Source organism: Rhinolophus ferrumequinum, chromosome 4 (genome assembly GCF_004115265.2).
Source record: "Rhinolophus ferrumequinum isolate MPI-CBG mRhiFer1 chromosome 4, mRhiFer1_v1.p, whole genome shotgun sequence".
Lineage (NCBI taxonomy): Eukaryota > Metazoa > Chordata > Mammalia > Chiroptera > Rhinolophidae > Rhinolophus > Rhinolophus ferrumequinum.
In genome coordinates, this window is record NC_046287.1 from 87,547,417 (window position 1) to 87,684,126 (window position 136,710).

Sequence of the window (136,710 nt, forward strand, 5' to 3'; positions counted from 1 at the left end):
AGCCAGTGGCAGGGCCTCTCCCAGGAGGCCCCAGGGCCAGCATACCCAGCAACCAGCTTCAGACCATGACAGAGCACCACCAGGCCACCTCCACAGATGACACACCCAAAGGGCAGAACAGGCAGGCACCAGAACCCCATTAAAGTGAATCCTGCTCCATAGGGTCAACCCCTGCACAACAGCTCCTTCACTGTAATCATGGCCAGTCTTCACAATCAATCAGCATGAGAGTAAATCCCTCCCACTGACATGCAAACAGCAACCAAGGCTCAACTACAACAGGAGGGCACACACAACCCACACAAGGGACATACCTGTAGCACATGGCTCAGGTGACTAGGGAGGCTGCACCACTGGGCTCAACAGGACACCTACTACATAAGACCACTCTGTTAAGACTAGAAGACATTGCATCTCCACCTAATACTTAGAAACAAACACACAGAAGCAACCAAAATGGGGAGACAAAGAAAGATGTCCCAAATGAAAGAACAGAACAAAGCTCCAGAAAAAGAACTAAATAAAGGAAGACAAGCAATCTACCAGACAGAGTTCAAAACACTGGTTATAAGGATGCCCAACAATCTCAGGGAGAACTTCAACAAAGAGATATAAAACATAAAAATGGAGATAGGAAACAAAACAAAAAAAAGAACCAGTCAGAAATGAAGGAAAAAATAATTAAAATAAAGAATACATTAGAGGGAATCAGCAGATTAGATGAAGCAGAGGTTCAAATCAGCAATCTGAAAGATAAGGTAGCAGAAAACACACAATCAGAACAGCAAAAAAAAAAAAATCTAAAAACAATAAGGATAGTTTAAGGGGCCTCTGGGACAACATCAAGCATACCAACATTCACATTATAGGAGTACCAGAACAAGAAGAGACAGAGCAAGACATTGAAAACCTATTAAATGAATAATGACTGAAAACTTCCCTATCCTGGTGAAGGAAATAGCCATACAAGCCCAGGAAGCAGAGAGAGTTTCAAACAAGATAAACCCAAAGAGGCCCACACCAGGACACATCATAATTGAAATGCCAAAGGTTAAAGACAAAAAAGAATCTTAAAAGCAGTAAGAGAAAAGCTATTAGTTACCTACAAAGGAGCTCCTATAAGAGTGTCTGCTGATTTCTCAACAGAAACTTTGCAGGCCAGAAGGGATTGGTACTAAATATTCAAAGTGATGAAAAGCAAGGACCTACAACCTAGATTACTCTACCCAGCAAAGCTACCATTTAGAATCAAAGGACAGATAAAGAGCTTCCCAGACAAGAAAAAGCTAAATGAATGCATCAGTATCAAACTACTACAAGAGATCTTAGAGGGCCTTCTTTAAGACAAAAAAAAAAGAGAGGAAAAAACTCAAAATTATGAATAATAAAGTGGCAATAACTACATATCTATCAACAATTGCTTTTAATGTAAATGGATTAAATGCTCCAATCAAAAGTTAGGGTGGCTGAATGGATAAGAAAACAAGACCCTTACATATGCTGCCTACAAAAGACTCACTTCAAATTGAAAGGCACACACAGACTGAAAGTAAAGAGATGGGAAAAAGATATTTCATGAAAAAGGAAAAAAACAAACAAAAAAACTGAGTTAGCAATACTTGCATCAGACCAAACAGACTTTAAAACAAGAGACAAAGAAAGACCCAATAATCCCATTTCTGGGTATTTATCCAAAGAAACCCAAAATGCTCCTTTGAAGAGATGAATGCATCTGTATGTTCATTGCAGCATTGTTTATAATGGCCAAGATGTGACGGCAGCCTGGGTGTCTGTTGATGGATGAATGGATAAAGAGTAGGTCGTACATATATACAATGGAATATTTTTCTGCCAAGGATGGGAGGGGGTTCTTGCCACCTACAGTGGCATGGATGGACCTGGGTGTATTGTGCTGAGTGGAGTATGTCAGGCAAAGAAAGATAAATGCCATATGACTTCACTTATATGGATAATCTAAAGAACAAAATAAATGAATAAACAAAACAGACTCGTAGTTACAGAGAACATTTTGATGGTTGCCAAATGGGAGGGGCGTAGGGGGGTAGTTGAATAAAGTAAAGGGATTAAGAGGTACAAATTGGTAATTACAAAATAGTCATGGGGATATAGGGTATAGCATAAGGAATATAGTCATTAATATTGTAATAACTAGTATGGTGTCAATGGGTACTAGATTTATCAAGGTGATCATTTCCTAAGTTATATAAATGTCTAATCACTATGTGATACACCTGACTAATATAATATTGTGTGTCAACTGTAAATGAAAAAATTTTTTTACTATTTTAAGCCAGTAGAATGTAAGGTGAAACAATAATCAGTTATCAAACAAGCATTCTGAGCAGCATCAAGCCTCTACAATAGGCATGAAAGGCCAGTGGACAAAGATTATATCTGATTCCAACAGGCCTGGCTTTTAGGATTCTGAACCAGCTACTGAGACACTAACCTAAGCACCTGAGTGCTGAAGCCAGCCTGTAGTCCTAAATGAAGGCTCTATTGTATAAGAAATAGGGTTTGGTATACAAATACACATTTTGGCAAGAACTGATCCACTTCTCTCCATTTCCACTTCAAACACCCTAGTCACAGCCATCATTATCTCTAGCCTGGAATTCTTCAATAGCTTTTGTACCTGATCTGCTATTCCTGTCTCTCTCATCCCTTCTCACACTGTAACCAGAGAGAATTTTAAAAAACACAAATCAGACCATGTCAGTCCCCTGGTCTCCCACAGTTTTTAGAGTCAAAACTAAACTCTTCATTATGGCCTGGAAGGCCTAGTGGCTTCTTCTTACTTCTTTATTTAGTGAATGAGTGAATGAATGAATGAATGAATAAGAGAGATGCAGCAATGCATTGCCTATCTAGGATGAAGCCCAGAATGTCTTGCATAAGACAGGTGACTGTTACTGCTCTCACTTAACCTTTATGGATCACACTGGGATATGTACAGAACAACAAAGGTAATTCACCCCTGTACTTCAAGAGCTATATCCCAGGAGGTGGTTTTCCAACCGTGGAAGGAAGGGGAGGGTCTTGCTTGTTTCATTCTTTTTTCTTCTTCGACTTAGAGAGATAATGGTGTGTACAGAGCCATGAACAGTTGTAAGTAAGAAACTAGGAATGCTACGAAAAAGTAATACATGGCTAGGAGGAAAAGAGAGAGGGAAACCAGCAAAATGATAAGAAATGGAGCAGAGAGATCAGTGAAGGAAAGAAGCAATGAGGAAGAAAGGTGGAATCCATATATGGCTCTCTCCATTTCTCCCTTCCTGAAACAGCAATTTGACTGGGACTTATTTGAAAACCATTAATCAAGATGAGTCCCTGTGACCTTGGACAGACGTGTGACAAATCCATGAATGGACTGCAGTAGCTAGAAGAGTACATAAGTACACTTAGCTTTCTGGGTGGATGGACAGAAAGCAAGAGCCACATTTGGTTAATATTCCACCATTACTGCCTTCACCGCTGTTTCTTAAAATAATGATCCCTTCAGTCCCCAAATATCCATAGACATTGACTGTATAAAAGCAATGTTGCAGGAGCAGGGAAGTAAGAGATAAGTAAGCCTTCTACCATTCTCTCTATCCTCTTTCTCAAAGGGTTTTGGAGTCATTGACCACTAAAGTGAGAGAAGCAGATGGTAGGTATTTTAGCTCTTTAGCAGATGGTAGGTATTTTTTCTGAACTACTAGATCATTGTAAGTATATGTGTCATATACTATTTTATCTCATTATTTAAACTTGTTCAAGAAAGCCTTGTCTCTTAATAAATCATAAGTTCCTTGAAGGTAGAAACCATGTATTCCCTCTTTCATATGTATCCCCCGCAGCACAGTGTCAGAAACATTGCAAGCATTTAAGAAAAACTCATTGCCCTAAATATGATTTAATTCTTTATTATCTTAAAATAATCCTCTCTAAAGTCCATGAGAATTTATGGCCTGACATTAGAGAAGAAACTGAGAAAGAATCTCAGCTAAAATGTCAACAATAATTTCAAAAAAATCAATGCACTCAACTTCCTCATCTGTATAGCTGGTCTACCACAGCGGGGGTGGGGCAGGGGGAAGGGGATTCTGATAGCCCATGATGTGAACAATGCTAACAATAGTTCATCCCGTTGCCATGTAAACACTGAGGAGCTAGCCCATCAATAGATATGCTGGAAATGCTGATCCAATTCTAAAAATAGAATTGGATCTCTTCAAGAAGCAATTTTCCAAGTTAATACAAATACACAACAAGAATACTGAGGCCCATTAAGTCTTCCTGGAACTCTTGTAGATTCATTAGCTGATGTCCCAAGTTCTTCTTACACTTGTGAGGGCTGAACTAAGCTGTCATTGCCATTGCTGATCTACCAAATTCTCAAAAATGCAGCAGAATCTAAAGTTATGTTGACCACTTCTTCCCCTTGGACCCATGGCAGGAACCATGAAATAATGGAATTCTTTTCCCTGAGTCTGGGCTTGGCCTCAGAACTTATCTTGATCCAGCACCCCAGCCCAAGCAGCCTCAGTCAAGCAGAGTGGCGATCTGAGATGAAGCCTTTTCCCCATATCTAGGCTAAGTAAGGTCTTCTAATCTCCCACAAAGAGCTAGTATAAAGGCCAAACTCTAAGTCTCTGAAATAGGTCACATTTATCTTCAGTGATACCTAAATCCTCTTTACAGAACTTATTCCATTGTTTCTATCAACCCCATCCCAACAAAGCTATCATTCTAAGATACTAAAGCTAAGTCAAGCTGCCAAATTTCCATGCTGTGTGCCTACCCCTGGCTTGCCTTCCACAGGTATTATTATTTTTTCAAAACCTTTCTTCCTTCAACTTCCTTCTCTGTTAACACGTGATTGTCTATGTCTTACTCCTTCTGGACCCTTCTTTCTTAGTTCCCTAGATAACTCCTTAATTAGTCTGACAAACTCACCTAAACCAATACAGTGGTACCTAGGTTTTCTAACGTAATCCGTTCCAGAAGACCGTTCAAGTTCTGAAACATTCAAAAACAGCCAAGAGCTAGGCCTCAGGATCTTGCACTCAGCGGAAGCTGTGTGACATGTTCGACTACCAAGGCATGTTCGAAAACCGAAGCATTTTCTTCTGAGTTTACGGCATTTGTAAACCGAAATGTTCTTCAATGGAGATGTTCGAAAACCAAGATACTACTGTATATTAATGCTTCAAGGGGTCATATTTGAATTTCAGCAGGGCCCTTCTGGGAACAATGCCTCAGCCACACTAATGGGGAAACTTCAGAAACTTCAGACCTTAACGTTAATTGGCTAGAAGAGAGATTTGGGAGACTGAGAGAGAAACTGCTCCCTGTCATACCTCCTTGCTTTTCTCTCTGAGTGCCCACTCTTTCTCAATCTGTCACTGCCCTGGGTCTTTTCTAGATCCATTTCAGCAAGCCAACTTAACCACTCTATAAGAACATTAACCATAAAACACCTAAAAATTCCTAAGAAAAGCTAAATTAGTTGAAAAAAAAAGTACCTGATTTCTGCAGGCCTTTGGGCACACGCTAACTGGAAGAGTTTGCTAGAACCTACCCCTCCACCAAAATTTAAAATCCTGTCTCTGTAAGCATTAACCTGGTACCTTTCAGAAGCTGAATAAATTAACTATCCAATACCACTTAGGTTAAGTGGTTTCATGTTTTCACCAGGTCTGAATAGGCCTAGACAACAAGGAGTGGGTGGGGATGAGTGTGTATTTTCATTTCTTTCATGAGCCCTATTCTCTGTGGACTGCTTGTTTCTAAAACTACACACTAAAAAAGCTTTAACTGCATGAGTAATTTTTGTTTTGTGGTACATTATTATTCACTTTCAATCATGCAACTCAAAAATGACTTACAGGATTACAAGAGTGTAGTATAAAGTTTCTAATACAATTCAATGGCCCTTAAGTAAAAACATGAACACCATCAACTGCAGTTATCCTGTGCAATAGCAGAAAACTGTCAAGCCCAATTATGTGAAAATGCAGGGGAACTGTTTAGACAAGCTCCTCACCAAGCCTTTCCATTGCTCATACAATAGAGGATGCTTAAGATCAAAACTCTAATGACATTAAATCTGTTTTCTGATTATAAAACATGCTTTTCTAGTTAGTTCAACATAGCATTCTCTGTCCTAGTACATGTACTAAGATGAACATTACACTAGATATTCCTAGGAGGAAGAACACAGAAGTCACTCTCCAATCAAAATTTGTGCATTTCAGTAACATCATACAAATGGTGGTGTGAGGGGAGTCTCTTGAAATCTCCCCTAGAATTTACAACAAATTGAACAACTATAACTCCACAAAGGACTCCCTGCGCAGCAGACAGGCAAGACTAAAAGGCGCACTACTGAAATCATCTAAAGGTGGGCAAATTGGGCAAGCGAGTGAGGAGGGAAGTGGAAAGTACGGAGACACGGGCCGCACTGGTGCAGGACACAGACTGGAGCTTAGAGCTCCGAGATCCCTGCATTCTGGAGCTGCTGGAGCTGGAGGAGAGGGAAGAACTCAAACTGCTAGTGCTCCATTTATGGCCCACAGTCCTGACTGAGGGATCAGCATATTACATGGCTAACCCAACACTCACGGCAGATACCTTGGAGCAAAGACTGAGGGAAAAACGATGAAACAGCAGTTTAAGCTTTCACTGAAGAGCAGAGAATGGAAGGCTTAGGCACTGAGCCTAGCTACCCCCTCCCTACCCTCCCAGAGCTCGCCCCGCCCCCACCTGCCCAGTGCTAGAAGCAGAACAGTAGCAGTGTCAGATCAAAAGAACAGAATATTTGCAGTTCTAAGAACTGTGACCCGAAGTCATGGAGTCACAGCCCAACTAGTTCCAGCGAAGGGAAGAGAGCCTTGGGTACAGGACTGGCTGTGGTGGTGGTCATCGCCATTGCTCTGGGTCACCTCTCACAACCTACCCCACCCCTCTCCCCACCTATCTGGGTGGATCCCTGCATGAGTAAACAGACCTCCTGAAACACACAGGCTCTGAATCTGGTGCAGGAAAAGCTTTGGAACTTCAGAAGCTCTCCACATCCCCCCACAGAGATGGTGCCCTGTGACCCAGGTGAACTGTTCACAGTGGAGAAGCCTGCCTTCCAGGGAATCCCCCCATTGTGTAAGAAGCCAGAACAGTGCAGAGAAAATATAACACTACAGTGTGAGAGATAATAAAAGGCTGCAGTAGGAAAGAAAACAAAACATTCTGCCAACACCTACAGGGAAACAAAAGAAAGATCTCTCTCTATCAACCTGTCACAGAACCCATTCCTGTAGATGCCTAGGAAGGAAATAATAAGTCATTAATTGTCATGAATAACCAATGTAATGACAGCTTAGAAAGAAAATGAAAAGGCTCCAGAAAATAAATTTGAAGACATGGAAATATGTGAATTAAATGACAGAGAATTCAAGATTGCAATTCTTAAGAAACTCAATGAGATGCAAGGAAACACAGACAGGCAGTTTAATGAACTCAGAAACACAATCAAAGAACAAAATCAGACTAGAGAAAAAGAACAAGAGACAAAGATGGACATTTCATAATGATAAAAGGGACTATACAACAAGAAGACATAAAAGTCATCAATATTTATGCCCCCAATCAGGTAGCACCAAACTATACCAAGCAACTACTAACAGAACTAAAGAGAGAAATTGACCAAAACACAACTATAGTAGGGGACCTAAATACATCATTGACAGCTATGGATAGATCATCCAAACAGAAAATAAATAAAGAAATAGCAGCCCTAAATGACACATTAGATGAAATGGACATAATTGACATTTATAGAGCACCTCATCCTAGAATATCAGACTATACATTCTTTTCTAGTGTACATGGAACAATCTCAAGGATAGACCATATATTGGGACATAAAACAAGCCTCAGCAAATTTAAGAAGACTGAAATCATACCAAGCATATTCTCTGATCACAAGGCTTTGAAACTGAATATCAACTACAAAAAGAAAACAGGAAAAACCACAAATAAGTGGAGAATAAACAACATACTTTTAAAGAATGACTGAGTCAAAGAAGAAATAAGAGGACAGATCAAAAGATACATAGAAACAAATGAGAATGAAAATACAACCTACCAAAATTTTGGGGATGCAGCGAAAGCAGTTTTAAGAGGGAAATTTATATTATTACAGGCCTATCTCAAGAAACAAGAAAAATCCCAGATAAATAACCTTACATTACACCTTAAAGAACTAGAAAAAGAAGAACAAATGAAACCCAAAGTCAGCAGAAGGAAATAATAAAAATCAGAGCAGAACTAAATGAAATAGAGAACAAAAAGACAATAGAAAAAATTAATGCGACAAAGGGCTGGTTCTTTGAAAAGATTAATTAAATTGACAAACCCTTGGCTACACTCACTAAGATAAAAAGAGAAAAGACACAAATAAAATAAAAAATGGAAGAGGGGAAGTTATCACGGATGCCACAGAAATACAAAGGATCATCCAAGAATATTATGAAGGACTATATGTGACCAAATTCAATAACCTAGAAGAAATGGACAAGTTCTTGGAAACACATAGCCTTTCTAGGCTGAATCACAAAGAATTGGAAAAATCTAAATAGACTGATCACCAGTAAGGAAATTGAATCAGTCATCCGAAATCTTTCCAAAAGCCAAAATCCAGGACCAGATGGCTTCACTAGTGAATTCTAGCAAACCTTCAAAGAGGATCTAATACCTGTCCTACTCAAACTCTTCCATAAATTGAAGAAGAGACAATACTCCCTAACTCATTTTATGAGGCCAACATTACCCTGATACCAAAATCTGGTAAGGACAACACACAAAAAAAGAAAATTACAGACCAATATCTCTGATGAATACAGATGTAAAAATCCTAAACAAAATTCTAGTAAATTGAATGCAGCAATGCATTAAAAAGATTATATATCATGGCCAAGTGGGGTTCATGCAGGGATACAAGATGGTTCAACATACACAAATCCATCAATGTGACATACACATAAACAAAAGACAAAAATCATATGATTATCTCAATAGATGCAGAAAAAGCGTTTGACAAGATACAACATCCATTTATGATTAAAACACTTAATAAAATAGGTATAGAAGGAAAACATGTTAACATAATATGACAAACCCTCAGCTAATATCATAATTAATGGTGAAAAACTGAAACCTTTTGTTTTACGTTCAGGAACATGACAGGGCTCTCCCCTATCACCTCTGCTTTTCAACATAGTGTTGGAAGTCCTTGCCAGAGCAATCAGACAAGAGAAAGAAATAAAAGGCATCCAAATTGGGAATGAAGAAGTTAAATTGTCACTCTTTGCAGATGACATTATGCTACATATAGACAACGCTAAAGAATCCACCAAATAGCTATTAGAAACAATAAACGAATACAGTCAAGTTGCCAGCTACAAAATCAATGTACGAAAGTCCATTGCATTCCTATATACTAACGATGAAATCTCAGAAAATAAAAAATAAAAAAAGCAATTCCTTTCGCAATTGCAACAAAAAGAATAAAATACCTAGGAATAAACTTAACCAAGGATGTGAAAGACCTATATACTGAAAACTATAAGACATTTTTAAAAGAAATTGAAGAAGACAAAGAAGTGGAAAGACATTCCATGTTCCATGGATTGGAAAAATCAACATAGTTAAAATGGCCATATTACCCAAAGCAATATACAGATTTAATGCAATCTCCATCAAAATCCCAATGGCATTTTTTAAAGAAATAGAACAAAAAAATCATCAGATTTGTATGGATCCACAAAAGACCCCGAATAGCCAAAGAAATCCCAAGAAAAAAGAACAATGCTGGAGGTATCACACTTCTTGACTTCAGCTTGTACTACAGGGCAACCATAATAAAGACAGCATGGTATTGGCAGAAAAACAGACACACAGACCAATGGAATAGAATTGAGAACCCAGAAATAAACCCACATAAATATGGACAGAGAATTTTTGACAAAGAAGCAAAAAACATACAATGGAGAAAAGACAGCCTCTTCAATAAATGGTGCTGGGAGAACTGGAAAGTCACATGCAAAAGAATGAAACTGGACTGTTATCTGTCACTGTGTACCAAAATTAATTCAAAATGGATCAAAGACTAAACATAAGACCTGAAACAATAAACTGCATTGAAGAAAACATAGGTACTAAACTTATGGACCTTGGATTCAAAGAGCATTTCATGAATTTGACTCCAAAGGCAAGGGAAGTAAAAGCTAAAAATAAATGAATGGGACTATATGAAACTAAAAAGCTTCTGCACAGCAAAAGAAACCATCAACAAAATAAAGAGGTAACCAATACAATGGGAGAAGATGTTTGTAAACAACGTCTCCAATAAGGGGTTAATATCCAAAATATATAAGGAACTCACACAACTCAACAACAAAAATCCAATTAAAAAATGGGCAGATGACCTGAAGTGACATTTCTCCAAAGAGGTCATACAAGTGGCCAATCACATATGAAAAAATACTCAACATCACTAATCATCAGAGAAATGCAAATAAAAAGTACAATGAGATATCACCTTACCCCAGTTAGAATGGCTATCATCAATAAGACAAATAGTAACAAGTGTTGGAGAGGCTGTGGATAGAAAGGAACCCTCATACACTGTTGGTGGGAATGCAGACTGGTGCAGCCGCTATGGAAGGCAGTGTGGATGTTCCTCTAAAAATTAAGAATACAAAGATAAAAACTCGTGAGCTTCCTGTTTTAGTTTATGTCACATTCTGCTTCATAGCCAATCCAGGTTTCATAATGAACATTTCCATCAGCTGGTGCCTCACATACTTTATTTTTAAAATTCAAATAATTTGACCAATATCACTATGGTTCAGAGATGTTTTTCTCCCTGTTGGTCTCTGCCATGTAGTTCAATTAGATGCCTTCTCACTTTTTCACAAGTAACCTGTTTTTGTAAAAGTTTGAAAAACTTTGAAAAAGGACTATAAAACATTTTCACTGTCAATAGAAAAATAAATGGATTGCTTGAGCCAGACACAGCTCCCCGTAGAGCTAACCTTTTGATCCTGGAATCCTTTCATGCACTTAAGTCTTCTCTAGAGTCAATGGGAGTGCTGTATACGCAAGGGCAGCAGGATCAAGTTCAGTCTCTTCTTCAGTACTCTGTAGCCAAGTGGGATAGCCAGCTGAATCTGGTTTAGTTGTTTTACAAAAAAAAAAAAAAACTTTCCTGATGCTTTGAAGTTTTGGGGGCAATGTGATAATATCAGGATTTGTAGGAGGTTATTTTGCATAATCCTTAATAAGACATTCTTATGGCTTCAAAAAGTTAGTGGGATAAGAAAAACAAGAACCTCCAGTACTCATACAAAGTATTTTTTTAAGTTCTGTGTAGAAATAAGCCAAAATGCATTTCAGGAAGATACACAATTATAGGGCCGTCCAGGAAGGGATGCACCTACAACTATCCCTGGTAGATGGGTTTCTACCCTATTTTTAAAAGAAAGAGATATCACTCAAAAAAAGTCTCCACAGAAAATAGAATGGTGGTTGCCAGGAACTGAGGGGGAGGAAAGAATGGGGAGTTGTTGTTTAATGGGTACAGAGTTTTAGTTTTGCAAGATAAAGAATTCTGGAGATGGATGGTGGTGATGGTTGCACAGCAACATGAATATACTGAATGCCTCTGAACCATACACTTAAAAGTAGTTAAAATTGTACATTATGTACATTTTGACTCAAATTTAAAATATACAAAAAAATAAAAAAATTTAAGTATCCAAATGCTTACACTAGTCAGTATCAGCAAAATTAGAACTCTGTTAACTGGACAATTTCTGCATTGTTTGCATTCACTTGCTCATTTTTTCCTTTGAAATGAGTACAAAATACTCTGATGAACACAAAGAAGCTTACTGGAGGATTCTACTATTTGTAAATGGATTAAGTATCTCGGTGACTAATCCAACTATTTGAATTGAAAAAAGGCACTCTTTACTTTAGAATACTTACCATCTTAACCCAAGTACTCAGTGATGGGGCCAGAGGGCTGAGCAAGGTGACTCTGCACTGCCAACTAGAAAAGGGGGATAGAGGAGAGAGTACAGGAGCACATCACAGAAGTCACAGAATCTGTCCACTGGAATCCAGTTCATATTATTATTAGCAAGAAACTGAGTTTCATTTTCTGGCATTTTAACCTATATCTTAAGAATTTAAAATAATAGTACTGGACACAACTTACTGTTTTTAAAAATAAGCATTTTATTTTCACCTTATGGAAGGATAGTAAAATCCCTGTGATTTATTCATATTGGGAATTCAGCAGCAACTTGGGTCTGGAAAACAAAATGACCTCACTAAATAAGTGATGGTCCCAACACTCTAAAGGGGTGTTTTAGTGAGGTCCCAACCTCACTACATAAGTGATGGTCCCAACACTGAATGTGAGGTTAGAAATGACTTTTTCTCTGGTGAAATACACACACACACATACACACACACACACACACAATTTTGGAAGCATGATGAAGCTAAAACAAACAGAAGAAAGGTAAGCACTGCATTTAGTAGTTGGAAATGAGGTATCATATATATATATATATATATATATATATATATATATATATATACGTATATATATATACATGTTTATACAAAGAATCCCAAAATTCATATATATTATATACATACATATGCACATAATACATATATGTAATTATTCATATATGTAATGTAATTATCACATATGTAATTCATTTATGTATATGTAATTATTCATATATATACATATATGAATAATTAACTATTTTCCCCCACTTTTTTGGATCCAGATGTTGGGCAAACTAATCTTTGCTCCAAACAATGACTGCCTCTTTAACAAATCTCTTAAAACTTTAGTAGTGGTCCTCAGACAAAAACACACTGCACTAAGAGGTAAAATCTCCAAATGCTCTTTTTTGTTATCTCTGACAAATGAGATCTATGACTCCACATGTTCACTTATCATTATATCCAACTAAAGGAAGTATTTTGTTGATTTCTGCTTAAGATGGTGGAATAGGTAAATGCTGTACTCACCTCCTCTCAGGACCACATCAATTACAACTAAACTACAGAACAACCATCATTGAGAATAGCCTGAAGTCTAGCTGAAACAAAGCCCTAAAACCATGGACATACAGAAGAAGCCACCTCAAGACTGGTAGGGGGGCAGAGACATAGAACAGGCTCATCCCACATCTACATGTGACCATTAAAAATCAGGAGGGATATATTGGCTGTGGAGGCACCCCCCCAGAGGAGCCAGTGGTCCCAGTCTCATACCAGGCTCCTCAGCCCAGAGTTCCAGTGCTGGGGAGAGAAGTCTCCATAACTTCTGGTTGTGAAAACCAGTGGAGATTGTGACTGAGATGGAGAACAGCTGGAGTCCCAAGTGCTCCTCTTAAAATGATCATACACAGACTTACTCATTGATGGACTCACTCACTCTGAGCTCCAGTACTGGGGCAGCAGCTCAAAATGTGCCAGGAACTGAATTGTCTGGCTTCAGTACGAGAGCTGGAGGAGCAGCATTCTCCCAGAATGAGGAGCTGGCGGAAGCTATTGTTTGTTGAGCCCTCTCCCTCCCTGCATGCAGACGCAGACAGACACCATATCGAGTCTCTATTACACTGGCTATCACCTATTGTCTGCCCTGCCCTAGTGAATCCTGGAGACTCCGTCCCACCCAAATTTCAGGAATACCCAAGCCACTTCCAGTGGCTTTTCCATACAAACAACCTGTATTAGCTCATGCTTTGAACTTTCATAAAATCTCCCAAAGGTTCACAAAACCCAAACAAGTAGCATCTGGCTTAGGCATGTCCTGTACCTCTGGCTAAGCAGTCCTAAGCCTAGCACTAGTGATATCCAGCTTTGGTTCACAGATTGGCCTCTCTAAGCCCAGTGCAGGCAGCATCCATCTGTGGTTACTTTGTGGCTCATACCAGGTATCCCCGAGCAGAGCATAGGTTGTGGCTAAATTTGGCCTGCAGTGAGTCCCCACCCAGAAGGCCCCAGGGCTGGCACATCTGGTAGTAAACCAGAGCGTCATCTAGCTGCCTCCAAAAACAACACACCTAAAGGGCACACTGGGCAGGCACCAGAGCCCCACTAAGCCAACCCTGCTCTGTACATTCAGCCACTACCCAAGAGCTCCTGTACTGTAGTCACAGCCAGTCCTCACAACCAATCAGCCTGAGGGTCAACCCTCCCACTGATGTGCAAAGAGCAACCAAAACTCAACTACAACAGGAGAGCACACACAATCCACACAAGGGACACACCAGGAGCACCTGGCTCTGGTGACCAAGGAGACTGGGTCTGGGTCCCATAAGACACCTACTACATATGGCCACTCTACTAATACTGAGAGATACAGAAGCCCTACCTAATACATAAAAATAAACACAGGGAGGCAGCCAAAATGGGAAGACAAAGATATATGTCCCAAATAAAAGAATAGAACGAGGCTTCAGAAAAAGAACTAAACAAAATGGAGACAAGCAATCTACCAGATGCAGAGTTACAAACACGGGTTTTTAGGATGCTAAATGATCTTAGGCAAAACTTCAGTAAAGAGAAAGGAAACATAAAAATGGAGATAGAAAAAAGAAAACATAAAAAAGAACCAGTCAGAAATAAAGAATACAATAACTGAAGTGAAGAGTACATTAGAAGGAACCAACAGTAGATTAGATGAAGCAGAGGATACAATTGGTGATTTAGAAGATAAGGTAGCAGAAAACACACAGTCAGAACAGCAAAAAGAAAAAAAGGATTTAAAAATGAGGGTAGTTTAAGGGGCCTCTGGAACACCAGCATACCTACATTTGCATATAGGGGTGCCAGAAGGAGAAGAGAAAGAGCAAGGAATTGAAAACCTATTTGAAGAAATAATGATGGAAAACTTCCCTAACCTGGTGAAGGAAATAGACATACAAGCCCAGGAAGTGCAGAGAATCCCAAACAATATGAACAAAGAGGTTCACACCAAGACACAACATAATTAAAATGCCAAAAGTTAAAGACAAAAAAAGAATCTTAAAAGCAGCAAGAGAAAAGCAGTTAGGTACCTACAAGAGTGTCACCATAAGATTGTCAGCAGATTTCTCAACAAAAACTGCAGGCCAGAAGGAATTGGCACTAAATATTCCAAGTGATGAAAAGCAAGGACCTACTACCTTGATTACTCTACTCAGCAAAGCTATTATTTAGAATCAGAGGACCGATAAAGAGTTTCCCAGACAAGAAAAAGCTAAAGGAGTTCATCACACCAAACCAGTATTACAAAAAAATGTTAAAGGGACTTCTTTAAGAAGAAAACAAAGAAGATCAAAAATATGAATACCTAATAAAATGGCAATAACTACATACCTATCAACAATTACTTTAAGTGTAAATGGATTAAATGCTCCAATCAAAAGATAGGGTGGCTGAATGGATAAGAAAACAAGACCCTTACATATGCTGCCTATAAGAGACTCACTTCAGATTGAGAGACACAGACAGATGGAAAGTAAAGGGATGGAAAAAAATATTTCATGCAAATGAAAACAAAAAACAAAAACAAAAAAAAGCTAGGGTAGCAATACTTACCCCAACAAAATAGAGTTTGAAGCAGAGGCTATAACAAGAGACAAAGAAAGACCCAGTAATCCCATTTTTGGGTATTTATCCAAATAAACCCAAAATGCTGCGTTGAGGGGATGTGTGCATTCATATGTTCATTTCAGCATTGCTTACAATAGCCAAGAGGTGAACGCAGTCTGGGTGTCCATCGATGGATGAATGGATAAAGAGTAGGTGGTTGTCACCCCAATAAATTAAAAAAAAAAGAGTAGGTGGTACATATATACAGTGGAATATTGCTTGGCCATGGATGGGAGGGGGTTCTTGCCATCTGTAGCAGTGTGGATGGACCTGGCGGGTATTGTGTTGAGTGGAGTATGTCAGACAGAGAAAGACAGATGCAATGTGATTTCACTTATATGAGGAATCTAAAGAACAAAATAATAATAATAATAATAATAATAATAATAATAATAATAATAATGACAGAAACAACCTCATAGATACAGAAAACATTTTAATGGTTGCCAGGTGGGAGGGGTGTTGGGATTGAGTGAGAAAGGGGAAAGGATCAAGAAGTACAAATTCATTGTTACACAGTAGTCATGGGGATGTAGGGTATAGCATAAGGAATATAATCAATAATATTGTAATAATTTTTTGTATGGTGTCAGATGGGACTAGATTTATGGGGTGATAGATGGGAGGGGGCTTGGGAGGCAAGGTGAAAAAGGGGAAGGGATTTAGAAGCACAATTTGGTAGTTACAAAATAACATGGCGATGTAAAGTAAAACATAGAGAATATAGTCAATAATATGGTAATAACTATGCTTAATGACAGGTGAGTTCTAGACTAGTCAGGGGGATCATTTCTTAAATTATATAGATGCCTAACCACTATGCTGTACAGTTGAAATTAATATAAAATAATATTGAATGTCAAAATAAATAAAGTGTAAAAAAAAGGGAAGTATTTTGTTACCTGTCTGGACTGTATTTTAGGATTATAAAATTAAATGACTACAGCGGTATAAAACTGGTCTCTGGTGTTCAAGAGAAAACCATTGGACAAAGAACAGGCAATGCATAATAGCCAATAAACATGCAGAGAGATATTCAGCTTTGATTGTAATGTAAGCAAAGCAAATAAAACCCGTACAGCATTTTTTCTATCAGAATTGCAAATTCTAAAAGATTGACAACAATGAGAGTGTAGGGGAGAATGTGTGGAACAGATACCTTTGTTTACTGTTGATATAAGTGTAAATTGGTACAGCTTGAACATAAATTTAGCAACTCAGCAAGTTTTTCACAGCCTAATTGATAAATACTTGTACTTTTTGACCCAGCAATTCCACTTCTAAGAAGTTTCTTTAAATAGATCATTGTACATGTGAACAAAGAAAATGCAAAAGGATATTCATTGCAGTATAATTTACAATAGTAAAAAATTGGAAATAAATCATGTCCATTAATAGGAGATTAGTTAAATAAATCATTGTTCATTAATTCATCAACTGTTGGCTGAGAGCCTACTGAGTACCAGGCAGTATTTTATATCAATATACAAAATGCATTCATTAAAATAATGATGTAGATCTATAGTTAATAGTATGGGAAAAGGTTACAAGACAATCTGTATAGTATTATCTCATTTATGTAAAAATGCATGTGTATTTTCTTATATATATTTATATGTGAATATATACTAGTATATACATTGAGAGACATCTGCAATGATGATCATCACTGTGTCAGCATATTACCAGTGGTTATGTCTAGGACTTTTTTGTCGTTAATCTCTATGCTCACTATTTTTACGACAAAACTATATCACTTTTATAGTCTAAAAATATTAAGGGTATATTCATTCTGAAAGGATAAAAAGAGAACCATCGGTACAATTTAATCATATTAATATGCAGAAGAAAATACCAGACAGCCACAAAATTCCAGAAATCCAGCTGCAGTTCTAAGAAGTAAGATGCAAAAGCAGATGCTTGCCCACAAGGATGAGGTAAATAGGGATAAAGCACAAGGGTTCCATAGAACTCAAGTGTACAACGCAGCTGAATGTACTCTACTAAACTAGAAATCCAGGCCAGCAAAGTCCCCAAAGACAGCAAAGACTAAAAATTAATAACAATAAACATATTACACACAGGGCTTTTGTATAACTTGGATGTTTATTTGCATTGAAATGTTGATCTTTTAACAGTTTATAATGTTGCCTTTTAACTTTATATATCATTCCTTTTTCCTGTAAAAAGGATTTCCCATGACCCCTCCCATCCCTTTAATCCTACAAGATAGTTTTTAGTCTGAGCAGTTGAGGAATGCATGTATTGGTTAAAAAGTTAAAATGCTCTGGGCTTTATCTGATTTATGATCATCTTAGACAAAGTATCAAGTGCATAGCAATAGCACAATCATCATTCAAATTAATTCAGTTTTCTGTTCAATGAGTAGAACAACAGGGTGTAACAAAGAATGATATACCAGAACTCATGCTAGAAATTCTCCCATGAATCTACTGAATCTAAATACATTATATGAATAGCTGGCCAACATGAGTAAGAGGACAGAAACGTATAACCACATCAGATCTTTTAACTGTTAGGAACGAATGTTCACAGATTTCTCATGTTAAATGCATGGAGCAATTATTTAAAAGTCTGGTTTTCTATTGAGAGAGATATACTAGTTTTTGTCATATTGTTGTTTATTCTTACTGGGTCACTTTACATTTTAATAGCTTGTACTACACATGCATCCTAAAACATCAGCTTTTGAAATCCGTGTAAGATGGAATCAAGCCCCAGTAAGCAAATACCTTGCTTTCACAGTTTTTACAATAAAAATTGAAAATGAAACTTGAAGGCATTTGGTTCAGTCAAACAAAACGAACAAAGAAATCTGGTGTCTTTTGTTAGACCAACTTTGAGTTCTGAACAAGTTCTCTTGACTACATAGAAGTCTTAAGCACAAGCGTGTGTGTGCGCATGTGTAGCACTCTATCATGGCTGCATAAGATGCATCAAACATTCTAGCTTTGCTCCTTTCAAAAACTGTTTCAAGGAATCAAGATAATCTGCCAGTAGATTTTTAAAAGCTGAAAAAATATTCTATAATATATGACCTTTCTAATTAGAGAGAGGGCACATACAGACTACTGATCAAACCCATGCTTTCAGCAAAGCTGAAAGACTTAATGACTTAACGGTGTGTTACCTGGGCCGGAAGCATCCAGCTCTCTCTGGTTTCTCGCCCTATTTCCCCATTTGTTATACTCTTTAGATAAAAAAATCCAACTTCAAGCAGTCTGTTGGCTTCCTAAGAATAAATCAGATTTTATAGACCTGAATATATTGTAAGAACAAAGAAAATTTAGGAAGCCCTAATAATATCAGACTGACCTATTAATTTTGTTGTATGTTTACCAGGTTAATATGAATAGATCTGGTTACCCCCACTGGAAAGAAAAAGGTAAGAGTTCAGGTTTCTGGGCTTTACATTAATAGTTCAAAGCTAGTCAGCAGGGTGGGAGATTGAGCATAAGTCCCCTCCTTGCCTGCCAAAGCACGTCCTCGCTGCAGTTGCTTCTTTATGAATCTTTGTTAATGGAGCATTAAAGGAAATGACTAAAAAAGAAAGAATACACCATGTTCATTAGTTTGATGCTGCACAGTAAAATGTTACTTTCATTTTCTTTAATGACATTTTTGTAGCATGATGTCAGAAATAAATTTTAAAATACAGTTTTAACCTCAAAACTGCTTAAAATAGTTGACAGAAAAAAATCTCTAGGCTGAAAAGTGCAGTAGTATAATCTTTCATCTTAACTGTTCAGGAACAAAGGGTTAATATTTGGTTTAGTATGTGTGTGTGTGTTTTCATAATCAGCGATTAGCATTGAATCAATTCCTCCTGGTGGTACTATTGCAATAATCCCATTTGAAGTGACCAAGAATATTTTACTATCCAGTATTCAAGTATTTTGTACTAAAATGTAGTCAATATTATCAAATCTATTAGGTTGTGTCTAAATGATAAATTTAAAAAAAAAACAGAAAAGTTCAATTCAGTAGGAAATATTGTACTAACAGCTTATTTAACAAAAGTAACATACTGAGTGGTTTTTAACATGATTTTACTTAAATTCTTGTGATAATATTTACAATAATATATTTATTACTGTCATGGCAGTACAATTTTGGGATTATTAATAAGGCTAGAAAAATTCATCCATAGTGTTAAAATAAATGGTCTAAAATTCCATCCACATCTGAAATCTAAAGAATTTATTAATAAGAACTAAATGGAAACTTCTTCAGAGACATATACTTCTGTGTCACAAAAGCTTAAAAAAAGAAAAGAAGCAGTTTTCATGAACACATAAAATCTACACTATTGAGTAAAAATGTATTTGAGGCCTTAAGAAAAGAAAGGAAAACATTACGAGGCCCTTCACACTTCACAGACTTCACCCTTATTCACTCAGAATTCTTTCAAGGGGGCCTATGTATGTTATAGCCTGTGACAAGGCTGTAAGAATTACCTCCTTTCCCCCTCTGCCCCAATCACTACTTCCACCAAATAACAATTAGATACCAAAGAAAATCGAGCCTATGGCAAAGCGAGCCTACTGGCTCAGCATCTGCTAAAACAATCGAAGGCATGAACTAGCCTGGCACTTCTCCATACCTTATCGGGCTGAAGTCCAGTTGGCTTGTTGTAGACTCCAAGGCCCAGCAAAGGGCTTCCCCAGGTCACCTGGTTGATTCTCCAGTGCCCTAGGCAAGACTCCACCTACCTAAGTCATTTCTCCCACATCAGATTCTGTCTTATTGCCAAATATCTTCAGAAAAAAAATTCCACAGTAACCATTCCGATGCTTAACAAATCTCCTCCCTACATCCAACCTAGCTCCCTCCTGCTGAAGTTAAAGACATTTTCCTTTTGTTCTCCTCTCAGCAGCAAGAACAACAGCTGGTCACCAGTCTCCATACAATATCCCTTCATATTCTTGAAAAGTTTTATTAAACCACTCATCAGTTTCTCTCTTCCAAGCTGAATAATTCTAGCTCTTTTAACCTTCATAAGTCCTATTTTTCCAAACTTTTTATCTTTTTTTTTCTTTCCTATGTATTCTCTTCTTGCTCTAATGTATGTAATAGCCCTGGACTACTGAAAGTGAAATCTGAAATGTAGAGGCATTACAGTAGACTGGACAAGGGGTTTGAGTTGTTAAACAGGGTCTAGGGATGGCAAGATGGGTGACAGAAAACTGGAGAAAGACATACTAGAATTTAATTTATAAAGCCAAGATAGTCTTGGAAATGTAAGCCTTAGGCATTCCAAATTTTCCACAATTTCTTGCAGTCACTGTATTTTCAAGACTAGCACTGGATAACGTTACATTCAGCTGCAAGTTTTGTGAATGTCAGTCTTGCCCAACGACTTGGAAAACATGCTATCCAAGGCACCCTTCAGTACAACTTCAGACTGCAATAAAACAGCTAGATAACATCAGCTAACTCAGAGAAATGCAAATCTCCAGTAATTCATTAGCCAATAAATGCTGAATGCAAATGTTGAAATCACACTCCAAGACACATGGTTTGACTCTATCCCAATCTTTCATCAAGACATAGAGCATAATCAGTGCCTGAGACAAATATTCCTTGTCCTCAGATGGTCAGATGGCCTTGCAGTTTTGATCTAAATCCCAGGTGGCAGAAAGTCCTGAAAATGTCAGTGTTTCTCAGAACACCCTGGGATCCTGTGCCTCAAAGAATGTGCCACACATGACACACCAACATCTTTTTTTACTAGTGTTTTTCTTTTCAATTTTTATTAAATAAGAATTCAAGAATAAATGCATTCAGATGTATGAAGTTAAACTTTTTATTCTTGATTATGACAGGCTACTTTAAAAAAGGGGGGGAGAGGGAAGAAACCTTTCTCAAAATTAAAGGTTTTCTCTCCTACTTCGTGGCCTCAATAAGATTAAATACTGATTAGATACCCTTTGGCAAGATGCCATTTCTATTATGCCAATTTTTTTACAAAGACAAAGTCGGGTGCTTTACAAGTTCTTGTTTCTCAAATACCATATTTCTGCCTCAGAACTTTCTTAAGGCATAATTTCTTCCCCCCCCCAAAATATATGTGGTTCAGTTTGTATTTCCCAACTGTAAGTCAAATTTTATTCTTAAGGACCAAGGCAGGGTGTCTTAACAGTTGTATGCATGCTCCTGCATACATTGGTGAATTTTGTGCGTGAATATGTATTTGAAATGTGTCTTCAATTTGCCATTCTATTGTTGGTAGGTAAGTTCATCTTTCATTGATTGGAAAGGTACTTGAGCTACTTATCAAAAACAAATTGCTGCCATCTGTAAACTAAATGACTAAAAATATTACTACCATAATGAAATTCAGAAATCCAAGATCAATGAGGAGAGGGAGACTTTCAATATCCAAAATTTGCTTTTTTCTCCTCTTCCAATCTCTGCACATTGAAAGTTTCAGGCAGCAATAACTGCAAAGATAGGCCCTTACCTCCCTCGGTGAAGCCAAGGGTGAAATTCCTGACAGGCCTGAGGCATCTGCATTGCAATGCAAAATACAGGGTGCCAGATGTAGGGTGGGCTCCTTTTATGTGTGTCTTCCAACCTGACTCCTCTGACTCCTGCCACTGTAAATTCAAGTGGGTAGCACAGGACCTGGCACATAGTCATGGTCAATAAATACTAGATGAATAAACGAGTGAAGCACAAAGGGCAGAGACTCCAGATCATGTCTCATTGGTACCAACATTTTGCTATAGCTGGAGAAAGTCAGGCAAAGAGGAATAAAAGGCCGGTTGGTATGGCACAAACCACACTTGGTGGTCAAGGGTTCTTTTAATCCAGTTTTATTTTGACCACATGATTTAATGAAGATATCATGGAATGTTAGGAGCCTAACCTGAATTGCTCGATTACACCACTGTTTATTAGATGCCTATGTCGTCATGACCTACATTACCTGCCCCAAGTAATGCTGGTTATTAATTAATTCAGGGCCAGGAATCAAATGCAAGCATGCGGGCTTAGGGTTGAACCTGCTCCCCATTACACCACAATCTCAATTCCGTGGTGACTAGTTATTGCTGCATTCCACTGTCATAAACTGAACCCCCACAGTAGAGTGCTATATTAAAATGGTGTTGGCTGTATTTCAAAACATCACCTATTCATGAGCTTTTTTTCCTAGGAAAAAGGCTTAGCAATAACTGCAGTGTATCTCCAGAGTCACAAAATCTAAAGATCAGGAAAACATTCAACTAAAATGTAACACAGGACTTCTCTTTATTGATCGAATAAAACTGGGGTTTGCTCTTAATTGTCACAATGCACTAAAACCAAAGTGCTAAAGTGTGTTATTTAAGGCACATAAAATATGGTTAACTTTATTGTTATATGCTTAAGAGAAAGCTTTTAACCTTGGTCATTTTAAACTCCAGTGTATTTAAATTGGCATTCATTACACTGAATCTCCATTTGGTCCCCTTCCTCCAACAATGACTTTTCCTTCCCCTTAGATAAGGGGCCCTATCCACCAATCTTGAGCTCTCCTCTCCTTCCCCACTAACAAGGATTTTTAGAAACTCAATCAAACCAGACTCTAGTTACCGGAATATAAATAACTATTGTCTTTAATAGGTTATTATTCCCAAAGGACTTTATATCTTAATAGAAGAGGAAATCTAAGGCAACAAGTTTCAAAATTCAAAAGAAGAAATATATAAATTATTAATTTATGAGCTCATCATATTAAATAAAAATAGAAATATAGTATAGTTGAACTTAAAATTCCCAAGAATCCTTTACAAAGTCTCACCAGAGGGATCAAAGATGGTCAAGGCTCCAGATTATCCGAATTACTTTTTTTCCTATACTTTGAAAGGAATGACCTAAACTAAAATTAGGGTAAAAATTGGTGCAGCAAATGATGAAATTGTGCCTTAAATTTTGACCAGTTCAGAGTTGGAAACGGGGAGGACAGTGTCTCGTACATGGCTTGTGGGAATGTAAACCAGGATGACCTTTCTGTAGTAAAACTGGCAATACTTACTGAAAGTCACATGTATATAACATGTGACTATATATATTTTACATCCAAGAATTTATCCTATGAAAACAATCAAAGATGCTCTCAAAGATTTGGATACAAAATATTTATGCAACATTTGTAAAAGCAAAATAAAAATTTCAAATCAATTACAATGTCCAGCAAGAGGAGATTAAATAAAAATAGGCATCCATGGATGGAATTACTGTGAAGTCACAATGGGGAGGCAATTCTGGCTGAATATACTGACTAGAAGATATCCATCCCGTGATGCTCCCTGAAAAATCACAAAGTGTAAAGTGAATGACCTCATTTAAGGAAAAAAAGTTTCGCACATAGACATACATATATATTTATATACTTTTTTTTTTCCATAAGTGTAAGAATATACACCAAGCTTTAAACGGAATTACGTCCAGGGAATGTGACCAAGAGTGATACAGTAGTGTATGGAGAGAGAGAAATTTTAATTTCTGCTTTATAAAACTAGTTATTGCCTAAATCTTTATATCTAGCAGGTATCTGTTTTACAGTTTAAAAACAAAAATTAAAAAGCTTTTAAATTGTTTTAGAATAAGGACGTGGGAAGCAACTGACAATGTTTTCTCAAGTGAAAAATAAAACACAAGATATAAAATAGTACAAACAACATGATCCCAACTTTGTAAAACTAAATCATATATGGCATAGAATATAAGAGAAATATAAAGAGCCAAAAGAAATGAAAACACCAAATATTATTGGTTAGTTCTGAATGGTAAGATTAAAATCAATTAATCTTTTTTCTGAATTTCATAAATTTCCTGCTATGAACATAGATTACTAGCATAATGGAGAGAAACAAATACTTAATATACTTAAATTTTTAAACTGTTTTTCAATAAGTTAATGTTATTTGCTTTTCTAAGACTTACACCTCTGCCAACATTGACATTCACTTTAAGTGTTAAGCAGTGTTACTCTGAAGCTTGAGATGTCAAATTTCTATAATGAGTATCCTTTTAGCTAAGATATGCATGTTCTACTAAACACTTAAAATGTTAGAATGAAAGAAGGGACCTAACGTAACAGATCAACGCAGCTGATGAAACTGAAGTCCAAGAGTTAAAGTGGTTTTCCAAAAACTCAAATCTTTTCATTTAATGGAAGAACTCAGACGAGAATTGATTCTCCCAGTCCAGTGTTTTTCCATGACATGATGCTGCAATATTTTGGATGAGAATCACTGAAACCACAACAAAAATAGCACTTTAAGAAATGTATAATAAAATGGCAAATAGACAAACTTTGTATGTAGCTTCATGGAGAATTGTTAAAATACCAAGTTCCACTCTCAAAATGCCTTTCTGAGAATTCTAGCTAGAGAAATGATTAGATTGGACCTAGAAGGATACTTAAAGAAACTTGATTTTTATTTTAATAGTAACACAATTCAAAGCTTAAGTGAAAACATCTGGTTTCACTTTCTTTACTGATTATGATAGCGAGAGATTCTGAGACATCAAGTATGACTCTGTCATTTATTTGATATGCAAATACATTTCTTGGCTTGAATGTAAATCTTATACTTTCAATTGTGCCCCTTGTAGCTAATTATTTTTTATATTCCCTCCTGGGTCCAAAAAACAAAGCTTGAGGTAGAGTCAGTCATTAAGAAATGCACTCTTCCCACAAAATGCCTACAGGCACAATTCTGAAAAAAAAAAAAAACAAGGTAGGAAAAAACTACACCTCAATTAATTAGAATCCAGATCACTGGGGTAATTGCCAGTTGTTTTTTTCCACCCTTCCCCAAAGGTTATGACCCAAACCCAAGGATGAAAGGCCAATTGTGGGGAGGAAGGGACCAGAGAGGAGGAAACCACGTGTCAGAGGGATCAATTTCTATAGCAGCTATAAAGCAGATTCACTTATTGTGGGCCAGGTACTGTGCTAAGTGACAGTCAAAGATTACTAAGGTCAGATGAGAAATTTGGGAGTTGTCCCCCATGGGATCAGATCCCCCAGAACTATTCTCACACTGCCTGGCTCACCAAACACTAGCTACACTTACACACACACGGAAACAAACCAAAACATCCATAATTCTCAGCCCTCTCATTAATCAAATAAGTTTGATACAACAGAGTATTGGAGACTTTCACCCTTGCTAATGTTTTGGTTCTGTGTATCTCAAAGCCAAACAGGTAATTCTGGATCTCAACAATGAACTACTCCTGGGACTTTTTGCAACACAGCCTCATACTTAAAGGGGCTTAGGCTTATCTTTTCCTCACAGGGCATCCTCTCCCAGCAGGGATCTGTGTATATATTCACTGACACTCGCAGGTACCAGAGTATGTACTCATTCATGTCAGGCAACATGACATTTCAGAGCATGGGGAACTGCGAGGCCCCTCTCCCTCAGTTTTTATTTCACCAGACCTAGATATAAAGTTGATAATTCCATCTGAACCAGAAAGAGACACTGAGGAGAGAACCCAGGTAATGGGGTACAAATATATACCTTTCCACAATCAAGCATCACAGTTCAGCTTCACAATATTCCTATATTTGAGGTGGAGGTGGCAAAATCTAGAATATTCCTTCATGTATTTGAGCAAACAGAGATTAAACCAATGGGGAAAAAGAAGTGACCCACAAATCACAATTAATCCTTTTTTTAAATAAGTATGTGAAAATAAGTAAGTATACTAGCCAATTCATATAGCTAGAATTTTTAAAAATATGGTTTGCCACATACTTTTAATAGATGAGGGCAAATGAATCGCATTCAGACTGGCAGCAGGATATTCAAACTAGGCAACTACAAAGTTATAACACTAAATTTGTATCTAGTAAGCCCAGTCCTCACACTTTCATGTCCGATGCTGTAATATCCTAAAATGTCTACTAAATAAATCAACTAGATTAAATTCTATTTAGTATAATCAAATTAATTAACATATCACATCTTTCCTCATGTTTTAATTGATTGTAAACTGGCAAACCACATATAATAATACCATCCAATTAGTCCAAAATAGCCCAATCCTGACCATTTCAAACCACACCTACTTTACCTATTTTAAATATGATAAATAAAATAGAAAAAGAGACAGAACCACACTGACAATCCAGGAAGATATAAATGCTGTATTGTCTCATCATCTGATATTATATATTTAAATATTTAAGTATGTCCAAATTTTTACGTTGGCCCAGATCTCACATCCCTAAAATAGACACAACTATTTTCCAAGTGCAGAAATCAAGCTGGTTTCTGTCATCCTGACTTCCTAAATATTCTGACCACTGCCTTCCACCAGACATATGTACATGTTCTCCATTTGAGACATTGCAGGGTGAGGGAAAGAAAGGAGAAAGACAAGTCTCATTACTTCTGAAATTGGAAAGAGGAATTAAGTTCTGAAAAGGAGAAAGAAAATGACAGTTTTTCTTTATTCAAATATTGAGTAAATATTGTTGCTTAATTATTTTTTAAAGGATACACTAGATATTTTTAGCCATTTGCTTCTTTTTTCCATTTATAAGAAGTGAAACTATAATGTAATGAAACTTGTTCCACATGCAAAAGCACTTTGCCCCTCACACCTGACAACACTGCCCTCCCACCCCACCCCCACAAATCATAGCTTGAGTAACAGGGCCTTACCTCACGTCCTTAAATACCAAGCATCCTAAATGTTACAATGAGGAGCCTAACACAGCTGAACTGGGAAAAATACAAAGTGGAAATTTATCCCCCTTGGAAAAATAAGTAAAATATATGTTAAGGAAATGGGTAATTCAGGGAACCAGAGTATTTAAATAAATTCCCAGATGTTTGTGCTGCAGTATGAACTTTTTACAAAGGAAATAGCTTTTCATTACTTCATGAATCCTTCCTCATTATGAAGATGATTTCAAAGCCCCCAGTATTCAAAAGAGAGAGCCCATTGTCAGATTCCCACTGTGTCTCAGGTACCACGAATAATCCAGGAACCCACAGAAAAAGCTCAGGCATGAAAACATGTCTCATTTTGACCTCCCAACCCTCAAGTCTGTGTTTATATAATTCATGATGAAGATGGACTTACAAAGTCCGGATAAAATCCAATTCATATTCCGCCCCCCTCAATCAATATTTCAAAACAATTAAACCAACAGTCATTTGAACATTAAAAGCATGGATACGATGGTCACAAATCCGCACACCATCCGCTGGACATTACACACCGTCACTGGGAAGCTCTACCTCTTGGTAATGCCAGTGAACGTGGTGAAAATCAAGCAGAAAACGTCCAAATGTGCACATTCAGCTTCATGACTTTCACTGTCTAGACCCAAAAAAAATTCTTAAACAATTTTCACCCAATTTGGCTTGCTGTTCTTGCCTGCAAATTGCAATACTGCCAAGTTACAAGTTAAAGATTCTGCCAGTTTTTCAGTTTTGTAAGCAAAGAAAGAAAAGAAACTCAGCGTACTTTCCCTAAACGGTGTGTGTGTGTGTGTGTGTGTGTGTGTGTTGAGATTACACTTTGTTACAGTGGTATACTATAACAACATATGGAACTTGTTCAAAATTTCCAAAATAACACACATATACACAGACACACACACTCTTTGTATACAGATCATTTTTTAAAAATGTCAAACCCATGTTGAATTGAGAGGGTCTAGGAGAGATAGTGTTTGTAGCTATAAATGCTAATATCCACAGTCATTATTGCTGTAATTTAGGCAGAACAATTTACTACCTTTATTCTAATGTGACTCATATCACAAATGTGGTGATCACAAGTGATTAGTTATTCTATCACAAGTGACTAGTTTCAGCCTCCACACAAATAAATTTAACTTCTAGAAAAGTCCCCAAAGCAATTTATAGTCAAAGACAGACTCAGTTCAGAAGTGGTGGTGGTCATGGTGGCAGAGGTTCTTCTAAGGTAATGTCTCATTGAGGCCCAAGGATGAGGCTCTGAAGTCAAGAAGGAAACACTCAGAGTCCTGCGGGCATTAGAGCCTGTTAAACAGCCTTTTTCAGACTTTGCTACTTTTTAAGAAAAAATTTTTTTTTTTGCTTTTCACCTATTCCCCCAGCCCCTTCCCTTTGGCAATCAGCAGCTTGTTCTCTGTATTATGGATCTGTAGAAAAATGAAATATTGAGATAGATTTCATTGTAAATTCTGGAAAATATCTATACCCAGGCCTTTAATGCACTCTCTTCCTTCCTAAAGCTAGGAAAGTGGTATGCTCACTGTCAAATAACCAGTACTTAACCTAAATAGTCAGAATGTCATTGCAGATGAAAAGTTAACCTCTGTTGTGAGAAGCAAGAACTTGAATACATTGTCAGCAGGAATCTACCTCTGCACAACCAATTCTGGAAAGCAATTTGGCCATGTGTCAGAAGCCTTAGAAAATACACATACCATAAATACTGAGACACAGATACATGCGCAAAGATTAAAGGATGCTCAACCCCCTACTGTTCATAATAGTGAAAAAATGAAAAATAATCTAAATGTTCAATAATAAGAAATTTGACAAAATGTGTTACATTCTTCCACAAGTTATGATGCAGAAATTTAAAAATCATGTTATAAAACAGTATTTAATAACATAGGAAATATTCATGCACATTATTTAGTGATACAAGTTAAAAACGTAGTAAGATGTGGTCCTAATTTGGAAAAACAATCTATTACATAAAGATATGAATGGAGTGATAGACACCAATAACAGCATTACCTCAGGAAAAGTAATTTTATTTCCTTCTTTGTGCTCTACTATATTTTCCAAAATTTCTACAATGAAAATATATTATTGTTGTCATCAGGTTAAAAAATTATTTTATATTAATCATGTATAATTCTCAGACAGACATGGTTTCCTGACCCACCTCCCAAAAAGCAGTCTGAATTTTGCCAGTTTTCCTGATTTCACCTGCTTCTTTTCCTGATTAAGTCATGTGGAAATAGCCCTAGAGGAAATGGGCATACAAAAGCCAATGCTTCATAAGTTCATGTTCAAATAAGGCAAGTAAGACCATGAGTGGCCCAGAGAATTTGGGGATGAAAATGAGCCACTAAATGGATTATTTACCTTGGTCATTACTGATAAAAATATTAGCAGGGATTTTGTTCCTCAACTACATTTCGAAGAAGAAATGACGGCATTTCATTCATTTATTCATTCAGTCATTGCTTCAGTCTGTTTGGGCTGTGTAATGCAGGGTCTCAGCTCCCGCTCCCCGCACAAGAACGCAGGACATGGCTAGGCCAAAAAGGAACAACAGAGCCATGGATAAGGGAGTCATACCACTATATTCTTGATGGCAGTTGGTCGAGACACAAAAACAAACATCTGCCAGTACCCCAACGAGGGGTCTTCCTGTACCCCAGTTTCACTGGTGGCCGAGCGAGACACAGGAGGTAGCATCTACACAATCCGCAATCCACCATCCGCACTTGCTAACCCCACTTGCTAGCCGCAACCTGCTGCTGTCCACTTCTCTGCCAACCAACCAACCAACCAACCAACACCCTAGCATAGCCATGGCAGTTATATTAGTGGCTAATGGCTAACTGGTTACAGCTGATGGCCAACTAGTCTCAGCTGATGGCCATCTACTACCCAAGCCAGCACCTTTCCACGTCAGGTCGAGAGCCTGGAAACTGCTTTCCTGGCTCTGTCCCCACAGGCTGCTTATAACAGAAAACCATACACTGGGAAACTTATAAACAACAGAAATTTATTTCCCACGGTTCTGAAGGCTGGGAAAGCCAAAATCCTTGTGCCAGCAAATTTGGTGTCTGATGAGGGCAGGCTTCCCGGTTCATAGAAGGAAGTCTTTTTCACTGTATCCTCACATGGCAGAAGGGGCAAGGGAGCTCTCTGGAATCTCTTTTATAAGGGCACTAATCTCATTCATGAGGCCTCCACCCTCATAATCTATCCCCTCCAGTGAAAACAGAGTCCCAGAGAGCAGTTTCCAGGCTCTCCACCTCCTGTGGAGAGGTGCTGGCTTGGTTATTAGATGGCCATCAACTGTAACCAGATGGCCATTCGCTGTGGCTGGGTGGACATCAGCTATAACCAGTTAGCCATTAGCCACTAATATAACTGCTGTGGCTATGCTAGGGGGTTGGCTGGTTGGTGGGTTGGTTGGCAGAGAAGTGGATGGCAGATTGCGGTTAGCAAGTGGGGTTAGCAAGCGTGGATGGCAGATTGCGGATCGTGTGGATCCTACTTCCTGTTTCTCACTCGGCAGCCAGCGAGACTGGGGTACAAGAAGACCCCTCGTTGGGGTACTGGCAGATGTTAGCTTTTGTGTCTCGACCAGCCACCATTGAGAATATAGTGGTATGAACCCCCTCTCCACAGCTCCGTTGTTGTTCCTTTTTGGCCTCACCGCATCCTGCGTTCTTGTGCGGGGGAACAGGAGCTGAGACCCTGCATGACACCCCCCAAAGAACCTACCCTCCAAAATACCATCACACTGGGGGTTAGATTTTAACATATGAATTTGGGGACAGGGGAGACAAACATTCAGTCCACAGCAGTCATCAAATACTGTGCCTCTTTTATGTGCCTACCTGGTGCCAGGCCTGGAATATAAAAAGGCAAACCTAGTCCCGGCTCAAGTCCCTCACAGACTGATGACTGGATGGCTTCACAGTGGTTTTCAGGGCACCCACTTATATGTCAGCTTTTCATTCAAGTTTCATTTGAATAAAAGATTCCTTGGCTTAAAAAAAGGGGGGACACCCCCATTCGGGACCCCCTCCCGCTTGGGAACTGCAACCTTTTCTCCTGCCTGTAATAAACGATCTTCCTTTACAAAAAAAAAAAAAAAAAATGGAACTCTCTGATCAACACTTATTTAATTAACTAGATACTTGGAGTTGAGTGGCATCCACTAATAGATTTAAATGAACTCATGAATAAAACTTTTAGACAAGATGCTCCCCCACCCACATGTTAGAATTTATATCATCTCTCTCTGCTTTGAAGATTTCCTGTCGATCTTTCTTCCCCTTAGCACACTGAATCCCCGAAGTGCATTCTTAATCTTTGCTGAGAGAAGAACCACAGCACTGTCCATACTGTCAGGGACTCTTTCCCCAAAATTCTGGGCCAGGCTTCATAAGAACTATTGGAGAACTTGTTCAAAAAGGAGAGTCAGGCTCCATCTCCAGAAAATCTGACTCTGCAAGAGTGAAGTAGAATTTTATGTTTTGAACAAGCGGCACACGTATCTTCTAGCTTGACAAATTCTGTTACGAGACAGTTTCTAGCCTGGGCGAGGGAGGCTCAGAACATTGTTAGTTCTCAAGAGACCTAGAGTATGTTATTGCATAATTTCCCTGTTTATATATCTCTTTTGCCCCCTTTTGGACCAGGAACTTGCCCCAATTTCTGTGTCTATAGGTTCAGTTCTAATGTGTCCAATAAATGTTTGGCATTATTTAATAAAACAAGGACAACAATAATTCATCAAATTCTGATCCTACTGAACCAGAAGTTTTTTTCTTATCAATAGATTATTATAATAAACCTGTCATTAGAACTCATATGCTTTTTCTCCTGTAAGAGTAAATAAGCTAAACTCTCAGGAATAGCTTTTTCAAAAAAATTTTTGCACTTGCTTTTGGGTTTTCAGAGTGCTCCATGAGGTAAACAGGGTAATCACTATACAAGTACCCACAATTTTTAGTATGTGCATAATCACGGACACAGTGTGGCATACTGAAAAAACATAGCCATTATTGCTGGGTTTGACCTGGAGCTCTGCCATTTACTGGTTGAGTGATCTTGAACAAGTTATTTAAATTTTTTGAGCTTTCTTTTTTTGTGTATGTACTGTATATATAGGGACAGACAGCAGTCTTGTCTGAAGGATTAACTGAGTTTGGCACATAGTAGGACCTGAGCAAGCATTGTTTTCCTTCCTTCCTGATATACTCTCCACAGCAAGGACTCAGTTTGCCTTGATCAATGTTATATCCTCAACACACAGCACACTACCTGACAGGTAGTATGTGTTCAACAGATATTTATTGAATTGATTGATTGATTAACGTAATTCTAGGATTTAAAAAAAAATACCTTTTCCTTTTACCTATCAAATATTATCTATAAAATTATAATATTACCATAATCCCTTCCCCCAATCACAAACCCCAGATGGTCTACATAATAATAACAAGCTATCTTCAGTCAAAATCCAGGGAAAGTGACCTAAAGCCTGTAAATTAGAAAGTCAAACATTTATATTTCCATTTAAGTGTAAGACTATATACCCATTTCTCTGTATAATAAAACTAATATATAAACATCTCTTTATTTTGAAAATTTTCTAACAAGCAAAGAATAGTAAAGAAGAGGTAATCACATCATAAGAATTCACTTTGTGTAAAACATTCCTGGTGTTCTACTTACTGTGATCTCCTACCCTAAATTATATTTTATAGGGAGATTATAAATTCACCAAACCCTATTTTTTCCACAGGGATTTAAAGTCCTCAAATGTGAATTATCTTTAATATGCTTTTCTTTTTTAGGATCATCACCCTCTGGGTTGGGAAGAGTAAAGAGAACACAGACTCAGTCAGATAGCTCTGCCACTTAATCGCCAATGACTTTGCATAAACTCATTGAGCCTCAGTTTCTTAATCTATAAAATGGAAATAAAAACAACTACTTCATGGAGTTGTTAGGAAGCTTAGAAAAGGCAATATATGTGAAGTGCCTATGAAAAACATAGGAGACACTCAATGAGTTGTTCCCTCCTGCCTGACTGACAATGCTACAAAGGGATTCAGTAGTTCCAATTAAAAATTTAAATTAAAAAAAAAAGTAGCCCATCTAGATATTTTCATAATTAACAATTGTGGTATCAAAATAACACTTTTACAAAACCTAATTAGTTGCAAGACATGTATTTTAGAGCAGAATTACTACCTTATAGCAGTCCTGAGATGAACATTGTGAAGGCTGCAACATTTCCAGAGATGATGAGGGCTGTATCAACCCACAAAGCTTTCTCCTTCCCATGAATGTTTCTCAGATTTTCCCATGGAACATCCCAGAGCTACGTTGAGCTAAATGTCCCACCCCCATGAACTGGCGTTCTGAGCATTTGAAGTGTGCCCTGTCTGCTGCCCTTTAAATTCCAGGCACGTTGAACATTTTGTATTTAGTTACCTATATCTTCCATTGGATTGTAAACTCCATGAGGGCAAGAGAGTGTCTTCTTCACTATCGAAAGTTTAAAGTACAGTTCTCTAACTGCAATATTTTCACAAAATTTTCTGCTAGATGGGTTCTTTTAAAATTGGTTTTTAGGTTTGTTTGTGTGTTTTTTTTCTTTTCAAGATTTGAAGTATTACCCACGTAGGTAGAATAGGGATAGACGTGTTTATTTATCTATACATACCTCAGTGGGTCCTGGCACAGAAATACTAACTCCCTTAATAAAAGTGAATCCTTCACATCTTAACACGAGAAGGGAAAACTAGGAGACATCTAATCTGGTGCAGCATCACAGCCTCCTCAGCTTCATTTCCTGTTCTACCACTAGGAAGGCCCCATGATATACTGCTCACCCTTTAAATTCCCCTCTTGGGTCCAAGCTAATCACCTGAAGTTGTCTTTCTACTCCCCCAGCCAATCCTCTCCCCTCTATGTTCCAGAGGTATTGAAGTTGTAAATAGCCCTAAACAGCCATGCTCATGTCACAATGAATATGCCCATGTATCCCTTTTCAAGGCATATTTTAATTGCCTTTGTTTGTTTGTTTGTTTGTTTGTTTGTTTGTTTGTTTGTTTGTTTGTTTCTGTAGAGAAATTGGACTACAAACGCTGCAAGGACAGGAACTATCTCATGCATTATGCCATTGCTGGGCCTGGCCCATGATAGGCTCTCAATAAATATCTGTTAACTGAATGACTTCCTTTTGGCAAAATTTTCAAAAACACACTTGACTAAAGAGTAAACAAAACAAATGAGAAAGAACCTTAAAATACTAGAAACTCAGCCAGGAAAATACAGATTTCCAATCCTAGCTTGGTCTCTGGGAGGTCAGGCCTTGTCCCATCCACCTTTAGACTGGGCATATCCACCCAGTCTTTTTAATCAAGATAGCAGGACTCCCCAGCCCTCTTTTTCATGGGGAAAAAGCTATCCTAACCACCCTCAGCCCTCCACATATATTCAGGTCCTGTCTCCTGGTCCTTTACATGCCTCCCTGCAGACTCTCCCAAGTCTGCCAGATAGGCCTCTCACCCGGAATAGAGACTATTTCGCAGTGAAGCCCGGCTCCCGAGCACAGTGCAGGACCTCCCTTGGCAGGCCCAGGAGTTTGGGGAACATGCAAGTCCCAAGAAAGAGGAACACACCTGAACAGGGGTTAAATCCTTCCCAGCCCTGTAACCCGCCTTCTGTCAGTGTGAGCAGCTCACATGAGGGAAATGAGACAGTCCCAAATTTACTTCTACAGGCTAAAATACCGATAGGATCCTAAGAAAGCAGTCAGCCCTGAGTTCACTGATTACAGATTGGGGAAACGTGTGTAATTCTTTTTTGGTGGAAGAAGAAACCTGATTCTGAGCTAACCGCTGGCCAGAAGCTACTGAGGCCTGGAAATACCCTTGTGAATTCTCCGCGTCCAGGCTAGTGCCTGGGGGTTCCCTGCCATCCGGCCTTCTGTGGAGGCTCTCTCTGAGGGCTAGGCCGGCCCCAACTGGACAACCTGTGGCCCACTGTGTCCAGCACCCAGGAGGCGGAGACCACTGCTCTGCCTTGGCTGAAAGCGCGGCCGGGTCGCTCAAGACAGGCTCAGCTTCGCTGCTCAGAGCTATCAGGCTCCTGCGACCCTCACCCAGACTGTTTCCGCTGACCCTCGGAGACCCGCAAAAATCCAAGACCAGAACAGACAATTCCTGCCCTCCGCTTCTCCCTTCCCCGCCAGACTTGCCTGCGCCACGAAGCTCGAGAAGCGGTTCCCCCTGCGCGCCCCTCGCACCAGGCCCAGCCTGAAAGCGCCTCCAACTTCGCTGCTGCGCCGGAGTCCGCGTGGGCTGCCCTCGGCCGCCGCTCTCAGTGCCCCAGGCTCCGCGTGCGACGCCGTCCCCTCCGCCCCGCTGCTGTGCGCCCATCCGTGATAGGCCTGGCGGGACACGAAGGGTCCTGGGGACTGCGGCCCGCCACGGCCCCTGGACATCCAGATGGGACAGCCCTGGAGTTATTCTCGGGCCGCGGGGCTGGGCTGGAAGATGGGGGCTCACTCCAAGTCTCAGTTTGCAAAAATAACAACATGGCCTGGGGTCACTGATGCCAGTCCCCCACGGAAGGCAAGCGAGTGATTCCACGGGCCCTTCAAGCGTGGCGTCCAGTTGCGCAGAGTAATCCCCAACTTCTGTGCTCTGAGGATGTTGAGGGGGCGCTGGGCTGAGCCCGAGACAACAGCCCCGGGCCGGACTTGGATTTTGTTTTTCTCAATTCTGACAGGGTTCTTTGACTCTGAACTTACTGTGACCCCCGCGCCCCGCCTTGGGCTTTGCGCGAGCTGGAACCCGTGCGGGACTCCGAAGGATTAACACTCGCACCGGGGACTCGCAGACTACTGGAGGAGAGGAAAGGGAGAGATTTGTCTGTGTTCATGTATGGTGTATTTTTCTAGAACGAGCTAAACAGATCTCAAAAGAGTAAAGTCCTAGTCCCGGAGCCACGACGGCGCCCCTCGATCTCTCCACAGATTTCCCAAGGGCGCTGGTCTGAGGAGACAATATCGGTGCCCCCAGTTTCCCTCACGCGGGACGCGGCGACCCCGGGTATCGCGTTCGAGACGCGCGCACTGCCCACGCTCCCCGCTGCGGGCGCCACCTACTAAGGAGGTGCCACTGCTCGCCTGCTCACCCCCCTGGGCAGCCGGGCTCCAGAAGGCTGAGACCTGCGGCGGCGGCCGAGGTCACCCGCCGTGACCGGCCTTGTTATTTAGAAGGAGAAAGCCAAAAGTCTGTGCAGAACACTTTTTTAATTCTTAACAATTTGAGGCAGGAAAGCCTGTAAGCGGAGGCAAACGTGAGGGAATTCTCTTGTTTTAAGAGCAGTGCAAAGTTGCCAGGAAACTCACTACGACGTGACTGTTTACACCCGGAGAATGGGCCCCAAAGAAAAGTCGCCCGGACCAGGTGACCGGGCGGGATCTGCAAACCGCTCCAGGCGTCTCTCTGCTCCAGTGACTCTGCAGCCAGGGCAGGAGGAGCGGGCAGGTGGGTGTTCTCCACCCGTGAGTGCTACAACCTCCTTATCTATTTTCCCATTTTATGTTTTAAAAGAAAAAATTAGCACAAATCTCAAAAGTGGATAGCTGAACAGTGTCCAGATATAATTTGCGCTATGAAAAACGTGAGGTCGACAGAGATGGGTTTGTGGGTGAAGACTGCTCTAGCCGAAACGCGGGAAGTGAACAGGAGCCCACAATTTTCGTTTTTACTATAGAAATCGGTAAACGAAATCAAATGGCAATAGTTGCCTCTTACAGCCACTGAAAAGTTTGAAATAATTAATGTGTTTCGGATTTATATGTATGTAATCACCATACTTTTTATTTTGTCTAGCTCTTTCCATTAAGTTTTAATAAGCTATTAAAGTTCCCTGGATACATTTTGTTAGTTTTTTTTTTTTAAGTGAGTGAAGATTACATGAACCAGAAGCAAAGTTTGAGCATAATTTCCTTAGCCACTGGGAAGTCTTATCTCCTGCCAAAATTTCCAAGGATGGGAAGAAGAAATGGAGAGAGGGAGACTATTTATTGAGTACCTAGTATGTACAGGCACCCTGAGAGGGCTAGCTTTACGCACTTTATTTCATATTAATAATTGTTTATCAGTAAGAGCTTTTTAAAGAAAGACGGAAACTTCCTTCTTCTGCACCCGGACCTCAGATAGATAGCTTCCATAACTTCATGTTATTCTCAAGAATTTCGTTTTTTATTACTTCCTTCTTCGAGGTGACATAATTGCCAGGGTTAATGGAGAGATCTGTGTTAATGATATTAAAATGTGTTTTGTTTAACTGATTACATCGTTTAGTGTTAATCCTGTCTGGAAGAAAAAAAAGTGAAGGTGAGTCAGCACACACTGAATTTCTCTTAACAGGTCACTAAAGATATTCCGAACTGCTTGGGAAGAGAGGGAACTTGTCACTGGGAGGAGAACACTGTAGGGGGGGGAGGGGGGAAAAGAAAATGCAAAGCAAAACTTTTCCATCTCTGTGCATCACAGGAACCGAAAACATGACCCGTTTTGTGAGAGCTATGCAAACTCTGTGGCTTATAGTGACTATTGATAAAGACGGAATTAGACTAGCGGCTACATATGTTACAATGGATACGGTGAAATAGAGTACCTGGGGCGTTAAAAAAACTGAGAAAGGTGTTGATAACCAGATGAAGAGGGAAAAGATGGGAGGAGAATACACCCAGGAGCTCCAGCAGGCAGGTAAATCATCAAAAATTCAGTTCCTGCAACTAATGAAAAAACCAATCTCACTATAGTTCAGGGGAAATGGTTCTCTGACGCAAGCCTGGTGGTGAGTCTATTTGTCGTGTTTCTTTTCCGGACTATCAAAAAAGTTATTTCGAGATTCAGCCAAGGTTCTGACTGGGAGACCAAAAACGGGACAAAACGTTTCCTGCTGTAACGCCCGGGCAGCAACGGAGCCCAGCGCAAAGCGCGCCCCGAGCCCCGCGCTTAGCGCCCAGGGCTGCTCAGAAAGGACGTTCCCTGCCACCCTCGGAGAAGCGAGCCCGAAGTCGGCGGGTGGGGGCTGTTCGGGTTTCACGTGGGGCCTGAACTTCACCCTTCCTTTGGAAATACATTCCTTTAGTTTTGTTCTGGAAGGGGAAATGGGCGCAGCAACTCGAGAGCTATCAAGATTCCCACTCGCTTGACAAACTCGGAAACGCTGGGAAGTTCTAAACTGAGTTTCCCTCATTCTCTGAGTCCCTTTCTTTCTACTTCAGCAGGGCCACCGGGCTGCTCGCCGAAGGGGTGCTCTTTTAGGTGATTTTTTTCCACGTAGACTGGAAAAGCGCGGTAGCCGGCTCCGAAGGCAACTTGCCGACCTCGGCGCCCTGGGCTCGGCGTGGCTCACCGCCCGTCCCTCCGCGCCCGCCCAGCCCTGCTAGCGAAGAGAGCCCGAGGGGGAGTATCTTCTCCGCCGGCCAGAGCTCCGCGCCAGAGCGCTCTCCTAACATAACCCCGTCCAGGGGGCCAGGACGTGCACGAACCGCTGCTTGCCCCCCACCCCCTGCTGCGGGCCCCTTCTCCATTCCCGCCGGCTTCGTCTTTGGGACCAGCCCCCAGCAGCAGAAACTCGCGCCTCACACCTCCCCTTGGTCCCTGCTTTCCCGACCCTTGCCGGGACCCCAAACCCCCACCCGCTTCTCCCGCCCGTCACTCCTCAAGCCCACCCCGCCGCGCCATTTTAACCCCTTAAAAGATTTCCACAGACGACAGGGCGGGGAAACAGAGAAGGTCCATCCTCCCCACCTCAGCCCACCCCCACGCCGCCTGGGTCCACGCCTAATGCATCCCAGAGGGGATTGTGAAATAACCCGGTATTGGGCGGGAGTAGGGGGGGCCACGCTACCTCCGGACTTTCCAAACTTTGGCAAAGTCTCGGGAACACTTGTGCTCCCCCGGGACAGTTTTCTTCGCCTCGCGGCGAGTGAGGGGTATCCGAGTTCTTGGCACTAACTGCGAAGAGCCTCTCCTTTTCCCCAGCCCCTTTAAGGACATCTGATCTTCAGCCTCAAACTTTCTCCTCTGATCTAACAGCACCGTCCGCCGCCGAGAGCGACCCCAGGCGAGACCGAGAAGAGAGAATACTGGTGTGGTGTTAACCCAAAGCAGGGCGCCCGGAGGTTGGCTGAGGCCCTGCGGGTCGAGGCTCCGCGCGCTGTTTGCAGGAGGGAGCCCCAGGGGATCCGCGCGGGGCATGTTGCCGCGCCTGAAACAGGCGTTCCCCTTTCCAGATCATATTCCCCATAAAATCTAAAGCCAGATGCATCGCTCGGGCAAGTTCCCATTTCACCGCGAAAAGCACAGATTTGTTTCCAAACTGGACTCCAAATCGAGGTTTCTGGTGCGGGTTCCAGTGGCGTGCTCGAGGTTGGGCTTTCGAAGGCACAACGGGCTGCCGGGGCAGATAACATTCAGGCACTGAAGTCTGACCTTAGCCCAGGCAAAACATCATTTGCGAATGCGGAGATTTAAAAAAGAAAAAAGTAGGGTGTGGAATAAAGACAACCACGGGCTTTCAAAGCCGTGTGTGTACTTTTTGTTTAAGTGGGTGTAGGAGAAAAGACCAACTTCATAATTATTGACGCCCAGTTTAGCAAGATAACCTGATGGAACATCTTTTTCACACACAAAAAAATAAGTTACAAGGGGAAAAACTTGCAAGAAAATGGGAACAGTGGCCACATATGAAACCAAAGGGTAAGCATAGTGAAAGCAGGTATTTTTATCAGTCTGTTGCGTCAAAACAGCTTTTGCTGAGTACTTTTTAAATAAATAGAAGGCTCTTTCCAAAAGAAATAGCCTAACGGTCTACTTCACCTGCAGCATTCCTCTCATCATGGTGTACAGAAATTGGGTGGAATGAGCCGTCTTTTTTACAGTTAGAACTTCCTGGTATTTGCAGTTGTGGTGAAGAGGGAAGGAATAAAAACGAACAAAGCTACTCTGGGATTGACTACTGCCTGTTACCGGCAAAACATTGGCAGGAAAAACTGCCTTCCCACGGTTCGTCTAACCGAACTCAATTTTGCATCTTTTAAAATTACAGCCGATTTTTAATCCTGGTGGTGAAGTAGCCAGCGATACAGAATCTGAACGATGCAAACAAGTACACAATTCCAAGTCTCCCTATTTAAAGAGTGAAAGGACGCAGTGCGAACGCGCTTCTGGAAAGCTAGAGGTGCAGCAGCTGTGGGTGCGCAGTGCATTAGGTGAGAGAAAGCACCCAACTACTCCCACAGAAAACTATGTTTCCACATTCTACTCATTTAGGATCAAATGACTTTTTAAAAACTTGCGCAAAACCACAGATACTGCTACCACAAAGGTGCCATTAAACAGAATAAAGTGAGTTGTTTATTAGGGTAAAATAGGGCCTTTCGGGCGTTTGTAAACACCCGAAATACACTGCAGTGACAGAGCGACCATATCGCAGGCCAGTCTTCAGTGTTGGTTTACTGCAGGGGAGGGTGGGGGAAGCAAGGATTCATTTTAGCTGACCATACTGGGGCTGGCTGCCATCCCTGAGGGGTGGTTGTGATAGTTACCTTCACCTCCTGATATTTTCTCATGCCTCCCCTTAACTGAAAAAGTCTGAGGCCTGAGTAAGGCCGTCCACACCGGCCGCGCCTCGTCCAAATCTGCGCAGGCCGCCTTTGTCCCTGCAGTGACGACCGCAAGGGAGGAGGGCTAGCGCGAAGGTTGTCACCAGACATTCCTGAAGTCTGTGTATCGCTTAGAACTCTGGTTTTTGATGGGAGGTGGGATGCTTATCCAACCTCAGTGGAGCAAAAATCCCAAGGGCCTCTAGTCCCCAGCGGCCTCGGCGCGCCCTCGCCACGCTCTCGCTCACTCGGGCCTCTCCGCTGGGGGCCAACACTAGCTCTCGCGCCACACTTCTTTGCCTCTGCGTCCCCTCCGCAGGGTCCCAATCAGTCTCGAGTTACAACTCAAGACCCAGGCCAAACTTTCCCTTCTGGGCTGGTATATTATCATACGCGTTCGCTTTTCCCAGGGGGAGGAGGAGCGACAGGGCACCTGGCAGTTCCTGGGCGCCCTCCGAGGACTACCCGGACCAGGTTTCGGTACAGCTCGGGAGCCCACCCTCGCCTCCAGAGCCCAGACATTTGCCTCCCACGGCCGCGCTCAGGGAAGCGGCTGCGACTGATGCGCCCCGGGTGCTTTCGTTTTGTTTTCACTCCCTCCTCTCCGCAGCTGGGAAGACTGCGGAAGAAAAAAGTGGGGGTGAAAAGCGTGTGTCCCGACAAAGTGACGGGGACACCACGGCTCGGCCGGAAGCGGGGCGGGGGGGGGTGAAGACGGCTAAGGCTGAGGCCTGGACACCCCTGTTCCTTGCAGGAAGCCCTGGCTTGTTTTCTTCTTGAAAAGAAACGTGCTTTGTAGCTACTGATGCAACAAATTTGGGGGGGGGAATGAAGTAAGAAAAAAATTGGCGCGGAAACGAATTTGCCTTCTTAGGCGGGCAGTGTCTTCAAAGACACACGACAAGGCAAAGTAGAAAGGTTGGAAGAGGGGTGGCCGGGATGTTCACTAAACTGCAAGGAAACCGAGAGAAGGCGCGGGAGCCGAGGAATTAGACCGGCTCCAGCACCAGGCTTTGAGGACCATCAGGTGTGAGGGACCAACGCGCTGTCCAATTTGCTGCGGGTCCACTCAGCTCCTCGCTTTGGAAACTCAGCAACCACTACCACTGAGCAGCAGGTTCGCTTTACTTCCTCTCGCCTCCCTCTTTATTGGAGAGTGAAGCAGACGTTGCTAAACTGATGGGCTCAAAGGCCTAAGGTTTCCCCCTTAAAAAAAGTAAAAAAAAGGCCCAAACCTGGAAAGGTTTTTCAGATAGAGGCAAACTTATTGCTGCCGGGTGTGGCCCTTGAGAAAGCGTTCTTAGGTTTGCACAAGCTCAGCGCCGGGCCAGGAAGCACGGCTGGGGTGCGCGGGCCGGTGCAGAGTCCCGCCCCCCTTACCCGGCCTGCACTTGAGCTCAAACGAGGGTGAGAGCAAGGGAACAGTCTCTCCAAACCCCTTACAAAATAACATAGTCCTTCCAGACTGTTTACCACACTGTCCAGCTGCCCGGAAAGGTCCGACGCGCTTCCTGCACTCGCCCCAGCTCAGCTGGCCTTTACCCCCACCCGAGATCTGATGGGCTAAATTATTTCATTCCGACTCTGGAAAGTTCAACTGCGATCTAAATAAGTCACTTAAGGGAAAAGACCTGAAGCTGCGACGGTAAATTAACATTCATCCTAGCTACTTGCCCTTGGTTTGGTTATAAGGCCTTCCTCTCGTACTTATCGCCCTCCTTGTTTACATCGAGCTCAGGAACTGAGGCTAGGCCGGCAGGGAGCTCAGTTTCACTTCGGGGGTATGGCGGGGCCTATCATTTCGTCATCGGATTTTGAAGGAAAGTTCGCATGTTTTTGTCAGATCTAACTTCCAGTAACTGCTCAAACACTAAATTCCCGCCACTGCGGCTCAGGTCTGCAAACTCTTTGGTCCCTAGCGGTCCGAGAAGCGGTAAGTGAACTCGCGCAACGCCTTGCTGCACCTGTGGAGGAGGGAGAGCGTCTCCGCGGCGCGTCTTGGAACGCCCTCCCCGCGCTTCCCGCGCTCCGAGGGCCAGCCACCCCGCTGCTGCGAGCCACCCCCGCATCCCCAGTCCCCCGCCCTCACCCAATCGTGCGGGGGCTGCGGGAGGGGGGGCTACGGGCATCCCAACTCCTGGGAAATCGGCCGCGCCAGGGACAAGTCCGGCCCCTAGCTCCCAGGCGAGGCCCGAACGCGCTCTCACTCCGCGACCAGGGCGGTGGCGCTCCCGAAGCGGGAGAGAAGGAAGAGGGCGGAAGCGCGGAACAGTAGCGAGCACACCCACGAGCCGCGGACCCAGGGGTCCCTGCCGGGTGGCTAGGGCGAGGGTGCCCAAGCTCTGCGCGACGCCAGGGCCGCGGCTGGAACCCACGAGCTGGGTGCATGGCTGAACGAGACAGCTGCCGCCGCCACGGAGCCTGGCGGGCTGCGCAGAGCCCCGGGGAGCTCGTTTTCCCGGGCGGGCACGTGATGGGGTTGGCAGCGCTCTTGCCGGGCTTGGAGGAGGGGGAAGCGGCGATCAAGAGGCCGGGGCAGGCGGGCGACTAGCGCGCTGTATACTTAGGTCGTGTGCTGGGGCTTTTCTCTCCCTGGAGCCGGCGGGGGGAGGGGAGGGGCCACCGCTCCGCCTTCTCCTTTTCGCAATGTTGACGCAATCTATAAATAGTGGAACAAAAGGACCAACTTCCTCGGAGCTTTGCTGAAACTGCACAAAAAATCGAGCTGGGGGGTTCCCTGATCCCTGACGATGGGGCGGGGAGAGCGGCGCCGGGGGAGGGGGCGGGCGCGGTGGCGCGGGCCCTGCCGAGGGGGGACACCTGGCTGAGGCACAGCTGCCGCCGCGCCGCGCGAACCCAGGGCTCCGGTCCCTGCACGGGCTCCAGAGCTCGCCCTGACCAGGGGTCTTCCTCCTCCGCCGTTGACAGGTCAGTCTGTGCCGCCGCTTTCTACACTGGGTTTTCTTTTCCCTCCCCCAAGCCTCTACTTTTAGAAGAGAATTGAGGGGTAAAATAGAACGCGGTGCAGCAGTGACAGCCATCAAATATGCAGCCCCAGGAGTCCACGCAGGGTGGTAGAGGGGGTTCAAGGAGGCGGTCTGCGCCTGGCCCCCTATGGTACGGCCAGTGCCCGCGCCGCGGCTGGAGACGAAGCCAGGCAGAACTAGCGTGCACCGCCCAGGCGGCAGGGAGAGCGGAGGCGGGAGCACCGTGGAGGCGCGGGCCGCCAGGCTAGGGTAGAGGGCGGGTCCCCGGCTGTCGCTCCCGCCTGGGGGCCGACCCCCGATGGAGACGGACCAGGGACCGGAGGCGGCTTGAGCGCGCCTGGCCCCCTCGGAGCTCGGACCTGGCGTCCCCGCCTCGTCCTAAGACTGCTGTGGCACAGCTGAGCCTGAAAGCGCTGTCGCCGCACGCCGCCGAGCACCCTGGCTAAGGTGCCCACACACTCAACGCGCCGGGATTTGGGGAACTAGGTGGAGACAGGGGACACGCTCCTCCAGGAACCCCGGACCTGAGCGCGAGCGCCTGCCGCGCCGCCGTGGCGGTTACACAGGGCGCGGGGGGAGGGGGCGGAGCTGGCGCTGTTGACAGCAGTGCTGGAGCTGGGAGGGCGAAAGTTGGAGAGAAGGGGCGGGGGAGAGGTGGGAGTTGGGGTTGGGGTTGGGGGAGGGAGCGCGCGCGGGATTCGGTGAGGAGTGGGGGGGCTGGGTCACGTGATGGGCAGACGCCCCCGCTACAGGCTGACAGTAGCGGTGACGTCACCATCCCCTGACTGCAGGGGGTGGCACTTCCGCTCCCTCCCCCATCTCTGCTCCACTGCCCCGGGTACCCGCGACGCAGCCATTTCGAAGTATGGCAGTGGAGGGAGGTTAGATAGGGGTTTTCCTAACGGCCCTGGCCCCTGGATGCTTCCCCAGCTGCCAGGAGTCTGAGGCCTGGGACCAGAGCAGGAGCCGCGGCCGCCTGCTCTTGATGAGCCCCATTGTGTGAGCGGGTGGTGCTGGGCGGAGGCTGGTGCCGGCCCCCCGCGGCTCCCGTCTCAGGAGGGGGCGGGGACAGCCCCTGAGCAGTCAAGGCCAAGTCCGGCTGCATCCCCAGAGCGGCGTATGCGCGCACCGTAGGTCCTGCACTCCTGACTTCTGGCTAGGAATCAGCGGCCTTGCCCAAGTTCCCCGGGCGCCGGGCGCCGGGTGGTCGGGCACCAGCTCAGAGGAGTGGGCCTACGGTCCAGCGCCGCGGGTATGTGGTAGGAGTCTGTCACCACTCCAGGGAATGCGATTCCAGCAGTCCTTATGAGCTATTTGGGGAAACTTGGGGTTTTGGTGACTCAGAGCGGTGAGCGCTATTTATAAGTTGATGCGTTACTAGCAGGGAAATACACTTCGCTCAGATCTGCCGGCCCAAGGAGGGCAAAGGGCTGCGTTAAATGCAAAAATTAAAAGACAACTTTTTTGAAAGGGAAAACGTTTGACTGTTAGAACCTGTGCTTTAAGACATTAGCAGGTTTCACGAGCTGAACACAGTTCATCTCAAAAACTTGGAACATCTTCCGGCGTAGATGGAGAATTTTACGGACACATCATGATGGTTGACTGTCATTTTGGGGTGGTGTTGCATCAACCAGGAACAGTAATTCAGATAAATGACCCAGCACTCCTCTGAGTAGATTGCAGAATATCAGAACTGCCTTGTTTATTATAGGATTTGTTAAACACATAACACCATTTGATGGGTAGGTCTAAAATAAAGGAAAACTGGATGATGTTGAAAATTCCTATACAGTATTCTGTAAGAGGAAGGTGTATGTGGGGATTTAACAAAAATCTGCTGGCAACTATAAATCACATGTTTACCACCTAATTTCTCCCTCCCAAGAAAGCACTACAAAAATGTTACAGCCGGAGGTTCTTTTACAGTGTATAAGTGCTGAATAATTATCAGTCATTGCTTGTTTTACCCGCTTTACTTTATGGTTTTCTTTTCTCCCATCCCCACCCCAATTTGAAAACCCAGGAGGTACATGCTAAGAGAAGGAGCAATTGCTAGGCTGGCTTCAGGGAGGCAAGAGTTCACAGCCACTTGTCTAGCCTGCACAGCTTTCTGTAGGTAGTGTGACCTGAGGTGTTTCTTGAAAGATGGTGGTTTCCTGGATGGCAAAAGTTAGGCTAAGTAAGAAGAAAGGAAAGAGCTTCCCAAGCTGAGAAGCAAATCAGCATGTACAAAGTCCTGCAGTGCACAACTAAGATAAGTATGGGTGGTATGTGAAAGGAGTGAAAAGGGGTAGGAAAGGAAGCTGGAAGGATAGGGATGGCCAGGTCATACAGGGCTTTGTAGTCTGTGCTCAGGGGTTTGGACTTTAGTCTGAGGCCTACAAGTTTTTAGCCTTTTGGGGTACACATACCTTTTTGAGAAAGTATGGAAAGTAATGTGGTCTCTCTCCAGAAAAAAAAAAAGTACCTATAGATCCATACTACAATTTTGCATATACGTTTAAAGGAGCTACTCTGTTTTTTGAGTAAATGACTATTAGGCCTTAGGACTAAAACCTACATAGGAAGAGGAGAACCATGAAAAGATTGTTTTAATGGAAAGGCAGGGACAGGTGTGAAAAAAATTACAGGTCTTTGAAAAGATTATACTGGTGGGGTCCTGGAGATGGAAGAATTGACTAGGACCACTGCTGTGTACCTAGTGGGAGTTGGGATAGAGAAAAGAGAGGTTCAAGAAAAGTAATTAAAGAGAGTCAGTGGACTGGGAAACTGACAGGCTGTGTGGGGCAAGGGCAAGGGATCCTCAAATTTCTGGTCTAGGGTGTGGACTGGGCAGAGTGGGCCTCAGATCCAGGAGGAGGAACTCTGTTTTGTCTCTGGAATTTGTCCCTGTGGAGATATCAGGGAACTATCCCAGGAGAGTCAGAAGGTCTGGCTCTTTGGGGTCATTAAAATGTAGGTATTAGCTAAAGCCACAGGCGTGGATAAGTGGACCAGAAAGTGTGTTAAGTGAGAAGGATTCTGAGAAGGGAATCCTGGGGACTGGCCACCTTTAGGGAAAGGGGAGGAGCCAGAGAAACCTAGGAAGGCAGTGATGAGTGACTAAAGACAGAATGGTGTCCCTAGTTTATAACTCTGATTAGTAAATCCCACTTGATAAGGAATGAAAATATGTTGCTGGTTTGGTCCCTTTATAAGATTGAAAAGGCTGTGTATTCTTTCAGTGAAAAAGCACCTTTCAGAAGATTCTAACTCAGAAGGGAAATAAGGGCAGGAGAGAATTAAATCTTGCTTTCCCATCATTTTTTGAAACTAGGGATACCTAGGGGAAAAGAAAGGAGAAGTGGAGGGAATCAAGCTTTCTCTTTTCCCTCCTCAGTCACTAAGCCTTCAAGGAAAAGGAGTTTGGACAGACTGGGTCCTCACGAGATGGTGTTTTCTGTTCCTAATGGCAGTTCAAAAACCACACTTACTAACAGTACTAGGAGATGCTAAGATTTCAGTCTGACTAAGGAAACAAGAAAAAGTGGAGGGAAAGGGTTTTTCTTTTGCTTCCTCCATCTCCTACTTGTTACAGCTAACCTGAGCTAGACATTTACTGGAAGCAGGGACTCAAGTACATAACAAACCACTCCAGAAGTTAGTGGTTTCAAACAACAACATTACTTTACTCATGAATGTGCAATTTGGGTAGGGCTCTGTAGGGACAGCTTGTTTCTAATCCACTTGGCGTCAGCTGGGGCAGCTCATAGGCTGGAGGCTTGCATCATTGGAAGGCTTCTTCGCTTGCACATCTAGCGATTAGGACTGACCGAAGGCTGGGACCTTAGCTGGGGCAGTCAGCCAGGACACCTACACTTAGCCTGTCCTTGTGGTCTGGGCTTCCTCACAGCAGGGTTGCTGGGTTCCAGGGTCCCAACACTGAGAGCCAAATGAAGCTGTATCACCTATTATGATGATACCTGACCTAATCTTAGAAGTCATGCAGCATCATTTCCATCAGATTCTGTTCATTAGAGGCAAATCATTAATGCCATATATTTTCTCGAAAGGGGAATTTGACTACCTTTAAAGTGAGGAGTGTTCAAAGAACCTGCAATGTGTTTAAAATCGCCACACATATTAACTTCAATTTATAAATAATATATTGTATATTTAAAAAATGTTTCAACATACGAAATCAAATAAACATCTTTTTGATATTAGGATGAAATATAAAAACCCGAACATTTCATTGTTACAGCAGAGCTAATCCTGAGCCAATCTGAGTAGGCATTTTGTCTCACAATCTTTCCTTCTCCTGTGAGACCATTCCCTCCCCTGGAGGGCAAGCCTCCTGAACACAGACACCTTTCTCTCCTAAGCTGGGTAGGAACCCCATAGTGGCTGTACCTCCAGGGCAATGATCCGGTCCTAAAAGCTTTTTCTGTTCCCTCCTTGAATTGTTCCTGACTTTGGACCTCACAAGGCCATTGTTACCAGGCCATCACTGACATGCCCGTACTTCTCAAAGTTAAAAAGCAAAATGCTATAGAGATTATTCTATTAAGTACTTTTATAATAAATTCATGTTACATAATTAAAACAAAATGACATTTCTAAAAATGAACTATTATGTTTTTAGATGTCAGGATCTTGACTTGGACTTGCTTATTCATAAAACTCAGTAATTGCAAAAGGATGATTGACATTTTAGGTATTTTATAAGAATTTGCATGTTTCCTTGAAGGTGATACAACACTTGATTACTATACGATTTAAATGACTCTTCTCTCACTTTTACAGTGCACATTGCATTATTTTTCTTTAAAACCAGTACAGTTATTTAGTTGGTAAAGGGGCTCAAGAGTTCTCTCTTTCAGGAACTCAAAATGCTACCTTTCCTTGGGTAACCAAGATTAAATAATCTTTTCTTATAACCTAGTTTCTTTTTAAATTCTCCCAAAGCTGATATAATTTATACATGTTTGATGTTCTCTTAGAAAGACTTCCTTTGTGACTTAGAGATAGAAATAGTGCTTAGGCCATTTTAATAATTCATACTCTCCTAAAGGCTAATACCTCTATATTTTTGTGATTTTGCATAATTATTTATAGTTATATTGAGTCAAAATCACACTGTCAATCCATACTATAGAATATAGGTTTTAAAATAAGTACATCTAGATAATGATAAGTACATCTAGGTAAGTGTACATTTATGAATACTTTGTTCTTTGTGTGTATTCATGGTTTTGAAAGTAGAATGCTTTTAAAAAACATGAAATTAAGTATAGCTTTGTTTTTAAAGGTTCTTTTTAACAATGATTTAAAAAAATGACACTGTTCACATTAAACAGACTGTTATAAGGCTGAACCTGTTCCTGATTCTTTGTGACTGCACAGCTACCATGGAGGCAGCCCAAAGGAGCTAGAGTAAACACTTTTAAATTACGTAATGCAGTTCTGAAGGAGGAACAACCCCAACTAAACTGTGTCACATAGTTTACAGATTCTGTTTTTCTGTATGCCAGAATGCTTATTACCCTATCTATAGAATGACTTCAGAGTAATGATAACATAAAAGAAAACTGGGAGTGAGCCGGCCAGTCTGGTTCTAGGCACGTTGGTGAAGGCAGGGCTGAGGAAATTATTTCAAAGTAGTTATCTAGTGAACTTTTTTCATAACGTTACAAACTAAGCATTTAGAAGCATTTTAGAAAGTGCTATAGTGAAAATGGTACATTAAGTAATAAAGTCAATATTTCAATAAAGACAAATTCAATAAACAAAATGATATTGCTAGCTGATAGTAATAATGCTTTGTCTACTACGTTAAGAACTAAGTACCATCTTACTTTTCATTAAGTAAAATAATTTGGATCCTTCTTTATGTTAGTTTTCTTCACCTGTCTATGTGTTCAAAGTGTAATGTATTTTAAAATAAATATTGCCATAGCCAATAAAAAGTACATTTCTTCAACATGTGGGCAAGGCTCTATGTTAAGCATCATGGAGAAGACAGAGACTTTTAAGTCCTTGAGGTAATAAAGTTATTAATATGATTATGTGCACAAAACTATAACTTTACCAAGTTGAATTACAGAGTCTCCCATGCAGATTGACAAAGATTGAAAATAAGTGCTAACAACTAGTCTTGCTAAGAGTGCAATGAAATTTACAATCTCATCTATTGCTATATTACCTTTCAGGGGTCTAAAAAGATGTTCAAATCTTTCATACAGTAGTTGTACTTCCAGGAACCAATCCTAAAGAAATAATCGAATATGAAGTCAAATGAGTAACCGGAAGTTGGTGAGAAATGAGACTAGAGAATTGGATAGGGCAGGTCACAAAAGGAGTTGTAGGCCCTGCTGAGGGGTGTGGATTTTGTTCTAAATACGATGAGAAACAGAGAAATGGTATATGCCTTAGAGGAGTCTCTCTGGCTGCTGCTAAATATTTCAATAGCAATAAATTGAGTATAATAGTCCTCCCTTATCTGTGGGGGATACGTTCCAAGAACCCCAGTGGATGCCTGAAATCACAGGTAGTACCAATCCCTATGTATACTATGTTTTTTCCTATACGTACATATCTATGGCAAAGTTGAATTTATAAATTAGGCACAGTAAGAGATTAACAATAACTAATAGAACAATTATAATATACTGTAATAAGAGTTATGTGAATGTGGTCTCCTTCGATGTATCTTATTGTACTGTACCACCCTACCTGTGCTGATGTGAGATGATACAATGCCTGTGTGATGAGACGAAGTGAGGTGAATATGATGTAGGCATTGTGACACAGCATTAGGCTCCTACCCTGTTTCTTCAAAAATAAGACCAATCCGGACAATTAGCTCTAATGCGTCTTTTGGAGCAAAAATTAATATGAGACCCGCTCTTATTTACTGTACTATAAGCCTGGGTCTTATAATAACATAAGACCGGATCTTATATTAATTTTTGCTCCAAAGGACGCATTAGAGCTGATTGTCCAGCTAGGTCTTATTTTTGGGGAAACACAATATAAGGGTTACTTGGACACAAGCACTTGATACCCCGACAGTTGGTCTGATCAACGAGACAGCTCCTAGGTGACTAATAGAGTAGATATGCTAGACAAAGGGATGATTCATGTTATAGGCAGGATGGAGCAGGATGGCGTGAGATTCCATCACACTACTCAGAACGTCACACAACTTAAAATTTATGAATAGTTTATTTTTGGAATTTTCCATTTAATATTTTCAGACCACTGTTGTCTATTGGTAACTCAAATCACGGAAAGCAAAACTGCAGAGTAGGAGGGACTACTATATAAAGAATTGGTCAAATAGGTGTTGTAGGCCTGAAAAAGGAAAAAGGGAATACTGAGATAACAATAACTTCAGGAAGGATCCACGACTCCTAGTACTGGGGAAACACAGGGAAGACCTGAAGTTATTAGAACCCAGAAGCTATGAGGAAAGACTCAGCAGAGCTGGAACCCTGTGTTCGGAAGAGGGGGTGATGCCCATTTGCTGCTGGTACCTGAGAGTGCATGTTGTAGCTGGTTATAGGAAAATAGAAAACAGTTGATATTTGGAGCTAACTGCTGCTGTCAGGGTGAAGGTCCATAACTGGGGCAATGCTGACGGGTGCAGACAACCAACAAGGAGCAGTTCTTGTTCCCTCTTCTTGACTCTATAGATATTTTTCTCTAATGCCCCTTATTGACATATTGTAGCAGGGATTCAGCTGTCAAAGTAGAAATGTAGTTTGCACAGTCCAGGTCTCAGCCTCACAAAGTAGAGTATGGAAGGGTTTATTGCTAAGAGAGAACAGCTTAATAACTGTCACAAAGAGAAATTAAGGATGATTTCTAGGTTTTTGCCTTGAGCAACTGGATGAAAATAATGCAATTTACTGACATGGAAGCAACTTGGGATGGGGAGAAGTCAATTGAAGTGGAGAAGAAAATTAAGAGATTTGTTTTGAGGTCCTTATTGGAGATCTAAGTATAGTTCCTGGGCAAAAGGTTGGATGGATTGGAGTTCAAAAAGTTTGGAGTCCAAAGAGGTTATCAGGGATAGAATACAAATTTAAGAGCCCTGATAACACAGACAATATTTAAAACCAGAAAAAAAAAATGGATGAGATGACCTAGGGGGAAATGAATGTTGATGGAGAAGAAGAAAAGAGAGTGAGGAATGTGCCTGGAGGTCCCAAACATTTAGGAAGAGGAAAAGGATCTGGCAAGAAGGTAATCATGATCTCAACAAGAACAGTTTAGGTAGAGCTGTGGGGACAATAATTCTAATTGGAATGGGTTGAAGAAATAATGTAAAATAGAAGTGGAGACTACAAGTACAGATAGTCTTTGAAAAGTTTTATTATTATAAAGGGGAGCAGAAAAATGGGCTCCTACTCACCATGTAAGTAGGGGGGCTACGGGGTTTAGGGTGATGATATTTTTAGGATGGGAGATATTACCGTATGTTTATTGATTGGAATCAACCAGTAGAGAGGGAGAAATAGAGGGTGAGGGAAATGGAGGGGATAAGCACACAATCCTTGACTATAAGACAAGATAAGATGGGGCACAAGTAGAGGGGCTTGCCTTAAATAAGAGCAGTGATAGTTGATTCTTTATAAAGGGAGAGAGAGTATATGAGAGTAGAGATGAAAGGTTGGTAGATATAGTGTGGGGAACATGAGTTTCTCTTGTGACAGCTTCTATGTATCAATGAAACAAAAGTTTGAAGTGAGGAGCAGGGAGATGTGGGAGATTTAGGAGACGTAAGATAATCATCTTGAAGAACGGAAAACTGAGTTGACTAGGGGAATGTGCTGGGATTGCCAGTCTATCCTTTTGGTGAGAATTCAATGTCCAGCTATGTCTATTTCATTTCTTGCTGTCTCGTATTTATTTGTTTTGAAATAATAGTATTACTGTGGCCTTCATTGGCTTAGTTTGTGGACATTACCTGGCTACTTCTAGTAATGCTGTTAAAGGAGTTTTTATTGTTGTGTTGCCCGTTTTGTAAAGTATTTTGAGGAGGAAGATTTTGTGGTCTTCACTCCCCATCTTTATCCAAAAGTATCTTTTGGACTTTATCCAAAAGTCTAGAATAATGTTTTTAAATAGACTGTACTTCATATTTTTTCAATTAGGCTACATATAGGAATATAACAGATAAGAATTCATAGTAATATTATATATTATTATAACAGCCACCATTTACTGTGCTAGGCACTTTACAATCATGATCTATAAAGCTTATAACAACCATACAAAGTTAAGTACTGGTTCCAGTTACTTCCACAAGAAACCTTTTTTACTGGTGATGTCAGATCACTGAATATTACCTGAAGCTCACATCTGGCTAAAATAAACAAGGTAAGAACAAATTTTTCTCTTGTGTGTTTGTAAAAAATTAGCTCTTAAGAGACTTCTTTTTGAAGTACAAAATAATAGTTTGCAAAATTGCACTAGACAAACTAATGACAATTTTATGGACAGCTTTTTGATATCATACCATCATTAAACTCTTATTACTAACTAACAGATTTACTAACTAACAGAGAGTTACTAACAGATTTAAGGAAATTGGTAAATTAATTGAGGTGTCCCCTCTAACCATCTCCATCATCAACCATCAACCATATGGATCCCACCATATCAATTAGTAAATTATACTAAATCATTATAATTTTATAAGTTATAGTATATGGATCAGTGTTTGTTTGGAAACTCCATTATTTGTATTTAAATAATATAAACTTTTTTTTTGGTCAACAATATTTATTCTCGTGATGATACTGAAAACATCATTGGGACATAAATACATATTGATGACAAGTAATGGATTTCTTTTTCTGATCATAAAAGTAGCACATGTAAGTAAAAAAATTTTTGAAAATATGTTAAAGAAAATATTTTTTAAATAACAATAGGAAAAAAGTAACCAATAATTCCTTTATTTAGAGACAAATGACTATTGCAGTTCACATATTTCCCTGCAGTTTTTTAAACTTATGAAGTTTAAACTTTGCTTGAGTACACTGCCTTTTTTCATAACAATTTATCAGAAATTTTTCCTCAAGTTATCTAAAACTCTTCAAAAACATTTTCAATGACTGCATAATGTTCCTTGTATGGAGGACTATTTCATTTAGTGGTCATTTAAGCTGTTTTCTTTACTTATTTATAAATGATGTTGCTATGAACTTTTGTATACATAAATCTGTTTTAGCATTTTAGATTATTTCCTAAATTAATATAAATTCCTACAAATGGTCTATAAGGCCAACATTTTAAAGCTTCATCTGGCAAAATTTTACTGTAAATAGTATCTTTTAATTCTCTACATACTTTTATATTGTAGATAAATCTAAGGAGAAAAATTTGTGTACACTACCTTTTAAAACAGATTATTTTTTAAATTTCAGCTCAGTGTTTTTGTTTTATTTTTGTGTTAATATCCTACCTGTAAGGAAAAATCTCTTTAAAAATATTATTTACTTTTTTTGTCAGATTTGAAACTTAGACTTACTTTGAGGATATAGTTTAAAGGTATACTTATTTCAGCCGAATGCTTCTATTTTTCAAGCTACCACTATCTCTTTGTTCCTATTTCCAAACATGTTCATCCAACAGTGGAGCCTCCTGACTCATCATCAGTTTAATCTCACATGTACACCACTAATTCATGGTGTAAGTATACACATTCATCTGTGGATGAAAATATCAATAAAATTACAGGCCAAAGTCATTCCCAAACTTGGCAAATTTGGCACAAGAATTTTAAAAGTGCCTAAATTAATATTATAAAACAGTTCAATTGTGCTAGACTGAAATGAGTATATGAAGAATTCACCCAATTCTAAAATTTAGAATGGTGATAGAATCAAAACTTGGGAAAATTTCCCGAAGAAATCTAGTCAGAGTATGAGGTGTGATCAAAAGAGATATGGTGAATATGTACCAGAATTTATTCAAGTCATTTTCTATTGCTGGGCATGGGTTGTTTCTAATCTCGTTATTGTAACACAATGTCACAGTGAATACTTTTGCACACAAGTTATTGTACACGTGCAGTTGACTGTAGCATAAATGTCCAGATGTGGGATTGCTGGATAAAAGGGTCAATGCATTTGCATTTTGGGGAGATTAGAGTCCCTTCAATAGGGGTTTACCAATCTGATCACCAACCAGTCATTTATGAGGTTGAGGCACTGTCCCATTGAGTGGGGATGCAGTGGGGATCACGACAACAGAAGCTCAGCTCCTGTGGAATGTACATTCCAGTCCTGGCAGCCTGATGACCTGCAAGTACAAATACAAAGACAATTGTAAATTGTGATTAAATGCTTTGAAGACAAAAAAAAAAAAATACGACGAATGTTTAAAAAACTTTCCAATAAAAGATACATTGCCATTAATCCCCTTCAAAATACTCCCCTTTGCTTCGAATACACTTTTCCCATAATTCTTCCCACTTTCTGAAGCAGTTCTGGAAGTCCTCTTTTGTGAGTGTCTTTAGTTATGCTGTCAAGGCTGCCTCAATGTCCTGAGTCATTTTGACTTTGGGGAAAAGCCAGAAGTCACACGGTGCCAGATCCAGTGAATAAGGTGACGAGGACACACTGTAATGTTTTTATTTGACAGAAATTGCTGTACCAGAAGCGATATGTGACACAGAATGTCATCATGATGGAGGATGATTCATGGCATACTCTAAAACACAACTTCTCTCAACCATAGCTCACACCGACTGACTACACAGAACAAGTTGAAATCTGTCACACACTGTTAGTAAGGTTCGCCACGCCGCTTCCCATATTGAAGATCCCTGCCTATCCGTTAGATGGCCCTCAGCAGCAGTGTTCACCATATTTTTTTATCACACCTCGTAAATAAAGGATTACTGCATTTTAGTAGTAGCTATCATTTATTAATTCACTCACCTATTGAACTTATTGAAATATTTATTAAACATCTTTTATATGTCAAACACTAAGCACTGGAGTCAACAACAAAAAAGATACAGGCCTGCCCTCCTGGAAGATACATTCTAGTGGAAGAGAATGACAAAAGCAGATGAATAAATAAACAAAAGTTACAAGTTGTAATCTAGTTACTTCCATTACTCAATATTATTTGAGACAAAGAAATGATTTGAGTTCTCCCCGAAGAATTTTTAAAGTTGTACTGAGTAAACAAAAAAGTTAAAGATTTAGAATTATTAGGAAATATAGCTCATCTCCATGGATATTGTGTGACTCATTATCATCATTCCCTTGTGCCCTGTACCCACCTCCTCCAAAATAAAAAGGATAGACTAGGATAAAGGTCATACTGTTTGGCCTAACCTTCAGTACGCCCTTATCCCTGGTTTCGCTTTCCACTGTTTCAGTTACCAGGGGTCAACCATGGTCCAAAAACACTAAAAGGAAAATTCCAGAAATAATTCATACGTTTTAAATTGCATGCCATTCTGAGTAGCATGATAAAATCTCATGCCTTCCAGCTCCATCCCACCTGGGATGTGAATCATCCCTTTCTCCAGCGTTTCTACATGTATATGCCACAGGCTCGTTAGGTTAGTCACTTAGTAGCCGTCTCAATTATCAGATGAACTGTTGTGGTATGGCAGTGCTCACGTTCAAGTAACCCTTATTTTACTTACTGTTGGTCCCTAAGCACAAGAGTGGTGATGCTGGCAATTTGGATGTGCCAAAAAGAAGCCGCAACATGCTTCCTTGAAGTGAAAGGTATGCATGTGTAGGAAAAAACATAATATGTATGGGGTTCGGTACAATCAAAGATTTCAGGCATCTGCTGGGGGTCTAGGAACATATCCTTGTGGATAAGGGGAAACTACTGTAATCTAGTCTGACCCAACTTCAAACATAGCATGTTGTAGTAAAAGGTACAATATGCCAAATTTGGGGAGTCAGGAAACCTAGGTTTCAGCAAGTGGCAATGCTGGGATTGAGACCTTAGGTGAGACATTTAATTTTCCACAGTGTCAGTTTCCTTTGAAAAATGATAGATTTTAACTAAGTGATCTCTAAAATGCCTTCAAGCTTTAAAATTCACTGTCTATGCATCTCTCCTCAAAACATTTCTTCTACTATGCTTCTACTTATACTGGGAGTGGGGAGGAAGTGGTATAAGGAAGAGTACAGAGGTTAAAAAGAATAAGATTGATTCCTGTTTGATAGGAATCAAGGATTTATAGTCTATAATGACCATTTTCTGATATTATTGAATATTTTGAAAACATGTTTTTAGTATCTGCATATAATTCCAACATATGGATACACCAAAATTTATCCATATATTAATTTTAAATATATGGATAAAAATTTACGACGATTTTTGCAGTTGTAATATTTTAGAATCCATATTTGTCTACTAGAACTTAAAATACCATTGCGGGCTTTCTCTTCTGTCTTGTTCCTTGTGCGGGGGAAAAAAAAGTTACCATAATTCTTTCCTCTTATCTACTCCAGCCTACACATGGCTTTCTCTTCACATAAAAACTCCACTTTGGACAATACCATAGAACCTGCCCTTTCTCCTTTCTAAAACAGTGTCATCCCTGAGTGAGGGCCATATTTCTGCAGCTCTCTTGCAGCAAAAGAATGTGAATTAAAGCCAATTCCATGCCTGCATCAAGTCTGGATAATGTATATTTTAGTTTTAACCAGAGTTGAAATTCATGAGATCAAAACTCAGACAAATAGGTAAAGATTCATTTCTGTCAACTATACCCAAAATGTGATTTAGCACTAAGCAATATATATATATATATATAGATATAGATATAGATATAGATATAGATATAGATATATAGATATATAGCCATGATCCTGAACTTGCTAAAGAATTAACTTTATTACATTGAAACAGTAGAGCATAAGTATACAATTAAGAGAAGTAAAAACTTAATGTTTTAACTGCTAAATTCAGTGAACAACTACATAAACTGCTATTTAGTTGTTTTTTTTTACTTTTTTTGGTAATATGGTATATTATTTCAATAGATATCACATTCTGCATTAGCTTTGACGCTCCACCCACCGGGTAAAGAAATCAAAGACGTGACACACTGCTTTCAAATTATTCTTAAAGATATCCTCAATGAGTTAAAATGTTTTTCAATTTAATAGTTTTGGGGAGAAGAGTAGAACCTCTATTATGCCTCTTTGATTGTGAACTGTAACTTAACTATCTTTAAAAAAACAAACAAACTTCAAGTTACTATTAAACACTTCTATAGTATCAATTTGGAATTTGAAGGAACACTCACATTAACAGTTATTTCTACCAATAGCTATGGACTTTGTAGTCACTGATAGAATTTTAGTGAAGGAATCTTTGAGGTCATGTAATCCAACTCTCATTTACACATGAGGAAAAGTAAAGCCCAGAAAAGTTCTTATTACTCATAGCAGTAAGGCTGGCAGGGAAGGGGGGCGGTTTTCCTAACACTGTCTTTTGGCCTAATGCATGCCAGAGGGTCATAGTTTATAAGAGTATGTAGCTAACACAGTTGAACAAATCTAAGAATGACGTCTGATTTGATCCCTTAAGATTCTTGTTGGATGATCCACTCCATCTTAATCTATTACCACAGACACAACTGGGCCTTTACACAAGTGGATGCTCCTATGCAATAAAACCCAAGAGAGAAGTTGGAGTTAGTTTGGTGGAGCTACATCATCGCACAACTCCTGCGGGGAAACTTTATGCCTATCCATATGTATACATACCCGGAGCCTCTTAATTTTGCTTCAGGAAATGCCATTTACATGCATTATGATGTAAATGGTGTCCCCTGTAGTTATTCATCATAGGGACTCTGTAAATATAAGTATTGTATATTGAATTAATTAGGGTAGGTTAATTGCCATAAACGATCAATCCCAAAATGTGTAACAACTCAAACTTGTTTCTTGCTAAAATAAACAAGTAATTTGATACCGTGTTTCCCCGAAAATAAGACCAAACCGGAAAATAAGCCCTAACGTGATTTTTCAGGATGACATCCCCTGAACATAAGCCCTAATGCGTCTTTTGGAGCAAAACTTAATATAAGACTCAGTCTTATTTTCCAGGAAACACAGTATTTAGTTTCCAAGGTCTTTCAGAACCTAGTCTTTTAGTATCAAACTCCAAGGTCTCCCTGGGGGTCTTCTCTATTTCAGTCTGTAAGGAGGAGAGTTTTTGAGGCGAGGAGACTCAAAGTAGTACATACAACTTCCATTCTCATTCCACTGCCCGTAACTTAGCCACATGGCCACGCCTAACTTCAAGGGAGTCTGGGAATACGGTTATCCATATGGCCAAGGAGTGAGAACATGGATTTTGATGTCTAGCCAGCAGTCTTATTTCACTTAGGTACTCTCTCTCTGCACACACATAAATTCTGCAGTGGTCACCAAAACATAAATTAACTAACATAATTATGCTTCAAATAGAACAATAGTGAAAGAAAGGGGCATTTAAGAATTGTATTCACTTCTACCCTTTCTCTCCTCCAGGCAGAATTGTTAACAATAATTAACAATTATTAAATGCATAACAATAGTCAACTGAAACCTCAAAATGAGAAAAAAGCAAAATTCTGCAAACATTACCTTTACATAAACATATATATATATACATATATACATATACATACATATATACATATATACATATACATACATATATACACACACACACATACACACAAACCTTTACATATAAACACACACACACACACACAAACACATACACAAGGGGATTTGGCTTGGTTTTCTTATTCCATTAACTAGTCAGATTCAGAATTAAGAGGTGTGGTTGCTTGTTTTAGTGACACAAAGCCATCAAGCTCCCTTTTAACTACATTATTAATAAATGATGTTTGGAAAATATTTAGCTTTTTACACAAGATAGCAATCCCACAAATGAAGGAGACAGTAAGTTTAGTGTTTTTTTCCCTTGGATAAGTTGTCATTGTAATCTTCAAACTGTTCTCAATTACTCTGTTTTTAATAGAAGCTCTGCATGGTTGCACTTCTGAAATCATAAACAGGAAATGTGATATATAAATGTCAGTAAAACTAAAACTCAATTCTATGGTTTGATGTTTTTGTCCCTTCATATTTTCATGTTAATATCTGATTTTGTGTGTGCTTAGAATGACTATATGAAGGCAAATAGTAATATTACCCCATTGGTTTTGGTAACCAAACACTTTGAGGTATTAGGGAAATACGTGGAATAACCTAAATGTTGTACACTTTCGTGGAGGAGGGACTAGAAATGACCTAGAAACTGCTGTTTATTTGACATTGTTAGAAATTGCTTTAATGTATAGGTGGCCCAACTTTATTGTTGCCAGGAAACACTGTAGATGGAGAGAGGCCAGAGAGTGAATGACTTAATGTAGCTAATTGAAAATCTGACACTTTGTACTGTCCTATTCTGACACCTCAGCCATTCCTTGAATATGTTCCACTACATTAATTCCTTCATGAGACAACTAAGGAATAGCTTAAGTACTGCAAAAATCCAGGACATTATCTCTGGTTCTCCTCTACAAAGAACTTAGTTGTGTTTTTTTTTTTTAATAGTTAATAATATTTTCTGTATAACACTATTTCATTGTCTCTGCTACATGGACATTTCTATGTGGATTCCAAGAAAAGATTTAAATTGACCAGTCCAGAGCTTTTATAGTACATTAATTATTTCTGGAGGAATGTTACCAGCATACAGATAGATGCTTCTGTAACTTTAAAATGTTTTTATTTAGGAAACTGGTTTTCTTAATTTTGCATTAAAACTAAACACTGAAGGAACCATTTTATTCGAAGTTACAATATTTGAGTGAAATAACAAATATTAGAACCGGTGTATTATAAACCCTGTTTCATGATGGGCCACACTGATCCAGAGAATATGTTTAAAATGAATAAGGTTGCCCATCTATTGAGTGTCCACTTATCTGCAGCACAGGAAGCATGTGCAATATATAACATTTGAAGCATTATCTTTTAGTTGAAAATTCAACATATATAGAAAATGAATTTTCATATATAGAAAATTCAACATATATAGTATGTAAAAAGTAACATAATAAAAGTATATAATGAAGTGCAAGCTATAAACAGTTGTTGAGGGGATGTGGAAAATGAAGTGATTCAAAACTAGATTGACAATGGGTAGAAGTTTACTGGCATAAGCAAATCTTAACGTAGAATTTTTTAAAGTGGTGATGGATTTGGATTGCCACAGACAAGAGATAATCATTCCTCAGATATTTATTGAGTGCTCACTATGTGCTAGGCACTGTTCAAGGCCATAGAGATACAGCAATATACAAAGCCATTGCAGAGCAGGAACAGGCAGTTCATCTCCCAGACATGATATGTGATAGAACACAGAACACAAATAAAAGAGAGTAGAGAGAAATGACACAGAAAGAGAAAGAACTAGTAATGGGCTTACATTAAAAAGGCCTTAAATACTAGAATGTTTCTAAATAGGAGAAAGATAGTTGGTGTGAACTGACCTCCTTTTATCACTACAGTTAAAACAGACTACTCTCCTAGCCTCCTAGATAACTTTATAATGACCGGTATTAACACAAACACACACTGAACATTTATAGATTGCCAGCTGAGGTGTATGGAAGGCAAAAAGGAAGGAATGGCTAACAAGAGTTGAATTTTATGTCTCCTTTTTCTCTGCAATGGTTATTATCATATATTATCTGTCTTTTCCTAGCAACAATCTCCCACTCGGTATTTGTCTAAGTTGTGATTCAATTTCTGAAGGTTCTGCTCTTCTCCTTTCCTTCCAGGTAGAATCACTGAAAGGAAAAGAGATTCCATTTAAATTCCCATTTTTTAGTCAATCATATTTTCCTTATTCACCCAACAAAACTTCTCTACAAAGTGTTTGATGAAAAGTATTTTACGTTTTGCACAAGAGGCTAGTGGGGTAGGAGGTAAGACAGGATGGGAGCCAGGGGAATACCAATAGGCTGCAACACAATACAAGAGGCTTGGATTAAATAGGCATTTTAAAAATGAAAAGAGACATATCTGAGGTATACCTCAGAAATAAGACCTAGCTTATCCCCCAAAATAAGACCTAACTGGACAATCAGCTCTAATGCATCTTTTGGAGCAAAAATTAATACTGTGTTTTCCCCCAAAATAAGACCTAGCCGGACCATCAGCTCTAATGCGTCTTTTGGGGCAAAAATTAATATTAGACCCTGTCTTATTTTAATATAAGACCCAGTCTTATATTAATTTTGCCCCAAAAGATTGATTATAGCTGATTGGCTGACTAGGTCTTATTTTCGGGGAAACACGGTATAAGACCCGGTCTTATACAAGAACCGGTTATATTAATTATATTTATTATATATTATAGACCCAGTCTATAGAAAAATAAATTATATTAATTTTTGCTCCAAAAGACACATTAGAGCTGATTGTCCACCTAGGTCTTATTTTCGGGGAAACACGGTATTATTAAGAAGTGACAAGTTTAGCAATTATTTACCTATGGGAAGGGAAAAAAGTAAGGAAATTAACCTAAGATCGTCAGCTTGCAGGTCCAAAAAAAATTGTGTTGTCAACAATAGCCAATAAATTTAGAAGAAATAGTTTGAAAGAAAAAAATGAACTTAATGTGAGATCTAAGTGAGACATCACTAGAACATAGAGGAGTCGAGCTTTCTTGATTAAGTTATCGGGCCTGTTGATGTACATGTGAAAGTCATATAGAAATTGGTTGAAAGCCTATGAACTTATGAGGGAATGCAATGAAGAAAATCAAATGTCTGTGTATGAACTTTGATTTTAAGATGAAGTATCAATTTCAGAGCAAGGTCAAAGGAGATGATCTAGTTTTGGAACTCTCCTTCAGGTCAGACAAAGCTGTCCTTTATTAAACATCTCTTCATTTTGGTTGACCCCTTAGTGGGTGAGAATAACAAACTGAATGAATAAAATTGAAAGACTTAGTTTTTCTGGATTATCTCACTCAGTGTTCTGAATTTTTAATTCAATGTGGTTTTACCCAGCTTACACAAATTACGTGCCTTAAGATAAAAACACACAAAATAAATATCTGCAACTTTTCTGTGACTAATGTACTTTTGTATAATGGCTATGACTTCAAAAAGTATTGAATATAAAAGATAAATTAGCACAAGTCATCCAAACTATTTAGCTCTTAAATATGGACTTTGTTTTAATGCAAAATTGTCAGGGTCAGCGTGAATTTCTATGCCCAAAGCAAATCTTGGCTATGGAAATATATAAATAGAAAACCACCTTTAAAGAGGATTCAATTTTAGAATGTGCTATCCTACATGTTTCTTTAAATAGGAAAGGATCAAGTTTTGTTATCTCTGAACTAAGTTTTGGGGATCTATGTGATGCATTTTCTGTAAACAGGAGATTATATCGTAAGATACTTTTAGCATTTCATCATAATCTAATCTTATATGGCTTTGGATTCCTACATTTGTGTAAAAGTATCTTCATAGTAGGAAGCAATGGAACATTTATTCAGTAGGTTGGACACTATATTAAGTGCTCAAATGTTTATTATCTCATTTAGTATTCACAACAATTCTATGAGGTATTATTATTAACCCATTTCACAGATGGGCAAAACTGAGGCCCAACTTAAGTTACATCTTCAATGTAAAATAGCTGGTAAGTGGGGAGAGCCAGAATTCAAGTCCAGATCTGATTCCAATGATACTTTTCTTAACTATTACCCTATTGTGCCTCCAAAATCACCTAAAAGCAATTTTGTTATAAAAGTTTTACGTGTATTGAACTCTATCCAATAATGGAATAATTTTTTAGAAACTTAGAAATGTTCCTGTGTTCTCGTTTCCTCTCTTGACTTTAACCAAGAAAATCTATTCGGGGCAACTTTGATCACATTTTAAACCATATCTTCCAGACTAGTAACCATAATTAAAACACCCATACACATACACAAAAGGAAGATTTTATGGAAAAGTAAACAATTTCCTCCAGTTAAATTTTAGAGATATAGGAACATATCTGTTTAATTGTACTTATAGAAGTACATAAATAAGTTATTGGCTTTAATATTAACCTGAAAAGATCCTCCAAAGTCACATATTCAATTTCTTAGTTTCAACAGATACAGACATACTATGAATATTGAAAATGAAATTGTTATCAAAACAAAGCAACAGATAATGTTGAGCTCATTGTTGCCTGTTGGTGCTATGTACAAACATACCAGACAACATATTGAGGGGTAAAGATGTATGGGAGAAGTGGGTAGCAAAGACTGAGCTATTAGTTATCAGTGGTATTAATAGCATCTGTCAGTCCAGCTATTTAACTACAAATCTAAATGGAGGTAAGCCAGTGTAGCATGTATATTTTGGAGTAAAACAAATTTGAGTTTAAATCTTGACTACCTTACTTACAAATCCTGTGACTTTGAAAAAGTTACTGCCTGTTGTGAAGCATGGTTGTCTTACTTTGTAAACTAGAAATAAAACTGTGGCTTAATGGGTGTCATAAAGATCTATTGAAACACCACACTGCCCAAGTTCAAATCTCAGCTCCCTCACTCAGAAGTTGTGTGACTTCCTGCCTCCATTTCCTCATCTGCAAAATGAAGATAACAGTAGTCCCTACCGCAAGGAGTTGTGAGGATTAAACACATTACTATATATAAAGTGCACATAACAGTGCCTAGCACACAGAAAATGATTTGTGTATACTATAATTATTTGAAACACCTACCCAGTGCTTCCCCCTTAGTATGTTTCTAATAAGTGTTAATTCCCTTTTATATTTCAATTGAAATTATTTTCCTTTTATTCTAGATATTACATTTTAAATGTATATTTATTAAGCTTTATTAAGGTATAACTGATATTCAATAAGCTGCACATATTTAAGGTGTACAGTTGATAACTTTTAACGTGTATTTAAAGTGTATAATTGATAAGTTTTAAAATGTATACACCCGTGAAACTATCACCAGAATAAAATAATGAACATATCCATCATCCTTAAGGGTTCCCTCTTTATAATCCCTCCCTTCTTGCAGCTATCTCCTCAGGTATTACGGGTCTGTCTTTTGTCCTTATAGTTTGTATTTTCTAGAATTCTGTATGTGTGGAATCATATGGTATGTCCTCAATTTTTTGCCTTTCTTCACTCAGAGTATTATTTTGAAATTCCTCCATGTTGTTCCATGTAATAATAATTCATTCCTTTTTACGGCTATTCTTTGAATATATCACAGTTTATTTATCCATTCACCCATATCCATTCAACAACATTTGAGTTGTTTCTAATTTGAGACTTTAAAATAAAGCTACTATGAACATTCACATACAAATCTTTGTAGGAACACATGCTTTCTTTTCTTGGGAAAATACCTAGCATGAGAAGGCTAGACCATATGTTGCTGTACATTTAACTTTTTAAGAAACAGCCAAACTATTTTTCAAACTGATATCATTTCACATTCCTACAAGGTGCATATCAGAGTTCCATTTCTTCCACATTCTCAACACCACTTTTCATTTTAGCTGTTCTAATAGATGTGTATACATTTTTTTGTATATAGATATCTAGTTGTCCTATAATGGTTTTACTTTGTGTTTCCTTAAAGACTATTGAGAGTAATAAAGTTGAGCACCTTTTCATACGCTTATTTGCCATCCTGGTATCTTCTTGGTGAAGTCTTTTGTCCGTTTTTTAATTGAGATTTTTGTTTTCTCATTGTTGAGTTTTGAGTTTATTTTTTTATACAAATCCTTTATTATATATGCTTTACAAATATTTCTCTCAGTCTATGGTTTGTCCTTTCTTTAAGCAATGCCTTTTGAAGAATAGAAGTTTGTAAAATTTCAGCAAATCCAATTTATCAGTTTGTTCACTTATAAATTGTGCTTTTGATGTCACATCTAAGAAGTCTTTATAATTCAGAGTCACAAAAATTTTCTTATGTTTTCTTCTAGAAGTTGTATAAAAATTACAGGTTTTACATTTAGGTCTATGATCAATTTTGAGTTAATTTTTGTATATGGTGTGAGATATGAAGTTCATATTTTTGTATATGGGTGTCCAGTCCTTCCAGCACCATGTATTGAAAAAAATCTATTCTTTCTTCACTGGATTACCTTTGCACTTTGTCAAAAATCTGTTATCCTTATATATGTGGGTTTATTTCTGTATTCTGTTGCATTGATCTATTTGTCTATTTTTATACTAATACCACTGTATTTTGATTACTGTAGACTTATAATATCTTAAAATCAGGTAGTGTCAGCCCTCCAACTTTGATCTTTTTGTCAAAGTTAGTTGTTTTGGCTATTCTAGAGTTTTGCATTTCTATATGAATTTTATAATCAGCCTGTCAATTTTTTAAAAGCCGAGTGGAATTTTAATTGTATTGAACCTATAGATCAATTTTGGGAGAACTGACATCTTAACAATATGAATCCATGAGCCAGGTAAATCTCTCCAATTATTTAAATCATCTTTAATTCCTTTTAGCAATATTAGCAGTTTTCAGTGTACAGATCTTTCATACCTTTTGTCAGATTTATTCCTACATTTCTTATTTTTATGCTATATATTTTTGCCTTTTTATTTTCAATTGTTTGTTGTTAGAATGTAAAAATATAAATGATTATTGTGTATTTACCATTTGTCCTACAACCTTGCTAAACTTACTTAATTCTAGTAGCTTTTTGTAGATACCACCAAGTGGAATAGATGGATGATTGTATCAGTTTTATTTCTTCCTTTCCAACCTGAATGTGTTTTATTTCTTTTTTTTGCCTGATTACACTGGTCAGAACCTAAAATGTTGAATAAAAGTGGTAAGAGCAGACATCCTTGTGTTGTTCCTGATCTTAAGGGGAAAGCATGCCTCACCAGTAGGTATGAGGTTATCTGCAGGTTTTTTGTAGATACCTGTTATCTGAATGAAGAAATACCTTTCCATTCTAGTTTGCTAAGAGGTTTTAAAATCAGGAATGAATATTAGATTTTTGTCAGATGTTCTTTTTCTACATCTATTGACATGATCAGTTTTTCTTTTTTAGTTTAATTTGGTGAATTACATTGATTGATTTTGAATGCTAAACCAATCCTGTATTCTTGGGATTAACCCCACCCAATAATAATATTATCCTTCTTATATATTGTTGGGATTTGATAAAATTTTGTGTAGAATTTTTACATCTATGTTTATGAGGGAAATTGGTTTGAGTTTTCTTTTCTTTTTTTGGAATGTCTTTGTGTGGTTTGGGTATCAGGTTAATGTTGGCCTCAAAGAACAAGTTGGCAAATATTCCTACTTCTTCACTTTTCTGGAAGAGTTTATATATAATTAATATTATTTTTTCTCCTAAATATTTGGAATGATTTACCAGTGATACCCTATGAATCAGATGTTTTCTTTGTGAGAATATTTTGAACCACTAATTCAGTTTTTAAAACACAGATATGTGACTATTCAGGTTATCAATTTCTTGAGTGAGCTTCAGTAGTTTATGTCTTTCAAGGAATTTGGCCATTTCATCTAGGTTGTTGAATTTTTTTCCCTAAAGTTCATATTTCCTTATTGTCCTTTAAATATCTGTAGAATTTGTAATTATGTCACCTCCCTCATTCCTAATTTTGGTCTTCCTGATATGTGCATTCACACCTTTTTTTCCCCTGACTAGTCTGGCTAAAGTTTTATCAGTTTTACTGATCTCAAAGAAACAGATACTTTTGATTACATAGATATTCTCAATTGATTTTTGTTTTCCACTTCATTGATCTTAACTCTTACCTTTATTATTTCATTTCTTTTGCTCCTTTGAGTTTAATTAGCTCCTCCTTTCTAGTTTCTTAAGGTGGAATTGAGGTCATTGATTTAAGACTGTGTATTTTCTAATATAGGAATTTCATTTATATAAAACTTGATATGTTGTATTTTTATTTTCCTTCAGTTCAAAATACTTTCTAATTTCACTTTTGATTCCTTCTTTAATCAATGGGGTATACAGAAGCATGCTATTTTGTTTCCAAATATTTAATTCCATTATGTTCAGAGAACATACTTTGCACGACTTAAATCCTTTAAAGTGTATTAAAACATGTATTATGGCCTAAAACAGAGGTCGGCAAACTTTTTCTGTAAATCGTCAGAGAGTAAAATATTTTAGGCTTTGTGGGTCACATACAGTCTCTGTCACATATTTTCTTTCTTTTTTAGAAATCTTTCAAACTGTGAAAACCATTCTTAGTTTATAGGCCATATAGAAAACCAGTGGCCAAAGCCACAGTTTGCTGACCCCTAGCCTAGAATATGGTATCTCTGGGTAAATGTTTCATGTAGACTTTAAAGAGAATATGTAGTCTACTTTTATTAGTGGAGTGTTCTAGAAAAGTCAATTAGGTAATAGTGGTGGATAGTGTTATTTGAGTTTACTATATCCTTGCTAAGTTTCAACTTGTTGTAACAATTATTGAAGGAGAGGTATTGAGATCTCTGACTATAATTGGGAATTTGTCTGTTTCTTCCTTGCAGTTCTATCAGTTTTTCCTTCCCATATTTTGAAGTTCTGTTATTTGGGGTATAAACATTTAGGATTGTTATATCTTCATTAACTGCCCGCTTTATTATTATGAAATGGGCTTCTTTATCCCTGGTAATATTCTTTGCTCTGAAATCTTCTTTGTTTCATGTTAATATAGCCATACCCATTTTCTTTTGACTAGTGTCAGCATCAGCATGGTTTATTTTTTTACATCCTCTTATTCTTAACGTTTTTATGTCTTTGTATGTAAAGTATATTGGGTCTTGCTTTCCATCCAATCTGGCAATTTCTGACTTTTAATTAGCATTTTTTAGATCATTTACATTTAATGTTATTATTGACATGATTAAAGATTATCATTTTGCTCTTTTCTATGTGTTCCATCTGTTCATTGTTCCTTCTTTTTTCTGCCTTCTTTTAGATCAAGTATTTCTTTGTGTGATTCCATTTTTTTCTCCTTTGTTGGGTTATTTGCTATAATTGTTTTGTTATTCTACCGTTTGCTTTAGGGATTATAATCTATATCTTCAACTTAACCACAATCTAATTTCAAGTGGTATTACACCAGCAAAAGAACCTTTTATCATACTTCTATTTTACCCCTCCTGGCCTTTATTGTTGTTAGGTATTTTATTTATGCATGTTGTAAACCCCACAATATACTGTTACTAATTTTGTTTAAACAGTTGGTTATCTTAAAAGAGAATTAAATTTTTAAAAATCTTTCACATTTAGCCATGTAGTTATCTTCTCCAGTGTTCATCATTTCTTGGTGTAGATTTGTATTTCTATCTGGTATCATTTCCATTCATCTGAAGGACTTTCTTTTAACATTTCTTGTAGTGCAGTCTGTGATGATACTGAATTTTCAGAGTCTCTGTGACACTCTCAGGTTCAAAGTGGATAAGCATCAAGTAATTTACTCTCTGCCATACACTACTTTACATGAATAGCCTGGGCTAAACTGTAGAAGAGAAAACTGAAAAGGAGCATATTTTACAACTATGAAATAGCCTAGAACCTTGCCTCTAAAAGTCCAGCTTGAGGCAAGAAGAACTTGTGTTAAAAGTGTGTTAAAAGGGTGTTAAAAGTGACTGAGTAAACATGGGGCACCTTCTCAGATATCAATGTTACTCGACAAAACATGAAACTAAAGAAAATTCTAGCTTGGGACCAAGCTTCTAGTTGATTATTCATTCTTCTCTGCTAGTAATTACACTTTTGTAAAAAAGTGGGAGGAGCATTGACCTAGATTATTATATTATTCATGATTTAACAAAATGTCTCCTAAAATTGGATGCTGTCAACAAATGTAAATTATTCAGAGGTTTTATTTACTTTGAATATACATTTCTGAATTGACCACTATATCCTATTATTCAGCTCATGAATCATCTTCTATTGAGCTCATGAAAAATGTACTTGATGGGGTGGCTGGTTCGCTCAGTTGGTTACACCAAGGTTGCTGTTTTGATCCCCACGTGGGCCACTGTGAGCTGTGGGCCACTGTGAGCTGTGTCCTCCTTAAAAAAAAAAAAAAAAAAAAAAAATTTCCTTGATTCCAAGTTTGTAAAACACCCATCATTATTCCTATGAAGAACTGTTACTTACCAGTTCTCACTCTTGGGGCTGTTGGTGTGCCTATCAATCAGTACCTGCAACACTGTCCATTTTCTGATCCTCAAATGCACATAAACGAACCTGTTAGTAATAGGCCAAAAATAAAGACAATGGGCTCACTATGAAGACCATACCAACAAATCCACTTTTAAGACTGCATCTTAAGGAAATAAGGCAAAAATTTTGTAAAGATTGTTCCTTTACTAGCAGAAAAAATTGGTTACAACCAATATAAATACCTCCAAATAAGAAACTGCTTAAATTACGGTACATCCTTATAGTCTATAATCAAATACATATTGTCATTAAAGTATATTATAGCTGAATATTTATTGCTAGGAATAATACATCTTGCTTATTTGTACTTTCTTTAATATCAATTGCTTGTGATAAGAAAAACCCCAAATTTTCAGAAATACTTAATATGAATACTTATTCAAAATGATGAGGTCATCATTTGTTTAATTCATCAATTCAACAAATATTTGCAGCATTCAATAAGATACAGCCCTTGCCCGCATGGCTTTTAATTTGTGAGAAAAAATAATGATCAACAATCTTGGGAATTTTTTATTCCTGTCTTTCATTCTCATTACTTAACTGCCCAATCATTCCCTCCCTTATTCACCAAGGGCGTTGGCACTGGGCTTTCAGTGTCTGTCTCCCTGCATTTTCTGCCACAGTGTGCCACTTCAGTGTCCATATGGATAACACATCCAACAACCATGAATTCTAAACTCCACCAGCTTACTACTTCCTCCCACAGTCCACACCCAGAGCCACACCCTCAGCCTTCTGATTACCAGGAAATTGCTCCACAGCAGCTTTAGCCTCCACCACTTATCATTCTAGTTTTTTTCACTCCATCACTCCCTAAACACCTGCTTTCTTACCTTTTTTTTTTTTTAACTTCCATTCCTCTACTATTCCCTTTTATGTCAAACCACCATCTACCACATCGCTTCATATCTTTTCCTATCCAGGCTAGATTCCAAAGTACGTCAGTCTCTCCTGCTATGACCTTGCTCCCTAGTTAATCCCTGTCCCATTTCTTAGAGCATATATTTTAAACCATATTAATTCAACTCAAACTTGCTACTTCACCTATGACCTTATCTTTTTTACACCTCTTTTAAATCAGAAAAAAATCAAAACTATCAGCTATGAATCTCCATCATCTTCTTGCTAATATTTATATGTTCTACATATAACTGTCTTCACCTCCTTCCTCCTGATTGCAGAGTAAGAAGTATCCTTTCTCTTTTCCAGGTCAATTCCTTCACATGCACCCTTGATGCCATATTCCCTCTTCTACTGCAGAATCTTGCTTTACCTTTATCTCTCCTCTTTTTAATCTCTCCTCTGTGCTGACTCCCATATTTTAAACTCTCGTCACTGTAGAATCTCCTCCTCAATTCTGTAACCTCCTCCCTACAATTATCATACTTTATTTCTGTTTTTAAAGAAGAAATGAAGAACCTTGAAATAATATAAATCTATTGTAACCTTTCTCAATTTTAATACACTTTTCAACCCAACAGAGTTCTGCCACCATCGAAAATGTTCTGGCAAACATTAATGACAAAATTGCCAAATCCCATGATTTTTTTCAAAGACAGGTTACTTGACCTGTCTTTATCTTCTGATACTTCTGACTTCTTTCCTTCTGAAACCTCTCCCTCACTGGCTTCTCTAAAACTGAGCGCCATTGGTGCTCCCTTCCATCCCTCTGCTATTTCTTCTCAGTTCTTTTGCTGCCTCTTCCTTTGCCCATTTACTGATACTGATTCTCATTTCCTCTCACTACATTCAGTCTCTATGAGCAATGGCATCCATTATCCCATTAATTCCAGCTACCACCTATTTAGTAACATCTACTTCCAGCTCAGGCCTTTCTCCCGAAGCCTCAGAAGTGTATGCTGAGCTCCCTACTGAACTTCTCTATGTGGATATCCCATTGGCACTTAATCTTCCATATTCAAATATGTCCTCATTGAGCTTCTTATCTGTCTCCCCTTTCTCAGTTTTCCACCCCACACCCTTACACACACACACACACACACACACACACACACACACACTCACACACTCCCCAAAGCCTTGTTCTTCCTCTACTTGTCTCTATCCTCGTTAATTATACCACCATCATACTCTACAACCTAGCCAGGGACTGGGGAGTCATTCTAGACTTCTCTCTCGTCTCTATCCCAACCATCACTTTCTCTATCCAAAATCTCATTATTTCCCATCGTGACGGTAAAACCACACAAAAATACTTCCATTTATTTAAAAGAGAATAATAAGAAAGCACATTTTACAACATTCCCCCTAGTATTTAAATTATGAAATTACAACCATGTTACATTAGCAAACCATGAAGGGTTATACAGAAACATAGCTTGCATTATTCCCAGAGATCAGAAACCTTGTTTGTACCTCCATACCTAATAGTATTTAATACATAGCAGTTGTTGCTTAACTATCTGTTCATTTTTGAATAAAGTAAATATGAAATATTAAAACATATCAATAATTATTAAGCTGCATGTTAAATAGCTCAACAAATAAAAGGTTTCATATTAATCTTATATAACAAAACAGAATTTTTAGACCTTGTTAGTTCACTAGAATTTCTTTAAAACATGTATCACACACATCTTTATACACACACCATATCAGGAATTAGATTCCCTATATACTGAGCTTCCTTCCTCTCACTCCTATCCTACTGTCATAAACAATACTTAACCCATCTGTGCTCCCTCAGTTTCTACCCAGTACTCACCCCCAAAATGATGAAAGTGAATGCACCCCCTGGCTACCCTTAAGTAAGAATAGTGTGAACTAGGTGGATCAGAGAGGGCTTCCAGTGCCTCACCAATTCTTTTCTACTTTGCTGATTTCTGAAAGAGGGACCCTCTCCTCCACAAGATACAAACTGCAATTTTCCTGAAGAAAAGAAAAAAAGTATAGTATTCAATAGGACTAAATAAATGAAATTCAATAATGCTACATGCAAAAGAGAAATACAGAGCCTTCCTTTGTCAATTGGGAAGCGGGGAGGAAAGTGGTATATTGGGGGGTTTTTTTGTGTGTTTTTTTAACTTTTATTTACTTTAAGTGTGTTTTTCCAGGACCCATCAGCTCCAAGTCAAGTAGTTGTTTCAATCTAGTTGTGGAGGGCGCAGCTCACAGTGGCCCATGTGGGGACTGAATTGGCAACCTTGTTGTTAAGAGCACTCAGCTCTAACCAACTGAGCTAACTGGCCGCCCCCCGAAAGTCGTATATTGTTAAGGGGCCTTCAGAAGCAATGCCTTCCAATCATTCCTGATTTCTTAAAAGTTTTCTTTAATACATATTATTTTATAATTAGGGGGAAATGTTCAAAAGCAAGTCCACAGGTCTAGTTTTAATGGCAAAAAAAGTTAAGTTTTTACAACAAGTGATTTAGAAGAAGCTTTGAACTTTATAATAATTGACAACTGTATGTACTAACATTTTTACATCTAAAGAATTAAATTTTAGGAATTTCAATTTTATATAAAAGGAAAGGAAATTTGAGTAAAAATAAACGTACATGGGGGATCATTAGAATTAGCCATATGCTACAATAATTTCTTATCAGGAAAAGGTTTTCTATCTACCATACTATATTAGTAGTTTTGTAGTTTATACCATTATGAGTTCACTGGGTCAAAAGTTAACAGTATGGGGTCATCAAGTAAATTAAATGTTAACAGCAAAAATTAAAGGACTTAAATTAAAAACATAGGGTCTAATCCAATGATGAAGAAAAGTAAGGAAAAAGTGTTCCCACAAGAGCTATAAACTGTTCACCTATTTAAAATAAATTACTTCTTCAGAGCTGCCCTAAAAGTTAATTTGTTTTAAACACGTATGCATTTCTTTGCCAAAAGAGAAAGTGCTGTATTTTATTCTCCTTATTTCCCTATAGATTTGTTCTACAAGAAATAATTTTTCACATATTAAGTATAGAAATATAGTTCTCAACTGTCATAAAGAACTGGTCATACATCCTCAGTCATATCTGCTGGAGACCAGAGGGTCTCAACTTTTGTTTACTAAAAATAAGAAGTAAATGTTAATGTATTCCTGGTTCTTTTACAATGGGTGAAAGATTTTTACCCATTGTAAAGTTTATTAAAACCTTTCAATTTTCTTTTGATAAAGGGCCAAGAATAGATCTATTTCTATTATTTACAGTCCTTTTAATTATCTAAAATTGCTCCCTGAATACAAACATTTTTAATGGCTAGGACAAAAAGTTAACCAACCCTTGGTATATTTCAGACCATATATGGTATAAAATTTACCGTTCCAGGTAAATTTTTTTGAGAGGGGCCCTGTTAAACTGAAGAATAACCAGAGGACAGGAGCCAAGATGGTTGCAGTGTTTAAAATCATAAAGCCATTAAAGAAACTAAAAGGATGGCTGGGGAGGGGAAATCCATTTGTCTTCTGGTTGAAAATAATAATGGTCTTATTTAGAGAGTTATCACGTGTAAGTGGGCATGAGTTATAGGGGGCACTTTGACAACAGTTACAAAGTGTCATGCTTTCTCTATTAAGATTCTATGATTCCAAACCTGAAGAGGCTGAATTTTCTTTATTAAGCTCTTATAAACTTTACATTATTTTAAAAACAATGTTTCAAAACACTGTATTTAATGTTTCATCTAAGGCCAGCACTGTCACACTAATTTTTTAGAAAGTAGATAACTGAAACAAATGGGTTTATGCATTTCCAGGTATCCTTATTGATAAAGGGGAGCAAAAGTTCATACTTCCTTAGTAAATATTAACCATTATTAATTGTAAAAGAATTTTAGCTCAGTCTCATAATCTATGGCCTATAATACAGAAGCAAAAAAGTTCTTCATAGTGAAAAAATCTTGTACCTTCATAATCTTAAGAAAATCAGAGTTGAAAATGCTATATATATATGAATCTGTTGTAACCACTTTCAGAAGTTTGGGCTCTAAACCATACAAAGTAAATTTCCCAAAACAGAAGGACATTTCATGATGCATGTATAAATTTTCTCCCATGTAACTAACATTGACATACTTTTAAAAATTACATAAGACAAAACTACTTTTAGTAGTTTCCAAACTAATTTCAGTATTTTTTGCCTTACATGATTTTGAAAGGGTCATCTAAAATATGTATGGACAATAAAGCATTTATATTGCTCTTTCATTCAAAGAATCTACCCAACTGCAGAAAAAAGTCTGTGTCTAAATGATATATTTTCTTAAACTGTTACCTAGTTAATTAAAGCATATAGTTATGAACCATTTATGCAATCTCTGAGGAGGATTTTATAATTGTTTTTTAATGTGTGAATTAGCTACAGGGAAAAGAAACTATCAAAGTTACTTGACAGAACAAAGATATAGTCAGTATCTAAAATAAACTTAAAAAGAGAATGTCAACTGGTGAATTTGTAGGAAAAACTCATCACATTCTACAACAAATTTCAATAAATCTTGTATAGGTTTATGATTTCAGTAGTAGACTAGATGCTGTATCTAAAGAGTTGTCCACCTTGAGGTCTGACTTCACAGACCTAAAAAAGACAAAAGTACTTTTTATGACTTTGTTAAACAAAGTACAGAAAAATACCTAGATTTGGTATATATATATATATATATATATATATATATATATATATATATATACACACATACATATGTGTATATGTATATAATGCCAACAAAAGTATATACATTTTAAGAAAGGTAAACTGTATTAAAATTGTAATACTCAATATATACCGATAGCAAGATGCATACAAGTCACGTTTGACTTTTGCAATTACAAGAGGTGCTCAAGTGGTTACCATCAGCGTCCAGATGCTTCTGATTACGGGGAACTGCTGCTTGAACGTTGACCAAAGTGTCCACTTGTATACATTTTTTGGCACCTCTGGTATATTATATACACACACACTTACCATGATTAGAACTTTAATTTGAAATTTTCAGGTAAATACCAAATTTGAAAAATTAAAAACTCATAGTAGAAAATAAATAGCTGTGGATCTAGGACACAGATTAGAAACATTTTTAAAGCAGCCATTATTAAACTTTGTCCTCTTTACCTTTATTATAATTCTTCGAGTTAGTAGTTACAATATGTATGGAGGGTAAAAATCCTAAGCATTAACTATTTATACCACAATGTTTTAGATATATGATAATAAACAAATACAAAACAGTCTTAAAACATAATACCTTGTTCATAATAGATGCTCAGTAAGTATCAATTTACTTCAATTAGAAAACTGCCTTCACATTCAATATAGAACAAATATTTATCATTTTATATTCTTTACAATTTTAACTCACAGATTATAGGAATACAGAGAGCATAATACAGTAAAACAAGTGATTCTCAAATTTGTTCAGGTGACAGAGCAATTGCTGATCCTGTCTCTGCTGAACACCATTCATTCCATTAAATATTTATGAATGCCAGTAACTGTGTTAAAGACACAGAACAAGAACAGACATAGTCCTGACTATCAGGAAACTCTCAACACCAGAAAATGTATCTCTATATATGTATGCATTCATATTAACTACTTCAGCCACACAGCAACACAAACAAAAAACTTTATGTGTGTATTAGTTTCCTGTTGCTACTGTAACAAATTACCCTAAACTTAGTGACTTGAAACAACAGAAATTTGTCATCTTACAGTTCCGGAGGTTAGAAGTCTAAAATGGATCTCAGTGGGCTAAAATCAAAGTGTAGGCAGAGCTACATTCCTTTCTGGAGGCTCCAGGAGGCTCTGTTTTCTTGCCTTTTCCAACTTCTGAAGACCTCCCTCATTCCTTGGTCCATGGCCCCCTTCTACCTTCAAAGCCAGCAGTAGCTCTTTGAGTCTCTCTCACATCTTATCACTGACACTGACTCTTCCCTTTTCCACATTTAAAAGAACCTTGTAATTACAGTGGGTCTACTCAGATAATCCAGGATAATCTATTTTTAGGTGATGTGAGTAGAAACCTTAATTCTATCTGCAATCCTTGTCATGTAACTATATATATATATTTTTTTTTTCTTCAGGAACTCCATCAGCCATCTCTGAAATTATGCAAACTGTTCATATGTGTGCATGATTCTAGAGAAATGGTCTATAACTTTCAACAAATTCTCAGTTTCAGAATCACTGGAGTAGCTCATAGAGCACCAGTGTTCCTGAGAAGCATAGTTTGGTGTCAACGATTCCAAATTCTAGATTGGCTTTTTTAGTATGTTATTTTTAACTTTGATCAGAAAACGTTGATATGGGTTGAAAGTTTTTTAAGTATTTTTTCCCTGTGTGTTTTTAGAAGTCGTTGTAATCATGCTAATTACACTTTCTTTACATGTTGCATTTATAAACATTTTTCCACATTGATATGCGTCGTTTTGTAATGATGCTGGTAGAAATGCAGTAGAAATTCCACAATTTACTCAATAATCTTCCTACTATTAGACATTTTATCCTCCTACCCCCCTTTTTTGCCGCTATATTTAATGCTGGAGTGAGGATCTTCTTGTATAGATTTTCCCCCCATATTTTGGATTTATTTCACCTAGATTCCTGAAATTGGAATTTCTGGCAGGAAAAATACGAATATTTTTATAACCTTTTTATGTATCACTAAATTACTTTCCAAAAGGGCTGTTTTAACTTACATTGCCACTAGCTTTTACTTACCCATACCATCAGTGTGAGGGTTTTTTTTTGTCTCTTGCATTTACTAATCTGTTTTCTAGTACCCTTGTTAAAGTGGATTTCTAAAATATGTATCTGATCATATTATTCATTGGTTTAAGATTTTTCAATTGCATCAATATAAAGGTGACATGAAAGGCCATGGTTCAGCCTCTATCCTCTTGATCAAGCTAACCTTTCTCACCTCCTCCAAATGCATCTAAGCAACAAATCGCATTAACTACCTGAATTTTCTTGAACCTCCTTGTTTTCTTATACTCTAGTGATTCTGCTGTAAATGCTTTCTATGGCCTATTGCTACTCTCTCTTTTGTACTGGGATAACTCCAATCCTTTAAGGCTCCACCAAGGTATCCTTTAACACAGCTCTACAAAGCTATCCTTCGAGACACAGCTCAACTGTAATCTGAAAAGCTATCCTGAGCCACCTATTCCCAACCTGGGTTAAATGTCTTCCTCTATATTGATCAAATTATATCTTTTTTAAAATTTGTTTCTTCCATTAGACTTTCAGCTCCTTGCTAACAGAGACTACATATTTTTCATCTCTCTATATCCAATTCTGATATGATAAATGTTTGATTCATTCTGTGTGCCAGTACCTACCAAACCCATCACAACACACCTACATTTTGGGAAGTGTTATTCCCACTTCTGGGAAACCTTCCAATAAATAAGCAAATAAATGAGAAAGTCAATTAGGAAAGGTATATGTATAAAAATGTTCAGTTCAGAATTATTTATAATAGCAAAAAATTGGAAACAACCTAAATACCAGCAATAGATGAATGGTAGAATCTGCTACATGGTATGTAGCAGAGCAATTTGGAATGAAGGTTGTAAAAATGGTGTAGTAACTTAGACATTTATGTCAAGTTTAAAAAGACAAAACAATTTCACACTACAACCCTATAAAATCAGATGTACCGACATTGACTAAAAAGGTACATGAAAATTGTATGAATTGTTTGTGTGGACTGATTTCATTGCTTTTATTCAGAACTTTATGTTGCTATGACAACTTCTCAATTATAATTATAATACAAATAATTTAAAATTAAACCGAAGTCATTACCATATGTGTATATATAGGTATATGCATATATTTTATAGGCATATATTTCCTAGCTCTGCCTCTGAAAGGTCCAAGAAGTAGAGACATCTCAGTAGCAATGAGCACACCTAGCCTTGGTCTTTAATACTTTCTCCACTAGCAGGAAACAGGGCCCTTTAGAGAAAAGGCTAATTCCAGGGTTGGGGCAGGGTAAGGACAAGATAAACACAGAACATCTTATTATACCACAAAGTAAGGAAGTGCTCAAAAAAACAAAATTTTATGTAGGCATGTCAAAAAGATACAGGAACCAGACTAAAGGGGCTCCCTCCAGCTAAATCTCAGACTATTTGAACACCAAAATAATTAAACATTATAGACTTAAATATTTAGAGGTGAAAGGTCATGATGTATGTAACTTACCTCCAAATGGTTTAGGAAAAAACTGTGTAAAACACACATAAATATGGATAGAAAGTACACATGAAAGAAAATACAGAAATGGAAAAACACAGGAATTCGTAAGTTAATGCAGATAGTAAATAAATAAATAGGGGAGAAGAGAGGGTTCTTTGCAGTAGAATGCTGTGGGCCAACTGGTAAATGTGGAGGGAGTACTAGATTGGTTGAATCATTTTGCAACCATTATGGTAAAATTATATCAGCAATAATGGATGCTAAATTTAAACAGGAATTTTGATGAAAAGCAGAATAGATCTTCAATTGTCTCCCCACAAATTGCTTATTAATTGCCAGGAAGAAAAAAAAAACAGTAACTATACAGTGGAAAATTCAAGCCACGTGTGGACCACGTGATCAAAATTAACACCATCAATGAGAGACAGATGGCTATCACGTGCTTCCGGAAGTGATACCCTGAGAAGGACCTCTGCAATGGTCCAGAATGTATAACCTCAATCTAATCATGAAGAAACATTAGACAAAAACAAAACAAGGAACATTCTATTAAAAAGGGAGGTGGAGGGACAAGCTGCACTCTTCAAAGATGTCAAGGTAGTTAAAGATTTTTTTAAAAGGCTATGGAAATGTTCCAAAGTAAAGGATGTTAAAGAGTCAGAACAACTAAATGTAATACCTGACCCTAGACTGAATCCTTTCCTGGAGAGGGAAATGCTACAAAGATCAAACCATAAATTTGGAATATGGATGGTAGATTAAAATATTATTTCAATGTAAATTTATGAAGTTGATAGGAAATACACTCTTAAGTATTTAGGAGTGAATGACCAAGATGTATTTAACTTAACTTCAAACAGTTCAGAAAAAAAATTGTACATAAATATATTTATACATAAATGTGAAAAGAGAGACACCAGGGAACAAGCAAATGAAAACGGTGTTCTTTGAACTATTTTTATTTTCCCAACTTTTTGTAAACTTGAAATTATTTCCAAATAAAAAGTTTTTGTTTTTTTTTTCATTAAGCCCACCTCAGAGGAATAAGACCAACAGGAAAATAAAAGGTACCCATCTAAGCAAATTGTTTTTAAAACAGCCAATAGAGTATATTGTTTTCAAGTTAACGTTCAAAATGTTTTCTTCTTTAAGAGTCTTCATTCTTTCTTAAAAGATGAGCAGACCTATAGTTTTCACAATTTTATCTAAATAAGTTAATATGTTGAAGTCAACATTCCATCAGTTGTAGCTTACTCATTAGAAGTAGCAGGAGGAAAAAAAACAAGCATTAAAAGTACAAGACCTCTGTTCTCCACACTACCCATATTTACTATTCGTTAGCTGGTGATTGCATTCCAGTTTCCAAGTAAAACCTCAGATTTTAAATTATGGCTTCAGTTCTACTCTTATAATAAGAGGAGTATGCAGAGACGCAAACTGGGTGGGTGAAAGGGGGTGGGGAGTTGTTAACTCTTCACTGTATTCAAGATGAAAGAAAGCTGAGTATTGTCCTAATTTAGACCTATATAATTGAGTTTTTTCTTTTCATAAAGTACATCACTTTGTGGAGTATTAAAATTTGGGGAAGGTATTCTTTCTAGTTTTTTTACCTGTGAATTTGATGGTCTGCAGTAAAAGTGCTTTTCCTTTTTTTCCTTTAAAATTCAACTCAGGAATATGCACCCCCTTGTGGTCAAATATAAAATTCTTCATTTTCAAAATACCATTTTTTCCAACTGGGCTTTTTGTTCAGGTATAAAAAACATGTTATTTGGTTTTGTTTTCTCCCATTTTAGTGAATTAAGAAGCTTTAATGAAGGATTTTGGGTTTGTTAAATAATATTTTAAACAAAACAGGACTTAAATCTAAAGGTAACCCACATATAAATTTTAGTCTGTGCAAAATGTAAATAATAATTGCACCCACCTCTTGAGTTACGAGGATTCAAGGGGAAAATGCATATATACATGCTTAGCATAGTATCTGACACATAGTAGGTACTCAATGTTCTTATTTATCAACAACATTATCATCAGTTTATATAGACACTCTCTGTGAAAGACTATTCCAAAAGGGAGCTCAATCAAAAATTATTAGTTCATGAAGTTCGGTACAATCTTGCAAATAAGTTCCCCAACTATATCACTTATCCAGACTTCGCCTAGCTGATTTTCCCCACAAGTACATTGTATTTTTAAAATTCAAAGAATATGTAATTATCTCTGGATGATGGAAATTTGGATAGTTTTCATTTTATATATATTTTACACTGGCCTGATTTTTTTTCTTTAATAATTAGAAAAAGCAATAAAACCATTCCATTTCTATGTCACTCTTATGAAATGGTAAAACAAATTACCATCCTTATTCATCTGACAGAAATCATTACTCATATTTAGCAAAAATGTTATGTCAGGCTGATTTACCATTTTAAGGGACTCTTGAACAGGAATGCTAACTCCTAAGGGCACTAACTATAATTTGATTTTTAAAACACCTCTTATTAAAGAAGCCATTTTAAAAGATCAGTGTTAAAGACTATTGGCTAATATTTACTAATATGCCAAGCACTGTTCAAATGCCTTTAATATATTAGCTCATTTACATTCTTACAACAACCCATTGAGATAAAAGCATTACTCCTTTTACAGAACATCAAAGTGAGAAAAAATAACTCATGTAGAGTCACAGCTAGCAAGTAGCAGAGCTGAGATTCAACCCAGTTTGGTTCCAGAATCTACTCACTTAACCAGTGAACAAAAGTACCAAAGCAATGTAAGACACACATAATACTTAGCCATGTTACTTCTTGATCTCAAATTATTAAAATCCATTTCTTTTCCAATGGTACCTCAATAATGCAAATTGTGCCGGCCTACTCCCATTTCCTTACTTAGTACTTCAGGCGTTTTCATACCCATTGTTTTATTTAACCCTCAAGGATATATGTCTTCACATACTTAAACAGTCATGGTTCATCACAAGTTATTTTGCAACAAAAACTGGAAACACACACAAAAAACATAGCAATACCCAGATTTTAAACTGTTCGATTATTAATAAATTTCATTATAACTTGGAATCAGGAAAAAAGTAACCAAAAATAACTTAAAATGTAATCATTTAGGATGAATTTTTAAAATTCATTTCAACTAGCCTGGTGGCAGGCAGAATAACTCTCCCTAAAAAAGAAGTTTTTAAGGAAGGTGTTAAAATACTGACAACTTTGTCGTCATGTATTGTCCTGTCATAGCTCACTGTTTTTGACACAGATTTGCCTAGGTCTTGTGCTTCCACTACGAACTTTAAGACTTTGGGGCAAGTTTGTTCATCTGAGTCTTGCGTGTCCTCGTGTAAAATGAAGATAATACTTACTTCTTAGGGCAATAAACAAGATCAAACCATAAATCGTTTATTTAGCACCATGCCCATCACAGAGTACAAGCAATACGTGGTAACTAGATATTATTTGTACGTGCGTCGCACAACGGAAACCCATCTTTGCTAGGTTCAGTTCATTTAACACGCCTTTTTTTTTTTTTAATCGCCCTAAGTGACACCCAGAGATTGCTCACCCATTCACGTCTCCCAAACCGAGAGAATATTTAAGGACGAGTAGGACAGTGAGAGAAACTGGATTCTATGAAAGCGCCTTCTCAACAGGCAGCCTCGGACCGGGAAGAACTCCAGCAAATTTAAACACTCCTTAGACAGGCGCGCGCGCGCGCGCACAGACACACACACACACACACACACACACACACACACACACACACGGTTGTCGAGTAGGGGAAACCACGCCTCCTGTGTGCACTCAGGTTGGATCGCACAGCAAGGAGAAAGGCTCAGGTTCCAGAATCGGACATATGCGGACTCCTCCACATGCTCACTACCTGTGCTGTTTTAAGCAAATTACTTAGTCTGACCCTTGGTTTCCTGGTCTGCAATCTGAGAATAATAATTGTACCTACCTCATAAAGTTGTTCTGAGGCTTAAGTGCGATAGCTCCTGTAAAGCGTTGACATATACGGTAGCAAGAGCTCTGTACACAGGTGGGGCTGTTTTAAGTACACGTGTTTCCATACAATACACATGGTCTCGGAGATACGTTCCGTTGTTACGAGTTTAGACACTGGCAATAAGACGTTTTCTTTTCACTTAAGCTGCACCCTTATTTGTTTCCCTCGAACAGTAGAAAAAATGCCTATCAACTGATACGCCATCTACGGACCCTCGGCCCACAGTTTCCACTGTCCCTACACCTCCGCCGAGTAAAGGAGGAGCTGCACGCAGGCGCAAGAAAAAGAGGTAGGAGGATTGCCACCTAAGGAAGCGAGGGGAGAGTGGCGAACAGCGATGATTCTGCGCATGTGCATGGCGTGGGGGGTTGGGAGTAGGGGGTTTGCGCGTGCGCAAAAGTGTGGAGCAAGCCGGAGAAGGGGGTTTGGAGGCGGTATTGACAGCTGTGAAGGCAGCCCGCGTTCCCGGCATGCCCCGGGGCGGCGGGGTTGGCTCTAACGAATTTGAATGAGGAGCCTCAGCGCTTTCGGCGCCATTTTCGAGTGGTGCCTGATCTCATCAATCTAGCGGGACAGACGGGAAAACCTGTCCGAGAGTATATCGCCACTAGGACTCCACCGAAAAATCACTGAAAAAGTCGCCCAAAATTACTTCGAGCAAAGGACAGTCCGCGGAGTTTCGCCAGGGTTGGCGCAGTCGGTAAGAGCCTCAAGTAGAAGAGCGGGACTCGAGAGGTGGCAGTGGGACAGGCAGGCGGTGGGGGCGGTGCAGGGAGTGGACACTGGGTCCGCCCTCATTTTAATCGCTAAAAATGCGAGGAAATAGGGTTGGGGGTATTGGATGGCTGCGAGTGGGCGGCGGCGGGCGGAATGTGGCGGGAGCGCGGAGAGACGGGGGCGTGGGGGGAGGGGAGTTGTAGTTTGAGCGGGACGCGGACGGCCTGCAGCGGAGCAGCCGCCGCCCAGCGGATCTGTCAGCGGGACCCCCTGCCGGGGGACCGAGATGGGGCGAGGCGGGGCTCTGCAGACTGCGGCTCCTTGACAGGAGGTGGGGGACGAGTACCCCCTCCCCCATTGCCAAGGCGAGCGGTCTTTCTTCGCAGTTTTCCCGGCCGTCTTCTCGTGACAAGAAAGTTACGGTCGGCGGAAAATTGAGGACCCGGAATAGCGGGTGCCTCCCGTCAGTCATGCGGGACCCAGCCCTGTATATTGTCGTCTTTAACGCTAAAGAGTGAGGTGTCCTAGGAATGTGAGTTTCACAACGCCGCCCTCGGGCTCTGAGCGCCTCGGTCCGGGAAGGAGTAGCACTGACCGCGTCTGGCTTTTCCAATTTGAGCCAGATGGGGCGGGGGCAGGCTTTTGAGGTTTTAGCGGGCTCCTAAGAAAGATGCTGGGGTTTCGCTTTTTGCTTGGGATTTTTGTCATTTGCTGTCCTGGTGTCCTTTCTTAGGGGGTGGGAGGATGTGTTCTTGGGTGAGATGAAAGATGGGGTTTCGAGCATGCGATTTCCTTCTCTTCGCGATTTCCTCCGAGTCGCACTTTCTTAGAAGACTTTCCTTCTCCAGTCTTTGATACAAGTCGCAAGGAAAAAAGCGATCTGTGAAACAGTATTTTCCTCCCGAAAAGTCTTTACCCGGACAACTTAGCGGTAATCCCCACCTTTTCGTAAGAACTTTCTTGACTCTGAGGCAGAGGGAAGAGGGCTATTTGTCTTTCCCCTTAGTGATTGATTTTTTTTTTTTTTAGCTCGCAGTTTCTACCAATTCTTACTCGACAACTCTTGAATGATTTGAGCCAGTGACGGCTTCAATACTTTATAGATAATGAACTTTGTAAAATTCCTCATTAGAGGTATATTGGATCTAGAATCCTTTTCTGCGCTGAAGGCGCCACTAGATTAACCCTTTGCAGGCGTGATGTTTTGCGTGTGGGGCGCACAGCTCTGGGTTGCGAATATGCAAGAGATGGTTTTTGCAACAGCTATTCAATTGTTCGCAAAGAGGAATAACGCTTCCAGAGAACCGCAATCACACACTTTTCAGGACCGCCTGCCTAAAGAGTTTTTCCCCTTGGAATTGATGTAACGATTGATTGATTTCTTATTTCTCTAAAGACTGGGGGACCCGCCCTCACTTAGAATCTTTTCCCCGAAGAGAACAGGAGAGCGGAGTGTGATGTTTTTCAAATTGTGTCTAACGGAGCTCCCAAAACACCGGATTTGTTATCCCCTGATTGGCTGGAAGGAAGCGGGACTGGGGGGTTTGAATGTTAAACACTGGATTAAAATTCTAGACTTCACGAAAAATTATATTTTTGGAGAACGATGGAAATAGTTACAAAATGGTACGACGAGGAGTTTAAAAAAACTGGTGTTTAATATTTTTTTCATAAAGGACCTTCGAGTGGTTCTGAAATGTATATTAAAAGTAAAACTGAGGAGACAGTTTTCTTAAAATTGTAATTCTGCTGGCTGAAATTACAAGACTTTTCTACATTTGCCCCTGTTCTCTGTTGATTAAAAACTGAGTGAAATATTTAGGTTTTTATTCCTTTGACAGAAATTTTTCATCTTAAGCTACATTTATTTATTAGATGCAGGTTATGGGAAAATTGTTTCTTTTATTTTGATGAAAAGAAACTTTGATTTTCTTAATGTTAAGAAGCTTTTCCACATTTTCATAAAAATTGGATATATTTTTAAACTTTTCACATCTAATTTAAAATATATAGGTTTTACTAATTCAGCCATTGCAATGGACTTAAAATTTTATTTACAAGAAATAATATGTTGCTTAATTTACACAATACAACAGGTAAGTATGCACAGGTGCGTATACATGAATTTATTCCTTTGATAAATTTATTATGAAGAAATATTTTCATACAACAGTGTGGGTGTGTTCTATTGTATTTGGTTGGTTTTAAGTTGATTTTTGTTTAACATTGCTTAAGACAGGCATCAGTGTATTTCTATTTATTACCAACTTTGTCATTCCATTTCATTGCATCTTGATAAAAAGCGGGTGTGGTTTTCAAAGAAAATCAGTAAACTCACACTGATAAATTAGATAGCTGTAGATGCTTTTAACACGTTTTTTTAATTTATTAGAAATTTATGTCCTTTTCTGAATAGTTGAAATTTTGAAACTTAGAGTTTGTGTTCTCACATTAGGTCAAATATACATTGTTAGGAAATATTCAAATGAAAAACTATGACTTTCATAAATCTCTGCAGGGTTGTAAATATAATTTATATTAATAAGTGGAATAGCTGAGTTTATAAAGTGTACTATTTGTATTGCCTTCATAACAAGAATTGTAATTACAGAACCTGTGTTTGTTACCTTTTTTCAAAGCTGTTTTATTTTGAATCGTCTCATGAAAATTTCATAGAAAGTACTAATTATCCTCCATAAAATTTAATTTGATGAAATTGTAGGAGACCCCATTTCTATTTTAAATGTAATTTCACCTATGATACCAGAACTAGTGGACTTTGCTCTTTTTTACTGTTGTTTTGTTTTTTTGTGTTTTAATTTTCATTCAAATTATTAGGTGACTTGGAGAGTTTTGAGGGTGGGATCGGGGAAGGCCTTTAAATTCCACCAGGCTGGTTAAATTTAACCATACTTTTTTAGTGCTTTAGTTTATGAGTTTTTTTTGTTTGTGTTGGGGGTGATGGATGAAGGATTGTTTTGCTTAATAAGCCATTTTAAAAGAAGTGAAGAATTTCTTTATTTAAAATACTGCACTTAAAGCTTGAGAACACACCTAAACCTAAATAAAATCCACAGCATTCAAAATATTTTCCCTTTATGTGATGCTTCATAAGAGGAAGATTTTGGTTTTAGATTTGTGGGCATGTAGATATGAGTTTCAACAGATGTGTATGGTTATATTATGTATATTATCCATATTTCTCTGCAGTTGATAATTCTGATTTATTTTCTGTTCTATTGTAAGGTTTAGGAAAGTCATAATACCACAGGAAAACAATAGTAGGGAAAGGTGTTGCTACAGTAGCTCAACTCTTTTTAAAGCTGTGTTTACGTATTGTGGGTGAGAGTGAACTGGAGAAGGTATCAGTCTTCCTGGTAGTATTGATTTTCATTTGTTTGCCCTTACAACTATTTTTGAAAATCCAAGTAAAACTGCCATTTTAGACTTCATTTTAATGTCAACTAGTCTTAGTTGTACATTTACAAATTGTAGACTGAGGTGTTTGTAACAATGTATTTTTTCTTATCAGATTAATAATCACTTTTAGTATTTATCATGAACTAGAGCTAAGGATGAAAATTTCAAAATAACTCATATTCTGAATTCTTTGTTGGCAATGCATCATGCTTTGTTTACTACATTTTTGTTTATTTTTTGTTTTGTGGAAACTTATGTATATATTTATTTCTCTTTATTTACTTACTGGTATATAGCAACAATTCAGAATGTAACAAAGTACTTTGATCCAGAAATATTGCTCAGTTGATTGGGTTTACAAAAAGGAAAAAAAAAAAAACAATGCCCAGAAGACTGTATTAGATATTTCTTCCACATGATACATAAGCTTTTTCCAATTAAAATCAATTACAGTATAAATTTACACACTATTTTGAAATTTTATTCTGCAAAAATTTCTCTTATTTTAAAAAATTACTGGCCTAAAATTGGCTCTTGTCTTTTATTTCTATTGTTTAATGAAGCTTAATGATCCCCATATTGATTTCTATTTAACCCTTTTTAGAAGAAAGGTTATTGGTCTGATTATAACTAGAAAACATCTTAGAATTGTCATATTAGAGTATTTGTGTACATACAGTTTTGTTTTGTTTTTAATTCAGCAAACTTAGAAACACTGTGCCAGGCAACTAACGTAACTCGAACTCTAACTGACTTGCTGAAATTTGGTAGCCCCTCTTTTGAGACCAAAGGTAATCAGTAATAAACTAAGATTTTCTTTCAAATAAATGTCCAAAATGAGATTCAGCCATTTTGCATTTAATTTTTACAAATGATAGTATTAGAGCTTTAAAATTGTGATTGACTTAATATTATAAGTGTAACATCAGTTTTAGAATATCACATTACTAATATGTGTATATATTTGTCTGATTATTTGCATGTACTAATGACTAGAACCTTCCTATAAATGTTGCTCTCTGGTAGGGAAATGATTTCCTTTTGTCTTTTTTCTTTTTTTTCCCCCTTGCCTGTCTTAGAGATGCTTGCTTTAAAGGATCTTCTTTTGAGGAAGATAAGTTTAAAATATTAGAATTAATATTAATTATATATGAATTTTTTTCTTAATATTATCAAATTATGAGTTTAATAAACTTTTGTTTAATCCTATCTTATTTCACTAAAGAATCTGCCCTGGAAAGACTTGTCATGGGTTCTAAGAATAAATAATAAACTGTATTTTGTAATAGATATGAGTTTTACTATTTCAGAGTTTTTTTGCACCATATTTTTTATCATTTAGTCTAATATTTGTCTTGTATTTGAACCTCCATTATTCTATTATCTGGTGTTTTTTGTTTTCCTTCTATTTGGCAAGGAGTACATATTGGTGTCTACTGTTTTCCTTCTGTGATTTTTAAAGTTAAGATACCTTAATTTTTAGAGTGTTCAAATATAGAAAACTGTATCTTTTCAGGAAGATGATGTAGAAGAGATTTTAATTTTTTAAAATGTCATGGTATTTGGATTGGTGTTGGTGTGTATGTGTTTTTGCCATTAAACAATCAAATATTTGGTGGCAGAGGAATAAAGGTTTATTTGGTTTTCATTTCTTTTCCTAAACTGTTTTTAAATAAAAGTAGAAAACTCAGAGTAGAATTCACATATAGTGCATTCTAAATCTTTGGTAATTTAACTATTTACTATTTTTATAAAGTTGGTTGCCACTAAGTCATTAAGATTCAGGTGAAACAAATGAAAAAGCCACTTAAATACGTTTGGTTGTACCACCCCTACATGGAACCATTAAAAAAACCATTGGCCCAATAGTCACCCACTTACTATATTTTCATTTGTTTAAAGAGTAAATTCTAAATTTTGTTCTGTTAAAATTGTCATGTATTAAAATTGGAAGTAACCAATATTACTGTTCACTCAGCCATCGCAAAAGACAAAAGTTGAAAATAATGGTAGTTTCTGTCATCATTCAACGTTTGATAATTTGGGAAGAAAGTTAAAAATTTGTCTCCTTTGAGTAATTTTTTTAAACTGGATTTTATGAGTTTTAGAAGCATAAACTGTATTTCTGATATTTCCTGATGAGTCCCCTTTCCCAGTTCTCTAACACCTACTTACATACACACACACTCACCTACAATGCTTTGAAAGTGAATGCCCTAAAGAGAAATGAAAGCAGAAACATATTAATCTGATTGTTTGAAGAGACTTCGAATGATAAAGCATATCACAGGTGTTTCTAATCAAGTTATTTCTCTTTAAATAACATTATTTTCAAGTTAGTGTTTTTTTGAACATAGGCAAGATTGAGGTCATTTTGAAGACCTTACCTCTGTGTTCAGGGATCCACTGTGGAACTGCAGGAGGCGGAAATCTGTTGAGTGTCTTCATGCTATAATACATGACATTTTTATTGCAGGTTTTGACCTTTAGGAGAGAGCCAATTCTGGGGAACAACCTAACTTCTTTGATTGAACATTCACATAATGCATTGGAACATGATAGGAGATTAAGGTATACTAATGAATTTTAAAAGCATACAATTTTATGTCTTGCAGTATAATTGGGCTAGACAGTTAATTGGTAAAGCTAGGATTTTAGGTGACCTAAAAATCATTAAAGATTTACTAATACATAGAAATCATTCTGTGAAGTGGCCATGGTTGAGTATTCTTATTAAAACTCCAGATTTTTTTTATATAGTTGATGTTCTCATCATCTTGCATTAAGTCCAACTTCAACTGTATTTATTCTAAAAATAAGTATCTAGTGATTTGTTATTTCTGTTGTTATTGTTATATGTAAAATATTTAAATAGTGGACTTTTATCTTATAAAATGGAAAGTTTAAATCAAATGGAATTTGGTGTTTGGCTGTGTGACAGGTATACTGGTAGGTAGAGCCACAAAATTAGATAAGCTTAATGAGAGTATTTTAAGAGAATTTAAAATATTCCAAGTAGTATCCTAACCAAAAGTGGCAATTTGGTTGAAACTGAAAAACCCACTTTCTGAAGCACAAATTAATATCTTACTCATAGATACTCTGAGTAAAATATTTAAATTATTCATATCAAAACCTGCTAACTCTTTAAAAATAGATGGTAGAATGTCAAAATCTTTAGTGACTTACTGTCACATTTCCTCCAGAATGTGGTTATACTTTATAACAGAACCACTTTTATAGCATATTTATTTTCTTTGATTTTTTAAAATATTTTTAGTTGAAAACTTCAGACACTTAGTTAATAAAGTTATTGATTGTTTTCTAAATGGTAATCTGGTATAATGAAAATGAACTTACTGAACAGTGTTACTAAGTTTACTTGGTTAATTTTTGCATAGTAGAGTACTAATCACATGATAAAGTATTAATCATAACTTTTTAAAAAACTATTTGCTAGATAAAGTGATTTTTATAAAATACTATAATGTTTTCTTTCAATATTTTTGCACTTAAAATAGATACTTTATGTACTAAAGATACAGGAAATTACAAAGGTTCATTTTTCATAAGAAAGTGTAATTTAGCCTTAAGAGTGAAGTATAATTATCATTGTCAAAGAACTGCTTTTATCTTTAAACAAGGTTAAAATTTTTTTGAAGAAAATTCTCAGATGTGTGTTTAAGAATTAACATTGAGATACATATCAAAATACTGAAAAACTAATATTAGATATGTCTGTATTAGTAGATAGTAGATAGATAATCCAGGAATGTGAATCTGTTAACAGTTAACCTTAACTAATAAAATGTTAACATTTAATAGAAATCAGTGTAATATAAGGGTGAAGTTTAGGTATAAGTATCATTATACTGTAAGGTCATTGAAATAAATGCAAGGTATTAGAATGTCTTCATAACTTTGAGTTGAGAATGTTATGAAAAAGCAGCTTAGTCTGAATAGAATGAAAATAAGTACAATTTTCTCCTCTAACTTATCCAGTGTTTTCCAGGTTAGAGAACATTAAGATGAAAAGTAAAAAATATAGTTTCTAAGTGTCTGAAAGAAAGTCCAGGTTCAATTTATTGCTTTCAATCCAGATATCTCTACACATAGCTTTAATGAATTAAAAGGGTGAAGAGGGACACTTTTTGAGTTTATATGGTAGATAAAGACATAAACCCAGAGTTGTTCCTAATTTAGAGAGGGGTTATGATTTGTGCTCTTTGAACTTGTCAAAATTTACTGTTTGGAGACAAATATTTAGCGCCATAAAATTGTCCTCTCTATGGCTATATACTGGCTTTAAACTTCAAAATTTTGAGCTTAGTAAATAATTTAGCATCTAAAAGAATACATGCAGATATTAACAGTTTTCTTGTATTTGGTTAGTACTTAGAGGGTGAGAAACAAACCTAATTTGTAAGACGTGTTATGAGACAAGTTAAGGGCTTTTACTGCAAAGTGTGATTGGCTATCTTTTAACTGCCCTTTAAAAGACATTTTGTAAGGATTTTGGCTGTTTTAAATTTGCAAACCTGGTTCTGTATATCTAATGAAGCCTTGATATGTGTTCATTATATCAAAATTTGGGGGAAAGGATTTATTGAGTTATCTTTTTTTTCAGTGACAAATTTATATCTTATTTGTGCAACATTTATATTTTTGGATAAATGTAGTTTTAGCATTAAATAACATTCATTTCAAGAAAAATTCTTAATTGTTCTTAAATACAGTTATACTGTCAGTGTTCTGTTTTATTGGAATAGTTATCCTTAAGGGGGAAAGAATATTTGGATAAACTAAAATAGAGGTAATTTACCATAGCTATGTGTGAAAGGACTTGAAATTATTCATTGTTTGTCATTGATGTATAATGCTAATTTATAACAAGTTATACTTGAAGCATTTGTCAGCTATAATAATTTCTTTAATAGAGGTTTTATAGTATTACTGAGGATTCCTTAAAGATTAGATACAATTATCTTAATAAAACTTTTTAAAATGTTTATTTGAAGCAGTTTTGTACGTGTGTGTTTTGTGGTTTTTTCTTGACTAGCAAACACATCCTTATTCTATTTCTATTTTTCTTCAAATAAGACTTAATGCATCAGAAAACATTTTCAAAATTCAACATGTAATTAATATGAGGATATAAACTTTTTTATTAAATATTATTTTGAAGTAGAATTTCATTTTTCAGCACCACAAACGACACTTTTGATATTTCATTAACATATGACTTGCCTTAGTTTTACTTTCCTATTTTCATGGTTAGAGTCACTTGGAAGAGAAACGTGCAGCATGTTTCAAATGTAGCTGCTGAGACTGATTAACTGCTGAGACTGATTACTGGTTAATATTTATTAGTTTATTATTGTTTATAAATGTCTTAATTATTTAAAAATCCTTTGATATTTGCTGTTAGTTTTTTTATTGCATAGCTTTCATATTCACTACATATGTTTAATAATTTTATCCTGTGATCCTCAGAATTATTTTTTTTTTTTTATTAACATTATTTGTTTCTTACTGAGCTGCTAAACAGAATTACTTTTTCAATTTTGATAAAAATAAAAGATTGGGGTTTTTTTTAACAAAATATCTGAATTTTAAATAGTACTATATTTTATACTTTTAGTAAACTCAAGCCTAGCTTTCTTCACCAGGTATTATTTAATTTATCAGCCAATTCTAGCATTTAAAAAAACAATTTATAGATGTCCTAATTTTTCAGACTTTTAAAATCTTTTTCAGAATAAAACATTGCTCCAAGTGTTAAAGAATTGTATTTAACTTTAAAGTTATAAGTTCCTAAATAGCATCACATTTAAATTTAAATGTAATTTGACAGAAGAATTTGTATTTCTGTTATGCATCAAATTTTTAGCTTTGTATTACACATTTAAAGTAGGTAAATTATATGTGGAAATTTTTTTAATAGTTGGAATTTTTGTAAAGACTTTATGGGCTAAAATCTTATTTCTTTGTTAATAATGTCTGATGTCAAACATGTGGTGATGATTAGATATGTGGAACCTGGGAGCCTGGAGCTTTTTATAAGCAAAATATAATTTCATTTCTTGATTCAAGTTTAGATACTTTCTTGTTTTCCAGGAGAATAGCTTGGGAAATTGTTCTTTATGAATTTTACTCTGAACCTGGATAGAACTCCTCTGAAAATTTTGATAATTGAGCAGTTAAGCCTAGACTAGGAGCTGAAGATCATTACATGTGTCAATAATATTTTTCCTTACATACATTATAAGTTCTCTTTCTAATCAAAACACCAATTTTATCTTTTCTTCTCCTTTCCACATCCTGCTTTTTAAAGAAAAAAATCCTTCTTAAATAAGTCTGTCATGTAGGGATGTAAACAGACTGCTAGGTAAGTTGGGCTGAACCATTTTTTTTCTGTGTTGTATATGCTTTTCTCAGTTGGCTACTGCAACAGCAGCAACAGTGAATAAACAAGTATCACCACAGCCGTTGTTCTTGTCCCTTACGGCTGGGAGTATTGCTGCTGCTTGTCAGCTGCTGTACAGAATAACATCAAATAGCAATAATGGTGGCCAAAGGAGCCTGCACCCACCATCTCTTATAGGCCAGGTGGGAAGAGCCCAACTGTCAGTATCACCCATACATAGTATAATGAATACATTCTTTGACAAAAAAGGTATTTTCTTCCCAAAGTAGCATAATGAGAACAGAAGATACAGTTTTGACTCATTATTTTTTACTTTTTACTTGGTTTTAGTTAATATTTTATTCAGTTAATTTCATCTGTTTGAATGGAAACCTGTCTTGTCTTGTGGAAGTATGTATGGTTTCATGCTTTTTCAGTGTTAAGCTGATAGACTGGAAAAAATGAATAATTAGCTACTGATAACACAAGTTAGGAAATATACTGAGGAAAGAAAAGTTGACTGTGTGGCCACACAGGAGTGTTTTTTTTACTTTAGACACGTATTCTGAGCCCATACCATCTTCATTTTATAGCCTAGTCTAAACAAGGCCAGATTCTTGTTGATTTCGCTGTAACTGAAAACACCACCCTGTACTACCTGATATTTTATATAACTAAATACAAAGCACACTGCAGGTGGAAACTTATGTCTTTACTTTTTGCACTATAAAAATGTCTTATATCTGGAAAGTTCAGATTATTCTAAATCTTGGAAACAGGACTTTGTAATTTCAAATAATATAGAAGAGTGTTTTTGATTTTTACAATTTGAATTTGCACAGATTTGCATAACCTAAATATCTGTACGTTTTCCTCCTCTGTTATTGCTAAATAATTCCAATAGGTTGTAATTACAGGGAAGTAAATAATAGATTTCTATTAAAGTTCCGATTTCATTTACAGCACTCTTGCTGGAAACTACAAATGACGTTTTAGTGTATGAGTCTAATGTCTTAATTTAAAGTCTGACATTTGCATTCTTTTAAAAAGGTAACCATGGTTTCCCCCTGGTCATCTTTATCAAAATCACAACTAATCACTCCTGCTCTTAATGTTTTTCCTTAGCAATTACTGTAAACTCAGTTTCCTGCTAACATCGAAAAAAGTTTTGTTGTAGTATGTGGTTGGTTATCTGAAATAAATAATGAGCCCTCAACTTGCTTTAACAAGATGTCAAACATATTCAACCATAAATTGAAATTATTTTTTTATGCTAATACTGAAGTGTTTTCTTTAATTAGTTGATGTAATTTAAGAGACAATACATTAATTACTGGTAACCTTTCCTTAACCAAAAAGTAAGTTACATAATCCTTTATATTGAAATACCTTGTTTTTACTATTAATTACTGTGCATAATGTCTGGACCACCTGTACCAGAATAATCTGGAATAAAACATTTTTCCAGACCTGCTGAATCAGAATCTGGAGCTGGGGCTCAGGAATTTGTGCTTTTTACAAGCTGTGATTTATTTTTTTTACTTATTTTAGACACACCACATGTGAGAAGCACTGCCCAAAATGAAATGAGGGAGAATCCTTCACACCAATAAACCATTTACATTTTCTGCTTACCCGCCCCCCCCTTTGGTCATCATGGATCTAAGCTCAATAACTAATTATGAATTTTGTCATTTCTACCACGTTAGTTCTAGAGTAAGTCTTAGTGTTTCTCACATGAGGAAAATCTTTATGAGAGTTTTATTTTTGTTGAAGTACCTTGCGCCAAATTTTAGTCTGTTCTATTTGTTCGGAACATTTAGTATACCTACACTTGATGAATTACTGAAGAATTTTTAAAATTTTTATGTAGATAGTAGCTATTTATTTTTCTTAAATGTGCTTCCAAATACTGAAGAACTTTTCTCATGGGAACTTTTCTTACGGCAGCCTTTGACGAAATTCTATAAAGTTGAAGATATACGTGGACTTGAACCCAGCAATTCCATTTTTAGATGTTCTAGATAACTTCCGACATATGATAAAGTCGTGTTTATTTTTACTTTAATAAGAAAAAAAGTGGAAGCAATGTAAATGTTAAGCAACAGGAGAATGGCAAATTGTGACATAGTCATACGATGAACTGTTTGTTACACTGCTATTTAAGTGAGAGTTATGTGTATTGTCACGGATGAATGATAAAAATAAGTTGCAAAAGATAGTTATAAACAGTGTAACATTGATATAAAATACATATATAGTATGATAACGTTTATCTAAAACTTGAAAGCAATGATATATATATTGTTTTAAATACTTGAATTTGTAGTAATAGTATAATAGCATGCATAAGAAATAAATGCTAAATTCAGGATTATGATTGTATCTCAGGAGAGAGGGGAATGGGATCAGGATATGTTACAAAAGGGACTCAATTTTATGTGTAGTCTTTTTCTTTAAAAAAATGAATTAAGCAAAGTAGGTACTCATGGCAGAATATTAGAATTCAATATAGGTGGATTGCAGGGCCAGGGGGATGTGGGATGTGGGGATTCATTTTGGTATTCTCTTGATTTTTCTGTGGATTTAAAATACTTATTTTTTCCCAAATAAATGAAAAAAAAATGTGCTGTCCTTTTTTAGTAAAGTTTTTTCTACAATAAGATGTACACTTGGAGTGTTCCATTAAGAGCATGGGATGGGTGGATTTATTCTATTCTTTCTATTCTAGTCTAAGCTGCAGTGTTTGCTTTTGCATACTGGCTTTTAATCCTTTCTACTCTATTAAGTAAAGGACAACCATGGAACAATTTCTCTTATCACCACTCTGTCATTTACTCTTTAATTCAGGCAGTTTCACAATTATGTTTTGTTTTGGCCATAGGTCATAACATTATTTCCAGAGATTTCTTTATGCATTTGAACTCCACCTTAAGCTTTGTATTTATACGGTATTATAATAGAATTCTTGGATTTGAGCAATATATGGATTTTTATATTTTGCAGTAGCATACGTGTGTGTGTGTGTGTGTGTGTGTGTGTGTGTGTGTATGCGTGAGAAACAGGGAGATTGGTCAATCTTGAGGTATGATCTTAAATTTATGTTAAAATATCTGCAGTTATATGATGTTCTCCAGAAGCTCAGTGTGCTTTAAGTTAGATATTGAAGTATGAGTTTTAATTACACTTACATATTTGACTTAAATTTTGAGAAGTTAAAAGTAATAGAAAAGTGAATTTTGAAAACTAATGATAATCTCTGGACTGAAATATATAAATGCTGCTGCTGGGCTTTGTAATCTGTGATTATTCTGTGCTGCATAGGGATAAGCAAACTGATTGTCAACCTCAATTGAAAATTTTTAATTTGTATAATGTGATCAAATTTTTAAAGTCTTCACTTTTATTTTTTTCCTAGGTTTAATAATAATAAAATGAAGACCATAATAAAACTTCCCCCTACTTAGTTCAGCAATTCTTAACCTTGTAAGTATTAACTCACAGTCCCCCTACCATTGCTATTAAAAGTTCCTGTTTGATGTCATGTTTTGCTTTAATTTCTGATTTTTTTTTTCTACCATCCTAGAATGACAACTTTCTAACCCCCTTACCTCCTACACCTTGAAGTTTGGAATTAATTTAATCCAATTTAGAGCAAGAATAATGCCATTACCTTAGGTAAGTTTTGTATTTTGGAAAGTATTTTATAGCCAGGTCCTAACCTCTCTAAATCTGAGAATCACAATTTTAAACCCTTTTTCTTCAAAGGAATTTACAAATAAGTAGTGGTCTTTTCTTATCATTATGTAGGTTAAGTGATAGTTATTTTATGGTTTTATAAATTTGGAAGTATCCTCTCCACTTGAGGAAATAGGTTTTCATTAAATTTTTCTTTTACATTTCACTAGATTACACTTAAGACTGTGAAGTGCTTAAAATATAGCTGTAAAACTTCAGGAGGTGGGAAAAACAGGAAGACAATCCCTTTTCCTTCCTTTTACATATACACATGCACACATCTTTTCTTAGACTAAGAAACATTTTTACCTTGATCCATTTAACTTTTGAAAAACTAGTTAATTCTAAGGGAATAATTCTAACAGGTTAGGTGAAATTAATACCACACCCCTGGAAAAACTCTCAAATCTAGATCATGAGAGTAAGCACAAGGTACTTACTTTCTTAAAAGTATTTGAGACCCTATTCCAAAAAGATTCATTTCCACCTATTCCTTGATCTAATTCTACATCTCTAAATAAAAGAAACTTAAGTGCGACTATTTCAGTTCTTGATGTTGAGACATGGCCCTGTTTAAATGAAAACTAGTACTTTAGATGCTTCTTTACATTATCTCACACCATTGCATTAAGTGACCTCGTAAATGTGTATGTGTTGAGGAGTGACCTTATGATCATAAATGATCAGCCATTGAACTCAATAAGTTTTTAGGGTGGAAATCAATTATTAAATTGAGCCAGTTTGAAGAGTAGTAGCCAAATGCTACAGGTGACTTCTTTTTCTAATTTTTTCTCTTTATATTTTTGTCTCCGGAAAACTAAAATGGAAATATTTGCAATCCCTGAAGAATCCTATATAGTAATCCAGGCTTGGGTTTCTTAATTGGTCCCTTGGAAACCAGCTCAGCTTTTCTTCAACTTAACTCTTAGAAAAAAAGAAGTCTTTCCAATTGATGTTGCACTTTTATTGTAGTCCGGAGGGCAGTCCTCTTTTCAAAAATAAATAGGTGTCATTTAATTTCTAACAGATCTATAAGCGCAGAGAGCATCCCATTCTTAACCTCATTTCATCTTCTTTATAAATTTCTAAGCAAACAGCCTTCCTTGGATACTCTCCAGCATCTTTTAAACATAGGCCATTTGTAGTATTTCATAGTTGGAATGCTTTCTGTTGTCTGTTCTAAGTAGAACGCCTGGAGTTCCCTTTCATGTAAGATACTAAAAAGGTGGTGTTTCCAATGAAACAATACCAAGAAAAATAGGTACATAGAGACAGTAGTCAGTGATTCTGTGTGATTATGTGTGTATCCCCTCTTATTTTTTTGTTTAATGCCATTGAGTCTTTAAGATAAAGATTTATTTAAAGCTATTGACTTGTGGAATGTAAATGTTCCAGAAGTTGTGGAATATTGGTGTTCCACATATTTGATGCTGTCAAAATTGAATAATGGCAGTGGTTTGGGTTCATTTTAACAAACTGAGTAAAGAGATGAAATATTTTTCAAGTTTATTTTTCAGTTTAAAGCTCTTACACTTTTGTTGCTTAACAAAATATTCAGAAATAGTCATATTTTCTTTTTTCCCACTTTTTCTTTTTGAGCTATGTTTTAATTTTTGCACATTGCATTTTTGGGAGTACATATTTATCTAATTCTGGTATGTGAATGTAAAATAACTAAATATATCATTTGGTGCTAAATAAAATAACATCTTTAGCATTGTCAGCAGTTAAGATCATTGCCTTGATCTTGTTAATCTACAACAACAAAAATCTTAAGACAATGACTATAACTAGGAACAGAATGTAAAGCAGAAAATTCACCACTCAGTACTGTCAGTGTTTTTAATCCTGTAAACAAAAGTGATACAACAAATTATTTTGTAATTCTGGAGACTTATTAAATTTGCCTGCCCTCAAGAGCTAGGCTAGTGAAATGAAGTGACAAAAATTATTTCTCTGAGTGATTATCAAGATAAGTTTTTTAGAAATGTTATTAAGTTAGCAATAGAATAGCACTGTCATGTAATCATACCATTCTAGAAAATATTTTCAGTTCTTGAAAAATATAAATAATGTAAGTGCCTGAAAGTAAAATAAGAATATTGTAATCAGGGCAGTAACTAATCGATATGGCAAATGATACAAAATCGGTTGTCTTTTCAATAAAAAGATAGTATGTTTTGGTATGTTTGGTCACTAGATATAGCTGAAAATTTTTCTTTATTTAATTCACTTGTCATGGAAGTACAGTGATACCTTGGTTTTCGAACGTAATCCGTTCCGGAAGACCGTTCGAGTTCTGAAACGTCCGAAAACAGCCGACAGCTAGGCCTTAGGATCTTGCACTCAGCGGAAGCTGCGTGACATGTTCGACTTCCGAGGCATGTTCGAAAACCGAAGCATTTACTTCCCGGGTTTACGGCGTTTGTAAACCGAAATGTTCGTCAATGGAGACGTTCGAAAACCGAGGTACTACTGTATATTCTTGTGTAAATTACTATCTACCTATGCTACTCATGAGGACATTTTAATTATTTTGAATAATTTTACAGTATGAATTTTTCTGGGAGAAAGATTTTTGCCAAAAGAGAGAAAAACAAATTGCTCTTTTGGCACATGGATTAGTAGTAAAGGGTGTTACATATAGTCCAAAGCACAAAAATTTATGAGGGTGCTAGGTACTGACAGCATTTGGTGATAGTTAAGGCTTTGCAAACTTACTGATATGATCAATTGATATGAATTTAGTAAATATATCAAATCTAGGCTCTTAAAGCTGTAGTGTTTTGTCCTGTAATTTCTGAACAGAAAATTTACAATAAAGTGCAGCTGTTTTTCAGTCGTTGTTCAAATAACTTTTTGAGAAATTGACAATGTTTAAACAAATGCCAGGTGTTCCTTTCCTCAAAGTCTTATATTTTGACATATATGTGTTTAACATCTGAGTTTTTATGTATAAGGGAAGGCTATGTTTCTGCTCTCAAGATGAAAGCCATAAAATTTGAATTTTAGTGCGAAAATTATAGAAAGGGATAGATTTATTGTTTCTCACCCTGAACAACTTCTCAGTTCAGGAAGAGTGATTCAAAGAATAATAGAGAATTTCTTATTTATGAAATTACTTTGAATGTTTTCTTAGGAAAATGGAAACTGCAAAATTTAATAGCACAGGCCTTCATTTAAATAGGAAGTAAACATATAAATGTAATGAATTCTGGTATAATAGGGATTTCAAGTTCTAAGCATAAAACAGTAGGTAACATCCCCTACTGTTTGCAAGAACTACTATGCATTCTTGCCCTTTGTCACTACTTATTTGTCTGAAATATTTGAGTTTTCAAAGTTATCTCCACGTAAAAATAGGAATAAACTGAATGAAGTATTGAAATAAATGTATGTCCAGATGTCAGCAATCGTACCTGACTTTTTGCCTAGACAGTCAGTTTCACTCTTTATTAAATACAGTAATGCCTTATGTAAGCTAGGTAAACTGAAGTTACAGCCAATAAATAAATTCATTAACATTTTTTTCAGTTTTGTTTTCCTTATTTGGCTCTTCAAGTTGTTTTCTTATACCCCTAGTGTTTTGTGCCTTGTAGTCAGGACTTAAAATTGGCAGTTTGTCCTTCAAATACTTAATAAAACAGCTGGGTTAAAATACACTGATTTTTTTTTTTCTAAAAGTAAGTTTTTTAAATTGATCTGTATTCATTTTATTTTAGCCCTCAGAATATTAGAATTAGAACCATAATATATATATAAACTTTTTCCTTAGTATTGTAAGTTACATTTAAGTCCATAATAATTGATAGAAAATAAAATTCTCATAAGAGAGCAGGTTTCAGTTTAATATCTAACTTCATCCTTTGGCCCTAGGTATAGTTTCTAAAAATAGTTTTTATATCTTTCTTTAGGCCAAACATATCCAAGTCCTTCCATTGGTTCTCATAGTTTGAATTCTAGCCATTAGTATCTTAGATATTCCACATTGTCTCTGCTGTACTTTGTCAGTATTTCTTTTAGAATAATGTGTATAAAACTGAACCCAATATACTCAGTGTGGTTTGAGCTACAAAATACAGTGCATCTCTTATGAATAAGATACTTCTATTAATGCAGCTTGATTCCAAAAAATTTCTCTTTGTCAACACTGTTGGTTTATGTTGAATTGCCATCCACTGAAACCCTAACTTTGTCAGTAGTGTGTTTCAAATCCTACTATAAATTTAGATTCGGCAGGTATTATTAAATACCTATTCTCTACTAGATGTGCTCATAAAAGCTTAAGCTTGTATAATCTTAGCAGGGCCATGAAGTATGTATTAATAGGCTCAGTTTACAAAAAGGAAACTGAGGCTCCATGTACTGAAATAACATCCAAACTCAGGATTCCATCGTGGGTCTTCTGGCTTCACATTCACTGTTCTGTACCATTTCTGCCTCAATAAATTATTTCTGCCTGTTTATTATATTGGTAAAGTTAGAAATGCAGAAATTGACCAGTGAATATTTTTGCACTCAGGATGATTTTAGAGCTTAGGAAACATGCCTAGAATTTTTTAATGTTTTTATTAAATACAGTTATGCCTTATGTAAGCTAGGTGAACTGAAATTAGAGCAGTGTAAGGTAAGATAAAGTAAATATGCCTAAGCAAAAATGATAACTGAAACAAAATTAGAGTTGTAAATCATTTACAAGGAAGTGAGGGAGAAACCACTAATTTATATAAAATTTGTATCTTTTTTACTTTGTTTAAAAAATGTTGTTAAACTGTTACCTAATATGGAAAGAAAACTAAATTAAGGTGTTTAAAGATTTCCATTTACTCAGATTTCATGTTTCAGTTGACTTTTTAAGCAAGACACATTCATTTTGCCTCACCTTTCAAAAAATGACTTTTTTCCTTAGAAGATCATCAGAATGAAAAGTTGATATATGTCAAAATCCACTAGAGATAATTAAGAGCCCACAGGCCAGAATATAAACCAACAGACTTGGAACTAAGACTATTGTATAAAGATAAAAGACAAGAACTGAGTGGTTTGTTTTATTTTTTTTTTTATTAGCTTTTTTTTTTTTCCGGTCTGCTCCTAGTCATTAGAGTTCTTTCCACATCTAGTTAGGGAAGGAAGGTGGCTTTTCTTTTAGTCAGCAACCTTAGAAGCAGAGATTTAAGAGATAGACCCACTGTATTTCCAATGGACTAAGACAGAGGAGTGGAGAAATGGCATGGGCCATACCAGGAGTCATTATCACATAGGTAGTCCCGTTTGAATGGAGGATTGGTATGAAATAATGAAACCAAATATCTGCTTGGCACAGTACTCAATACCGAGAATATTTGTCTACATTTAAAAGCTGTTATGAATGGACAAATAACTATAATTTGATTGCAAAAGAATGTAAGGGGAAAAAAAGTTAAGAAATAGCATATTTATTTATGTTCTCATCAAACCTTTTGTATTGTATTTCTTGGCTGACATTATGGTGTATTTGTAATTTATCCATATCTAGAGAGTAAAATCAACAAAACTTTAAAACTCAAAAAATATAACTGTTTAGCTTCTAAGTAGCTTAACATTGTATATAAGGAAACTTGTTAGGCAATCTAATAAAATGATAACATATTTGGGGAGCACTTATATATAGCCTGACTTTTCTGGGATAAATTGTCTAAATTGAAATTTACTTCACACATTTTCTAAGTAATTATTCATTCATTCATTTCTCCATCAGAGAAAATCAAGGGAGTATAGAAACAGTACAATGTTATGTTCACTTGAACTCAAAAAGTAGTTTTTTTGGATTACAAAACAGTCTTTTTGGATTATATCTGAATATTACTTCATTGCATGCCTCACCTCAACACTGAATTTTAAATGTACCTTTTCTAGGTAACACAGTCTTTTTGTTTTTAAGCATTTATATCCAAATGACAGAAGTAAAAGACAAGCAAATTTTAATCAGTTGCCTGTGAATTTTATATATTTGGCATTTCATAAAACTTTCAGTTTCTTAATAGGGTAATGAAAAAATTATGCTCGGTGAAATTATGCTGTTTAGTTAGACCCCATAATTTAGGCCTTTGCTTAAAGATATTAAAGAATGGCTAATTTAAATTTTTCTCCAGGTGTAATAACATATATGACTTACATGGTATTCCACTGTCCTGAGCAAGAATAGTCATTCTGTAGCCCAGGGGCTACATATAGCCACCTCCTTAGAGGTTTATATGCAGAATTTGAATCATGCTTGTTAAAAGTAATTACTATTACAAATTGTGTCAGTGCCAGAATAAAAGTAAAATTAAGATATATTAAAAATCTAAAGTAATGTTGTGACACATAAAGGATATATCTAAACAAAGTAGCAGAAATATTTTCTTGCCATGCATTAGCATCTAAATATCCCTATCATGTGACAGCGGAAATAGTTTATAGATTCAAAGAAATTTTGAGTTTAAAATAACCCTTTCTTGAAGGCATAATATAAAACCTACTTTAGGAGCTTCAAAGTAGATGTTTAGAAGTAGATAGGAAAAATCAAAGTTTACCAGATTGAGAGATTATTGTTGCTGTTGAACACAGGTAAAGAGAGATGTGCCTTCTGAAGCTATGGCTAGAATTGCTCCACTGGAATATTTCAATTGCCATATTTTTTGGAGTATGGAATACATTTTTTCTACACCTTTAAATTTATTAGGCTTTCAAATAGAAAAGTTATTTTTAATAACTTTTTCAAATAGTTAAAAAATAGAAATAAAAATAAGAAGAAATCTTCCTCTCAGGATGTTTATTAAAACATCAGTGATAAATTTGCAATGTTGTCACAGAAAGTAACCTTAAGAGATAAAATTAAGATTAGAGCAATTATAGAGTGTTTGTTGATAGGAATGATCCAATAGAGAGAAAAATTAGAGATGCAGTCAAGAATGCCAGAAGATATCCTTAAGCAAGAGGGAATAAAAATCTAGTATACAAGTGAAGGGATTGGTCATATAAACAGTGATTGTTTATCCATAATACAGAAAAGGAGGTGTATGGGCACAGATACATGTAGAGATAAATGTGGAAATTGGGTGGAAATTTTAATTGCTTCTGTTTCTGAGTGAAAGTGCGAATGAAAGGGGAAAAGAGACACACCTGTCTGATATTTTTCTAGAAGAATGAGAGAATGAATGGACCAACGTTGCCAAACAGCTCTTGAGCCAATTTTAGAATTAAAAGATTTATAAAGGAAAATTATTTCTGTTCACAGATGATGTGATCTTACATACAGAAAACCCTTGATTCCATACAAACAAAGACACACACGCACACACAATGCTGCACAAAACAATTTATAACTAATAAGCAAATTCAGCAAAGTGGCAGGATACAAAGTCAACACTTAAAAATCAGTTGCATTTCTATGCACTAACAGTGAACAATCCAAAAAGGAAATTAAGAAAACAATTCCATTTATAGTAGCATCAAAAAAATAAAATGGTATGAATAAACTTAACCAAGATGGTGAAGACTTGTATACTGCAAACTGAAGACTTGCAAACTACAAAACATTCCTAAAAGAAATTAAAACAAATAAATGAAAACACATCCAATGTTTATCTATTGGGTGTCCTAATATTGTTAAGATGATAATACTACCCAAAGTGCTCAACAGATTCAATGCAATCCTCATCAAAATCCCAATGACATTTTTTTGCAGAAATAAAATTCATATGGAATCTCAAGGGACATCAAATAGCCAAAACAATCTTGAAAAAGAACAGAGTTGGAGATCTCACGCTTTCTGATTTCAAAATTTAATACAAAGCCATGGTAATCAAACAGTATGGTACTGGCATAAACCAGACATATAAACCAATGGAACATACTAGATGTGCCAGAAATAATCTCTTGCTTATATGTGCAAATGATTTTTGATGAGTGTGTCAAGACCAATGGGAGAAGGACAGTGTTTTTAACAAATGGTATTGGGAAAACTGATATCCACTTGCAAAAGAATGAAATTGGACCCTTATATACCATATATAAAAAACCTAAATATAAGAACTAAACTGTAAAACTCTTAGAAGAAAACATATGGGAAAGCTTTATCACATTGGGCTTGGTGATAATTTCTTGGATATGACACCAAAACACAGACAACAATAAAAAGATAAATTGTACTTCATCAAAATTTAAAACTTGTGCATCAAAGGGCACTTAAAAGAGTGAAATGGTAGCCTATAGAATGGGAGAAAATAGTTTGCAAATTATCTGACAAGGGATTAATATTCAGACTATATGAAGAAGAACTATATAATTCAATAAAAAGCAACCCAGTTAAAAACTGGGTAAAGGATTTGAATACACATTTTTCCAAAGAAGATATTCAATTGGGCAATAAACACAGGAAAAGTTGCTCAATAGCACTAATCATTTAGGATTTGAAAATCAAAACTACAGTGAAGTACCACTTCACATCCATAGGGTAGCTAAAACAAAAAGAGAGTGTGTTAGCACAGATGTGGAGAAATTAGAACCCTTATGCATTGCTGATAGAAATGTAAAATGTTACAGCTACTGTGTAAAATATTATGGCAATTCCTCAAAAAAATTAAAAATACAATTACCATGTGATTCAGTGTTTCTACTTTTTGGGTATATGCCCAATAGAATTGAAAGCAGGACTCAAGCAGATATTTGTATTTATATTTTATTAATCATAACCACAAGATCAAAACAACCTAAATGTCCATAAACAGATAAATAAAATATAGTATATACATACAATCAAATACTACTCAGCCACAAAATGGAAAGAAGGTGATACATGCAACAACGTGGATGAACTTTGAAAAAGTTAGGCTAAACGAAATAAGCCAGATGAAAAAGGACAAATATTGTATGATTCCATTTATGAGATACCTAGAATAGGCAAATACACAGTTACGGAAAATAAAATGGTGGATAAAAGAAGATGTGGAGATGGGGGAATGGGCCGTTAGTATTTAATGGATACAGTTTAAATTCGTGTGGATAAAAGGGTTCGGAGATGGAGAGGTGATGGTTGCACAGCAGTGAGCGTGAACTTAATGCCATAGAACTGTATGCTTTAAAATGGTGACATTTATGTTAGACATGTTTAATCACAATTTTAAGAAATAAAAACATTTCTTAACTAAAGTTTTTTTAAGTTTTTAAAAACTTTGCATTTTGAAGCTTTCACATTTTCAAGAATGGTACACTTGGCTTACTTTGAAATGTATACAGACTTTGTAAAAAGGAAGGATTGGAATTGAAACAGCCCAGTTGATACCTTGATTTTTAAAATAATCATTCATTTGATATTGAAGTAATCATTTAATGTGTACGTCCACTGTGCAGGGGCAAAGAACAAAATGTAGTTTCGAACAGTTACTTGTTTCATGATTTTGTATCTCATAATTTAAATTATTTTAAATTCTTCCTGGGAAGGGATTCTGTCTGGCTTGTACACTAGTGTACTGACTAGTGTAACAACTGGGACAGTGGCTGCCACATAGTAGGTGTTCAATAAAATATTTGTTGAATGAAAATGTATATATATAAATTTTGTGTACTTGAAAATGTCGTGTACACTTTTGTTTGAAAAGTAGGTGTGGTTTTGTCTGGAAAGTGGATTTGAGGGAGGACAGTTTCTTAATGTAATTGGTAAGTACAAAGAAGTATCATGACATTGCAAAAATTTCTTTTGGTTACATACTGAAAACTGCAGAAACTTAAGATTAATATGTGAAATGTGAAACAGGTTTCTCAGATAGGAGATTAGTTACACACATTTTTTAATAATGGAGAAAATACTCACAAAAAATGTGGAATATGACAGTTGTGCTCTGTATAAACAATTAGATATTAGAACGGATGGACAAATTTCAGTTCACATCACTTTATTCTGTAATAGAAGTATTGTAGCTTTAGCATAGCCATTTTAATGGTGAGAAAACTGGCAAAAGAGCTTGTCGAGGCTTGAACTAGAGTGGTAGCAGTTTTCTGGTATCTTTTAGAGAGAGAAGTAATTTCATTCCTACATCTAAGTAAGTGAAAACTGTTTAGGAGTATACTTCCTTTCCTGGTGAAGAGTAGAGACAGGTAGGGGTTAGGAAGATCAAGAACCACAAGATTCCTGTTTTATTTCTCATCTCTGGGTTACAAAGTTAACTCATCTTTTCAAAGCTTCATATTCTAGAATTATTTCTTACATAAAGTGATACCCAACTTTGACAGAATAACTACTCTAAAAGGGAAATAAATGTTGAGTAAAATAATATTTGGATTTTTTTCAAACAAATTAAGATTTTTTAAAACAAATTGGTTTGCTTGGGTCCTTTTGTATATTTTTATTTTATTTAGTATTAAAATATTTTCATGTGACTTCTAGTCTTTTTCTTTAAAAGTATGTTTCATTTTGCTAGCTTAAGTTGATTGAAACTGAGCTCTTGTATGTCATTTCTTATTTTTCCCTTAACATGAAGTCTCTTACCTACTTGATGAAGATGTTTTTTGAAAGGTGTACTTCAAGGAATGAAACGCTGTTTGTAATTTATGCTTTTACCAAGGTAAAAATCAAATTTTATGAATTTACTTTTTATAAAAGAAAAAAATAATGCATTGAATACATTCAGAAGTTTGATTAAATATTGTAACTGTGTTGACTTACTAAATTGACACAGGAAAAATGCTTTTCTTCATCTTTGTGTTCCTAACCTATAGCAATGTGCTTGACATGTAGTAGAATTTCCTTAAATTTTTGATACAGAAATAAATTTCATTATCCTACTTAAAAACTTCTAAGAAATAACTATGCACACGTGTCAATGTTAGAATCTTTAAACATGAATTTTCTAATGGATTTATCCTTTTTTCTAAAGGAAAATTTTTTTGTATCTTTAGGTACTGTGTGTGTAAAAAAATAAAACCTTGGAGTAAAGTAGCAGCACATAATGGTTTGTGGGTTTTGAAAAGGTGCAGGCCATATTGTGCTGCCTCAAAAATACAAGGATCTGATCTTCTGAAGAAAATGTATTTCTTTTTATTCATAGCTCTTATGATAGTGATGTCAGCAGTGCCTTAGCAGCACGTAAATATTGGCGTTAAGATTCTAAAATTATCTCCAGTATTAACTGTGCTGCTGAAGTAAGGTTGGCCATATTCTACAGTTGTATTTGAATATATATTAATATTACTAATGTACTTTCAGTTTTATTGATGATGTATTGTCAGTATTATTGATAACCTTGTTAGGTTTAGTAGGATTCTACAAAAATAAGTTAGTCCTAACTTTTCAGATGTGTATATTGAATAGGATAATTGCAATTTAATTGTGTTAAATGCCATCAAGAGTTTATTGAAAAAGCATATACAACATCAAATAAATTTAATACACATTTATACTCAATATAAATATTCAGATTTTTATATGACTAAACAAAAGTACTTATTTTCTCTTTCTCTAGTAAAATGAAATTACTTTAAAAATATTTGCTTATCTCACAGATGAATTTACATTATAAAATACACATTTTGAACAGAACTTAGAAGACTGTTTGGTGAAGGGGGAATGTATCAAAACATAAAAATTAAATTCCAGAAATCTGAGTCTCAAAATGCACTTAATCATAATTTTAAAGGTAGGAAAGGTCTTACAGATGACCAGCCTATTCCTTGGGTAGCTCAGGAAACAGAAACTCAAGCAATTTACTACACATGGCAGATTAGGATCTTAATCCTATGCCTTCTGACTTTATACTCTCATCCTGTTTTCTCTTGTTTTTATTAAAATGTTTTAAATCCTTAGCCGAAGATTTTTATTTGACAAGTCGAAAATAGAAGGCCTTGTTTTCCTTTTTGTATCCCAATATTTAAGTTCCGAGTAAAACCAAAAATTATTGTAGTTATTAATTTTATAGATACAGTCAAAAATTTTAGTTTAATTACATTTGAAGGAAAATGTTTTCTTTACCTTCTATTTCTTATTTGTTGGTGTTTTAGTAAGTCATTAAACTAAAAGTTGATGTTCAGGCTAGGTAAGACTAACATGTTTGTGTAGTGTTCCTTCTGGTTTTATTTCCTGCAAGAAACATCTTACCCTTTTCTATTGTAACCAACCAGAAAATCTGCAAAATAAAAGAAGTTCTTAAAGAATCATTTCCAATTACAGTTGTCTATTTTGGGAACCCTAAAAATATATCAGATATAATTTAAGGAATAGTATTCAAGGATCTATTTAAATTCTAATTTGAAGGTAAAGAAAGTACAAGATAAAGCTCTCATTTTTAAGAACAATCTCACGTTTTTTTCCAGCAAATTTTTCCCCCCAAAATAAAGAAGCAATACACCATTGCTAAAATTAAATGCCAGCTTTTACATGGAAATAATATTGCATAATACTTTTAAAAATCGTTCATCAAGCTCTTAATCTCTTTTATTTCAACCATTGTATGAAAGACTAACAAATATATGATAATCATTGGTTTTCACTAATAATATTTCAGGATTTAATACATAGATGCTTAGAAATAGTAACTGAATGAATTACATAGTTTGTTCAGTATTTTCCAGAACAGCCCAGGAGTTTGATTTCTCTTTTTGTTTTGTTTTCCTAAATGTATTTGAAGTCAGATTTTAGAAAATTGTATTTAATCTACTCTGCCTTCTAAATGACAGAGAGAAAACTTGGATTTTACATTTACTAGGTGAATCTTTTTATATCTTGGTGCTCCTGATGTGAAGAACCATTTGGGGCTAATATAACTAAATAAAAACTTTTCCTGTTTTATCCTGAGAGTGAATTAAAGAAAAAATTGAAATACTGAGAGAGTAAGACAATCTGTTGCATTGAAATTTATTGTAACAGTATGTAGCTTCTTTCCAGTCTTTTACTAGAGAAGAGGAAATTGCCTGTCAATACCTAATGAAACACAATTCGGTAACTCAACGGGATTGGAAGTTTTCATTGTAAGAGTTAATATACTTCCATCTTTGTATAATTTTGGAACACAGAACAAATAGTAAAATAAAATACTAATCTTAACTTGGCTATTTATCTTGCAAGGAAGTAGTAATTATATATTGGTATGTATTGTTTTCATTTTTTCCATCTTCTTTGGGGAAAAAATTCCTAATCTTTTTCATTCAGGTTTCTTTTTAAGTTGATGCCAAATAATTCCAATGTTGAGCATCTTAAATCTGTTACTTGGAGTATGGATTAAGTTTGGAGCTAACTCAGAGGACTGCAGGCAAGTATCCAGGGAAGAGCAAGAAGAATATTCAACAATTCAGTTTGCATCCTATTTTCAAATGCAAATCTTTGAAGATTACACATATTGATATGTGAAAGTAGATTTGAAAATTTGGCCATACACTAAATTCTATATTTACCAATAAAGATATTCTTCAGTTATATATTATTTTGGTTGTTATAGAATTAAAGATGTTTTAAGGTACTAAATATCATTACTGATACATGCCCATGTTAGCCATAATTGGATTATCAAGATTATACTTTCATAAACTATGATCTCTGTCTGATGTATTTATTTAGAAGTTGACTTTCTAAATCAATTTTTTTTCCTTTTACAGGTGGATATTACTATCCTTTATTCATGGAAAAAGTTTTATTCTAAGTGTTGTTTCTCATTGAGTATTAACAAAAAGGAGAAAAATTAATGTCTTAAACTTTTAAGATAGATTTGGCTCTAGTAAGTAGACATATGAGGTCTGACAATTAAGTTTGCAAACTTGCTACTATGCGCTTACATTAGCAGCACTGTACAAACAGCTCGGTAAGTTTTCATAACCTTGGTATATTCAGTGTCGCAGCTGTGTTCGTGTCGATCTGTGGCAGTATCTTGCTGAATGGCGTTCATTGTTGCTGTTGGCGTGTTTTTGTGTGCTGTCGCGAGAATGTCTGAGCTTGAATTAGAGCAATGAACAAACGTTAAATTTCGTTTTAAACTTGGCAAGAGTGGCAGTGAAATCAGGGACATGTTAGTCCAAGTTTATGGGGATAATGCCATGAAGAAAATGGCAGTATGCAAATGGATTAAATGTTTTTCTGAAGGGAGAGAACGCATCACTGATCAAGAGAGGTCAGGGTGGCCAGTAACTAGCAGAACTGATGAAAATATTGCAAAAATTTGTCTAAATGTGCGTCAAAATCGTCAGCTGACTGAGGAGCATAGCAGACCAAGTAATCATCAGTAGAGAAACAGGAAAATCTTAGCTGAAAATCTTGGCGTGAGAAAGGAGTTTGCAAAAATGGCCCCAAAGGAGCACACGATGAACAAAAGCAAAGGAGAGTTGAAGTTTGCCAAGACCTTTTGGAGAGGCAAGACGATGTTTTGAGCCGTGTTATCACTAGTGATGAAACATGGGTGTACCAATACGACCCCAAAACAAAGTATCAAAGTGCACAATGGAAGTCAGCCAATTCTCCACAACCAAAAAAGTTCCATCAGTCCAAATCAAGAGTCAAAATGAGGTTGCTAAACTTTTTTGATATCAGACGGATTATTCATTAGGAATTTGTACCAACTGGACAAACAGCTAACCAAATTTACTATTTGGAAGTGATGAAAAGGCTGCGTGAAACAGACAAAAACGACCTGAACTTTTCGCCAACAATTCATGGCTCTTATATCATGATAATGCATCAGCTCATACAGCACTGTCTGTGAGGGAGTTTTTAGCCAGTAAACAAATAATTGTATTGGAACACCCTCCCTACTCTCCTGATCTGGCTTCCAATGACTTCTTTCTTTACCCAAAGATAAAGGAAAATTTGAAAGGAAGACATTTTGTTGACATTCAGGGTATCAAGGGTAATACAACGACAGCTCTGATGGCCATTCCAGAAAAAGAGTTCTAAAATTGCTTTGAATGGTGGACTAAACGCTGTAGTCAGTGCATAGCTTCCTAACAAGACTACTTCGAAGATGACTGTAGTGATATTCAGCAGTAAGGGATTTTTCTAGGATGAGTTCGCGAACTTAATTGTCAGACCTTGGTGTTGCATATCTGGGAGAAGAAATAAGAGGTCATCATCAGAACATTTCCAGCTAAAAAAAATCTTACCACGAGAATTTTTAGTTTCTGTTTTAGTTATAATAACTTGAGCCCCGTTAATGCAGAATTAATTCCACTAAAAATTTAGGAGTTTATGTTCTTGCCTTGTTTATTTATAAAATTTATTCCACAGATGTCTGATGTCTTTTTTTTTTTGGGGGGGGGGGCTATATGCAATGACAAAAATGTTGGCAAAATAAATAAGTTTAAATCTTTTATGTTTAAATTACTGTGCAAGGTGACAAATTAGTTGCTGGGTTGTTTGGGTTTTTTTTGTCTTTATTGCACTGAAAATTCAATTCAACATTTATAATTTCTGTTTGGGTCATTGATTTTTAATACATGGAATCCATGCAAAAACTTCATGAGTTTATTAGTATATTGCTGAGCACAGCCCCCTTAATTCTGTGGGAATTTGAATAATACTGATATTTATTGTTTTCTTGTGATTGGACTTGTGTGTTTTGAAAAAATATAAAAATTGCCTGGAGACTCTTGTTATTGTATATATTTATCTTATACTATAGTTAGATTTTGTTTGAGAAGTTGTGCTGAGAAAAAAACTTTAAGCTACTTTTATGCTAAATGTTCCTTAATTTGATTAACTTGTTATTAAAGGATTCTGTATATCTTTGTTTTATAATTTAACTACTTAGCATAGATTAGTCTATTAAAGAATATCTTTAGAAAGCGGTAGAAATTTTAAATCATCCCAGAGTTTGCTTACTTACATTTCTCATTATTTTATAATCTTTGGGAATGTTTATATTTATGGAAGTAACATTTTCAAGGATGTAAGTTCTTATGGTAAACTAAAACTTTTTTCCTCTGGACTTAATTCATATGATAGTAAATAAGCTATAGGGCAATTTTAAGTTTCCATGTGACCAGTGAAAAATACCATTGTAGCCTGAAGCAATGAAGTAGAGTATTTGTTGTTCAGTAGTATGTGTCGAGAAAGTTTAAGTACATCATTTCTTAAGAGAATTTATAAATTTTAACATAGTCTATGCAGATTTTTATATTTTGTTTATACTTTCATGACTATTTTTCTAGCAGTGTGAAAATGCTAATGTTTGACAAGGACCATTAAAAATAGATTTGAAACATATGTAGCAAGGTACAAATTTGTTTTATATGTAGATACTGAGGATCAGCACTGAACAAACCAAATTCCAACCCTCATGGCCCTTACAATCTTGGGAGTGAGTCGTGGATAACAGAATAGACGAAAACTGATAGTTACCATATGTGGCATGTCAGGTGGTAACAAGTTCTATGGAAAAAAATAAAGCAAGGGATGTGGAAGCAATGGTATAAAGGTTTTTGGAAGGCCAGAGAGGTATGTTTTCAAATAATATGATCAGAAAAGAGCTCACAGAGATGGCATTTGAACAAAGACCTGAAAACAATAAGGGAACAAACCTTTAGGTGTCTGAGCGAAAAGCCTTTCAGGCAGATACAGAAACTGCAAAGACCTTGAGACAGGCATTTTTGGTGTGTACAAGGAACAGTAGGGAGGTCTGGGTGGCTAGGATGAATTGTACAAGAGGCAGAATCGTAGCTCAGGATGGAAGAGTTTATAGGGGCCTGCGCTTATGGCTGTTTAAGCTTTAGCTTAATCTGCAGATTTAATTTTTCATACTTGTTTAAGAGAACCTTGACAGTTGTATGTGCCTCAGCCTATTTGACCTTTGTACATAGAATATTTTTATGAATTGGACTCAAGGTTAGAACCTCCACTTGAAACCATTTAGAATATAAACAATGTTTAAATGTTTGGCTAATAGGTGTATGTGTGATGATGAGGTTTTTACAAATTGTGCTTTGATGGCTCTCAAATTGTTTTCCACTTGACCAATTTAGTTAGTCAAAGCTAATGGCTCCAAAAGACACTCTGAACTTGTTCATGTTTGTCATTAACTCAAACAAACCACAGTAGTCTTTGATGCCTCCATTCTTGGAATTGGCTGCCGTAGTTAAGTACTTCATTATTTCTTGCTTATTCCTGTTCTGCAGCATCTTAGCTGAGGAGTTCTTTGCCTGTAATTGTTTCATCTGCTACAGTGTATCCCACTAACTTAATCTTCCTAAAACACTACTTTTTGTTGGGTGAAATTCAGGCTTCTCAACTTGTACCTCATGATCTTGTCCCAACCTTCTTAAGTTTTCCTATTTTTCTTTCAGTGAACTAGTTCTGACAAATCACTTTTTTTTTCATCTATGCCTTTATTTATGCCATTTCATCATCCCAATTCTTCCCGAACTAATTCCTATACATTTTTAAAAGTCAGGCCAAATTTCTCATGTGTGCTAAGTATTTCCTGATTTTAACAGTTTGGCATTATACTTCCTTCCCATAGTATGAACCATTTACTCTTAACCTTTTTCTCTAACTTAACACACTGAACAACATAACACTTTATCATTAATTGCACCTCATTTATTCATACGTATTAACCTTTGAAATGTATTAGCAATATGAATAAAAATTTTAAATTTTAAAAACAAAATGAAGAAGAAAAGCAGATGAATTAAGACATCCAGAACTTTAAAACACCAGACTAAATATCAAGTTCCAAAGTGATACAGATGATTATTTTTCTGTCTATCTCACACAGTGTGGACCAGCCATAGTATATTCCAAGGACTTTAGCACATTAAAAGAATGAATTATCTATTTCAATTTTCTAATATTGTAAAAGCAATTATTAAATATACTCTTTTAAGAAGTAATCCATGTGTTTATTATAGTGTTTATAATAAAAGATTGGAAGTTTTTTCAGTGTCTAACAATAAAAGGCTGATTAAATAACATGTTGAATGGAATACTGTTCAACTATTTTAAATAATTATATTTAATGAGCTAGAAAGTTGTTCATGATTAAGTGAAAAAGGTTACCAAATAGAGTGTGAACAGACTAATTAGAAGAATACATTTATTAAACTGTTATTACTGGTTTGCTATGGGTGGGAGATAAATCTTAGGTTGAGGGGGGTGTACCATAAATAAGCATATATGATTTATGTGAATGGGGAGAGTTTGTTTTTTTGAAAAGGAGAGAGACATCCTTGAAAAATAAAAATTATTTGAAGCAGCCTTACCACCACATAATCACCCCCTTTAGAAATCCGTAAATGGAAATCATTCTGGGTTCAGGAAGTTTAGAAGTGATAATGAAGGATTAACTATCATGGGAAGAACTGAACAGACCATTTCAAAAATTAGCTCATTTTAAAACCAGCTTCAGGAGAGCAATCTACTTGGTGTTCTCAAAGGAGTGTTGAAAAGGAATTCAAGAATTATTTCTTGAATTTGTTGAGAGGTTTTGCTGTCATTACCCCAATCTTCCAGGCTCCCAAAACCCCAAAAGGTAAGTATAAGAAAAGGAGTAGTAGATAAATCTATTTTAATTTTGAAACTAAAGAAAAATTGATTTGTTTTAGATATAAATAATAGCACAACAAAATGGACTTTCAGATCTAAAAATTAAGGATTTTCTGTTTAAAAGTTTAATTTTTCCTAGCCTAAAAGTAATAACCAATGTGGCATAAAGGAGATAGTGGTATTGTAACAGCTGTATAAGATGTCAGAGGGGTAGTAGCTTGGGGGGAGGAGAGTTTTCACTTTGAAGGTGTAAATGTCTAGTATGTTGGTTTGTACACCTGAAAATAATAAAATAAAAGTAATACCCACAGAAAAGGGTATTACTCAGAAAAGGCAAAAATTCTATTTAAAAATCCCCGTTTTACCACCCATTGGCAACTACTACTAGTGTCCTCATTATTTCCTTCTAGTTACATAGGTGGATGTTTCGTTTCTTAATCCAATTCATAACTATGCCCGGGATTAGAAAGAGCATCTCCCTTGAGAAGAGATAACAGGATGTACTCTGGCTCAGAAATTTTTTTTTTACATTTATCTAAAGTATACTCGCAAAAAATACCACCAATTTTGTAATATGTTTCATAATATTGTACTGTAAAAAAATGCCTAAATTTTTTTCTCAAGGTATTTTAGTAAACTTGAGCATATGAAAAGATGCATCTTGTTTATCATGTGGCTTCCTCTGCCATATTTGCATGTTGTCCCCAAGGGTACCCTTCCGTAGTGTGAGAAGCATTGAAGTCTTTGAAGGGTTTAAACAGGAGAGTAAGAAAAGTAACTACTGAGATATGTGCACTGCTCAAGATATGCTCAAAGAGAAATCTAACATTGGTTTGTTTCTTCCTTTGTACCCCAATAATCACATCAAATTTATCAAAAATCTGAGCTCTTCTAAAATTGTGGAATTCACATTTGAAATTAAAAAAGCATTTACTAGTAATTACGGACATTTCAGTTCAAACATACGGCTGTGGTTATCAAAATGTAAACATGACACAAATATATGAATTCATAGTATATGACCTGTCACAGCGACCCATTTAGAAGGTAAGCAAAAATGCTATGTCTCAATCTACTTTTCTCACATGCTAACATTTTATAATTTAATACCCTTAAGAATAGTAGTTTAATTTAGAAAGGCAGGTTTAGATTTTAAAAACAACTTGGTTAATAGAATAAAGAAAATATTACTTGGGGGTCTAAAAATCTGACTCTTAAGGGAAGGGGTGTTTGTCATCAAAATAGGCCTATGGTGCAGATTTCAAGTCAGACCTTGTTATGCCACTTTTGTTAGCATTTTACTGGGTATTGATTGTATCCTTTGAAAATATAGGAAAGATACCCAAAAGTAAAGCCTTGAGTCCATAACAGTTATGGTACCACTTTTGAATTAGTGATTCTTAGATGTTTAAAACTCAAGGATTTGAAGCTTTAAAAATTGGTGACTTGTTTTTTCTAGAAAGTTTTACAGAGTAAAACTGTCAGGAAAAATTATGATTTTACTATACTTCATATATTCATTAAAATCCTAAAAACAAAAAAAGTTCTTCTCTATACTCCTCATTTTCAACAATGCCACATGGTCTTCTTGGTTTCTGGATACCTAAATTGGGTAATTTAATTTGGAGTTTGGGTACAAGTTCAACAAATTTCAAAGTTAGCATGAAAATTCTTCATTCAGGTTAATTTATTACTATATGTTAATAAACACTTGTTCCCCCAAACTATTGTTCATTGGAAGTCTTGGTGTGTTTGTCTCATTTCAGGCACATGTCATGTAGAGGATGGATGTGAACTAACTAGAGAGCATTGAGAGAATTGAAAAAATATGACGTGTTCAAATGTCATAAGGAGTAGTTGAAAGGGTGTTGAAAAACTTGATTGAAAAAGAATCTTGAGACTTGTTTATTCTGTATTGCACTGGATGGCAAAATGGGAGATTGAGTTTCAGAGATGCAAATATGATCTCTTAAAACAAGCAAGGGCTTTCTACCAACTATGGGTGTGTGTGAGACCGCTTTACCAAGGACCCTAAGAGTGACAAAATACAGGGGAAAAATTAGATTAAAGACATTTAAAATGAAAATACATCAGCGTGATCAAATGCTTGTCTTTAAAATGTAAGGGTATTTGTACTAACGAAAGACACTTTTTTGACTAAAGGAAATTATGGGGAAACTTCTGGATATTTTGTATTGTTTTCGAACATTTGTTACTGAAAATAATCATTGTTTTAACAAACTGACAGTATCTAAGGAAGATAGTTCAAGATCAAGGTTTCCAGAAGCAAAGTCACTTGTCTGAGAACTGTGAAATAATGAAAATGTTAACATTTTCATTAAGTACTGTAGTTAGAACATAATTTTTAAATACTAAAAGCTTTTATAAGTTGGCATTTATTTTCAAGGAGGGTTACTCTTTGAAGGCTCTTGAACAAATCCAGTAAGAACTGGATTATTGAGTTTTCGTTTTCCTCTTAAGACTTCAAAGGAGAATTTAAGTTTAATTTGGATAAACTAACAGGAAGAAATCAATTCTACAGAAATTTTTAACCATACAGTTTTACCTTGAGACAGGTTATAGTGTCAATGGGGTATTTGATGTTTATATTCTAGGGTGTTCAGATGGTGATAAGCTGCAGGGTCATAGTTTGGGCTTAGAATTACCACTCTTTGAATTCTCTTTCTGAATTCTGTTTCAATTGGAGCTTTCCTCATCTTACCAGGTACATAGTAGGTTCTCAGCTTATTAAGTTGATCTCCAAGGAAGATCAACCTCACTCTGAAATTGGCAGTGGGTCTAGTTGATTCTTGCATCATGTACGCAGGAAATAATTCTGAATATCTTTACCAGTCTTTTGAGCCCAAATCATTGAGACGATTAAACAACGTTATGGCTTGGCTGAGAAGATAATTTTCATGACATCTTTTAATGCGGGCTTCTTGGTTTTTACAATTCAAGTACTTTTCAGACTACCCTAGTTCTCTTCCAAACTATATGAGATTCTTGATATGAGAGAATTGTAAATACAATGAACATGAGCCCTGGCATATGTATTAATGTTTATTTACCCCTCTGGGAAATAGGCCAGTAAAGTTTTATTGTTTATTTTGAGTGGTTATTTTAGTGAAAATGACTCAAAACAGTCCAGTCAAAACATTTGAGTACTTAACGTCATAGGATTGTTGATGATTTCTTAAAGTGCATATAGAAACCACTGAAGCTTTAGGTGCTGCTCTTAGTGATAGAAATAATTAACACTTTGATTAATTCTTTGCCATAAATTTTACATTTACTAGCCCATGTGATTTTCATAACCACTCTGAGGAAGGTACATCATCATCCCCATGTTACAGGTAAGGAAACTGAGTCAGGGAAATGGCATGCCTCATAACTAGTAAATGGACTCAGGATTCAAACTCAGGTGGTTTGATGGCAGATCTCATGCTCTTAGTAATTTTATCTACAGCCCTTGTCCTATAACTAACAAAAGAGACACAATTAACAAATATTAAGCCATAAAATGTGCAAAATGATAGTGATACTTTCCAAAGAATGTCTTAAAGATAGGTTTGTTAGTGGTGGTACTATACCAAGCACAAATTATCTTAAGTGTTCCATGATGGACTACTGCCCCACTGCAAGGAGGCATGCTCTTAGAAGTGTGTTTCAGTAACACGGAAAATGGATGTTTATGTGTCCATGTCCTCCTGTATGGTCCATGGATATACATGCAGATACACAAATTCGGTCAGCTCTTAATAGAATACTCATCCCCTAACTGCAGAGTAAGCCCACACAATCTATAGGTCATATTTGACTGTGTTGTTTTTAAGATATAAGTATCAAGCATCATTATCACCTCACTTAAGCACAGTGTTTGGAAGCGCATCAAAATCTAAGAAAATAGGCCTTTTGTAACTAAAAGGCTGCAGACAAACTATACATCTAAAATGTAAAATTTTGGAAATTTAAGCTATCAGATACACCATTCTTTTAGTATTTCACGTCAATTTAAAGAATTGGACTTCTGGCAAGGCTTCATAGTCATTAACTTCATTCTGTCTCAGAATAATTCCAGGCAATATAGCAAATTCTTAGCCTTCAGAAGTATTCTTAGGTATTACCTCAGAAGGGCTCCCTCCTCCCACCCCCTCCACATACACACAAAATTAACTCCCCTTTCTTTACTATCATAAGTTTTATTGCGTATGTTACATTATATAGTAATTGTTTTCTTCCTTTTTCTATTAGCCTGTGAGCCTAATAGACTTGAGCTGAGAGACTATCTTAACTCAGCTCATTTGGTGACTAATGTAGCTAATGACCTCACATCACACTCAGTAATATGTTCTCTTATTACAGATTGGTCAGATAGCCAGAAATTAGATCTTTTCAGTGGAATTCTCCCAGGCACAATTAAGTCAAATCTATAGATCACCTATATCACAATTATGTTGAAAGATAAGGAATGAGAACATGAAGTAGTACTTGCCAATACAAAGTTCTGTATGTGAAATAAGTCTTTGTAAGGGCCCTTTCTCATTGAGATGATGTACTAGTTATGGAATAAATAGTTTCACAGTATTCTTTTATCTCAGGTAACACAAACAAGAAATTTTGACTATGACGTAAATCTTAAATCTAACAGACTGAATTGGATTCCCAGATGTTCTTTCTGAGAAGTTATGAGAAAGCACTATGGAGGTCAGGAATTACAGTTAACTTTGCAACCATCTCATAATTCGGGATTTCTTTAAGTATTAAGTATTTTTAAAAGTGCTAAAATTATTTAATGGCTGTTTTTTTCTCCATCATTTATCGGATTGGCCCTACCATTGATTGTTTAGGATACCTTTAAAATCCAAGCCAACCTTGCTTAGACTGATGAATTCATATTAGCTTGTATCTAAGAAATTCAACCAGAACAGCTATTTGTAACTACCTCTCTGTTTCTACCTTATCAAGAAATAGTTTTCACTTGCATCTTTCCCACTGAAATCATTTGTATTTGGCTAATCTTTCCCAGCCTCTGAACTCTACATGCCTGCCTGAACCTACAGTACCCAGCCTCAAAATCCCACTTCCATAAATCCATGGCATTCAGATGCTTTGCCCTGCTTTGGGAAATCATCTGGCTTCTGCACTCTACTGTTTGGGGAACCCAAGGATATTCCCAAACAAACTGAATCTCTAGCCTTAATATCCTACTTGCTGTATGTAGCCTCTTGGATCGATTTCACATGGTAGCCTCTGTTGCTCTTCATAGTTAATTCCTACCAAATTGGGCATAGCATGCCTGTCAATAAAATATTTAGATGTTTCATAGTTCGCAAATGTATTCCTTGATAATTTACCTGATACGTCTGCTATAAAATTTATTTTTATGAAGTTTTCTAAAATTATTCATTGTCAGATAATAATCATTACCCTCCTCATTTTTAGACAAAGAATAAAACCTAAGATATTGTTGCATTAGAATAGGATTTTGACATCAAGATTCTAAAATACAATACATGGTATAATGCCAACACTTAGCTTTAGGTTGATCATTGCTCAATAGAACTTAACTAGAGACTTGTGAAAGAAGGCATGAGAATGATGAGATTGTCTTATAACCTCATCTTTAATCCAGACCTGCATTAATTATTAGCCCTGGAGAGGACTAAGAGGTTGGAAATTCATTTTTTGCTAAGTTTACCTTTCATTTTGTTTCATTTCTTGTCTTAGTATATTATATGAAATCGTGCTATTTAAATTTTCATAATTTTAATTGATTCATGTATACAATGTATAATTTTACAATTTGTGGTGTCTGATACGTTATTTCCAGTAACAATTTCCTTACAGATACAAGGACAACATTAAAATTAAACTAAAACATCTGACACCTAGCAGGTATCTAATAAACATTTAAATGAATATTGAATGAGTTAATAACTGATGTACTTAACATGGTGGTTTTAAAAGGTATCAGAATTTTTAGAATTCCTTTATCAGCAAAACAATTTTGGAGACTTCTTTGTGTTTTCAAAGTGTTTACTTTTAATATTCAATATTTTTATATTAATTTCTCAGTTGAAAAGATGAAAGTCCTCAGAGATAGTAAAATGAATTTTTTTAAATTAAATCTTTTTAGACTACGCTTTTGGTTTTGGTATTTGCTCCTACAGAAAATAAATTTCTCTAATAAAAGCATGTCTAAAGAAATAATTCAAGAATTAAGAATAATGTGGAAAATCAAGTGATATAAATTAGAAGTGTAATTGTTCATTAGATTAATTTGATAATTCTAGACATGAGAATCTAAGTTATTGTCTATAATTTTGTCCTCATTTTTAAAGTCTCAATGAAACTTCCATCACTTCATTCTCATTGAGTAATGTGTGTACAGCTATTCATCCAACATGTCACTTTGTTCAGATGCACTTCCCCCTGATACCAGTCTCTCCAATGTCATCAATATGCCTTTTTAATTAAGATAACGAGCATGTAAAAGAAGCTAAAGCTTTCCCATTGGGTTAGAAGACCATGAAATGAAGCAGAACAAAAGGCTATAATGCAGTAAAATAAAATTCATTTTCTGAATATTGTGCAAAAGAAGTGTTTAAGTAGCTTGGTTATTTTGCCAGAGGATTGACAATGTAAACAGAAGCTTACACTGTTCCTATCCCAGGGAAGTTAAGTGTGGTCATTTTCAAATACTGAAAAACTGGCTCTGCTACTGGTTAGTTGTGTGACCTTACCCTAGTTAGTTGTGTGACCTTACCCAAGTCTCTCCAAGCCTCAGTTTTAAATTGTAAGAAGTCTTGTCCCAAATTTTTATAATCCTAGAACAGACTAGGCCTCCAGTATATCCATTTTGCAAATATTTCTGTACACTGACATTACTCATAAAGGCAAAGGGAAAAATTAAATAATCTTGTAGATTTATGTGGAAATCTCTTATCACCTTAAAATTCTGGGAAAACTTTGCCATTATAGGAAAAAGCTTTATGTTTGTTTCTCCTACCCTTTATCACACCAACACCTTGATTGTGTGAGATAAGGTCAAAAACAACAACAAAAATAACTCCACTGGAAGTCACTGGAGGAGAGGCACTCGCTGTAAATGAAAAATGATAAATTTTAAAGGTTTATCAGATAAAGCATTTAATTGAATTAATGGAACAATATGGAGTACTAGATTTAATTGAAGTTTACAATAATTTTAGAATATTTCCTAAATATATATTTTCTTCTCTTAGAGTATGCTTAATATTAAATTTTATGAGTAAGAATATTATCAAGTCATATAAAAGTATTATGTAATAAAGTATGTAATAATATAGAAGTTTTAAGAATTGTGTTCAATGTGTTTTAAGCCATATAACCCAGAGTGTTTGATTACAATTTTTCTTAAGATTGACTTCTTGAAGTAAAATTCAAGATACTAATTTAGGTTAACTAAGGATTCCATTTGAAAAATTCCAGTTTCCTTTAAGCAGGATTTCAGTTTATTTCAAACTCAACAGATGTGTATTGTAGTCATGATTTGACAACACTTTTGAAAGATGTACACTCCAAAGGATTTGAATTATAAACCTTTCAGTTTTAATCTGTTGGTTGTAAGCAAGGTCATGCATTTGTAATCTCTCCTACTGCCAGAAATTCAATCAGAAGGAATTGGATTATCAAGAGTGGTTACTGGTTTTGATCATAGTTATATTACATGCATGTGGTAGAGTAGGACAATTTTACTCATGCAAATCTATTTTTGAATAGTGTGAAAATCTGAGGTGATAATTTGAGGTTTCAAATTCTGTGTATCAGAGTGAATATAATTTTATTTCATCAAAAATAGTTATTGAAACACTAAAATGCCTTAAAATTTTTGTTTGCATTTTTAAGTGAGATAATCTTTTGTTATTAAGGACCTATTCTATGCCCAGTATTTTACTATAGTCATTAAAAAAGAAGAAGAATGGTCTCTGTCAGCAAAGAACTTTTAGCTTAGATGGGAACATTATACTAACATACAAGAAACAACTAGAGAATAGTGGAATGTAGTCTGCCTTGCTGACTTGAAGTGCAGTAGAAGCTCGAAGGAAGTGTGGATTTAGACTCAACAGAGAAGACTTAGAGGAGATGGAAGATGAGCTGGGCTTAAGGAATGAAAATTCAGTGAAATGAAGGAATTGGAGACTTTCAAGTGCAAAAAGCATGAATCAAAGCATGATCAGATAGCAAGGACTAAAGCAGATACACTAGATTGAAAGCAGAGATATGTATTGGGGAATAGGTAGGAAAATGAGTGCAACTATGTTTGAGGTGGTTTTCCTTCCTTTACATAAGGTGCCCTAATTTCTAATAGAAGAAAACAAGAATATTAAAATTGCCTGGAGCCCTTCGGGAGCTGATGTATGATGATTTGAAGAGAGCACGATCTGTAAGAAATACTGGAAGGAAATCTAGGCTTAAATTACACAAGTTTACCCGAATCATTGGGGTGGGGGGGCGGTCTCTGGATTTTAACTCAGTAAATCCAGTGAAAAATCCTGAAAGGGTTGCATAAATCTACTGTCAAGCTATTTCTGGCCCTAGTAAGATTGACCTTACCACTGTGGGAATGATTGCCAATTAATACCGAAGTACTGTTGAGCCAAATAGAAATACTTCTTTTCCAAACCTCTAATTTGCATCCAAGCCTTAGCTCAAGTTACTTACTCCTAGAATGTCCTTTCCCTCATCTTCAACTGTTTAAATCTTAGGCTATCTAACGCCTGCATGTTTTCCTAGTTCATGTTCTTATTCAGCCAGAAATACCATTTCTCTTTTGTGCTTCTATACTTAATTTAAAACAATACATCCTGCTTTATGGGCAGGGACTATCAATTTTTATTATATACTCTGCCAGCCTAACATAGCAGGTTCTTGGTAAATGGCAACTGATTACTGAAAGTCAGCAGTAAGCCTTTATGGTAATGAATTCCGGAAAGGCTAAATACCAACTAGGTAAAGGTAATGTCTAGGCTCTTTCCTGGTAACAAGGAGTTCTCTATCTTTTACTGCTTATCAGGGCTCCTCTCATTCTATGCTGCCTATTAACATTCATGCCTCAAGTTTTAGCTACCTTACAGTATCCTTTTTAAACATTTTTAATCAAAGCCAGAAACCTATAGGTGGAGTTATGAATAGTTGGAAGGCCTGTGAAATTTTAATATCCCTTTTTAAGGGCTATTAGATCGTCTAAAGCTTTCCAATGAAGTAGTTTGTTTTGTGTTGGTCTTTATTTGTGTGTTTCAGGAGATGGAAGATAGTAATAGAATGAAAAGTCCTTACATGAAAAAATACTTTCCAAGAAACACCATTACCATAATCAAAAAAACAAATGTATTCAGTATCTGCTGCAGTTCTTTAAAGTGACTCTAAAGAAAATGGTATGCTTCTGAATCCCTCTGCTTACTGGAGTTACCTTATTGAGTGGAATAGGTTTTCTTATAAATTTTCTTGGACAATTTTTATAAGAGACTTACCTAAATCAAGAAATCTTAAGAAAATTGAAGATCAAATATGCAGCATTTGTTTTATGCTAGGACATTTAACTCATTTATAATGTGATAAGGGTTTATTTTTATTTACCCTATGAGCTTTTATGTAAAATCTGTAGGACAGGTATGTCTATTTTCCAGAATCTATGTATCAGTGATATTTTTTTTAAAGTCTATTGTTGCTGTTGGGTTTGGTTTGACTTTGAGGGTAGTTGTCATATTTGTTGTGTTTAACATTTAGCCAAAAGGCAACCAGCAATTAAATAATGGTTCCTATGGCAAGTTTCCCCTCTATATTGATTTGCTTTATGACCTGTTTTCTAGGCGTGTATTTTCACAACACCTGGTGCCCCTCTGTAAAAAAAAAAAAAAAAAAAAAGCGAGAACTGGCTATATACCTGTACCATGAGACCACATGGAGAAAGGACTGAGACTGGAAGCTGCACACACATTGTACAGTGCAGAGTGCCTGAAAATAGCCCGCTCTAGTGAAGAACAGTAAATGCCACCTGAGATGATCTCCTCGGCACAAAACTGTGAGTAACTGGGGAATTCGATGGGGGGTTAGAAAATTGTCTGCTAATTCAATAAAAAATGTCTTCATTTTGTAATTTGTGACCTGTATATTTGTAAATTATGATACACTGAGTTGTCAATAGTGGACTGGTTTGTGGGTGGGAATTTAAGTCAAAAGAGATTGCAGTATTCCCCCAAAAATAACTTGGGACCTTTGTCTTAAAACCCGAGGCAAAGGTTACATGAATTTGGATTACTAGGTTAGAATTAGGCTATTGGACCTTTGCCTGGAAACCAATTAGAAGATGTTAGTCTTGATACAGCAGGAAATAGGGAGGCAGTATAGCCTCTTGAAACAAAATAGTGGAAGTTGACAAAGTAATGGAATTTTTGGAAATTAAATGTGACAATACTATATATAGAAGGATTCTAAGAAATAAAGTCTAGTGGCAAGGAAACTGGGCATGTGTTTATCGTAGTAATCTAGGAGTGAAGAAAACCTGGATAGAATAATGGCAGTGTGAGACTGGAGATGAAAGAATACGTTTATTTCAGAAGAAAAATTGTAGAACATCATGATGAATTGGATAAAAAGGAGGTATCAAAAATTATACATTTTCTGTACTAGAAGGCAATCATGGTATCCCTGAAAGTGGACAGTTAACCGAAGCAAGTTTGTGTAGGAGAGACATTGAGTCCCATTTTTGTAATACTGAATTTAAGATGATATTCAGGCCTTCCATTTGAAATGCTTTGATTAAAGATTGCTGAATGTACAGAACTGAAATTGTATGTAAAAGTCAGGCTGATAAGGTAAATTTGTCAGTATCCACATAAAACGGATATGGGCAGACAAGCTAACTGAAGAACTTTATTAAGGATAACAGATCCCTTTCTTTAAAATAGAAATATATAAACACATGTTTATGTAAATAAATTATTTGATTAGGTATGTAATCTTAAACATTTCCAGAATTGGATTAAAACTCTCCCTTTTTTGCTTACAGTGTCATATCTCAAGCATGGCCTATAAGAAAATCCCTACATTTGTTATCAGTTTTGCGGGTCAGTGACTAAAATGTGTTAATATTCTTGAACCTTACCCTTCTATTAATAAAGCAGAGATCTTTCCCAGTATTAGATTGAGGGAATGAAATTGAGAACTTAAAGTCCAAATAATTCATTCAGTTAAAACTTTATAAAATTGACATGGCTTTAATTTCTCAAATGGAAAGGCAAGTAATTGAATTGTGGGAAATGTGCCGGTCTCCAGTTTCAAGAAACAGTACAGCACAAAGACCTGGCATTCTGGCTGAAGAGCTGTAATAATAAACAGAAATTTGAAAACCAGGAAGACAAGTTTTCCAAGAGTGCAACTGTGGCATTTCAAAGGAGATATAACAAGAAATTCCGGAAGGTGGCCAAAAATAGGTTTAGATAATTGAGAGTCCTTATTTGAATACTTGTTTTTGATGGAGAAACACAGTTAAGAGGAAATGAAGGTTCTGTCTAAGAGGTCTGAAACTTTTTCTCCCCCTCACCCTAAATAGAGTTTGCTTCTGAAGAAAAATGTTAGCCAAAAAAAATCAAATAGGAATTCAGTACTGCTTAAATTGTAGCCAGGAGTTTAAAAAGTGACCAAAGGAAAAAAAAATTAATTAACTGAAAGCAAATATTTTGGTTTTCTAGGAGCTAAACGTTGTTTTGTAGGATTCCTATTTAGAAACTCAAAGTATCTTGCTCTGTTTACCTAGTTATTACTTGCCATGAAAAATAGCCACACATCATTCGACAAATACCATATTACTCTACATCTTTGATTTTTTCATATGTTCTATTTCAATGATATGTAAGGAAATCTAAAATGTTAATCTGCGTTTCCAAATAGCTTTCAAGAAACTCAGTAATACATCTTCTGGATATACCAGAATCTTTTAACCATTTCACCTCAATCCTTGAAACATTTGATTAATCCAGGTTCAGTGAACCTATGATTTCAAGTCAGGTTATCCAGAATTGGGTAAGTTTTTTTTCTGTATTTCCTTCATGGTTACATCTAACTTACATGCCTGGTCTACTGACTTCTACTGTCTTTTCATGACTTCTGAATTATGGAGGTAAGTCAAGATTTAATATTGATTATGGTCATGTAACATTCCTTCTGAACGTGTATTCCCTTTAAGTTCCTTTAATTACTAAGCACTCTTGTAACATTAGATTTTTATTAGTAAATTAAGTATATTTCAGTTTTGGCTGGGTTATTTTACTGATTAAATGTATAATTTTGTGGAACTTTCAACGAGTTCTGTATACACCTATATTTTCATCTCATTTTGTAATCACCCAAGTAAACAACTAATAGAAAAATACAATGATTTTTTTCTGTAACCTTGAATCAACTTTCAGACTCTTGACATAAAGTATCCTCATCCATCTTTCAATCTACTGTAATTCATGATTTTCCAAGTGCCTGTTCACTGAGACAATAACGTTCCAAATTTTTCAGTTCAGTTGAGGCTATTAGATGTCCAGCACTGTCGAGGAATATAAAGACCAGTATAAAGCACAGCTTCATCTTAAAAGAACTCATGGAACCTCAGACATTGGAGCAGAGTTTCCTGGGTGTGGGGAGCGGGGGTCTCTTATTACAAGGAGGGTAAAACAAACCTGTCCTATTTGGCTTCCGACTTGAGTGCCCAAGGAAATTCAAATTCTTACCAGAGTATGAAATGATAGAGAGTAACATGAAATAGAAACACTTGGTATTTGGTGTGTTTTATTCAACCGATGAAGTAAAAAGCAACTTGAAAACAATGATTTCTGGATTTGAGGTGTTGATGTGATATCTGAAGGTACAGAAAGCTGCCTACCTAAGAGCTTTGTATGGTTAGACAAGTCTTAGGCACATTTTAGTTTGGGAACAAAGTCCTATTTATTTTCTGCACGTTGTTGCTTTTTTACTCTGTGCCCTGCTTACTGCTCATTTCCCATTCACCATGTAAGGTGTTAGCTTTTTATCCATTTAAGGATTTTTGTGGTTAGAGCTGATAGTTTAGGTAAATACCAAGACATTTTCTAAGCTTACTAATTGTGAGATGATGAGTTTTGGTTGAAATTTGTACATAACTTTTCATCTCTAGAAGATCTAATCATTCCCGAGGTGTAGTTCTGTGGCAAAGCTGGTGAATAATTGTGTTTTGTTTAAAACACTTAAGTTTGATGTTACATTGTTCTCTTCCATGGGTTCTTTGGTTCCAGGAAGGTAATAAAATTTCCTCAATTTCTTTTTAAAAATTTCCTCTTAATGGCTGCTTACATTGCTAAACTTGCTGTTACGGAGTCAACTTCCTCTGCACAGAGAGGCAAAGTAACATTAGAATATGGGAGGTTTAGAGAGCTATTAGCAAGTCTTTTATTACCCCAGCAAAGTCTCGGGTGATGTGAACATTTCTATTACTTATGATGGAGAACCAGTACAAAAACTTACAAAGCGAAGCTGAAGTGTGTCAGATGTAAACATGATTCCCTAAATCATGTTTCTCAAGCTGCTTGCCTTTGACCATTTTATGTTACTTCGGGCTCCTGATTTCAGATATATTTTGAAAGCAGCCTAAATTAATTCCAATTTTACCATAACCCAAGAACACTTTCTAATTATGACTTGTATATTAAATCTAAAAGTAAACTTCAACACTAGAGCTCCTTTTCAGAAAATCTTTGTAGGGAGAACTTCAAATTGCTTATAAGGTAAATTACTGAGGTTCAAGAATAAGCTAACATCTTTAGTGCCAAAGAAATGAAACTGTGGGTGATGGAAAGAAGCTGAAACAAACATAAGAGAAGTGAGAGGATAGGGGAGACCCAACTACTGATGGTATGTACCATTGAGACTGACAGCCCTTAACGTGCCATTGTGATGAGTCATACTTGTGTGTATATGGATTGATAGGTGTATGTGATTTGATGAACAAAGTTTTCAGCATGGTTAGCCAAGACAAACTTCTGCCATTTTTTTCTTATCTTTGAAAATAAAATGACAAATCAGTTCATTTAAGAAGTGGTCCCCATATGAAAATATTAGTCTTTTTTCCCTAAAGCAGGCAAGAATTTTTAATTTGCCTGTGGTACATCTAACATATCCCTATTTTCTTCAAAGACATTTGCCTTCTTAAGACTCAATTTTGTGCATGTCTTCACATGCCAGTTACAGTGTCCCACTCTATTCTGGAGAGAACACCAAAGGCTTATTGAAATGATTTTGACAGATGTGTCTCCAGATGAGATAATCTCTCTAACATATTTACTGAAATAAGTAACAATCCATTCTGAAAGTACACTTCCCCTATAATGAATATTTTTTAATTGTGGCAGTCTGTCTCCTAAAAATCTCTGTGTTGTGAACTCATGACTTTTGAGACGCTATTTAATAAAAGGCTTAAGTTATTTTAATTTGAACCCATTGTCAATGTTATGAATTGTATTTGCAGTAAGCTCTAGAAGGGAAGGCATTGTTTTGTACCTTGCAATATCTACAATGTCTAGAGTAGTATCTGGCATACAGCAGATGTCAATAAGTATTTATTGAATGAATGAATGTTATGTATTTTATATGTTGCCATAGGTAATGTTTCTATTTAGCACATAAGAAAGAACATTTCTCATTTGAAACTAGTTTTCTGCAGAAGTGAATGACTAAGAACACATTAATAGTAGTTTAAACATTTCCTGTCTTAGTCCTTGCCAACCTATAGTTACAATATTTTTTATTCCAGTATTTTTAACCAGTTATCAGCTTTTAATAATCTTTCCAACATAGCACTATACAGAATTAAACAGTGTTACATATATAACCATGCCAACTATACCCCACTAGTTAAATCACATACATGCCAAAACTTAGCAGAATAGAAATATTGTGCCCTAGAATGTGATGCTAGCAAGGGAACTAGACAAAACACATCATCCCCAAACTAAGATGACACACTGAAATAACTAAGCTGGCTTTTCTGCAGAAAAGAGAGGGTGAGTGCCACCAAAACAAAACACTTATTCATAGAGATTTTTTTCTTATTTGGGTCATTTTCAATTGCTAACCTTAACATTACTAATCTTAAAGTATTTTGCACTTTTACGTTATACATTAATAATCTTTTAAGGTAGTCTTAGGAAATGTTTTGCTTTTTTTTTTAAAGCATTGTTCCCTACAACCCTCATATACAAATCTATAAGTAATTGCTAGAAATTTCTGGAATGCAGTTTCTTTACTAAGTAGGAATTTCACAGGAAAGGTAAGAGAATAAAATCTGTGTCAGTATAACAGGCCATACTATGCCGTAACAGTCCCCTTTACCCTGATATACACACACGTACATACACACACATACATACACACATAATCTGTCAGGTATGGCTTTTTTTCTTGTTGTTAATAGATAATACATCTACAAGGTCTGATGAAAAGTAAGTCTTCCTCATACATCTAAACCCCACTCACCCAGTTCTCTCTCCAGACGACCAGTGTCTGCTGAAAAACCCATGATATATAAGAAAATAAGTAATTTTTTTCATAAATATATCTTTTTCCACTTTATACATTGTTCTGCACCTTGGTTTTTTCCTACTTATATTTGACAATCCTTTATCAGTTTGGAAACTGCTGCCTCCCTCTTTTTAAGGGCTGCATAGTGTTTCATTGTATGAACCATAATTTACTCATTCCCTACTGATGAACTTGTTTATTTCTAATCTTTTGCTGTTATGATGATATATGTTCTCACTTGAATGTGAGCTCCTTGAGAATATGGATTTTTTTTCCTTACTCATTTTTTAATCCTGAAAACTTAGTATAGTGTCTTAACAAATGTTTAACAGGTGTTTTTGAATGAACTATACTTTTTAAAATGGTGCTCAACTGCTTTCACTCAACAGTTTTTAACCCTACCATGTACAAAGTACCTGGTCCTCTTTGACTTACTGATGCCTTTTCTAAATGTTTATCCTACTGTTTAAAATGACATATATATAAGAATTCCTACAAGAGAAATCACTAATTCAAATTATATGTGTATTTTAAATGTTAGGAGGGGTTATTCAAAAGTTTTTCACCAAATGTAGGTGTTAATTAGTAACAAACATATTTCTCTCACTGTTTAGCACTATTGAGTGGATCGAGCTCACAATCAAGTGAGAAAAATTTGTTTTTATGATGGCATAAATCTCTGCAGAGGAAACAGCTGATTAATATGCCTGAAAAAGGAGGAAAACAAGGTCTCACAGAAGAGGTGCAATTGAAAGTAGGCCACCCGTCTTCATTATCACTCACTACTGCTAGTTACTGAGTGCCTGCTATGTGCCAGGGAATGTGTTGAGTACATTATCTCTTTTAATCCTCATGTATCTTATAAGGGACATGTACTTGTTATCCCCATTTGATAGATGACGAAGTTGAGGCACAAATAGGTTAAATGATTTGCCCAAGTCATATAGCTAGTCAGTGATTAGAAATCAAGCCGTATGATTCTCGAGCCCATTCTTGAAAGAATGTAAGTATTCAAGAAGAAAAAGGGCAAGAGGCCTGGCAGCAGAGGAGTATGTGCCAAGGTGCCAGGTGCATGGTGTTGTTCAGAAAGTAGCAAGCAGTCATTGTGGCATAAGCATTGTTGAGGTGTAGCTGCCCCAGAAGGCACGGTGGGGGACAAGGCCAAAAAGTTAGGCAGAGTACATACATATCCAATGAACATGTTTGCCCTAAATATGGAATCTCCATACAAGAAAATGACAATTTCCCTTTAAAAAAAAATTTAAGAATCTCATTTCTTTTTCTGAGATTGCTCTGGCATGACAGTAGTCTCTGGTTTCACTGTTTTGTTCATGGCAAGAGCTTCAGGCCTTTTCCTTCTTTCAAAGCTATAGTATTCGGTTTTGTCTTCAGAAGATACTGTTCTAGTGCTGACCAGATGGAAGCCTTCCATTAATAAAGTGTCAATCAGTAAACCGAGGACATTAGTTCCGTTGGCCAATTTTCGGTTGTCGGGTTTTATAGAAACGTACCTAGAACACACAAAAAATGTTTAATTATAAAGCATCCCTTTAATAACTAGCAAAACTAAACACACAAATTTGACATATAAGCTCAAAGAAAGGCATCATACCATTTTTGATCAGATACTTTGTTGAGGCTTCATTTATAAATTCAAATCAGTAATTTCAAGGTACTGAAAACAGACCTTGCTGTGATCTCCCAAGTCATTTTACTTTTACATTTAGGAATATAACCAACATTGATGAATTTTCATTGAGAAACTATTTTCTGGAGCAAACAATTTGATCAAACAATTGGCTTTATTGTCAGTTTTTACTCAATAACTATCTATTGCTGAAGAACAAAAACATGGGATCAAAAGCCTCTGGAATTGAAATGATAAAACTTTCTATTTCCTGGGAAACTCAATAGAACCAATCCACATAATTCAAGAAAGATATATTTAAACTTGTCAGATTGGCTGTATGTTGGCTTCAATAATGTCAACATAACATATCCATATAGATAAGCTATATTACTCCTTCTTTATCTACTGTCAAGGATATTTTTATGTCTTTGTGTCCTTCCACCATTTGTCTATGAGATAATGAAGCAGAGGCTAACTTAAATTAGTTTCAGGCAGCAACCTGAACTATCTGCAGTTATGTGGGATAAAAAGAGCCTTGGGGACATCCCTAAACTCCTTTTAATTATGATTGAAATAGAGTAGTTTATTGTAGCTCACATTTAGAAGCTCATTCTAGGCAAAGAAAGCAATTCAATAATAAAATGTAACACTTATAAAAGTACACATCAAAAAGTTTGTTTGATATAGCAAATTTCTAACCTTAGTAAATCATTCCATCTACCTCCAAGCCCGATTTTGATTGTATAGCCTAGAAACATTTTTCAAAGATAAAAGAGTTACAGAACAGCTCACAAAATTAAAATACAAATAGTAGGTGATAAAGTGGAATGCACTTACAAGAAATCACTGAGCCAAAGTACTTAATTCCCTATGAAGTCAAATTGAGAAATGAAAGAGTTCAAGGCACAAGAAAAGTACAGAAGAAACTGGTGAGAAATAGAAAATCAAAACGTGTTTTAAAAATGCCATAGGCAGCTGCTCTCTTCCATTTGAGCCAGTTTAAAAAGGAAAGTGAGATAGAATAAAGGCTACCAAAGAGACTAAATCCTGTGACCATAACTTGAGCTTGATAATTTACCACATCTGCAAGATGCAAGCCAAGTATTTCTAGTACTGTGAACTTGAGAGATAATAGCTGAGTGACCTGCTAGGTTAACAAGACCTTAGAGTAGTAAATCATATTAGTGGAACATACTAAATAGATGATACTCCAGACTCGTAGGAGCCATTCAGGCTTACTCCTCCACTTTTCACCTTCAAAAAACATCTGAATAGACCTATTCAGACCAGGGAATAAGCAAGAAATCAAACTGATTGCTAGCTAGGCAGTCATCTAAGATGGATCTTTTAAGGCCAGAGGTTTCATCTGGTCACCTGAAATCCAGTGATGTCACCTTATTCAGGTTATCAGTCTCTACTTTGAAATTGGCACTATACCAAAAAAACCACAAACATTTCTGGGATTGGAATCTTCAATCAATAGAAAAGAATCTGTTTGGGGATGAAATTTTTTTTTTAATTTTAAAAATACCTTCTGGTTTTGGAATTACCTGCTTTGGAAGTTTAAATATAATACCATTCTCACATGACGATGAAAAAACTTTTGTAGTATTTCTAAAACATACTTTAACAAAGTGGGAAACCACTTGGCACTGTGTATCCCAACTCGAGATTCTAATCTTATTTTACAAGATTACAATTATTTTCTCCAAATGTATAGTTTTCAAAGAGCATTTAGTATTTCCAGGGTATCTTTTTTATATTGCATGTTTCTTAAAATCCATTTTTACCATTTTTCCTTAGGTGTCTAACTTTTTAAAAAGGGATCTGCAAAGATCTCAATCACTCAAATCTTCAAAAAACAAAGACTGGTAATTTCCTTTCTGTTTATTAGTGCCCCACCAATGAAAAGAAAGTTCTGCATAGAGATTTGAGATAAAGATAGGGTCTTAGTTTTCTTCACAATTAGCCTAATAATTGAACTGGTTCTCTTTTCCCAAAATGACATCTCAAACTCTTTGGAAGAGCAGAAAATTATAAAGTATAAAAACTTAAGAATTGTCACACAGCCCAGTGTTCTCCAGTTGGTAAGCAAGACCAAGGGGTGTGTTGTGGGAGAGGCAAACATTGGTTATTCCTGATGGCTACTGCTGAATTTAAGAAAATATTCCAAAATATGTCTCTGCCTTTATCCCCCAAAAGTAGTTTTATTTTTTAAATACTAAAGGTAAAGAACACATGCAGACTTTTTTTCCTCCTTAAAATTAAAGCCAGCTTTCACAGATAAAATAATTGTGGGAGAGTATTAAGGTATTTTTAAGGGAAAAAAAAATAGTATCTGTGACAGCAGAGTGGAAATCAGCCTTCGGGTCCAGCCAAAACCAATAGGGGAAGAAAGTGAATAATTGACTCAGGAGCAACTATCCTTAACATACTGACAGCCTATCCCAATATTTTGAGTTTTCTAAGAGTGCCAGAGATGTAAAAGGATACCCAATTTGCCATGGGATATATCTGCCTTAATGGTGTTTAAAAATAAAATAGGATGGAGAAAAATCAGTAGTCAAATCATACTACTAGGCCTGAAAGAACAAATACTAGGCCTGAAAAAACAAATACACACAGACTATAAGAAAATCAGGACCAACTATTGAGTCTTTACTATATGCCAGACACTAAAAGAATCTCTTGGGGGGCAGGGGGAGGCATTTCACTCCTAAGCCAAATTAGCAGTGGAACATAATCTATAAAATTATTTCCTCCTATAACTTTAATGACCACAGTCCCAATTTCCCTGAACAGTCCTGATTTATTCCTATTGTCCTATTCCTATATAACAACAATACCCTCTCACTCTGAAAAGTATCCCAGTTTGGATAATAATTATCCGGTCATTCTACCCAACTCTACAGGATACCCCAGAACGTTATTTTGAGTGATCATTTTTTTCCAGAAGTTTCAGGCATGAGAAATTTTGAGTTTTGAGGGAAAACATCAGGAACTAGTACAGAAGAGAGATGCTTCAAAGTACAAAATACCTGAGTCCAGTTTGGTTATCAGTAGTGCTGCCAGAGCCACACTGGAAAACCAGGTCATGGTAAGAAGGTCTTTGAGGAGGCAGAGG

At 36.6% G+C, this 136,710-nt stretch overlaps 2 protein-coding genes and 1 long non-coding RNA gene across 8 annotated transcripts in view; 1 reads left to right on the plus strand and 2 right to left on the minus strand.

Annotated features, from left to right (window-relative positions):
• The first annotated feature begins 42,975 nt into the window (after positions 1-42,975).
• LOC117021615 (uncharacterized) lies at positions 42,976-111,157 on the plus strand. 6 transcript variants are annotated; one of them, XR_004422887.1, is made up of 8 exons: positions 42,976-43,102; positions 83,786-83,901; positions 84,181-84,312; positions 90,226-90,320; positions 97,574-97,641; positions 97,742-97,833; positions 108,393-108,476; positions 111,056-111,157. It is a non-coding gene; the product is annotated as an uncharacterized LOC117021615 (long non-coding RNA). The 6 variants fall into 6 exon arrangements; XR_004422886.1 differs by lacking the exon at positions 42,976-43,102 and adding an exon at positions 43,879-44,097; XR_004422890.1 differs by lacking the exons at positions 42,976-43,102; positions 84,181-84,312 and adding an exon at positions 43,879-44,097.
• Positions 111,158-131,991: 20,834 nt separating this feature from the next.
• Positions 131,992-136,710, minus strand: part of KCNRG (potassium channel regulator) — a 5,796-nt gene continuing 1,077 nt past the window's right edge. Inside the window, exons 1-2 of the mRNA XM_033104266.1 lie at positions 136,625-136,710; positions 131,992-133,467 (exon numbers count right to left, since the gene is read on the minus strand). The exon at positions 136,625-136,710 is cut by the window's right edge and continues 1,077 nt beyond it. Of these exons, the coding sequence (XP_032960157.1) occupies positions 133,227-133,467; positions 136,625-136,710 (327 nt within the window). The 3' untranslated portion in view covers positions 131,992-133,226. The remainder of the gene's footprint in view (positions 133,468-136,624) is intronic.
• TRIM13 (tripartite motif containing 13) overlaps positions 133,331-136,710 on the minus strand; it is a 17,450-nt gene continuing 14,070 nt past the window's right edge. Inside the window, exon 3 of the transcript XR_004422836.1 lies at positions 133,331-133,467. The gene's annotated coding sequence lies outside the window, so the exon portion shown is untranslated. The remainder of the gene's footprint in view (positions 133,468-136,710) is intronic.